General features: G+C 40.6%; 2 protein-coding genes across 5 annotated transcripts in view; both read right to left on the reverse strand.

Annotated features, from left to right (window-relative positions):
* The window catches only part of KCNE4 (potassium voltage-gated channel subfamily E regulatory subunit 4), a 4692-nt gene extending 1039 nt beyond the window's left edge, over positions 1–3653 (reverse strand). Inside the window, 3 exon segments of the mRNA XM_020795480.3 lie at positions 1–1624; positions 1626–1639; positions 2755–3653. The exon segment at positions 1–1624 is cut by the window's left edge and continues 1039 nt beyond it. Coding sequence (XP_020651139.3) covers positions 1100–1624; positions 1626–1639; positions 2755–2806 — 591 coding nt within the window. The 5' untranslated portion in view covers positions 2807–3653 and the 3' untranslated portion in view covers positions 1–1099.
* A 38389-nt stretch (positions 3654–42042) lies between these two features.
* ACSL3 (acyl-CoA synthetase long chain family member 3) lies at positions 42043–109818 on the reverse strand. Of its 4 annotated transcripts, none has more exons than XM_072995971.2 (17): positions 109749–109818; positions 85743–85841; positions 84875–84956; positions 82665–83088; positions 76420–76597; positions 68449–68558; positions 65066–65204; positions 63876–64032; positions 63067–63190; positions 62519–62590; positions 60445–60584; positions 59810–59982; positions 59544–59618; positions 51462–51653; positions 49666–49780; positions 47813–47970; positions 42043–47171 (listed from the first exon to the last, which is right to left on the reverse strand). In XM_072995971.2, the coding sequence occupies exons 4-17, from the start codon at positions 83022–83024 to the stop codon at positions 47008–47010; spliced, it is 2157 nt and encodes a 718-aa protein (XP_072852072.1). In that variant the 5' UTR covers positions 83025–83088; positions 84875–84956; positions 85743–85841; positions 109749–109818; the 3' UTR covers positions 42043–47007. The 4 variants fall into 4 exon arrangements, with proteins under 4 accessions (XP_072852072.1, XP_072852071.1, XP_078245336.1 ...); XM_072995970.2 differs by lacking the exon at positions 109749–109818 and adding an exon at positions 109513–109649; XM_078389210.1 differs by lacking the exon at positions 109749–109818 and adding an exon at positions 108948–109060.
* Between the last annotated feature and the right edge of the window lie 23664 nt (positions 109819–133482).

Consider the following 133482-nt stretch of genomic DNA (forward strand, 5'->3'; position numbering starts at 1 on the left):
GCAAACCCCATCCCCTCTCATCCCTGGCTGTGCTGGCAAGAGGTCATGGAAATCTCTGTCCAATAACAGCTGAACGGCCACGGGTTCCCCAGCCCGGTTTTAGCATCATGTCTGAATTGGCAGTTACAATCCATGCCCTGTGTCTATAGCTGCCTGCACTACAGAAGCAGGAACCCCAAACAGATGGAAAACCAAAGGAGAGAAGCAGCAATGCATCGTGATTTCTCCCTTTTGTTTACAGCCTTTGACTGTGGTTTGAAGTCTCACTCATAGTGTTGTATAATATCTGAAGGGAGCCATTGTCATTACATTAGGACAACTATTCTTACAATAAATTAAATATTTTCAAAAATGAATCCATCTCAATTGAAAATTAAAGGACTCTTGGTTTTGCAGAAAGTGGAAGTTGCAAGGCAGCAGTGTTCTCTTCGCTCAGCACTATTAAAATGAAAAACCAAATGGCCCCCAGAATTGTGCTCACAGTCTTTTTGGTATACCTGGAGGCAGCTTTATTTCAATCATTGGTAAAAGACCCTTCTCTGACTCCAAAAAGCAACATTTGTTCAGAAATACATCTATTCCCACATAGTTGCCACTATCTGAGAATCAAGAATTCTGCTCAGCCACTGATTGAAGCAAAGACTTTCCTCTTGCATCACATTATTCTTATCCTTTGTGGCCAGATTTCTAACAAAAACTGTTTTGTTTAAAAGTCCCTTTTAGACACAGGAAGCCTTTAAGGAACCAGATAAAATATTAATTAAGCACAGATCAATGAGGCTAGCTGTCAAAACACAAATCATTCACAAACCTGTCTCTTATATAAATCTCAACTACTTCCCAGATGTTTCTAAAATTGTGAAGGAAGCAGAAGCTATAAAAACATAATTGCCTGGGGAGAAAAAAATCCCTCCAACCAAAACAACAAAGTCATTCTATTATACATTATTTTTGTGTTTGCTGCTCTGCTCCCTGCCTCCTTCCCACAACAACTAGTCACTCTTTCCGTTCCTAGCGGAGATCACTGAGGGAAGGAGGCAAATCTAGAAATCTTCACCTCTGGTTTACAAAGACACTGTGTCCCTAGAGCCTCCAAGTGCTAGGAATTCTGGTGGATGCTTTCAGAAGAGCCTTCAGAGCTGTCATTGAGAAGAGCAACTTCAGCTGTTTCCCCCAGTTCAGCATCTGGAACTTCCTCTTCAATAGTGAGGTGAACATCTGGCAAGGAAGACTCACTCACACTGCTTCCCTCCATGGAGCACAAGGTGCAGGAGAGAGCTGGTGCCATGCTCTCTTGCAGCATGCTGAACATCATGGGAATCTGGACGGACTTCAGACCTGAGATGGTTGGCATGGGTTTGACAGCTTGTCCCCATTCCCTCTCTTCATCCTTGTAGAGCAGCAGCAGGTTGGATTTCTTTTCTTTCCTCTTGGACTTCATGTAGCCCAGCATGATCCCCATTAGAAAGATTCCATAGAAGGACATGACAATCAGGATGTAGAAGTATTCATTGCCATTTTCTCCTTCTTTTGCTGAAGTAGAAGCAGCAGGACCGGAACTTTCACTGGCAACCAAGGTCTGGGTCATGTTTGGATGATCCATTGTGAGCGTCAAAACTTTTTGGAGGGTAGTCAGAACCTGGAAGAAGAATAGAGTTAGATGTGGAAAAAAAGGGGTAGAAAATTGTAACATAAAAATTAATCTTAGATGTGAATTGATAATCCTTGCTCTTCATTTGAGATGTACTACTATGGTCAACCAAATGGAAATGTTTTACCATATAAAGAAAAGGTGTATATGAGATCAGTGTGTCTGAACAAGGAAGCTACCTTACAACATGCGGTCACTTAGCTCGGTATTATATGGTCCAGTGCTCAAAAAAAATATATATATATATATTTGGCCTATAAATCCCAGAAACTCCTATCTAGCATGGCTGGCTACTGTTCTATGGGTAATACTGGAAATTATAATCCATAGAATTTTTTTCCAAGTTCTCTAACCAACAGCATCCTCAGACAAATATATTTTCATAATCTGTTTCTTAATCCTTTCTCACTGAAAATACAGAGGATCGAACCTGGAACTTCCACCCACAAATTATGTGGACAAAAACAAAAGGTAAGCTCTCCAATCTGATAGCTGTGTCTCTTGCAGCTCATGAAAACAATAAGAATGACAAACTGGAAAGTTCCTGGTTAAAATCTTACCATGGCCACAAACTCTCTCAGAAACCTGGATAAGCCACTATCTCTCAGACTCCCCCACCCCATACTCGACAATATGACTGTAATAATATTTGCCATCCTTTCAAGATTCTTGCATGAGTTACTGAGATGAAATCTCCTATGGAGCTTGAACAACCAAAATGCTCTATCTAAATACTAAATATGATCATGATTGTATGACTCTACAGATATGTTCTTTTCCTTTTAGAAATGTAGAGAACTTCACAGGCTGAAATTTCCACCTGAGCAATCCTTTCAGTTTTGTCTAAAGATAACACATTAAGGGTGAGCATGTGATCGTGATTTAACAAAGGATGCAAGAGCAGATCTAAAGAAATTCATGCATGTGGGAGGCATAAAACTTGCAGGGAAAAAGATTTACCAGCAGACAAGCTTATTGAATAGAAGCGCTGTGCATTTGTGTAGGTTATCAGTGTTCTGCTGTGGAAAATAATGATATGAAAGAGTTGTTATATCAGAGCAGTGAAGCAAAGGGGGGGAGAAAAGAGACTTTGAATAACTTACGTGACTCTGCAAACAATTTTGGGCTTCCCAACGCTCTGAGAACACAGCTCATCAACCAGGTTCCTGAGTTCTGAAACTTTGCTTGGCTGCCGCAAGCATTAATAACCTCAGAAGAAGTGCTTCATCACGTGACCAAGAGTTTATAATAGTTTCATGCTGGAGTCAGCGCATGAACTCAAAGGCTGGCTCTTTCACTGGCTGAATTCCTGACACCTTCAAGACATGAAAAAAGGGGGTGGGAGTGCTGAGTAACTCTTTCCTAAACACAGGCTAGGGTTGGAGAGTTTGGAGACAACTGAGACCCTGACACTTCAATGATGAATTACATGACTTGCGCAGAAAGCTGTTCTGTGTATATAAAGAGGCAAATCCTGCCAATGACTGGAGAAGCTTTGCCAAGCAATACAGTGTAGAGCCAGAGCATCCATCAAAAACCCCTTTCATGGCCATGTACAAGCACTGTTTTTTTTTTTTCATGAGCCTGTTTCAAGGCAGACTGGCTGGGAAATTGTCCTAGACAGTGCTTGGAATGCTCCAACCAGCGTGATCAGTCTGGCAAAGTAATCTTTCCACCTTCCATTGGCGTGATAGTTGTACCTTACAGAAAGACCATCATTAGAAGCTGAGCCATTAGTGCTCAGAGACACCTTTGTGACTGAATGATCATAATTGAGAACAAAGCCTGTTGTTACCATTGACCAGCTCCAAAATAAAGCAAGCTAATTTGCCAAGTAATTAACTGAGTTCTTTACTTCACGACAGAAGACCTTGGGCAGATACCGCTGCCTGAACGGCCCCTCCTAACTAATGAATTAAATCAGATACAGGTTAAAAGAGAGGATGTTTTAGACCTAATTGATAAATTGAAGAGCAATAAGTCACTGGGCCCAGATGGCATCCACCCAAGTGTTATTAAGGAACAGAGGAATGAAGTTGCTGATCTCTTAACTAAAATATACAACTTGTCCCTTAAAATGACCATAGTGACAGAGGACTGGAGGATAGCACATGTCATGCCAATCTTTAAAAAGGGAAAGAGGGGGGACCCGGGAAACTACAGGCTGGTTAGCCTAATGTCTGTTCCAGGGAAGATGGTGGAAAGCCTCATCCAAGATAAAATCTTAAAACACATAGAAGAACAAGCCTTGCTGAGGGAAAATCAGCATGGCTTCTGTAAGGGTAAGTCTTGCCTCACAAACCTTTTATAATTCTTTGAAAAGGCATGTGGATGTGGGCTAACCAGTGGATATTGTCTATCTGGATTTTCAGAAGGCATTTGATATGGTCCCTCACTGAAGGCTGCTTATAAAATTCCACAGTCAGGGGATAAGAGGGCAAGTCCTCTTATGAACTGAGAACTGGTTGAGAACCAGGAAACAGAAAGTAGGTGTCAATGAGCAATTTTCACAATGAAGTGAAAAATGGTATGCCCCAGGGATCTGTCCTGGGACCGGTGCCTTTCAACCTGTTCATAAATGACCTGGAGACAGGGATAAGCAGTGAGGTAGCCAAGTTTGCAGATGACACTAAACTTTCCAGGGTGGTGAAGACCTGAAGGAATTGTGAAGAACTCCAGAAGGATCTCTCCAAACTGGGAAAATGGGTGGCAAGATGGCAAATGTGTTTCAATATAAGAAAATGTAAAGTAATGCACATTGTGGCAAAAAAATCATAACTTTATCACCTAATGGGTTCTGAGCTATCTGTGAAGGATCAGGAAAGAAATCTTGGTGTGCTTGTGGTCAGCTCGATGACAGTGTCAACCCAGTTTGCAATGGCAGTAAGGAAGGCCGGTTCCATGCTAGGTATCATTAAAAAGGGCATTGAAAATAAAACAGCCAACATTATAATGCCATTGTACAAAGCGCTGGTAAGGCTGGACCTAGAATACTGCATACAGTTCTGGTTGCTGCACCTAGAAAAAAAAACCATAGTGGAACGGGAAAAGGTGCAGAAGAGAGCAACTAAAATGATGACTGGGCTAGGACACCTCCATTATGAGGAAAGGCTACAGCGTTTGGGGCTCTTTAGTGTGGAGAAAAGGTGCCTGGGGGTGACATGACGGAGATGTATAAAATTATGCAGGGGATGGATCAAGTGGATAGAGGGACACGCTTTCCCCTCTCATGCAATACCAGAACCAGGGGACATCCACTCAAACTGAGTGTAGGGAGGGTGAGAACAGACAAAAGAAAATATTTCTTTACCCAACTGGTTGTTAGTCTGTGGAACTCCTTGCCACAAGATGTGGAGATAGCATCTGGCCTACGTGCCTTTAAATGGGGATTGGAAAGATTCCTGGAGGAAAAGACCATTGCAGGTTACAAACTATGATGGGATGTATGATCTCCAGGCTTAAAATGAAGGTACCTCCAAATGCCAAATGCAGGGGAGTGATATCAGGAGACAGGTATCTAGTTGTCTTGTATGCTCCCAGAGGCATCTGGTGGGGCCACTATGAAATACAGGAAGCTGGACTAGATGGGCCCTTGGCCTGATCCAGCAGGTCTCTTCTTATGTTCTTATGTTCTTAATCTACAAGGCTCCTACTGTAGCAATCACAAGTCTTTCAACACCTGAATATCTTTCTCTTCTACAGACACATGTTCTGTAATACATAGTTTGGCCCTCATGAACCAGGCATCGGTCTATGGTCTACTCAGCAAATATTGTACGAATTGGTGAGAATCTCTGGTTTGTCTGGGGTTAAAAAACGTACACAAGTTTCATACTTCTTTGTGTAGGCATTCCTCTGCTTAGAACAGTGGTGTCTGGCCTGCATTTATTGTGTTGTTGTTTTAAACTATTAATTTCAAACTGTTTTGTAATATTTTTAGTATTGTCTTAGACAGACCTGGTTATGTAAAGTTTTTAGATATTTTACTATGTCAAGTGAAATAATAATAATAATCATGTGCAAATCAATTCTGACTTACAGCAAGCCTTTTCAGGGTTTTCCAAGTATAGAATACACAGAAGTGGTTTATCATTCCCTTTTTCTAGGGGCATCCTGGGGCTATGCAGCTTGCCCAAGGCCAGGCAGGATGACTTTTCTCCTAGAATGCACAACCTTTGGTTCTGCAGCCGGATACCTAAACCACGGAGCTATGCAGCCAGCTGTCAAGTGATATAAATATAACAATAACAATCATAATAAAAGTAGTGACAACTTCCCATAATTCACCAATTTCTTCATAAGAATGATGAAAAGAGCATGAGATTTAATATGATTTGAATATGAGCGACAAGAAAACTAGCTGATTAGTTGACCCAGGTGGGCTTTAAGTGCTTTAAATCCCTGTGTATTCAAACCATATTAGGGTTGCTGCTTTTCTGGGGATGAGAACACACACCGTTCCTCATCTTTTAACAGCCATATGGCTAGCAAGACTAATGTGGTCCTCACTTTGCTGAGAATAGTTATGTCTACTGGATTTGGTTTGTACAAGCTGTGGGGAAAAAAAATATTTGTTCATTTTTTATTTTAACAACTGCCAAAATGTGCAAGCTTCTTCCCAAGTGGGACAGAAAAGCTTCAATTTAAAAAGAAAAGAAAAGACTGAATGTGGACAGCACTGACAGATTTGCTCACTTATAAAACTGTGCCTCTGTCTCGAAGGCAAACCTTCCACAGAGGTGAAAATTTGAGCTTGCTCCATATTGTGCCTTCTTTTTCTCACCCCAAGTCACAGAACTGTACACATTGCACTCTAAAATGATAAGTGGTACTTGCAAACTTAAATCCTTCTCAGTTAGGTGATGTTTTATTCCTAAGCATGTGTGGTGTTGTGTGCTTAATTATTTTCTTGTTACTTTTCAAATCATCCTGTCCAAGGTCTTCTGGTCTTCTGAATGGACTGATGGCTAAAAATCATCAGAAAATGAACTGAACCTGAAGATTCCAAATTATTATTTGAACATAGCTTAGTAGGGGGTGTTACCGCTGTCATGCAGTTAGTATCAAGTGCCAGCACTACTATTAAGCAAGTCAAGTCTGCTTAATGGAAGGCAAAGTGAAGTGAACAACACAGGCAGTAGAGTTTGGGAGAACAGCAATTAATAGAAGTTTAAATTCTTTTTACTGTACTTTTAATTTCAGAGAGCAGAAGAGGGTTTTGCCTCAGAATAACTAGGCTGGATTTAGGCAGTATGTACTTTGATCTAGATGAAGGGAAGCACCATTTACTGCTCGTCTCAGGCAACATGTTTTAGGTTGATACTGAAAGGGAGAAAGAAACTGAAGACTGGCAGCTGGCTCAACCTGTACCCCATTCCTATCACTCAGGCCGGTCAGCCTTCAAGGTATTGAAATCTGGAGCTCTGCAGTGGACAGCTTCTCCATATACACAGAGCCCCCATAATACAGTATATTGAAAACCCTACACTACATTGTGTTCTAAATAACTCTTCATTGATCAATTGGATGCACTGTTAAGAGATTGGCTTATCTGTGACCCTTCTAGGGCTGTGACTGTGATTGCAAAATGGAATCATGAAAGTTTATTAAACATAACGGTCGAATAGATCTACTAGGTCATATTCTCTTGTAAGGGAAATTAGAAGTAGTACGTTGCCATGGGAACCACTTACTAGATTTATTGCTAAATGGCTAGCAAGTATCTATGGGAGAAAAAAATCCAGCTGAGCCTGGGACAGATGGCTCTTCCCACCACCTGTGCCTGTGTGATGAAACAGCAGTTTAGGAGAAAGAGAGAATAAGGCTACAGTCACACCAACAAAATGTCCCCCTGTGATTCCACATAATTTGATCAGGGTACATTCGTGCTTTGCAATCACATGAGATATATCACAGGATCTCTGTCCCTACGTGTTTTTAAAGTACATTTCATTGCTTTTGATATGCTTTGCGTGTCTACACCTTGGTTCTGGAATATTTCCCTCCTCAGTTTCTTATGAGTCTTTCTGTCCCCCACTGCCTACTTAAAAGCAGACATTAAAGGGCAGAGACTGATGACAGAAGTTTACCAACCCATTGACAATATTCCTGCGGATTCTTTTTAAAAGGTACAGGTGAGGGGCAGTACTGGTGACAGCATCATACAATGGACCCCCCTGCTCTCAGAATGTTCTGGTACAGCTGTGCACACAGAATGCTCGCAACCCAATTTTTTTGCAATACACCCAAAACAGGTGGGAGGGAACTGATGTGTACTTAGCATGGGGCCAGAGTAAAAGATTCGATAATGGCATCATCTGAACAGAAATTTAAATTTCCAAATGAAGGAGGCATAACAGCAAAACATTAATAGGTGTGACCGTGGCCTGAGACTGAAAGGAAGTCGACAAGAGATACGTTGTTCTTTGCAAGAGCCTAAAAGTAGATGACACTCATTCTCAAAATGTGATGGGGATTATGTAAATAAAGTGAAACCTGAGGTATTTGTGAGAGTGCTGCGGGCTGTGTGCACTTGTGCTTAAAGTTTGTAAATAAATACAAATGTGAAAAAAGGCCAGTAAGTCTCCTGTAATCTTATTCCAATAATGGAGTTAAGCTGCAACTATATGGTCAAATAGAGTAGGATTTGCTCCACCTATAAAATGGGAGAATTCAATATAATTTTTAATGCCTGCATGATGTCAAAGGCAGACTTGATTCCTTCCAGCCTATTTCCTGCCATGCCAGCTTTTTTCCTCTGACTCAAGAGAGCTGGATTCAATCATGTTTTTCCCCTGAAGATTTTCCTAGTAAGATGGGGGGGTGGTTTGTCTTTAGGTGATGTTTTCATTTGACATAAGCGCTTAAAGTTTGCTTTTCAGGATAGTGAGAACATGTCCCCACCTCCATTCCTTTCCCCCATGGTCCCCTATGGTCATCCAATGTTTTTATTTAAACACACACACACACACACACACACATATCACATGTGCTTGAATTCTAAGGAAGTCGTGCTCCTAAAGTGAGTTCTTTGAAAACATTACTTTAGGTATTTTTATACTGCTGTTCAGAGGCAGAACAAGTCTCTCAGTTTGGATGGCAGCACAAAATCACAATAGGGTCATTGTCCAGAAAAAGTTACTTTGAACCTGCTCAGGAAAAAAAACATTAATTTAGTATTTCATAACTAATATATTTAGTATTATATATCACTGGAAGGACAGATCCTCAAGCTGAGGCTCCAATACTTTGGCCATCTCATGAGAAGGCTCCCTGGAAAAGACGCTGATGTTGGGAAAGTATGAAGGCAAGAGGAGAAGGGGACGACAGAGCATGAGATGGTTGGACGGTGTCATCAAAGCTACCAACATGAATTTGACCCAACTCTAGGAGGCAGTGGAAGACAGGAGGGCCTGGTGTGCTCTGGTCCATGGGGTCATGAGGAGTCAGACATGACTGAATGACAAAACAACAACAACAATTAATATATTCTAGGACTACTGAACTTTCAAAAGGTGTTAATGTTGAGCTTAACTGTGTATGTACTTTAGTAACAGATTGCCAAAAAGTGTCAAAGAGTCATGGATAAAGAGGGATGCCATGTTTACCATTTGAAAAGAAATGAACCATGAACCAAAACAACCCAACAGACTGGATTGGTTCATGATTTGTTTTAAAGGCATAGCAGTCCAAATGTGTGTCACTAGTACTTTGCCACACTAAACAATTTTAGAAGACACAGCTACTGTAGGAGGCACCCAAGAATCCAAATGGATGCCTATAACTTAAAACCTTCCTCTTCCTCCTCTTTCTTCTTCCTTATTGCAAATATTTGAGTTTTAACATCTTTTCTGACCTACTTTTCCCTTGGCTTGTTTTGCATTTCTTATCATGTTCATTGTCAGTTGCCATAAAAGAATAAATCATTTGAAAAAACAAATATTAATGGTCAAAATAAGGGAAATCTGGATTGGCCAATTTGGCAGGTGTTTATTTTCATTCTGTCTCCACTGAGCAAACTTCACTGCTCATTCTCTGTCAAGAGCAAATGAAGTGATACTGAGGCCATTCTGTGAGCGTCGTCCCAACTCAGCCTTGCTCTGTAGATATGATACACTTGGCATCCTTATGCAATGGCTTTTCATCCATCCTCAACAGCTTTCAAGCAGAGTTTATGTGAGAAGACATTTCAGCTTTTGACTGGAGTTTTAGAAGAGGTAGCCATGTTCGTCTGTGCTAACATACACAAAAGAAAAAAATAAAGAAGACAAAAATGTTGTGGCACCTCAAAGACTAACTGCTATATTTTAATCTGCGCTTTCATGGACAAGTCAACTTCTTCAGACACTCAAACTTGTTCATGAAAGCTCACATTAAAATATAGCAGTTGGTCTTTAAGGTGCCACAACATTTTTGTCTTTTTTTTTTTTTTGTCTTGCTGACTGGAGTTTGAAAATTTCCCTGAATATTTGAAGTCCAAATGATTCCCAGAGAGGTCTTGACTCTTTCTTTAAAGGTTAAAGAAGCATGTTTTACAGAATCAAAAGTCTTAAATACATCAACTTTTTTGTTGTTGTTCAATGCAGAGACATAAAGACTGGAGTTATGGTGTTCTCATCACTTGAAACAGGCATGGTTTTGTTCTCTACAAAATCCATCTGACCCCCCCCACACACACACATTCCCATACAATAGTTGTTGATGTTGAGTTAATGTCTTCTGGGATTTGATACAACAATATTTCTCTACAGCATTGCTTTGCCATGTATGCATGTGGGGGTTTCCTCTGCTCTTTGTCTCATAATACTTTTAATATTGGCTTAACTATGCCATTATCTAGCTTTACAACACTCCCACAGATAATACTAAAGAGCTGCAAAAGTTGTGATAGATCAATTATGAATACCAAAGTTTTGCTTGACCTAGTGCATTTTCTAACTACAAAGAAATTTGATGGAGGCAAGGAAAGTCCAAACTCAGTCAATTCTCCATTTGTTATGGCTTGATTAAATGGCCATTGAATAAATAAATAAACACAGGAGCTTTTCTCCCTGGTGGCCATGAGATTGCTACAATAGTGCTAGCTACCCAACAGAAACAGAAACAGATGCAATTTGCTATGATGAGAACTCTTAGGCATAATCCATGTGGCTATACATCTTCTAGGGATATTAGTTCTTTCCATCCTCTGTTCTCTGTTCATAAACAGTTTTGTACGATATGAAGTACAAAATACATTGCAATGGTCTACTAGCTCCCATGTCAGGGCCAGCTAAAGATCTCTTGCTGATTGTGGCAGTGGATGAGAAAATATCTTATCTCCCATGCCATCCACAGAAGCTGATCAGGTTGGCTGCTGAATCTTCCTTCAACACTGCTGACAGATCAGTGACTTCTAACACACCTGTGGGTAGCAAGGTAGTGTCAGGGAGAGTGGGACATGTTGCATGGCAAACACACCACTGTCCTTCAATCTGTCTGTCATTGCACCTCACCAGCCAGTGTCTGCTGCCTGAGGCAGATGTTTTACTCTGCCCAGCACAAAAGCCAGCCCTGCCATGTTGAGCTGGGATGTGGAAAGCCCTTAGATTTGTAATGTTTATTCTCATCCATATGGGTAAGAAGCCTACTGAGTATTCTCAGACCATTGAGTTGACTGAAGCCAGCTGATCTTCCTAGATTGCTGGGAAGCTAGGGCACAACTCCAAATACTCCCAGAGGAAATATTAAAAAACACTTGGGATGAACTACAAAATCACGGATGCTAAGTGATGTCCATGTGGCTCATACATTTATGCAATTCCTAGCACGTTGATGATGATGGAGATATGAGTCATGTCATGTTTGAATATTTCTCAACCATTTCTGCATATATAATTAATCATACATTCCAACTGTCATTAAATGGCAGGAACTATGCCAGCATTTTCCAGTACCTGTCTCTGGTGTGTCACAGTCAATGACAGCAGTGGTACATTCTCAAGAAAAGAAGTTCAGTAGGACTCTATAGCCATCCCCCCCGAGAAAAACTCAACAGTCTAGCTGGGCCCCAAATAAGCAGCAGTACATAGGATAACCAGAGTTTGGAATTAACATGTGAAAAAGAATGTGTCACTTTATAATTCATTACTTTTGCTATAACAAGACACAGCAGTGCTTCTTTATTGTTCTAGTTCAAAATGGGATGTGCTCATTTCAGGGCTGATAACAGCTTTCACACATCCAGCAATATACTAATAATGATCTCTATATGTCAGTTCATCTGTAGACATAGATGTATTAAATTTGCACATCCCCTCACCCTGTGGTCCTTCCAGAAGGAAAAGAAATTACACAATCTGGAACCATGCATCTTTTTTTTAATATATACAAACTCAGCTACAGCAAAGACTCTGCAAGAAGCTGACATGTGAGTTCCTGTAAGTCTCTGAGGAAAGCACAGCCTTAACCCTTTGAAAAAGAGCTGCGTCTTTGTGGCATGCTTATCTGTTCACTCCTATCAGCTAAGTCAAGGAGGATTAATGACATCACCCCTCAGGGGCTACTTGATCCATGAGATGCTGGTTCCCCTTCAATTCCCACTGGCCTCAACATGCTGTGCACTGGGCTGAGCCGTATGTAAAATATACAGACTTCTGATATCCTTCCCTGAAGCAATGTGTTTATGATCAGTGTGAAAGGAAGGGCAGTGGAAGGGCAAGGGAGAAGCCAGAGTTGGGATTTCCCTTCACTTTCCAAAGCAGGGATTTCGCATAAATAGTGAAAGGGAGTCACACAGATAAACATGGGGAAAAAGCAAATGCTTGCATCCTAAGTTCATTCACGGAAAGAATGTTTCCCACCCCCTCCTCTCCTTTGCAACCATATTCATCCCACATGTACACACCTTTGTCCAAAGGGCAGGAGTCCTCTTGACCATTGTGAGATAAGACACAGGGAGTCTTCTGGGTGAGTGGGGAATTGTCCCATATTGGGTGGACCTCTGGCCCACTGGGTGTGATTTTCTCTTGATCCTGCAGCCTCCCCTCTTCCATGTTTCACTGCACTGATCCTCACCAATCCTTGAGATATACCATATTTTTCCATGTATAAGACCCCCACTTTTCTAATCCAAAATTAAGAAATCTAAGTGGGGCTTAGCAAGTGTAGGGGGAAAGGGATCAAAGTGCTGCAGGATCACTTTGATCCCTGCTTTCTCCCTTTGTGCTAAGCCCAGCGGGGCTTAGCAAAAGGAGGAGAATGTCATCAAAGCAATCCCACAACTGCAGGGTTGTTTTGATCCCTTTCCCCCTTATACAGCCTTGGGATTGCTTTGATTCTTTCCCCCCTCCTTTTGTTAAGCCACATGGGACTTAGCAAGCAGAGGAGAAAGCAAGGGATCAAAGCCCTGCAGGAACAATTTGATTCCTGCTTTCCCCTCCACTTGTTTTTGTACTCTCCTCAGCTTACTTCCATGTATAAGATGACCCTCAATTTTTAGTCTAAAAATTTTAGACAAAAGTATAGTCTTATACACAGAAAAATACATTTGAAACTGCAGGAAGCTTTAAAAGGGAAGCTTTTCTTCCAGGAACCTCTTGATGCTGGCATCTTTTAGGATCTGAGTCAACCTGCTTTACTTTAGGGTTAAATTATCTGAGACACCTTCACATTAGGAAAAGAGTATTTGCCATGACCAGTTTAACTTTGAAGGAACAGAAGCCAGACGTAAATAGCAATCTCTTCTTCTCTCACTTGACCCTTCAGAATAATGGAGTGGGGTGGGTGTTGCAGAAGAAAAAGAGAAGAGGAACTCCCCCAGGCAGAAAGCTCCAGGAATCATTTCTCCAGCACCTCCTCTGAGTTTTCCTGCTTTGTGGACTGGCAGGATATAAAACAATGCTTCCTGGCACTGGCAGCCCCTCAGAAATTCAGAAGAGACCAATGGTTAAGTGCAGTCAAGTTCATAAGATTGAAGTATCAGGACTTTTTAAGCAATAGAGACTATGGAATCATCCCACCCTCTACTGCCTTCAACCTAGACTTTCCCAGGTGAGAAATTGATTTTCCCAGGGTCATGTTGCAAGTGATCATTGTTGTAATACAAATAATGTTTGTTTGTTTGTTTGTTTGTTTGTGTCACCTTCCTCCCAGAGAAGGGACCCAAGGCTGCTTTAGAAAGTATTAAAAAGAACCAACTAATGACTTGATAAATTATAGCATTAAAGACAACAAAACATACAATAGTTTTAAACCAATTTGTTAAAACAGTTAAAAGCACATTAAAAACACAATAAGCATGCATAAAATAATATAATATAATAAAAGCCAGTCTAAAAAGGATGGTCTTCACTCATCCCTGGAAGAACAAGACGGAGAACGCCAATCTAGCTTCCCAATGGAAGACGTTCCACAACCTGAAAGTAGCCACAGAGAAGGTCTCTCTTCCATTCTCCTTAAGCATACCTATGAAGGCAATGGAACTGAGAGAAGAGCAATGGAACTGAGAGAAGATTAATCTTGCTCATCCTTCCAATTGCTCCTGGAGCTCTACTCTCTTCTTGCTCACCTAGCCACTCCAAGCAGTAGGAGGGAGGACGAGTCTCCCTGCATGGTTGTTGAGTCACTAGCCAAGCAGGAAGAGAGCGGAGCTCCAAGAACAATTGGAAGAATAAGCGAGACTACTGCTGCCACCAGACGCATGAGTGGACAGGCCGGTCGCAGGGGTCAGCCCCTTGTTAAGTCCAGCTGCACGGGGATATTCGTATTCATATACAAATATGAATATGCCCATCTCTAGTCTGGAAACAGACCAGTAGCCAGTATGGCTGTTGGAGCAGGGAGGTTATACACTCCCTGTAACTTGCTCTGGTCAGCAGCCTGGCTGCAGCATTTTGAACCATTTCCATAGCAGCCCCACACAGAACATTAGGCATCCTTCAGTCTCAAAAGATTATGATAATGTGCTCTATATGGAGGATTTGGAACAGCATCTAGTGTGGCTGAGGAGGTCAATTTGAGAGTGACAATCCCTTCCATACAGAAGACAAATCCAATCTGTCCCCTCTCCAGCTCCCTGATTTTGCTGCTTTCGTGACTGCCTCTCTGCCTCGGCCTGCTGGACAAGGGTCTCTTCAAATTGGGAGAGGCCGTGATACAATGCCTGCCTCCAGGCTGAATACTCAGATGTCAGAGTTTCCCATCTGTTGAGGTCCATTCCTAAGGCCTTCAGCTCCAGCTTGCAGATGTCTTTGTATCGCAGCTGTGGTCTCCCTCCTCTCTCCCTGCTTGGCTAGTGACTGCACTAATTCTCCATACAGGAGATCCCTTGGAATCCAACCATCAGCCATTCTCACAACATGTCCAAGCCAATGTAGACATCGCTGTTTCAGTAATGTGTATATGCTAAAAATTCCAGTTTGTTCTAGGACTACTCTATTTGGAACTTTGTCTTGCCAGGTGATACCAAAAATATGTCGGAGGCAACGTATATTGAAGGTGTTCAGCTTCCTCTCCTGCTGTGCACAAAGGGTCCAGGACTCACTGCAATACAGGAGTGTGCTCAGGAAACAGGCTCTATAGACCTGGATCTTGGTATATGTCATCAGCTTCTTATTAAGCCATACTCTCTTTGTGAGTCTAGAGAACATGGTAGCTGCTTTGCCAATGCATTTATCCAGCTCGACATCTAGAGAGAGAGTGTCAGAGATCGTTGAGCCAAGGTACACAAAGTCATGAACAACCTCCAATTCTTGTGTGGAGATGGTAATAGAGGGAGGTGAGTCCACACCCTGGCCCATGACTTGTTTTTTCCTTCAGGCTGATTGTTAGTCCAAAGTCTTGGCAGGCCTTGCTAAAACGATTCATGAGTTGTTGTAGGTCTTCAGCAGAATGGGCAACAATGGCTGCATCATTTGCAAAGAGGAAGTTGCATATACATTTCAGTTGGACTTTGCTCCTCACTCTCATTCTAATCTAAACAGGATGTAACTGAGGCATGTGTCACCATAACCATGTGAGACATCTCCAGGAATGGGCACAGTGGGTGGTAGTTTGGCCCTGTATAGGCAATAAAGATACATGACATTTACAAAAAACCTGCTTCTCATTTGTTGATATGGAGCTATCCAGTGGCCTATGTTTTTATAGTAGCCTCACCACAGAGCTATCTTGATGTGCACCTGCTCTTTTAAATTTTCTGCTACACTACTGAAGGAGACTTAAGCCTTGCAGACTTCTCCTGTGCAATAGCTATAGTCAGTCAAATATATTTTCTTATTACTTTCCCCTGAGGCAGTCTTCTCTCTGTATCTATGGAGAAAACCTTATGCCATGAGCTGGGGTGGGAATAGGATCTTGGACACAAGAATGTATGCCTTTTCTGTCACCTTCATGCCTTCTGTCACCTTCACACAACTTCTGTTAGTGTGGAACTTGCATAAAGTTGCACATGCAAATTTGTGCATATAGGTGCAAAATTAGATGCAATTTTTCTGATCTGAAAACAAATGCAATACATCTTGCCGAAGTCAGAAAAGACTATGACCAGGTGACCTTTTTGCTGAGTCTGCTGTTAAGTGCTAAGTATGGATGGCCAACTTCAAGGTCCTTGATCTCTCTCTCTCTCTCTCTAGTTGTACATCTTTCAGTTGCATAAAGACCTGAGATTCCTGCAAAAGGGAAACACTTTCGCAGTGTGGACTGGCTGCCCCTCAAACAGAGAAATGTCAAATGTAAAGGAAAAGATTTGGCCATTCTACTACTACATAGATATTGGCTCTAGCAGTGAGCCTACCAGTGAAACTTAAGGAAAAGGCAGAGAATATCTGGGGAGAGAGCCTTGTGTCTTGACAAATTTGTTCAGCCTTTGTATTTATGCTGCAAGACAGCAGGAGCCTTAGACACTAACAGAGACTGGCATATTGCTTGCAAAAAATATATGTACTGTGAACACTCACAGAAAAATTCAGTGGATACACTGTGTGTGTGAGAGAGAGATTGGTATGCTTATGCTTCAGGAAGACCCAGTTAGTATGGTACAGCTCAGCAGCTGCTAGCCATGTGAAAATAAAACAGCTGCTATGCTTTTAAGGTTATCATGACCTAGGATGCTCTTTGGAGAGATGACTGTGAAATGGTGAGAGCTGCTTTATTTTTATTTCCTTAAAACTACAAGCTGTTTTTTCCCCCTTTTCTCTATGGTTTAAAAAGAAATGCGGAAAATGGCAGTTTTCTCATACAGGCCTCCTGGGTTTCTCTGAGGTTGCAGAGTTGTTTGAAGAACATTTAAGTGTGCTTGCAACAAGGGGCTAAAGTGAGGTGACATATTGCTCACTCAGGCCCACAATCACCCATAAGACCTCAAGTAAAGCTGTGTGTGTATACAGGGGTGTCTTATAAAAGATATGATCATGTGAATGACTGCAAACATGATGTGATACAATAAGGCAAAGGAAGAGCGAGAGGCACTGAAAGTGTCGGGCTCTTAGTTATTTATTCATCAATGGGTTCTTTTCTCTGAAATGTCTTTTGCAAATTCCTGCAGGTTTGTTGCATTCTTTCCTCCAGGGCTCAGGGTAGAATACCAGCCCTGGGATGGCACTACTTACAAATCATCCAGCTGGCAGACATTTTCTCTCTCTTTTCATGGAACAGAACAAAAGACTTCTACCATGTTCGTGGAAATGACATACTTGTTGTTTGATCTTTGAGCCAGCTGTTGTATAGACATAGTGATGGCGAACCTACAGCACACGTGCCACAGCTGGAACGCAGAGCCCTTTCTGCAGGTATGTGAGCCATAAGTTGCCGGATCACTCTCGGCCGCCCCCACAGCCAAACCTCTGCAGGGAGCTGCAGCTGCAGTGCTGGCGCTTTGACAGATGGATCCGGAGCAGCTGGCGCTGCTGGCAGATCCAGAGTGGGGTCTTGAGGCACCTCCATGCCCGAGATTCCCTCTTCTGCCACCACTTCCGGTTCTGCCACCACCACTTTCTGGTTCTGCTGCCACTGCAGCACACCGCCTGCTATCCCCCCACCCCCAAGTTTGGGCACTCGGGCCCAAAAAGGTTCGTCGCCACTGGTATAGACTGATTGAATTATAGAATCATTGAGTTGGAAGGGCTCTATAAGGCCATCGAGACAACCCTGTGCTCAATGTAGGAATCCAAATCAAAGAAGATCTGACAGAAAGAAGTGCTGAGTCCTGATACACAAATAATTATTTAAAAGTCATTCCCTGAGCATAGCAATAAGACCCAGATGGAGCAAGAAAAGGCAACATATGGCCCTCTTGGTGTTTAATGACATCTTCCATCATTCTTTCTCAGCTGTTTTTGGAATAACGATCCTGGTGCTGTGTTGGCTAGAGCATTCCAGGAAAGAAAACTTTTCCCACCTTACTTCCCATAATCTACTCTCTCTTAAAAAAAAAAACAACTATTGCTGGAATGCTCTAGCCAACACAGCCCCAGGATCTTTATTCCCACTTGTACCTCTCAAGTGGGAATAAAGTGGCTGGATAGCTCATTGTTTTGAATATCTGGCTGTGGAGACAGAGGTTGAGAGTTTGATTCCCCACTGTTCCCCCTGGGAAAAGAGCCAGGCTGTGTAGCTTTGGGCAAGCTGCATCATCCCAGGATGGCCCCAGAAGAAGGGAACAGGAAACTACAGAGGACCCTCGACTTACAGACAGCTCAACTTACAGACTTTTCGAGTTACAGACTTCTCTGGCCGTAAAATTTAGGTTCGACTTGCAGACAGAGAATCGACCTACAGACCGGGGGAAAAACAAAATGGAACAAAAATGGCCGGTTACGGATTAATCGGTTTTCAACGCATTGTAGGTCAATGGAGCCTCGACCTACAGACTTTTTGACCTGCAGCCACCGTTCCAATACGGATTAGTTCCATAAGTCGATGGTCCACTGTACTTCTGACTATTCTCTATCTAGAGAACCCTGGAAAGGGTCACCATAAATCAGAATTGACTTGACAGCATGCAATTGTTACCCTGTTTCCCTGAAAATAAGACCTAACCTGAAAATAAGCCCTAGTATGATTTTTCAGGATGCTCGTAATATAAGCCCTACCCCCAAAATGAGCCCCAGTTAAGTGAAACACTGCCCTCTACCATTGTGCAGCAACCAGAAGAAGATGACATGACTGTATTTGAATAAATGTAGATTGTTGTACATGAAAAAAAAATCCCTGAAAATAAGCCCCAATGCATTTTTGGAGCAAAATTTAATATAAGATCCTATCTTATTTTTGGGAAAACATGGTATTAGAGATGGGGGTATTCGTATAAGAATAATTGTTATTATTATTATCCATTATAATGTGCTATGCTGAGTAGGGTTGATGGGAGTTGCAGACCAGCAACACTAAGAAGGCCACAGATGGTTCACTTCTGAAGCTGAGGAATGTACACACACATGCGCCTCGTGGCGCAGTGGTTAAAACACTGTACTGCAGCTAAAACTGTGCTCACGACCTGGGGTTCAAATCCCAGGTAGCCGGCTCAAGGTTGACTCAGCCTTCCATCCTTCCGAGGTCGGTAAAATGAGTACCCAGCTTGCTGGGGGGGCAATGTGTAGCCTGTATAATTAAAAATTGTAAACCGCCCGGAGAGTGCTTGTAGCGCTATGGGGCGGTATATAAGTCCAATAAATAAATAAATAAATAATGTTCACTACTGGAGACACACTGGCATTTTTCCTAGAGGGTCCCAAAGAATAATAGTAATCAGAAGTCAACTGTTGTACTAGATGTACCATCACAAAATTAGATACTGTATATGAATCTCCATATCACTATTTAAAGCACTTTGTTGGAAACATGGTGAAGTGATTGATTGATCGATTGATTGATCGACTGATCAACTGATCGACTGATCGACTGATTGATTAATTGATTGAATTTGTACCCCGCACCATCTGGCAATCAGACCACTCTGGGCAAGTAACAACAATATAAACAGCAATATTAAAACACGATAAAAAATAAATTAATACTTAACCAAATAGGGTAAATTAAAACAGGTGGCAATGAAGGTGGTAAAGAGGGTGATGGAGAGGATGGCAAAAAGGATGGTAAAAGGGAGGCCAAGATCTTAATGCTCCAGGAAAGCCTGGCAGAAGAGCCAGGTCTTCAATGCTCATTTAAACCCATCCAGCGAGGGTGCCAGGCAGATCTCAAGGGGCAGGTTGTTCCATATGCGGGGGGCAACCGCCAAGAAGGCCCGGTTTCTTCTTCTTTCCCTCTGGGCCTCCTTCAGGGTCAAGGTCCTCAACTGCCCTGCCTGTGAGGAACAGGTATTATGGACAGATTTGGTTGGGAGCAGGCATTCTGATAGGTAGGTGAAGGTTCCCCTTGACATTTAGTCTAGTTGTGCCTGACTCTGAGGGGTGGTGCTCATCCCCATTTCGAAGCCATAGAGCCAGCGTTTGTCCGTAGACAGTTTCCATGGTCACGTGGCCAGCGTGACTAGAAATGGAACGTCATTACTTTCCCATCATGGTGGTACCTATTTATCTACTTGCATTTTTATATTCTTTTGAACTACTAGATTGGCAGGAGCTGGACAAGGGACGGGAGCTCACTCTGTCACGTGGATTCGATCTTACTACTGCTGGTCTTCCGACCTTGCAGCACAGAGGCTTCTGTGGTTTAACCCGAAGTGCCACCACATCCCTTTCTGATAGGTACCGAGGTCTTAAACTGTTTAGGCCTTTGAATGTTATCATCATAACCTTGAAATTGATGCGGAAATGGACCAGTAGCCAATGAAGGGTGGCCAGAGTGGGGGAGATGTGTTGAAATATCTTCACCCCAGTTATTAATCTGGCCGTCAAATTTTGGACCATTTGAAGTCTCTGCATCAGCCTCAAGGGTAGCCCCATGTAGAGAGCACTGAAGTAGTCAATTCTTGAGATTACAAGGGCATAAATCAGAGTCATGAGTGCCCCCACATCTAAATAGGGATGCAGCTGGGCAATCCTCCGAAGATGGAAATGGGCTTCCTGGACCAGAGGTGCCACCTGGGTTTCCATGGTGAGATTTGGGTCCAGGCAGATGCCCAAGCTGCAAACCTCATTCTTCGTGGGAAGAGTCACTCTTGGGAGTTTCCCAACCCACTGACACCAGAGCCACCCACATGCAAGATTTCTGTCTTGTCCGGATTCAACCTCAGTCCATTTGCCCTCATCCACTCCAGAACAGTCCCCAAGCAGCGTTCAAGGGTCAGAACAGCATCCACTGCAATTGGAAGAAAGGAGAGGTAGAGGTGGGTGTCCGGGCCCCACAACTCTGGATGACCTCACCCAGCATCCTCATATAGATATTAAATAGCATTGGTGAGATGATCAACCTCTGCAGAACCCCACAATTGAGGATCCATGGGGTGGAAGTCATCTCACCAAGCTGCACTCTCTGGGGACGGTCCTCCAAGAAGGAACGGAGCCACGCCAAAGCGAGGTCACTGATTCCCAACTCGGAGAGCTGCCCCAGGAAGATACCATGGTTGACAGTATCAAAGGCCACTGAGATATCAAAGGGGACCAACAATGATATATTTCCCCTGTCAGTCTCCCTCAAGAAGTCATCCTGCAGGGCGACCATTGCTGTTTCCATACCATGGTGCGGCCTGAAGCCTGACTGGAACAGATGAAGGGCATCAATTTCCTCCTATAATTCTCAATTTTGTCCGCTGCCAAATTAGGTTTTTTCCGAACGGGCCTAATGAGTGTCTCTTTGAGGGGGCCCCATGCCTTCCTGGAGATACCCATTAATTATTGTGGTGGCCCTTTCTGTTGTTACCAGCCTGGCTGCTTTGATGAGCCAGGCTGGACAAGAGTCTAAAGAGGAAGTGGTGGCATGACAGCGCGCAAGCACCCTGTCCACTTTTACAGTGCATCCCTCCCCGTTTCAAGTGTCACCAAATGGGACATGTAATACCTACCAATTACACAATAATGCTATGGCACGCACACACACACACACACACACACACACAGAGAGAGAGAGAGAGAGAGAGAGAGAGAGAGAGAGAGAGGTTATTTGATATTTTGTACTTTGTATTTCGCATCTGATTATTTATTGATCCTATGTTGTTAGCTGGATTGGGTTTATTTTGATATAGAACAGGATTCACATTATTGAAATAAATGCATATATTCAGAAGTCTGATTCTGCTGTGAACAAGCAAGAAATAACTTCAGATAATAAAGGAAAATGCTCCCAGGACTTCCTTTTTGCAGGGACTCTTCATTAAGTAATTGGGAGAAAATAATTAATACTTCCATACTTGAAATAAAGATTATTGTTGATCCAATGGCATGCTTGAGGTTCTTTTCTAGGGATTTAAATGGTACCCAGTAATCTTCTAATGACAGACAATTAAACATTTCAGTGTAAACAAACAGCTGGTCTGCAGAAATGTGTGTGGTCCTAATACTGTACAGGGGTCACTGTTTTAAACTTGTAAAATAATCCAGGAAAGGAGAATACAAACAGTACTTAAATGGCGCTATGCTTTAAGATGTCATTGCTAATATATAGAAAACACATGGAGCCATAGCATATTGGTAGAATAATATGCATGTAAAGGTCATGGTTCAAACTATACTTCCTATGCTTTTAGCCTGAACCTGCCCATATATTAAGATCCTCTTAACATTCTAAATGTCCAGCTGCCAAGACAGACTAAGTTACTGGCAACAGAAGACAGGGCCTTTTCTCCGTTAACTCCCCAAATGTGGATCTTTGTCCCTAAAGAGATCAGACTTTGTTTCATTTTTAGGTGACTGTTTCAAATCTTGTTCCTTGTGGTCTTTGGGTTTTATGATTCACACCACTCTTTGACTGTCCTACATTTATAAGTGGCTAGTACCAACGGTAAGCAGTCAACGTGCTGATCTGGTGAGGTACTATTTATGTGCCTGGTTGTGAATGAATGGTACCTCATCAGATCACTGTGGCAATAGCCACATTTGGGCCTATGTTTTTAGGAACTGTTTTCATCAGTTTTTAATTGTGCAATGATTGTTTTGTTTCAAGCTTCATATGATTTTGAACAGGAGCACTTTCTAGGTTTGAAAGATGACTTTGAAATAACTTTAGAAATAAAATAAATGAAGGAAGGTCTTTAATCTGATGACCGTAGTCATTTGAAGATACTTTGCGTGTGTCATAGCTTTTGAGAAGGGAAAGAATATGCATGTGGCTGAAATATTCCAAAAAAGATACCACAGAGCCTATATAATCTGTATTACTCCTCAGTCTCTTGTCCAGATGATCTGGATTGATGTGCAACTTCAAGAAAGGCCCATGCTCTTCTTCATTTTAAGGATGCTTTATTTTAAAACTGAATTTGTACTGGAGACTCTTTCAAGTCACGTATGCATTTAAACAGAGAACTGTCCTCTGGACACATGGATGCCTTAAAAATGACAGAAGGTGCATCTATCAGACAGGGAGGCAGAGAAAAGAGGCAAGTTGTGAGAACAGTGGTGAAGAAACTGAGAAACTGGAAAAACAGAGATTGGTAAACCTTTTAAGAAAAAAAATCAGGATTTTCTCCAGTCCTGGGAACAAATGGCTGGGAAAAAGGTACTGTGCTAATTGGGAATGACATCAGCTGTGTTGAAAGGAGGGAGCAGAAACTGCTCTTGTTTTCATGAATGTTTTAGGGATTTTACAGCCTCTTTAGTGGACATCTCAGAAGGTCTGAAAGGTGATGAATGAGCTATAAAAGGGAAGTTCAGAAGTTACTTTAGTTGGCTTAGTTACGTATGTCTCATGGACACTATGCTCAATTGCTGTCCTGCTGTGTCATGCTGTAAAGACTGCACTCTGTGTATGCATTTATATTGATTATTTCCTTCAGAATAATTTTGATGATTTTTAAAAAACTCTTTCAAGGTCTTTTGAAATTTCAACCTTTTTGCCATTTTCACTCTCTTTAATAAAATATGAAACATTCTCCATTCAAATGCCTGGCTCTTTTGCTAAAGAGGATTTGAGGTAACCAGGCCTTGCCTTGACCATCTACTGGGAACCTGTATGTTTTGTGGGTGTGCTGGCAGTTCTACCTTACAGGGTTGTTGTGACAATCAAGACACTTAGCCTTGTAGTTTTTTGGAATCCCTGGAAGCAGTCCTCTGTTGGGTCATACTGGAGTGTTGGGAGGCCTCTGGGATGAATAGATTCCCTCAACCATCACTACATTTAACTCTCCTTGCCTCACCAATTCCAGGAATAGCAGGGTAGTGTGGTTGAGTGGTTGGAGCAGAACCCTTTGACCATGACACCAGTCACTTCACAAAAACCTAGTGTGGAAAAGAGCAAACAAATCTACACTGTCTCAGATCATATACTGGACAATAGGGCCAAACTATACATTTGGATAACGCAGCCTTAGAACTAAAATCTCATTAGTGTTCAAGAGGCGTAGCTGAGACAGTCCATGTCTGAAAAAGTCAGGTTTACAAATGAACAAAAGTGCTTATGGTCTGAACATCAATCACAAAACAAAAGCTAACATTTTCAAATTATGGGAGATGAGAAAAATTATACCATGACAACCATGCTCAGACAGCATCTAAGGGATTCCTTCTTCTGGTGTCAGATAATTTGTGATGGGTATTTGAGCTGTCAAGCTCAAACTACCTGAGACACCAACTTTGCAATAAGAACTGGACTTTCCTTAAGAGGTAAGATGTATTTGTTTATCCTACCACAAGGGAGTTCCCACAGTTTGCAAAGTGCAGATCAGCTTGTCTTTGTTTTCTGATTGGACATCAAGTGGTAAACAGAAGACTTCACTTTTGTACATATGCAGCAGCTTCAAAGGAAGCTATCTGGGGGGGGGGGGGAATAATTTATTACCTTCTAATTGCAAAGCTGGTGTCTTATATAACTTGACCCACAAATATTATTTCCATCAGCATATGTCTCCAATGATGTCTGTTTCCAAAAGAAAACAAAGCCAGATAACTGTTCCCTCAGAAACCTCTGACAGTTTGGGGAAAACGGGAAGCACATGACAATACACTGCAGTTTTGAAAGTCTTCCACTCCACATGGAAACAAAAATGAATCAAGGGCAAACAAGCTTTTGCAAAGTCTGTACTCTGGAAATTATTTCAAAGAAGCTAATATTTCCAAGTTGATTTCTTTACAAAACCATTGCACTCCTCCCAACAAGATGAGATTATGTCTGACTTTCCTTATTTTGCCCTAATTGTATGTAAACAAGAGTGTAGATCCAGAGACAGAGAGGACAGTATACACAGCAAGAAGTATTTTAGTATGGCTCCTATGACAGTTCAAAAGTTGGCAGGCAGAAAGCATCTCAAGAAAGTTATGAAGATCTGAAAAGACTGTTTAAGTTGGAAGCTATTATGGAAATTAGCAGTTATATTATTATTGCCTCTGTTCCAGACATAATAATCTTATCTTCTGTACATGATGATGTGCAAGAAAGCGAGTCTCCCTTTTTGAGGCATTAACTATAGTTAACGGCTTAGGACAACTCTCATCATCCCTTACCTTGGACTAATGGAAGAAGGAATCATGGAAGAAGGAATCTTAACAGCATGTTGCCTATTTCTGTTTTTAAAAGTCCCCTTTGGGATCTCTGTTCCTAATATTTACTAGTCCCAATTTCTTTTAAAGCATGAGAAAAATGGAAAAAAATAAAATGCATTCCTACCTTTATACTAGAGTATGCAAATTATTCATAACTTTGTATAACAATTTTTTTAATTCACACAATTAAAAACATTAACATAGACAATGCGAGTCAGGAGGTGAGGCTGAGGAGCCTGACGCCGAGAGAGGCCTGGAAGGAGAAGACACAAAACCGGGCCTTCTCGGCGGTGGCTCCTCGCCTTTGGAACAATCTCCCTCATGACATTCGCGTAGCCCCTACGCTGGGCATCTTTAAAAAACAACTTAAAACATGGTTGTTCATTCAGGCCTTCCCTCCAGCCAATTCTTGATTTTCTTTTCTTCTGTTCTCTATTTTTACTTTATTGTAGTTGTTGTTCACACTATTTATGTATTTGTTGTGTTATATTGTTCTATTTTATATTGTAAGCTGCCTAGAGTGGTCTATTCGTCCAGATAGGCGGGATATAAATCAAATTAATAATAATAATAATAATAATAATAATAATAATAATAATAATAATAATAATAATAATAATAATAATAATAATAATAATAATAATAATAATAATAATAATAATAATAATAATGACTGAGATGCTGTTGCTTAGTGTAGTAAGTCACAACTAGATCCATTGAATCAATTGAACTTATGGAGGAACTGATGCCCCAAATCCCCACTGATTTAGTGGGCATACTCTAGTTGTGACTTAAAACACTAAGCAACAGGATTTCAGCCAATCTGTTTATCACGGTTTTTGCAGAGGTGTTCCCCAAGTAGCAAATTATGTCTATATGTCATAGCTTGTGACTTCCCCCACCTACTTATCTTGTATTTAGTATGATATGATTATTGACTGGAAAATAAAAAGGGAGTTCATGTATAGATTCAATTCCTTAAGAATATATCTATGAGGGAATCCCTCTTTGAGAAGGAAAATGGGTTAAGCAGCGGGCATGTTCATTCCCTTAATTTGAACCCCAGGTGATTCAGAAAAGCAAATGTGGTATTGTGCCTTGGCTTGCCCATTTGCATCTCTTCTTCTCTTTCCTGGCTCTGTCAAGCATAGGGCAGTATAGAGGAGGTTGCTCTCCAAAGAAAATACACCTAACATCCAATGATGTGCAAACAGTTCTTCTGAGCATGTATACCTTACCAAGTCTGTTGGATGTGCTGTCCACCTGTATATGTTTAGTTCATGTGTTTAGCATGTCATGAATGTATGTGGTCCCCAATAAATATAAAATAGTTTTTTCCCCAATATAAAGATGCAAAATACATTGGGTCCTAAAACAGTAATGACAACTTTCTTAAATAAGCCATCACAATTATTAATGGCCTGCTGAGACCTTGCTGCTAGACTGCTTGTTGCCATAGATACATGTGAGGGGAAGGATGGCTGCTGTAGAAATTAAAAATTGCTTAGGAACATCACACATCTGGATGTCATATGCCTATTATATGCAGGGTCTTGTATACCATTCTAATTCATGGAAACTGTATGGCACTTAACTGATGCACAGCTTTGAAAGAATCTGTCCAGAAGTGGCAGATGTATCAGGTACCAATTGTTCCAGAATTAATAAAGAAATGTGAGGTCATAAAAAAAATCAAACCATGTTTTTTCAATATGATATTACAGTTTTTTGTTTTGCCAAACTAAAAAAAAATTCACAGGTTTACACTCACATGTGAAAGGATCAAACAAGTGAGTGTGTCTGGGCTCATTTTTCCTTTGTGCCGCAACTCCTCAGAAAATGCAGCAGAGAATTCAAGGGCTTGTGATTTGTGATCATGCTACCTCTCCCCTGCTCAATTTGTCATAATTCCTATTTTATATGCTAATGAAACTGTTATGCTTTTCATTAGCATATTTCCTTTCTCTTCCAGGCTGAGAATTTATTTTTAAAAAATGAAAGAGGCAACAAATTGCTTATTCCAGGAAAGGATGGCTCTAGCGGAACATGGCTGGCTGAGAAATAATTACCAGATCGTGGCTTGACCATTACCGCTAAAATACAGTGCAGCTGTCGGACCTGTGAAAGGAAACAGTTGTCGGATTCCATATAGCAGGCTAGACAAATTTACAGATTCCTTTAAGCTGGTAATATGATTATGGCTTGCTTTCACAGATGAATCAAACTCATATTAGTTCTCTTTATTTTATTTTGACTTGAAAAACTTGTACACCATAATGTACTATGTTAATGATAAATTAACATGTAATATTAAAGCAAGAAAAGGAATGACAAATAAGAATATGTTTAGAGATATATGAGGCTAATTTACTGATTTTGTATTAACAAAAGAGGCGGGTAGTGTACCTTCGCAAGAGTCAGTGTATTTCTGGAATGGGTCTTCACGAAGGGAAGCAAACAGAGTATCTCCAGTGATCCCACTGGGGCAGGGGGGGAACACATTGAGCTGCATATGTTGTTTTTCTTTAGATTTGCTTTTTATGTATGACAGTTGTTGAATAAAAAACAAGGAAGCACATAATGAGGAAAAAGGGGAAATGGGTTTACTAGGCAGGATTAAATTCTTATTAGTACAGTATATGAAAAAGAAAGCTTAGTTCAACAGAAAAAAAATGTATTAAGTGCCAAATTGGGTTTTGGGTCAGTGTGTGTGTCCTCTTGGGAAAACTTTTAATCCATTGTCAAACTGGTGGAGAGGGCTACACGGGCTTTTAGAATCATTGTATTTGTCCTCCACATACCTACCTTTGTGTAGGTAAAGGTAACAGTTCCCCTTGACATTTAGTCCAGTTGTGTCTGATTTTAGGGTGTGGTGCTCATCCCCATTTCCAACCCATAGAGCCAGTGTTTGTCTGAAGACAGTTTCCATGGTCATGTGGCCAGTGCGACTAGACATGGAACGCTGTTACCTTCCCACCAAGGTGGTACCTGTTTATCTACTTGCATATGCATGCTTTCAAACTGCTAGGTTGGCAGGAGCTGGGACAAGTGACTGGAGCTCACTCTGTCATGTGGATTTGATCTTATGACTGCTGGTCTTCAGACCTTGCTGCGGTTTAACTCGCAGTGCTACCACGTCCCTATTGTGTTGGCTGCCTCTTAAAGCCACTGACTCCTGCTGCTCTGATGTTATTTTTAATTGTTTACTACTACTACTACTACTACTACTACTACTACTATTATTATTATTATTATTATTATTATTATTATTATTATTATTATTATTATTATTATTATTATTATTATTATTATTATTATTATTATTTCTTACAATCTGGCATAGCATTAGTACAGAATTACAGATAGGAAAAAAACGGAAGTTTACCTGCTGCTGAACACACACACACACACACACACACACACACACACACCTCCTTTACCCTTTGCTAGGAGGCCCCACTCCTATTCTGGAGACCCTCACTGGCCCAAATGCATGACAGTTCAAATAAGTGAGGACCCCAAATACATGATTCTGGGAGGGGAACCATGGAAGATGACCTGTGTGATTTTAGCAGGAAAGTCATGGAGGGAAAGTAGTAGCAATTCTCTTCCTGCCTCTTGGAGCTGGAGAGTTCTGGCTGCCAGTGGTCGTAACAAAACCTGCTCTACTGGAGCTGTTGTTTGGATTCCAAGGAGAGTGTCCGTTTTGTCTTCTCTCCTCCCATTACACTCTTTCTCTTTTAAAGAAACAGCCAGTCACTCCTTTGTCATTTTTCTTCCCTCACTTCCCCTCCCGCTCTTTGATGTGTGAGACTTTAGGCTCAGTCGTCTTTCTGCACATATCCCTTTGAGCTTTGTAAATATTGAATTTCCTCCCTGAGTTTCACAACAGCAGCTCTGCCACCAGCTGTACTTCTGCTTCCGTTAAGTCCCTCTCCTGTGGAGTACAGTAACAGTATCAAAAGCTAGTCTGACGTATCAAACACCTCATCACTAAGTGCCATGTTATGCTGGTGGCCCAAGAAGATAAAACAGAAACGTTTAGGATCAGAAAGTAGTCATTCAGGTGGCTAACCAAACTTTTTCTTTTAGCAAAACTGGTCTGCATGTCACTTTCTGTCTTCTCTTACAGGTGTGTGTGTGTGTGTGTGTGTGTGTGTGTCTGTGTCTGTGTCTGTGTCTGTGTCTGTGTCTGTGTCTGTCTGTGTCTGTGTCTGTGTCTCTGTGTGTGCACACGTGCAAGAGAAAGAATTGTAATGAAAGATAGAAAGTGACAATATTATTTGGCTGCATTATTCTCCTGTCTTCAAGCGTCTGAAGAGCTGTTCTGCAGAAGTTGGCATAGGCTGGTTTTCTTTGGTTCAAGGGGGCAGGAGTAGAACTTAATGGGTGAAAACTAGAAGCAGCAATGAAGCAGACTGCCTTGGAAAGAGGGAGCTCTACTTTTGTCAAACAGGATTTTGCCCTGAGAAAGCAGCATTTCAAAGAGGAAAAAAAATAGAATTTGAGGAGTGAAAGGGATCCTGAAGATCAAGAATTGTGGCATCCATCTTTCAAGGATGCTGTCATTGCAGCCTACAGTGTAGATTCTGCATCGAGCCAGAAGTTGAACTACATGATCTCCAAGGTGTCTTTCACTTCTAAAATTCTATTATTTTCTCCTTGAATGATGCTATCTCAAGGCAAAATTGTGTTTGGGTAAATCATTTTTTGCAACACACGGCTGCATGAGCAGTGTAATGCTTTCCTGGATAGTGCAATGAAGTAACCAGTATATCCTTGAGTAAGAGGAAATCCTGTTCTTGATAATCTCCTCTTGCTCAATAGCACAATAGCAAGCCAAAGATTTTCGGGAACAACGCAGGTGGCCTGTTATGCTCTGTCCATATTCAATAGGGTGCCGGCCTCAGTGGTTTAGGGAGACTTTTTATTTACTTAGTAAACTTGTATCCCACCAGCCAAGAAAAATCACACCTGAAAAATTGTTCAAAATGTCCATACACATTTTGAGTTGGTGCAGTCTTTCATGAGACTCTGCCATGTTTATTCTTTCATGCTCAAAATCTGCTCTGCCTGTCCAATCCATAGTGAATCATTCAAGGCAAGTTGCATTGCATAAAAGCATTTGATGATAGCACCATGGTAGACACTATATTTTATTTATTCATTTAGTTTGGGATGGAAAAGTGTGGCCCTGGAAATGTTGTTGGATGGAAATGGCTGTTAACCCTAGCATAGCCAATGCACCTGGTGAGGAATGCTCCAGGTTGTAGTCTACCAACATCTACAGGAGCACACACTGTGACCGCCTGTAATCTGATGTGTATCCACCATTACTCCAGGATGATTGATAGTAAGTCTTCCTTTTCCCCATTTCCACAAACATAGTTTTTAATGCAAAATCTACCTACTGTAATTCCCTTCTTTACAGAACTGTTAAAGGTGCAAGAACCAGGTATTCTTTCATAGCTGGCCATACAAGGAACACTACTATGATTGCCAATCGAATTTGAAGCTCAAGAAATGTGGACAAAGACAGTCATAAGTGCATACATGAAGAAGAGCTCATACCAAATTAGGGAGGTATTTCCAAGTGAAGAAAGGAAAATCTGAATATCTTTCAACATGGAACATGAAGAAGGAGGGAATGCAGCTGGAATGCAAGGAAACCTAATGCTATCAGGACACATTTTCACATTCTTAGTTTCCCAGCCTGTTCCATTCAATGCATTGTGAGGGATGATACCAGTATTATTGCATTCTTTGATCCAGATTCATTAAAGTATGCTATACTCTACTTTTTGTTTAATCCTTTAGCTATTCAAACACTATCCCATTTGTGAAAGCTTTTGCCTCAGAAAGACTGGCTTGACTACAGAAGAACTAAAAACTTTAGTGCTAACAATGAAAAAATTGAAATAATTAGAGATTTTGTATAACTTAGTTTAATCATAAATCCAAATGGAGATGGCAGCCTAGAAATCAGAAGAAGGCTGAGATTAGGAAGGGCAGTAATGAAGGAATCAGAGAAGATCATCAAGTGTAGGGATGTGTCACTGGAAACTAAAACTAGGACCATTCATACTATTGTACTCCCTTGGGTGTGAAAGCTGGGCATTTAGGAAAACTGACATTTATTTTATTTATTTATTGGATTTTTACCCCGCCCCTCTAGACCATGTCTACTCAGAGGGGGAAATTATTTGTTTGAAATATGGTGCTGGAGGAGAGCTTTGTGGATACGCTGAATTGCCAGAAAAACAAACAAGCAGGTCCTAAATCCAATCAAGCTGCATTATTTTTAGGCATATCATAAGAAGGCAGGAATCTCTGTAAAAGCCCATGTTTGAAAAGGCAGCAGGAAAAAAAGGAAGACCAAATATTATATGGACTGACTCCCTAAAGGAACCACAGGCTTGAGTTTACAAGAGCTGAACAGTACAGTTGATGACAGGGCATCTTGGAGAGCACTCATTCATAGGGTCAGCATACGTCAGAGGCAACTTGATGGCACACAACAAAAACAACAGGGTGCTTCCAGATGGAGGATCTGGAAGCCAACTAAAATGAGGTGGATTTTTTACTTCTGCACAAAGGAAAACAGCAGAAGAACTGGTGGGAAACCACACACATCCTGTAAAATCTGGTGAATGAAGTGCGGTGAGCACACAGTGAGAATTCTGCCTAGAACTCCCCATATCAAAAGTGACCATTTGAAATAGTCACAAGAAGGCACTAAAGGAAATAAGCTGAAACAATGTGTTTAAGCTACTGAAATATCGTGGTTACTACTTTGGTTTTTTTTTTTTTAATCAACAGTCTAACCTCATGATGATTTTTTTATTGATCACTTCCTCTAATAAAGCATTACTTCTCTATTTCCCCTCTGGGAAATGTGACTTTGCTTTAGATACAGCAATGTTTTTTCTCTCTAATCTGTTCAACATCAGCTAGTTATTGAGAAGATCTTTTCTGTGGCAGCTGCTCTTTGTTTTGGAGAAATAGCTGGTATTGATGCTCAGAACTACAGAGTGTTCTAGTTCTAGCAGTGACATCTGATATCATCATGGAAAAGTCTTTTGGCAAGCTTTATGCCTTGGAGAGGCCAGCTTGAGAAGATCCAGCCAGCCAACGGTGGTCTTTGTATTATTATTACACAGTTTATTTGAAAAGCACATGAGTTAGTAAGATCTAGAGTAAAGGGCACTTCTAAGCATCTTTTGGTTTCATTCTCTTTCTGCTAGATTAAATGCTGCAGATTTGGGTAAAGAATGTACACAGATACATGACTTTTCACAAGTATTACTGAATTTGTGTGTGTGTGTTTGTGTGTGTTTAGAGCTTTAGGCCATCAGGGGTCAGTTGTGATTCTCTAGATGTTTTTGGACTGCCATTTCTGTGATGCATTATTATTGGCCATACTGCCTGAGGATGACAGAAGCTATACTCCAAGATTATAGCTGCAAAGCCTTGGTTTAGAATATGTCACAGTGGTGCATTTTGTGAAGCATGAAAATGAGATCCAGCCTTTATAAACTCACTTTATAAAGGGTGGGCAAAACAAGCAAACCTCAATATCTTTTAAAGTAGTATCTAGGAGAAGGGTGGGCAAAGTGCTGCCTGTTGACTGCAGGTGACTGCCCAGGAATCTGAATGCATGCCATCCTATTTAATTTAATTTAATCTCTGCTCAGAAAGTCCTCACATACCTTCAAAAAGAATTATAAGAATTATTCTACTGTGTTTAGAGCAGCCTACATCTTTTAAATGGAAGAGGGTTGATCCTTTGAAGGAAGCTTGTCCAATAAAAATGTTTAAAAGAAAAATATTTGAGGGTGGGGCACAAGAGGGCATTGACACTCCAGGAATGTCTATTCATAATCCCTCAACCTCTGGGCACTATCCATCCGTAATCTAGGCCTGCTTTAACTATGTTAAGTTGCACAGCTTTTTTTAAGCCCACGTTAGTTGTCATGTGCACATAAGCGTGGTCAGACTTAGAAAATACCACCCACCCACACATAGAGAGTGGAAATATATTCTGTAGGCATCTTTCAGTCTCAAGAGACTATGGTAACGTGCTCTGAATACAGGTCTTGGAACAACATCTAGTGAGGCTGAGAAGGCCAATTCGAGTGTGACAATCCCTTCCACACTGAAGACAAATACAATCTGTCCCCTGTTCAGCTCCCTGATTTTGCTGGTTTCAGGAAAGCCTATTTGCCTCGGCCTGCTGAACAAGTGTTTCTTCAAATTTGGAGAGGCCATGCTGCACTGCCTGCCTCCAGGCTGAATGCTCAGACGTCAAGGTTTCCCATCTGTTGAGATCCATTTCCAAGGCCTTCAGATCTCGCTTGCAGATCTCCTTGTATCGCAGCTGTGGTCTCCTTCTGGGGCGATTTCCTTGCACTAATTCTCCATACAGGAGATCTTCTGGAATCCAACCATCAGCCTTTCTCACAACATGCTCAGGCCAACGTAGACGTCACTCTTTCAGTAATGTATGCATGCTATCAACTCATTCCAGGACTATGCTATTTGGAACTTTGTCCTGCCAAGTGATGCCAAAAATGTGTCAGAGACAACGCATATGGAACATGTTCAACTTCCTCTCCTGTTGTACACAAAGCGTCCAGGACTCACTGCAGTACAGGAGTGTACAGTATTCAGATCACAAGCTCTATAGATCTGTATCTTGGAATATGCTGTCAGCTTTTTGTTAAGCCATACTTTCTTTGTCATTCTAGAGGGAAATAAATAACAAGCCCCAATCAAAGTCACCTATGTGTGGCAGCTACCTCATTTAGCCAAATTGTACAGGTTGTGCTCTTTCTAAATTCTTAGGATCTCTCATGTCAGGATGTCTGGGCTGCCTTGTATTTAACATTCTTGTACTTGAGGTGGGGTTGTACTGAGTCAGTTTTGCAGAATTGTCAGACCCCAATGAGAATTCCTGTGTGTTGAGGGTTAAGGTTAGTGTTGTGGTTGGGATTGGTGGAAATATTTCTCCTGAATTTCCTGACCCTAAAGGAAGGAATGTCAAAATCTCTTGAATGGGGACAACCTCCTGACAACCCGAGCCTGCTGGGATTTATTAGGACGTTATTTTGTTTTGTTTTGTTTTGTTGCAGCTGTTTGTTTGTTTCTTTAAAATATTTACATATTAAGTGTCTGAAATTTGGCACAAATTATTTTGTGCATATAATGCAATAGATTACAACTGTGGACAAACTAAAATGTCCTGTGCATAAAAGCTAATAAAAAGCAAGCTTCCAGGTATGCTTATATACTGTACCAACAGGCTGTAAGATTTATTTTTTACCAAGGTCACAAACTGATGTTTTCTTCATTCACATAGCTGATGAGCAGAATATACTGAACTTCCATCGGGAGCTCCTCTTAGCCAATATGCCAGGATCCCACATCATGACTCAAATGCAGAAATCAGCCCTTTGGTGTCTTCTAAAAAGATGAAATATTCAATGAACTATATCAGTTTTAAAACTTATGAATAACAATCTGTTTTATAAGAAAACAACTAAACAGTTAAAAACAAGACAGTGGGGCACAATACACCTTTTGAATGAATTAGACTTGTTAACACAATGGTCATTTAAATCCAGTGGGTCAGCTTTACCTGAGTCTAACAACTGGATTTAACCCTTTGTGGTTAATTAACCTCTGGGTGAAAAACCGGCCTGTGTATCTGGTAGGCTACTTCTGAGTAATCTGTACCTAGAAGACTTGACTTGATGACATGCAGTTATTGTTGTGGCAAGAATGGTTTTGCTCTATTATTTGTCACTGTTTAAGCTTTATGATCCCCTTCATGGATTGCTGCCTTGTCGTGGCAAAGGGGCTTGAGTAATTCAGAGAAACTATGGACTATGCCGTGCAGGGACGCCCAAGACGGACAGGTCATAGTGGAGAGTTCTGACTAGATGCGATCCACCTGGAGCAGGAACTGGCAAGCCACTCCAGTATCTTTGCCAAGAAAACTCCATGGACAGAAACAAAAGTAGAAGTGGGAGCTGGACAATAAAGAAAGCTGACAGCCAAAGAATAGATGCTTTTGAATTGTGGTGCTGGAGGAGACTCTTGAGGGTCCCCTGTACTGCAAAGAGAACAAACCTATCCATTCTGAAGGAAATCAACCCTTGAGTGCTCACTGGAAGAGCAAATCTTGAAGCTGAGGCTCCAATATTTTGGCCATCTCCTGAGAAGAGAAGACTCCCTGGAAAAGACCCTGATATTGCGAAAGTGTGAAGGCAAGAGGAGAAGGGGATGACAGAAGATGAGATGGTTAGACAGTGTAATTAGTGGATTCCCTAGGTAGCTGTGCTTATACAAGGAAGGTCATTAGACAAGGACAGTATAAGGAAAAGTAGAACTGTTAAAATGTTTCTGAAAGTAAACACAGAATAAATAGCATCCAAATAAAAACTTAGCACTGGTATGAATATTGCAGTATAGCAAAAGTAACATGACTTCCATTCTAACTACTTTCCTGCAAGACCATCCTAAACAGCCAGGTATTCTCTGCCACTAACAAGTGAGCAGATATGTGAGCATATGTGACAAGTGAGGCAGATTGCCAAATTCCAGAGTCGGAGTCTTGAGGTATCTGGTGCATGCTTACCTACCCCCTCACTACCAGGACTTGTTAAACTTATATTTGCTCAGACAACAATTCCCAGAATGCCCTGGGCATTAGCCTTTCCACACTGTGCTATATATGATGGTTAGGGAAGACAGAGCAGGGGCTATAATGGTGGATTTGTATAGATTGGTTGGCTAGCCAATATGAAACACTTTGTCTGCACAATCCTTTGGCTTTACTGGAATATACTTTACAGTATTTTGACTATGTTGGTCCCAGATTATCAAAGGTTCTAAAGGTCAAAAACATGCCCTAGGTTGGGCCTTGGAACATAGGGATCAGCTATGCAGATGAAATAGTATCAGGTCTTATGCTCTCTTTAAACAATCGTAATGAGACTGTGAACTTCATGTGCTTGCTAGTGTGGTATTCCAGGTGAAAGTTCAAAAGGCCCTGCTTCCTCTTGCTGAAAGGGAAAAAAATAGAAAGAAAAAGGAGTCAACAGCTGAAAACAATTAAATCTGCAAAATATTGACAGCGTGGGACTAACCATGTCAGAGTGGGTTGAGGTCATGTAAGGATATTTGCTTGTGTGCCAAAAATCTGAAAGGACAGGGGCAGCAGGAGGAGTTCTATTAACAAGATATGGTGTGTCGGTTGTATAGTTTATATAGGAAGCTACCATAGGTTATATAGGAAGCTGAGTCAGGCTTTTGCTCCATTTAGCTCAGTACTGGCAATATTTATGTCTTTCCTTTATTCCACCTTTCATCCAAAGGATCTGTGATAGAATCCATAGTCTCCTATGTCTTCTCTCTCTGTCTCTCTCTCTCTCTCTCTCTCTCTCTCTCTCACTCACTCACTCACTCACTCACTCACTACTCCATCTAGTGGCCTTGCCACTACTCTGGGCGGTTTCCAGCAATAAAATAAAAAACTAAATCTTATCCTATCCCAAAAATATAAATAAATATAATATAAAAAATGACAAATATAAAAATCAAGATGGCAGCTACAGACAAAAGAGACTACAAAATATAATGGTCAAAATAAGGCTAAGTAACCAATAATTATGAGGGGAGGATATCCTGGAATGCCTCCCTAAAAAGCAACATGTTTATGTTTCCTGAATAATAGGAGGAAAGAGGCCTGGTGCACCTCTTCCTGTAGCCATGTGGCTATCTTAGACCCTGGGCGTTGTTTACGCAGATTCATGGTGGCTCTCTAGGGTTTCAAGCAGAAATATTTCTAGCCGTACCTGGCAATTCTGGAATTGAACTTGGGAGCTTCTGCTTGCAAAACAGTTACTGTACTACCATGCCATGGCCCAACCCAGGTTCTTAGCCCCCAGTGTCAGCAATTTGGCCAAAAGATGGTTATCATAATGGCAGGCAGCAGCAGTTGACACCACAAACAAAAATTACTAATTATTCTCATTCTCATCATCACCATGTGCTATCAAGTCAATTATGACTTACAGCAACCCCTTTCAGGGTTTCCCAGATATACTCAGAAGTGGTTCACCATTCCCTTCTTTGGGCAATGCCCTGTGACTGTGCAGCTTGCCCAAGACCATACAGGCTGCTTCTACTCACAGGAGGCACAGTGGAGAATCAAACTCCCAATCTCTGGCTCTGCAGCCAGATATTTAAACCACTGAGCTATCCAGCCCAACCACTATGCCAGGGAAAGGGTTAACTATTATAACCAGATAATTATATCCATGAGGATAATGCATAAATATTATTAGCCAGTCAAGCTCATTTAGGGGAATTTAGCCCAGAAGCACAGAAAAGTCGTTTTGTTCTTTTGTTCTGGCCCAAGAGATAAATGAATCCTGTTGGCTCCCTGGATGGAACAATGATGGCAGACAGGGAAACAAGAGGATCTCACACTTGTGAGTGACTTAGAGACTAGATAGACATATAAAAGAACATTTTGTTTTATTACTATCTCGGTTACTCAGAAATGCTTCCATGTGTTTTGTTTACTTGAGTTGTGCCTAGAAAAGGAACCTTGTGTTTTTTCTCCTACCTTAGTATGGCATTTTTTGAAGAATGCATTGTACTCTTCTTTTTTAAATATATAATGAAGTGTAATGCCTTCTTAGATAAAAATCCAGCTTGCCCAGTGTCTTATTTGCTCTGCATAAATGCCAGAGATCTCCCTGGCTAGTAAAGAGCCAGGGAAGCCTATAAAGGGTGGGCTTTTCAAAATTAATTCTCCTAGCAGGTATCTCACAACAGAAATCCATCCATCTTTTGGATAAAAACATGTTTCCTTCACTTCTGTTTCATGAAAGAGGTGGCAGTATTAGTCCCAAGTCAGTGGAGGTGGACTCTATCCCCTCCCAAAGGGGGGTCAAGGGAAAAACATCTACAACTGTAGTCAACTACTCCAAATTAGATGGGGGTTCCTGAAAGTTAAGTAGGACTTGCTCTTGCCAAGTAGGGCAACATTTAGTTGGTCCTGGTTTTTCTAACCAACATGACATTCCCATGACAAGTTTGGGGCATGCCTTTACTTTATTTGGTGACTGCTACCCCAAGCAGTAGCTTGCACAAGCCACCCCACAGAACAAACGCTGCAGGTGGTACCTCCATATCTCCTCAGATGTATTATGGTTCCAGTGGAGGCAATTATATAGTTTGGCTGAGCAGCTGACTATTTTGCTGGTGTATCCACATGTCCTTGTGCAGTCAACTCTTAGTGCTCCATTCTTGACTGAGATATCCATCATACTTTGCAAGGGAACTCTAGTGCTGTATTTCTGGGAAGTGCACTAGACTGCTCCAGCAAAGAAGTCTAAGTACCTCCTCACTACAAATACAATTATTCAAGCAGATAAAGCTATAACAATTAAGGTGATATCAGGAGGTAAAAGGGCTAGAGTGGATGCATTCTGAAGCTCTTACAAGCAGCTTTCCCAGCAACAGTAGCCAAGTTTCTATATGGTATTTCTTGAACTGCAGGTATAGAATCAAAATGAGAAAGCCTTCTGCAAGCCATCATCCCCAGATGTTCTTGAACTAGAACTGCCATCATCCCCAACCAGCCTGAAAAGAATTAATAGTCCAACATGTCTGCAGGTGCCATGTTGAAGAGGCCTTGGATAAACTATAGGCATCTGTCCTCCAATGACATGGAACATGTTAGAAAAGAGCAAAGTTAATGGATCATCTGGTTTACATCAGTGTTTGCACTGACAGAAACCACTTCCAAAAAGAAATATTGTCACATCAAATAGTATACATTACTGTGTCCTCTTCCAACATATTTTGAGTGGTTAGGAGGGAGAAAGAAGTTATGTACACAGTTTCACTGCAGAATAATACAATCCCAAGTTAACACAAGATATTGCAGCCTAATCTTTTTGGATTTTGTGTGTGTGTGCAGGCAGAGTATAGGTGTGTGGATAGAAAACTATTAAGTTTATGTAATGTGATGAGGAACACCAGGTTACCCACCTGTAATTGTAGTTCTTCAAGTGGACCTCTGTGATTCACACCCAGGGTGATTCCTGCCTGGGCGGAGCCTCATCGGAAGATTCTAGAGCTTGTGTTTCTTTGAGGTCTTACAATGCAGATGGAAAATCAGAATGAGCTGGTGTAGCCAATGGACGTAGTTCAATGATTCAGTAATGGCTTTTTCCATTGCTTTGGTTTGGGAAGTGGCCCTACAGGGAGGTTGGGCCATTTGAACTGGTTATAAGGACTGTTCCCAAAGTTGGAGTTTTAGCCTTGAAAGGTGAGATCGAAGAACTCTGCGCTTAAAATTTTTGCAATGGGTACAGGAGGAAGTTTGATGTTGTTCTCCCAAACAGAAAAGGCACTTAGCGTGTCTGTCGGAAAGTGGGATCTTATTATCACAGACATCGCAGTGCTTAAACGGGCCCAAAGGGGCCATGAATAGGAGAAAATAATTGAAGAGAACAATCGATGATTGAAGGGGGGGTGCTGCAGCCGGAGGCTGAGTGAGGGGAAAGGAAAAATCTCTGATGATGAGTTTGATTTAATAGTTTAAAAGAAAAAAGATTGATAACAGAAGAATTATGAGGTTCTCAATGCGGCGGTTGAAAGAAACTGAAAGGGGATGCTTGGCGCCAAGGTACTTATATTGGTGGGGAGGGGCATATGATGTCCTTCTGGATAGGTGTCCTTCTGGATAGGCTGGCTGGGTTGGGAGATGGGGCACTGTTTTATGGTGGTTCCGCTCCTTCCTGGCTGACCGTATCCAGAGGATGGTGCTGGGGGACAGTTGCTCTGCCCCATGGCATTTATGTCATGGGGTTCCTCAGGGCTCGATACTGTTCCCCATGCTGTTTAACATCTACATGCTGTTTAACATCTACATGAAACCGCTAAGAAGTAATGGGGCTTATGGGATTTACTTAGCAAGTCCATTCATTAATAGGCCCCCACACAGCTGGACTTAATGAGGGTCCACCCCCTGGGGCCAGACTGTCCACTCACACATCCGCCGGCAGCCCCTATCTTCCTTCCAATCACTCCTGGAGCCCCACTCGGCTAGCCACTCCTGCCAATGGGAGGGAGGACAAGTATCTCTGCAAGGCTGGGAGCAATTGGAAGGAAGAGAGGGGCCACCACTGCCGGACGCATGAGTGGACGGTCCAACCCCAGGGGCCAGACCCTCATTAAGTCCAGCTGTGTGGGGGTATTTGTATTTTAATACCCCCATCTCTAGTCAGGAATGGCAATTGGGTTTTAGCTAAGTTTTTCAAAGGGAACTTTTACTGAGCAATGAAATACTAACTCTAGGTAGGGATCCCTTAACCATACTACCCTTTCCCTACTGATGCTACCAGGGTCATTAGCAGATTGGACCCTGGGAGCACAAGATGTGAGTCAGCATGCCCCTTTGACAGGCCATGGTGATACAGGATATATCAGGACCTTAAGGTGCAGAAAACAGCCTCCCAAGTTTACAGTCAGCTCAGGGTATGTTACCACCAAGGGCAAAAGGTAAGATAGCATCCATTACTTCAACCTACTGAAACTGGCCAGAACTGGAGGTGAATTTTGTTACAGTATCATCATGCACTTAAGACCAGTGGCCTGCCTGGAACATACGACTTTTATCTTCCAATGAAAGGAAACAGCCAGGGGGCTGCTGTAATTATTTTTCTCCAGCATTGAATATCTCCAGACTCAGGTGCCTGCCTCATTCTAGCCAATGATACGACTGGCTCTGTTCACCCTAAAGTAAGTATTGTGTATTTTGGCAGCTTTGCTGCAACCTCATACACACTTGCTTAGATGTAACTGTCAGTGTGTGAACATATCCAGGTGTGAAAGAGGATAGTGAGCCGTCCTCAACCATAGGAACACCCAAAGGGAAAAAGGGAATGAAAGAGGAAGGTGACTAAGCAAAAAGATGCATTGGTAGAGGAAAGAGGCAGATGATGAAAGAGCGAAAATAGAAGTTTGCCTAGTGGAAGGAGGAGGAAAAGGAGGAGGAGCTAAAAGTATCAGTGTGTGAAGAAAGTATAAAGGAGGAGGGGGAACAGTGGTTTGGCAGCAGGATAGACTAAAGTAGGATGGTGATGAAAGAGGAAAAGAAAGATGGGAGAGGAGTAGACTCCACTTACAAAAAAGTGTGCGGACTTTTGAAAGATTTCCACAAACTAAAGGTTGGTGAATTGTTACCAGATCCAGAAGTGAGGAAGGAGGGAGAAACGGTGTATGAGACTTTGGAATGGACAGTGATTGTTTTCCCGCGGGGATGAGGGCATGGAAGGAAAGTGATCTGGCCAGATCAAACCTACAACCAACCCCGAAAGAAGGGGACTGGGCTTAACATCCATGCTGCGGCACAATATGCACAGTGAGGAGCCCTCCTCTGCGGAATCCTACGGATCGGGAGCAATTTGGCTCAGCCCCCCCAGTGAAGTTACTCCAATCTACAAGAAAAGCTTTCATCCCCGCGTCATCGCCCGTTTCAGGGCTTTTACCAGAGTTGTCTTATTTTTACCCAACTGAAGTAATTGTAGAAACACCAAGGTAATAAAGTTGAAGATGTTAACGTTTCAGACAGGTCTCAGTCATCATTTCCTGCCAAAGCAGTGGAACTGCTCCAAGTTTTGAATGAACCCAATCACACCAGGGCTAAACTGCTTTGAGCGGCAATTATCTGATATGAATAAAATACTCTGCTCAAGGCCCTTAAGAGTCAAAATCTTAGAAGTAAACAAGATAGGAAACAAATTAACTTGTGAAACTCAAGTTTAATTTTATTTTTGAAGTGTAAATGTCCAATTACAAATAAATAAATCATACAATATAACTCAGTTATGATAGACACATTTTCAGGCAGTTCAGAATAACAACCAAGATTAATGAATTTACATTAAATAACCAATTACTATAACAAACAACTGGCCATCCAGTTACATTTTCAGCATGGTCTAAATATGTGTACAGCCTCTTTCAAAGTTCCTTCCTTTGCCATGTAGAAGACAACAGATCCAAACAATTTTCTCACAAGCCTAGAAGAACACATACATCACACTTACTTAAACATAGTCAAGTGAGTGAAGTGGAAGTCTAAAGCAGGAAGAAAAAACCAAGCTTGTGCATTTTTGCAGCAAACAGTTATTTTCTAAAGGTTTCTATTATATTAAATTTGCTGTATGAATTCTCAAGCTTTGTAAGATGGAACCTTTGAATTCCAACTCCAAACATTTTTCTTATCTTTATTAAAAAGTGGAAGCCCATAGTAAATTTATAGACTTCATTTTAATTGCACACTGCTTTTAGCTTTAACTTCAGCAAAGTATTTTACTGCTAAAAAGACAGCTTTCCCTTGAGGTAAATAGATGTATTATCTGTAAACTGCAATAGCAACAGCATCAGGAAGATCACTGAACAGTGTTTCCTGACATAAAAGGTACAATCACTGCTGCATTACGCTTTTGATGGAATTTGCATGGAGCTAACAAGTCTTGGTGAAAGGAATGAAAGTTGAATGGAAACAACAGCAACAATTTGTTTCAAATCCATTTACACACACAACAGATGTTTCTCCTTGCTGCAAATTTTACACAATATCTAGGGCCAAATAAGTTTAGATTTAAGCCCTGAAACGTTCGACAGATTTTAGTTCACTTTTACTTCCTCAGTCTTACTAGGTTAAGAGAACCAAAATGCTTTTCGACAAATCCGATCTCATGGGACAATTGCATTGTTGTGGTGATGGATTTTATGGGAAGACAAGAAAAACCTACAATGACCTTGATTTAGTTATTATTTGCCACTCATGGCAGCAACATGGAATTGCAATATGGTGAAGTACAGCCCCCACAGCAAGAGGGGGACAGAAATGTGGCCTTCAACACCTTCAATGCTACAATTAGTCATTCAGAACTACTTCTTTCCATTGGGAACGGTGAGTGAGCTCAGATGTTAAGCACTCACCACATAGACTTGAGGAGCTGTGTGTAACTATCTCCTGGTTTTCTGAAAAACTGAGAAAGATAACTGCAAGATATGGTGGTCTTAAGCAAAGGAACGTAAGGGGAACGATCTACTAAATCTTTGCTCCTCCAGCTATTTTCCCAGAAAAGCAGAGGTCTACAAAGGGGAGCCCTCCAGAAGTTGATGCACTGCTAGCATTCCTTGCTGTTGGCTATGCTGGGCAGGTTGGCAGGAATCTTAGTCCAACATCTGGACACTTTGCCCACTTCCACAGGAGGTTTGCCCTGCTACTTTACAAAAGTCTTTTCTATCCAGAGATAAGAAAACTAGGAACTCTAAGCAGAAAAGGACTGGAGAGGGAAATAGTAGAATGGACTTTCCCTCTATCTGCTCATAACAGAAGCATCCCACAGCTGCTTTTTATTAATAAAACTCAAAGACCGTTACATACATCTGACAAGTAAGGCCTCCTGCAGCTTTCAGTCGGTATTAATCTTCAATTTACAAGATCCTCTTTTATTAGCAAGCCTTTAAGGTTTAGAAGTTACAAAAAATGCATTTCCAAATCTGGCTGCTTTTTAAAATTCCTACTTTAACACTCTCTTCTACCTTCCTGTCTCCCTGTAGAGCAGCCAGCAAAGCATACAGCTAGAGGCATGAGAGAATGCTCACAGTTCAAAGAAAAAGAGAAAAAAGTGCAAGCAACTACTGCATCTTAATTTGGTGGACTGCTTATGGCCCATAGTCTTTTCACTTTGGTTCTCCGCCTTAATACCTGAATCTAAAAAGCATGAGGAACCAACAAGCATGAACACCAGTCAATGGAAATCATGAGACAGACCACAAAACAAGGTTAGGCCCTTTGGTTCATTTACAATGAATGGAGACATTTATTCTGTACAGTTTTCCTTCTGCAGAGCATGGACAACGATGTTCAAAATGCTGCCCTACTGGGAGAACACTCAAAGTTGTGGTGCTAGTATCAATTAAAAACCTCCCACAGTATTAGTGACAGGGACATAAACCATAGAAACAGTAAATAACTAAAAAGAGATTCTGGTTATAAATGGTATTACAAATTGTATCTGCCAAATTATTAAAGAACTGTATACATTAGCACTTTAAAGAAACTCTGTTTCCATGACATTCAGCCACTGAAGAAGCAAACATTGCTTCTAAAGTAAATTCTCTCTCCTGAACTGACATAAATGCATTGGCCACTATCCTACTGGACTTTCAAAGAGCAGAAAATCCCACCAGTGCAACAATGCGGAATTTTTTGTCACTGTTGCATCAACGCTGCCAGCAGCAAGTAGAGGGTGGGTTTTCTTCATAGAGATCTTTGTTTCTGCAATGTCAGCCCTTGCACAAGTGGCACAATCCCACATATCACAGACTTTCTGATCAGTAGAATCCATTAAGATACTGGCTGTAGGTTTTTTTATTATTATTATATCCATAGGGAATTTAAAAAAACGACAAACCCTTTTGAATTTTGATGTGACTATGGAATCTCACACCTTTTCAGTTTTTGGTAACTCAAGCAACCAAATTTATTCATCAGTTTAAGCAGATAACATTCTCAAGATAGGAAATCAAATGCACAGCCTAATTTTATGGGTGAAATTCCAGAAGAATACAAAAAATATTTCAGGGCATCAACTAGATTTATGAACGATAAATAGCATACTTGACACTTTGAAACACAATTCATATTAGGAAAAAAGCAGAGACAGCTTAAGGATTGGGGAAAGGAAATTATTCCTCCTTCGGTTTGAGGGAGTGACACCCCTGCCCATTCACAAACTGTTGAAGGGAGAAAAAACCACTCTAAATACATTTCAAACATTTTTCTAATTAAGATAAAATGGTAAATTTGATTCTCATCAGACAGAAGCAAGCAAGGGCCTAATCCTCCATAGAAACCAATGAGTTTCAAAATGATTATAGTTGGCTGTAGAGTGTTCAAGTGTTTTTATATATCTAAGGCTCTACTGCCAAAATATGGAGCCAGACTGCAGTTTTTGTAATTTTTACTAGCAAGTACAGTCTTTCAAGTTAAAGCCGTTTTCCCATTAGCAAAAACTAATGTTTACCAATGCATTTTTTTCATACTCTTGGGCTGACCACAACAATATATTTTTAATATTATATTGTTATTTGGTGAGTAAAGGAATTTGTACATTTTTCCAAATTCAGATTTTACACAATACTTTTGACACATCATCATGATTTGGAATTCAATGAAGTTCAGATGGACATACAAAGTTGTGGCTTCGTCTCTTGGAAGTCAGACAGAAAATTCAGGTATGCTCATCACTCATCAGCTGTTAGTTTGTTTCAGCTTTCACAGAGACCAGAACATACATACGTACAATCTTCTGGGACCACTTGGACCCAAAAGATTCACAGTTGTTTTTAATAGCCTATACAATGGAATTCAGAAAGAAACATCCAACCAAAAATGACTCCAGTCAGAATGTTTTTATGAAAATTGATGGGTTTTATAGAGTAACTGTGCTCATGAAAAGGATTCCAACAATCGGTTACTTCACTTCCATAAGCATCCATGACAATGAGGCAGACAAAGCATACAAATGGACATCAGCACACTGAAAATGTTCTTCAAGTGCACAAGCCACCACTCCTTGTCTCTCAAGGAGGCACAGACTCATTTTGGCAAGGCTCACACAGCAAAAGCTCACAATAGTCTATATTCAAAACTTTGGGGCTTAAGCTAGGCTTGAACTGGATTGTAAATGGTGATTCACACACGCACACACTCACACACAGTACAAAGAAAGGAAGCCTGAATGGTAATGCAAATAAAATAAACAAAAAAGTTCCATTTTGGAAAAGGACACTGCCAGTCAGAATGCAATTCATTTAAAACTGAGTTTTCACTAGTTTTAACAATTTAATTTCTTTACAAAATGGCCGCAATACAGTTTGAAGAGTGAACAACCTCCATTAGACAGATTATTCACAGGTGTAACATCTGCTGTGTTAGAGCATACTTTGTATGAATAAAGCATCAGTGCAGCTTGTTTTGCAGGTATGCTCATCTATATACAGTGCTTTGCCATGACGAATTTTTCCTTATTTCAGATAAAAATAAAATTTATATGTAGGAGGAAACTGTCAGGCACATACTTCAGCTGTTATTTCACAAGTCAGAATGTCAGACTATTTCTCTTGCAATTTTATACAAAACAATTGCACAGCAACAAATAATCTGGTTTTCTGGCCAACAATGATTTTTCACCTAGAAGTCATTTCGTTTGTACATAATTTCACATTGATACCTTTTTAATATTTAAATACATATGTAAAAAAGCCCCCCTCCCACTAATCATTTCTTTCACAGCCAGGTTCTCCCACTATATAATCAAATTTTGAAAAGTTACAAACAGAACATTATACAGGATTTATAAATCAGGTTTAAAAACTTGAGGCTTCAAAATCATCTTAGCCCAAAAGGATTCTGAGGAGTATACACACACTGACAACGTAGCAGAGGAAACTGAGGGGGGGGGGGAGACAGACATAGGTTTGCTGTCTTAACATTTTACTAATCCTGCCAGTTAAAGATGTTGATAGTATCAGAAGTAAACAGCATAATCTGAAAGTGTGTAAAGATGTTTTTATGTTGGTCCCAAGGGATGAGACGTGTGATTCAAGTATTTCCTATTTGATCTGAGCTCACCTTAGCAAAGTGGTGCAAAAAAAGAAGAAGAAACAGGGGAGAAAGAGGAATTATTTTACTTTTGTTCCATACATTCGATTAATATCTTCCTGGTAGTATGCGGTAAGCTCTTTACGTTTTAGTTTGAAGGCATCTGTCACCAAGCCCATTTCTGGGGTCCAAGGTTCAGGGCTCAACCGAATTTTGAGTGGGACTTCAAATTTCTCCAGATTAGCTAGAACAAGTGAAAGAGACAATGTCAGGAGATAAATTATACTTAAAGAAGAATTCTGTAAAGCTGGGACTGGTAAAAGACAGCTTCTCTACAAGCAGTCTCTTTAAAATATTGATAGATGGGCATATTGGTGGATTGTGGTCATAAGCAGAGCTTGGAAACGTTTTGGACTATAACTCCCATAATATCCCAGCTAACATGGTTAATAGCCACGTTGGCTGAGGCAATCTGAGAGTCAAAGTCCCAAAGTAACATTTCCAAGCTCTAACTGTGATGGTTTTTTGGACCATCCAGTTTCAAAGGCAATATGTCTATGAATACCAATTACTGGAAAGTAACAGCAGGGGGAGGCTGTTTCTTTGTCTGCTTCCCGGAAGCATCTGGTTGGCTAGTGTGGGAAACAGGATGCTAGAAAAGATGGACCTTTGGACAGATGCAACAGGCCACTTCTTATGCTCCTAGGATTTGTTTTAAAAATTCCCCAACCCTTGGGGTAAAGAAAACAAATCTAGAATCTTAAGAAGATCCTTTATATTGTTTAATTATTTTGTTAATCCATAGTACCTCTGCATTTTTTACTATTTATTTTCACAAAGGCAACACAATTTTTTTTAAAAAGCGGTAATTTGTTCTTTCCTTACCTGTCATAGCAGCCTCAGCTAAAATCTTTTGTACTTCTTTTTCCATTTCCGCGCTATTGCATATCTCTTCCAAGTTTCCTTTAAATCCTTTCTTTCGTGCTAACTCTTTAAGTTCTTTATGGTTTGGCACAAGAAATCCAATCACGTAAGAGTGAAAACTTGAGGTGGTGGTGGGAAAGTAAACATACATTCAATTTAATAGGAATTTGCACTCTGTTTTATGCAATTTGACTACAATATCTTTCATCACATTGTTCTCCTAAACCTTTCCCTATAAATAAATGCCACAAACATTAATTTTGCTGCAGTGAGACTAATGAAGATAGCAAGTTTATACTTCCTATAGGCTCTGCCAGACCATTTGTAACACCTTGTTATATACAATATTCATTCAGCATCCACACAGCTACCATTCAGGAATGCATCAGATACATTACTATCCCAGCTTTATGCCCCTGAATTGCACTGTGAAAGATTGTAGAAAATTTGGTGCTATGAGAGTAAGTCTTTGAGGCGCCTGGCAAAAAAAGAAAGGGATACCCCTCCTTGCTCAAAGGAAGAAAAAACTTTCCACCTTGCTGATGGGATGAACTTTTGTTTGTTTGTTTGAAGGAAGGCTACAGCAGATATGAAACAGTGCAGATTTGCAAACTGAGAGTTAGCTTGAAGAGTTAACTGCTTCTTCCACAATAACCACAAGATTAAACAAACAAACAGAAATCCTAGCCGGACTGCAGCATGACCTCTTCCCTCAGGCAAGAAGCTATTCCCTGCTCCTTTGATTTCCTCAGGGCTCTTCCTCCTTTGTAAGAAGGTTTGGAAAGGTGATGGGTAAACCAGGGGCTTCAAGCTACTTCAATTATTCTTGTCTGGTAAGATAGTTGTGGGAAAGCTTCTGACTGCAAAGAGTCAGCTTCACATGAGAGCAGTTGTAATGGATAACCAGGCTCAAAGAGGAGGGGTTTTATAGTGAATTCAATGACTGGGTTCAGGAAAGGCAAAAACAAACACCAGCAACCCCATAAATGAGAAAGTATTTATATTTTTGGACTAGAGATGGGCATGAACCTCGGTTCAGAAGTTCGAGCTGGTTCATGAGCATGGGACCACAGGTGCTGCGCATTCCCTTCCCCCACCTTCCCCAATTGGATCCCCTACTCACCAGCTGGTGTATGTTCCTCTCCTCCTTCTCTTCGGTTTTTCCGCCAGTCCCCGGCAGGAGCATAAGCTCCCCTACCCCACCTCCTTAGCTGATCACTCACTCAGACAAGGAGCCGGGACAGGCAACCCTGTGCTCCTGCCAGGGACTTGCTAAACAGCCAAAGAGAAGGAGGAGAGGAGCGTGCAGTGGCTGGTGAGTGGGGCATTGGTGGGGGAAGGGAACACGTGGCACCCATTGTGCCAAGCTTACGAACCAGCATGAACCTCTGAATCGAAGTTTGTGCCCATCTCTATTCTGGAACATACTTTAGAACCATCTTAAAATGGCAGCACTGGTTTAACATTTAGTAATGTGTGGCAGTCAATGTTCCCTCTAAAGTGTGTGCGTACACACAGAGTTCTATCAGCACTGTGCAGCACAGCCAGTGTTGATGCCCATTTACTTCTGGGTTTCAGATGAAACTCCACCCCCACGCGCACATGGGGTGAGGCCCCCGTGCAGCAGGATTGAAAATTAGAGGGAACATTGGTGGCAGTCAAAAGAAATGTATTGTCTTGTCAAATCCTACACAGTCAAGATGTTTGACTATCTTTTAGAGACAGTACAGAAAAGTTCCTGGAATATAGTATGTGACTCTAACACAATGCATTACTCTACCCCAGAGAAATAAAAATTATAATGTCCATCTTACCTGCTTGCATATACACAAATATTATCTACCAATGGAAGATTCTTCAGAGCAGCTTCTACTTTGCCCAGAGAAACATATTCTCCCGCTTGAAGTTTTACAAGATCTTTTTTACGATCTACAGAAAGGGGTATTAAAATAAAAGTGAATATTATATGCATTTAATAACTGGAACACTTTAAATAAAAGTACATAGCATTAGACTAACCATAACCCTGTCTCTTATTTCCACTTCAGAGCACCTGTGATTTAATCACCTAGACTTCATGTAGATAGATGAATTAAATCAATTTTGTGGGGTTTTTTAAAGTTTGTTTAGTAATTTCACATTGTCCTGCAAGTTCCTGTGTTACAAATTCTATACAGTGTCAACATAACATTCATGAGCATTTATACGTTTACCAGAAACAGAGCAGGATCTAATAATGTAATTCCATTTGATTCTGCTTCTTCTACTAGAATTGACAAAAACATATATGTGTGTGTGTTTATTTAAGAATCCGTCCCAATGAATCCAAATTAAAATTTCATTTCAGTGTTCTCTCTATTTTGCCCTGTATCATAAAAGTTTAAATGAACTATGCTCTATTAGCATGCATATGATAATACTGGTCACTATCAGTGAGTGGTCATGTCAAATAAAACATCTTAGCGTATAAGGTGCAAGAAGGTGCACTGGATACCCAGCTTTTAAAACTCTTACACAGATATGACTTATGCTGCTAGTTCCTCTGCTTTGGAAATGCACATTATGAAGTTGTTGTTCTAGGAGTGTGTGTAGGTGAATGAACTCAGTTAACCCTGGATCAAACAATATGCGCAGCTAATCTGTTGAGACCACAGAACTCCTTCGTATCTACAGCTCATGGGGTAGAGGGAGCCTGCAAAGCTAAGGAAAGGAAGTGGGGAACAACTCCCCACCAGGAAGGAGAAAAGGCAGACTTCATTCCTTTCCTCTCTCTTCTTCTCTTCTCCTTCCTTTGCTTTTCAGCCTCTTGCCTCCCTCCCATTTTCCCTCTTTCAAAATAATTCATTCATTCATTCATTCATTCATTCATTCATTCATTCATTCATTCATTCATTCATTCATTCATTCATTCATTCATTCATTCATTCATTGGTCTTCATTTATTTATGGGTCTTCATTTATTTTCCCCCCTTCTCTGCTTTGCTTCTTCACCTCCTCTTACAATATTCCAGAAGAGTAGCTAGAATCCTTACCCCCCCACACACACACGCACACACCACCATTGTCAAGCACCTCACTGCAATTATTAAACTGAGTCTTTCATAGGTTTTCAAGATCTATTTCAGACTGAGCCTGGCCATTTAAGACCAAAAAGACCCAAAGCCCAAATCTCTCTTGCTGTCTTCTTTCAGCCAATGAGATACTGGCAGAGATCAGGGCAAAGAAATACTTAAGAAGCCACTGTCCTTACTGATAAACTTCAACTGAGCATGCTCAAAAGAGTTATAATTTTTCCCCAATATTTCATCAGCTAAAAGATGGGTTTACTCCAAACAAAGAAAAGTTGGTAGGATAAATTTCATTTAAAATAAGAAAAATGGGTGCCTTAAAATTTATTTGAGGAATTCAAAACCTGATTTGAAAGTTAAAATGTTTTGTTTGTGCTGCCACCCTCTCTTTTAGCATTGCTTTATAGAATACCATTTAACCCAGCTGCGCAAATTTGGCTAGAAACCTGCCTGGCCATAACAACAGAAGAATCTTATAGACTGGAATGAACGGATATTATGTCAGTGAAATATCTGAGTGAAATGTACTATGATTAACTCACCAATAATTTTTAAAGACCCATCTGCTTGGAATTCTCCAATGTCTCCAGTAAACAGCCACCTCTGTCCATTCTCATCCACCATGAAATCTGTCCGAGTTCGCTCTTCATTTTTGTAGTAGCCCATTGTTATGTTTTGGCCTCCGATAACAATCTCACCTCTAGGATATGGTTTATCTGTGTTAAAATAGCCACCTGTAACAAACATTTTAGTAAACTGAGAATGTCATCCTGAATTTTTCAAATACAGAACAATTAAATGCAAAACATATTGACTAAAAACTTATCAAGTAATCCAACTGACATACAACAACAAATACCTATAGTAACTTTGTGTGCCACTTCACGGATTGCTGCCTAGTCGTGGCAAAGGGGCTTGAGTAATTCAGAGAAGCTATGTCCTATGCCATGCAGGGACACCCAAGATGGACAGGTCATACTGGAGAGTTCGGACTAAATGCGATCCACCTGGGGCAAGAACTGGCAAGCCACTCCAGTATCTTTGCCAAGAAAACTCCATGGACAGAAACAAAAGGCTAAAAGACATGACGCTGGAAGATGAGCCCCTCAGGTCGGAAAGCATCCAAGATGCTACTGAGGAAGAGCGGAGAACAAGTACAAGTAGCTCCAGAGCTAATGAAGTGGTTGGGCCAAAGCCGAAAGGCACTCTGCTGTGGACATGCCTGGAAGTGAAAGGAAAGTCCGATGCTGCAAAGAAAAATACTGCATAGGAACCTGGAATGTAAGTTCTATGAACCTTGGTAAGCTGGATGTGGTCAAACAGGAGATGGCAAGAATAAACATTGACATCCTGGGCGTCAGTGAACTAAAACAGACGGGAATGGGCGAATTCAATTCAGACGATCATCATATCTACTATTGTAGGCAAGAATCCCATAGAAGAAATGGAGTAGACCTCATAGTCAACAAAAGAGTGGGAAAAGTTATACTGGGATATAATCTCAAAAATGATAGAATGATTTCAATACGAATCTAAGGCAGACCTTTCAACATCACAGTAATCCAAGTTTATGCAACAACCACTGATGCTTCAGTTCTATGAAGACTTACAACACCTTCTAGAACTGACACCAAAGAATGATGTTCTTCTCCTTTTAGGGGACTGGAATCTAAAGTAGAGAGTCAAGAGATAAAAGGAACAACAGGGAAGTTTGGCCTTGGAGTTCAAAACAAAACAGGGCAAAGGCTAATAGAGTTTTGTCAAGAGAATAAGCTGGTCATCACAAACACTCTTTTCCAAAAACACAAGAGGCGACTCTACACATGGACATCACCAGATGGGCAATATCGAAATCAGTTGATTATATTCTCTGCAGCCAAAGATGGAGAAGCTCTATACAGTCAGCAAAAACAAGACCTGGAGCTGATTGTGGCTCTGATCATCAGCTTCTTGTAGCAAAACTCAAGCTTAAACAGAAGAAAGGAGGAAAAACCACTGGGCTAGTCAGGTATAATCTAAACCAAATCCCTTATGAATACACAGTGGAAGTGAAGAACAGATTTAAGGAACTAGATTTGTACAGGAGGCAGCAACAAAAACCATACCAAAGAAAAGGAAATGCAAGAAAGTAAAGTGGCTCTCCAAGGAGGCCTTACAAATAGCAGAACAGAAAAGGGAAACAAAATGCAAGGAAGATAGGGAAAGTTACAGAAAATTAAAGGCTGACTTCCAAAGAATATCAAGGGCAGACAAGATGGCCTTCTTAAATGAACAGTGTAAAGATATAGAGGAAAATAACAGAAGAGGAAAAACCAGAGATCCGTTCAAGAAAATTGGAGATATTAAAGGAACATTTTGTGCAAAGATGAACATGATAAAGGACAAAAATGGTAGGGACCTAACAGAAGCAGAAGACATCAAGAAGAGGTTGCAAGAATACACAAAGGAATTATACTCAAAAACATCTGGATGTCCCAGATAACCCAGATAGTGTAGTTGCTAACCTTGAGCCAGACATCCTGGAGAATGAAGTCAAGTGGGCCTTAGAAAGCATGGCTAACAACAACACCAGTGGAGGTGATAGGATTCCAGTTGAACTATTTAAAATCTTAAAAGATGACAATGTTAAGGTGTTACACTCAATATGCCAGCAAGTTTGGAAAACTCAGCAGTGGCCAGAGGTCTGGAAAAGATCAGTCTAAATCCCAATCCCAAAGAAGGGCAGTGCCAAAGAATGTTCCAACTACCGTACAATTGCACTCATTTTACACGCTAGAAAAGTTATGCTCAAAATCCTCCAAGGTAGGCTTCAGCAATATGTGGACCAAGAACTCCCAGAAGTACAAGCTGGATTTCGAAGGGGCAGAGGAACTAGAGACTAAATTGCTAACATGCGCTGGATTATGGAGAAAGCCAGAAAGTTCCAGAAAAACATCTACTTCTGCTTCATTGTCTACACAAAAGTCTTTGACTGTGTGGACCACAGCAAACTATGGCAAGTTCTTAAAGAAATGGGAGTGCCTGACCACCTTATCTATCTCCTGAGAAATCTCTATGTGGGACAGGAAGCAACAGTGAGAACTGGATATGGAACAACTGATTGGTTCAAAATTGGGAAAGGAGTACGACAAGGCTGTATATTGTCTCCCTGCTCATTTAACCTATATGCAGAAAACATCATGTGAAAGGCTGGACTGGAGGAATCGCAAGCAGGAATTAAGGTTGCCAGAAGAAATATCAACAACTTCAGATATGTAGATGATACCACTCTGGTGGCAGAAAGTGAGGAAGAATTAAAGAACCTCTGAATGAGGGTGAAAGAGGAGAATGCAAAAAAAAAATGGTCTGAAGCTTAACATCAAAAAAACCAAGATCATGGCCACTGGTCCCATCACCTCCTGGCAAATAGAACAGGAAGATATGGAGGCAGTGACAGATTTTACTTTCTTTGCCTCCATGATCACTGCAGATGGTGACAGCAGTCATGAAATTAAACGACGCCTGCTTCTTGGGAGGAAAGTAATGACAAACCTAGACAGCATCTTAAAAAGCAGAGACATCACCTTGCTGACGAAGATCAGCGTAGTCAAAACTATGGCTTTTCCAGTAGCAATGTATGGAAGTGAGAGCTGAACCATAAAGAAGGCTGACCGCCGAAGAATTGATGCTTTTGAATTGTGGTGCTGGAGGAGACTCTTGAAAGTGCCCTGAACTGCAAGGAGAAAAAAACCTATCCCTTCTATAGGAAATCAACACTGAGTGCTCACTGGAAGGACAGATCCTGAAGCGGAGGCTCTAATACTTTGGCCATCTCACGAGAAGAGAAGACTCCCTGCAAAAGACTCTGATGTTGGGAAAGTGTGAAGGCAAGAAGAGAAGGGCACGACAGAGGACGAGATGGTTGGACAGTGTCATTGAAGCTACCAACATGAATTTGACTGAACTCTGGGAGGCAATGGAAGAGAGGAGGGCCTGGCGTGCTCTGGTCCACGGGGTCACAAAGAGTCGGACACGACTTAACAACTAAACAACAACAACTTTGTGTGGCAATTCACCAGAGATTTATTCCAATAATAAAGCTAATAGTATTTTGGATATTATGGTGTTATTCAAATGCACCATAATCCTTTATTTACATATAGTACTTCCTGAGGCCACAATCTAATACACTGAAGAAGTGAAGAGTCAGGTATCTACATAGATATACTCTATTAGAGAACTGCATTTTGGTACACGGTGGCTAAGGCCAGCATCTTTCTCAGTGCTGAACTGTGAATCATGTATGCAGTATCCTACAGCATTTTTTATTCTTTCATCAGCTAAAACTTACTGGCCACCCAAAAAGAATATAAGGATTGACTTCTCAGTTAGAAGCAATTTGCTGCTGCCATTAACACCATTTTACTTATGGCAGCATATTGTGATGACCATAATGATGGTCATAATCTGTTTGGTTTGCCAATAAACTATATCAAGCCACTAATACACCAGGCTCAGTACTTGAAAGAAAATGAAGAAAGTACCTTTACAGTCTAAGTGCAAGTAATATTTATATGTCCTTTTCATTATAGCTACATAACTTATTTGGGTGGTTTACAATGCAAAACATTTCACTGTATCCTTCCAAAGCCACAAAAAGATTCTAAAATATATGGACCAAATAACACATATCAGATGGGAAAATACGATTTGTACAAGCCTGAAAGCCCGATTTATAAGCTAGAATTTGCCTGTGGTTTGCAGAAGGAAACACAAACCATGTGGTTTGCCAGCATGGATATAACAGCAAATGTTAATTCCAACTAGAAATTTAAACTAATTGTCCAACTCTTGTATAGGGAGAAGTGCAAGCCTCAATCCTGTAACACCAATTTCATCTGATGAGGTAAGAGGCACCTTCGCATATATCAAACTACATGGGAAAGTATGCATGTCATAATGCATATGCATTTTCTTACACAGAGATTTCCAGAGGGGTAGCCATATTAATCGGTAGGCTGGTGTAGAAAAAGCAGTAGAGTCTTGCAGCATTATTAACAAGTTTAATTTAACACAATTCCTTCTATACACTAGCTCACTTCTTCATATGCATCTGAAGTGGCTCTCAGTACACCAAAGTTTATGCCAAATAAAAGCTGTTATTTTTTTAAGGTAGCCCATCACAGAGATTACTATGCACAGTGACCCTGGAAGCCATTTTGGGCTAAAAAACTGAATTTATATCTTCCACATCAGCATCCAGTACTATTACAAACCACTCACACTGCAAATTCCACTGAATCTAGTTTTCTACATTTACCTAGTTAACAATGACTCACAAACTTTCCATTGTGAGATCCAACAGTACACAAAAATGAGCAAATATAGTTTATTCTGAAGTAGATAAATTCTTTGCTAACATGTGGGAAGTAAATTTTTTAGAACTACAAACTGTTCTGTGTTATTTCCCTTAATATTTGTTTATCTAGCAGATTTTAAAATGTGTATATCATAATTTTAAACAGAAGTAATAATATGTGATGGATAGAGAAATAATTTTAAATGCTTAGAATGTAATGTGTAAAAATATTTCTTTTCTTGAATTTTCTTTGCAGATACTTTATTTAGAGTTTCTATATACAGTAGCACACACAATATGTTTAAAAACTAGTTGCAAAGAAATATGGTTATAGAACAAAACACTTTACCTCTGCATTGATTCTACTTATTTATGGAAACACATAGTAACAACTGGTAATGTCATTAATATTACTGCTTTTATAAATTAACAAGAAACATTCATTCATTTTTCCTGAAACATTTTTTGGGGGAGCTTTTGAGAGGATTTTCAGTTATTTTAATATTGCTAATCTTATTATTTAGGAAGTAACTAAAATTCATACTGTCAATGAGTAATAAAATGAACTATTTTTTCAGTAACAAGTAGCACTTAAGTTACTTTTCAAAAGTAATGAGTAATAAGTTTTTTTTTTATTCAAAGCTCTGCTTTGTAGTCATCCTTATATGCTCCTGAATATTATTTGAATATCAGGACGAAAAGATTGCCCTGCTGTGATTAATGAGAGAATAACTGGATAATGAAGAATGTTGTATCATAATCCAGATGTGGTAATTACAAATGCTCTCTAAGACCTATGAAAACTGAGGCAAAGCAGGGCTTGAGTGTGAACCTAAACAAAAAGATTAAAACTGTAATTCATCCTACAACAAGGGTGAGAATTAACAAAAATAATCTGCAAACTAATTCCTTTTTTTTACTCTGCCTCCGTTCCCTGACAGGTGCCCTGGGACAGAAATATGTCATTCAGTTCTTTGATAACAGGGGACATGGTGGCGCTGCGGGTTAATCCGCATGTTGCTTACATGCAAAACCTGTAGCGTGCATACCACAGGGCAAGTTCTCTACACAAAACCAATGAGGATGAGAAAAGTCAAAGACTAGTCTCCTGCCAACATGCTGGGAGCCGGGTAAAAATTCACTAACCTGACCGTGTCACTCTGTTAACAGACACTGAAGTCCAGACAATGTGTAAAGGTGTAATTCAACACCATTTATTTATTTATTTATTTATTTATTTATTTATTTATTTATTTATTTATTTATTTATTTATTTATTTATTTATTTATTTATTTATTTATTTATTTATTTTCCAGTTGGACAACAGGCTGCATCAACAGAGGCCATAAGAGTAAACGCACTGGACTGAAACTTGAACAGAAAAATCATCAGAACTCTAACAGCACCCTATATTCTTCCCTAGTGTGACAGTGGACTCAGGCCATTAAATAAACTCTTTTTCTGAGGTGACAGAAGGAACTGGTAAGTTCCACTTTATATGGGTCTACTAGCTTGCTGGTGCTCTGTTCCCAGCCACCTTTGATCCTTCCTCTCCCTGAAGTCTTCTAGCATGGAAAGAGACCTCAGGGGAGGGAGAAAATGTTTCCTCATTTTGTGCCAAGAGCACATTCTCTATAACCAAGACTACCATTTCCAGTTCAGATTACAGAGTGATATAAGAGAAGCATATTAGAAACACAATGCTTAGCCAGTCTTTCCTGAATCCTTCTGCAGAATTTAATGAAGCATTCTGCTCTCTATTCAGATCATATGATTTGAAGGGGAGAACATAAATTTGAAGCAATAACAAAAGGAAATACATGATTATAGAAGCAGAAGTTGATGGGGTTTTCTTTAGGAGTTTGCAAAAGGCTCACAATTCACAAGAAAATGCATAAGCATTACAAGCCCAGAGCTGTGGGAAAGGAGATGGCAGGAAGCATTCTGTTGTTAAAAGGCTAACTTAAAGGCAGAATTTAACACACATGACCTCTTCTAACCATGTTCCTCAATGCTGGAGAAATATACCTGTTCAATTTATGGTGATGACATAGTAATTAGAGGCACAGGAGCGACTTACTTGCCTTCTGCTTTCACAAGTTAGCATACTAATGCTTTAAGCTACTACAATTAAAAGGGAGCCTGAAAGTTATACAGTATGCCGAGGTGATTGAAAATCAAAAGGGAAAAATTATAGTACATTCATTTCCACTGGTGCTCTCTGTCTCTCTCACAATCCTCTCTCAGGCAGAATAGCATCATTTTATTTGTGCATGCATTCATTTATTCAATTTATCTATTTCCCATTTAGCAAATAGCTACTCTGGCAGTGTACAGCAAAATAAACATACATAATAGAATAATATAGACATGTTGTTATCTGTACACATAAACAATCCCAAGACAGATGGGGAAACAATTTCAGAAACGTGGTGCTGCAGAATGACACTATGCCAGTATTAAAAGCAGAGCATATATCCCCATAATATCTCCCCAATTTACTGGGGATCATGGAAACTTGACAACAGGAAATGGTACAGAGAGACACAAATCTTGAGTTCATCAGGAGCTCTATGAAGTCTGCATGAATCTTTGTGAACTTTGAGGTCCTTTGTTTTAGTCACTGACTGACAGCACACCACCTTGCAAAGCTCTCTGTTTCTTCTTTTGTTTTCTCCACTAAGCCTCTAACCTATATTTGCAAATTATATTTGCGTGTGTGGGTTCTGTCCAACCATTTTTCTCTTTTTACATCCTTGCCGGAAGAACCAAGAAACTTAACATAGAACTTATTTTCCATTTACAACAGGGTAAATGAGAGCAATCGCTTCTACCTCTTGCTTCTCTTTGCCTCAGTTCCTCCAGTAAGTAATGACTGGAGGAACTGAACTTGAGACATGATGCCCTGGAGCACATGTCTGCTCAAGCCAATTCCTTCTCTCATGAAGACAAAACCCTCCCATTCCCTCCATCTGTGGCTACAGCAGGTTCAGTGGCTTGATCTGAAGTCTGGGAAATAGCATGTATGTGAAGAGGTGAAGGATTAACGTACACTGCTAGTTGTAATCCTAACCCCTGGGTACTTTTAAGGATAAAAAACCAGAAAAATATCTTATATTTAACCTTCAGAGAAACATGAAAGGAGATTGCTCCTAGTCTGACTACACACAACATGGACTACACAGTCAAGTTGAACGTCGTTTGGGTCATGGCAACATTATGCTTTTAAAAACATTTTTTAAAATTTGTCCTGAAAAAATAATATCATAGCAAACAAGTTCTTACCTTCTTTCCAGTTCACCAGTTTGATTTCACAGCAAACTAATGGTGCTCCCACTCTGCCTGTTGTGTAATCCCAAACTGAAATTAGGGAAAGAAGGGCTTATTGATGACCCAGAAATACAGCTTCAAAACCATTTATAATTACATTTCTTGGAATAATTACTTCCATGCAACATTAATGATATTTTGGAGCAAAGTATTCAGTATATAGATAACACTCAAATTATACCTTTGCATCCTTATAGTCCACACCTATAAACACCACTAACCTTCCGTTATTGTTCCAGCCCCAGAGGATTCTGTAAGGCCATAGCCCTGTCCCACAGGGCAACAAAAACAGATGTTCATAAATCTCTGGGTGGCTGCAGAAAGTGGAGCTCCTCCACACAACAAGACCCGAATCTTCCCACCTAGCAGCATCCGGACTTTTCGGAAAATGAGACTAGAAAGGTAAAGAAAAGTTTTTATTAGCTAAAGACAATATGGAAAACATCTGGAACAGCATGGGCTTTCAAGTAGAAGGTCCACAGCTATATTTTCCTTTTCCAAATAAGTTGTGTGTACCTAGTTAACTTTTACTCAGATGCACATTTCACTGATTTCAAAGGGACTTACTCCCTGGTGAGAGTGTGAAGACTGATAAATGCATTGTGTACCTGGCTTTCTCTATTGAATATTTTACCTGGCAGTGACTTCTAAACACTACTCTCGATCAATTCTGGAATGAAGGAGTCCACTGCATCCACAGCCAAAGACTAATGGGTATTCTCCCCAACCTTGTTCTTCGGTGGCCAGCTCAAAATTCTCATTTCCCCAGCAGATCTAGCCATGTGGTCCACATCTCAGCAAGTCATATATCACAGGGAAATGTCCAGCCTTTGGGAAGAAGACTCATTTAGCTTACCTGTCACATAGTGGGGTGGTATAGCCTTTGGAAATCTGCTCCATCTTGTAATTATAAGCTAATATAAACAGATTCCGTTGGAAACTGGACATTTCATTAACTCGACTCATGACATTTTTGTAGATTCGATCCATGATTTCCTAATTATAGAGATGGATTACACATAGCAGTTTAAGAGAGATAACAGTATGCAATCAATTTAATTCATTCCAGAAGACTATGGGAGCCTCATATTGTTTCAGATTCAATTAGGTCCGGGGTTCCTTCCAAGTTTCAATGTGTCTTAGAACATTTAAAAACATCAAGACAAAACTTTAGGTAAAAGGCAAGACCTTCAAAGCTAGAAACAAATCCAACATGTGCTTTGTTTAAGAGGCGGAAAGAATTAAGACAGGTAGTAGTGGTGGGTGGCACATTTCCATCATGGAGCACCAATGCAGCCCTTCTTTCTTATCATTCTTCTAGCTTTCAGCTTTAAATATAAAGCAGCAGTCAGGAAAAGCAGCCACCACGGCTTCCTCAGATCGCAGCAGAAATGTGCCAAAGGCACCCACACCACTACTGTGTCCAGCTGTACATATAGCCTTATATTTTTTTTTCCTTTGGGCAGAAGCCAGAGAAAAAAGGCAGACAAGAAACAGAGATGTGTGCAAGTAACCTAGTGTTAAAAAGGCAACTCTAATGGTCCTCTTGCACTCTCTTTCTCTCATCACTTTTTTGTTGTTGTTTAGTCGTTAAGTCGTGTCTGACTCTTTGTGACCCCAGAGCACGTCAGGTCCTCCTGTCTTCCAATGCCTCCCGGAGTTGGGTCAAATTCATGTTGGTCGCTTCAATGACACTGTCCAACCATCTCATCCTCTGTCGTCTCCTTCTCATCTTGCCTTCACACTTTCCCAACATCAGGGTCTTTTCCATCACTTTTTACTACTGGCTTATTACTACTCTGTTTAGCAATGAGTACTGTACTGAATGATGAACATACTGAGCTATATTGAGTTGTTTACACAGTGGGTACAGCTTGTACCCTTTTTAAGAGTGGGCCAGGGAGCCAGTGCGAGGAGAATGGGATGTGCTATGTAGTTTGCCACTTGTATATTGGAGAAAACTGTTATTTACTTTGAATAATAAATTACATGGATATCTTAAGGTATAACAAATATCCACCACCCGATCTAAATATTCAGAATGTTAATATTACAATTCTATTTTTATGAAGTGTTTATGCCCAAAAGATACATTCTTCTTCAAGAATTAAAGTTGCCAAGGTTTAAATTTCCTTCTTGCTTTCTTTGTAAACTATTATAACATTGACGATATATTAATATGCAGCATGAATTGTGACACAAACATTGTTAGCATTTGACACGATCTACATTGCTTTATATTTATCAATATTCAGACCACTTTTTCAGCAACTAAGAGGAAGGAAAATCTCCTTCTATGAGTGTCTTTCTGCTTATCACTCTCAGGATTTAATTCATAGCATATGCTTCTCCCTTCGACAACACTGGGGTTAGGGGTACTGGACCCCCATGTAGTTAAAAATCTGCATATAACTCTTATGCCCCCAAAACTTAATGACAAAGTACAGATGCAACTAAAGGACAAAAAAAGTATCAGAGGGAAAAACAAAGCAGCACAGTATTTATTGAATATTCATTTATTGAATAGTTATTTATTTGCTTATTAATACTTTTTTAAAAAAAATCCATGCATATCCAAAACTGCTGAACACACCCATGCAAGGGAGAATTGTACTATGAATACTATACTGTATTTTAGAGACTATAGTAAAAATTATCTGATACATTGAGCTAATTTATCATTAAAACTCAAATCATTCATTCAATGTTGCAGATTTTTTAATTAAAATTCTTGGAGAAGGGGGAATTTAATGGAATACAAATAGAATTTTCTTCAAAATCCACAATGACGTAACTCACATATATGTTGAACGTCGACATGTTTTCCACATCATGCAATAGAGGAATGGAGCAATTATATGATAATTATGCTGAGATCATTATCTTCTTCTGTAACATCTAAAAATGCACAGTTAAAATACACAACTTACCGGCACAGCTGCCATTAGAGTTGGCTTCAGTTCAGAAACATCACCTCTACTTCCTTTTTTTATTTTAGAGGACTGTAACAGAAGTGAAGGCACCCACATGTAAGCTTCAGTTATTAATCAAAAATTTTCATTTGCTCAGAAATAAAAAGATACATTGACAAAACTGCCAAATTAAATTCCCAGCAACCTCTGTGGGATATGATTTGCTCTATAAATGCAATTTCAAATCAAGGGACAAAAAAGGCCTTTTAAAACCCAGAAATGATCAACCAGTCTTGTTCCTGGCATATTCTGGCCTAAAAAAGGTAGAATAGTATTTACAGGGCCATGAATAATGGGGAAGGGGTCCAAGCGAGGCCTTTGAATAGCCATGGCAGAGCCAGAGAAAAATGTCCTCTGTATCCTAAAAAAAGCTCACAGTTGACCCATATTTTGCCAGAAATATTGATGTCACAATAGACATGCATATTCAGTTCTACATTTAGATATACACTGTAGAATGTACCACTAACTGCTCTGTTCCAAGGTAAAGAAAGGAGACCACTTACTTGATCACTTAGAGTTTGAGGTGAGGAGTAGCCAATACGGCATCCATGGGCCAAACAAACAAGTTCAGCACTTAATTCCAGGACATGAGCAAGTGGCAAGTAGCCAATGTAAATATCCTTCTCTCTGAAAAGGGATTAGACTCTGTGTCAACTTGTGCCAGCCCACTACAAGTGTGTGATGTCAGTTGTCCTACCTCAACACCATAAAGCTACCATATTATAGTTCGCAAAAGAGGATCAGTCGGGACTATAATGCTTATTTCCTGCTACTGTGATAAACAAAACCAATGTCAACCTTGGGAAAGGGCTCGCTCCCCCACTGTCTTCCTCCCCATACAACAAACTGCCCCCACAACACAAACACACCTGTAAATACAGTTAAGCAGTCTTCGGCAAGCTAAACTAGAATTATGACTAGTATATCACCATACTTTGTCTGCATAAATTTGTATGATTTCAAGTTCCTGGCTATTCTCATTCTAGAATGGTAGTTAAGCCAAAGAAACAAAAGAGGGAAAGAGAAACTATAACTCAAATGTACATTTGCCAAGCTTACAAAGTAGTTGTAAAAATTATCCATGCTGTATAAACCTAAAAAATACAGCATGCCAGTGACATATGTGAACATTTTAGTTGCACACAAAGACAATTATTTAAGCAGCTTATTTCTTTCTGTTCCATAAAATCCTGAATAAAGGCAGCACTACACTTGCCCACATACATTAGATATCTGTAGATATTAGATATTTCAGTGACTGTAGAATTGTAAAGAAATGTAAGTGCTCTTTATAACTATATTCTATACCTACCCCAAATTGGGAATCCTTTCAGCCATCCCAGTTATACCAGAAATAAGATTGCAATGAGAGATCATAACGCCCTTTGGAACTCCCGTAGAACCACTTGTATACATAATTACTGCTATGTCTGAGGGTACTGGTTTCAACTTCTGTTTGCTGAGTGAGACTAAAAAATTAACCAAAAAAAGCATAAAGGAAATTTAAAATGCAAATCAAGTTGTAGAAGATTTATTCTGCCATTTTCCAAGAACAGCAAATTCTAATTCCTGAAACACCCTAATCCTAATGAAATGATAATGTATTCCCACTGACACTTGGACATATCTCTGAAAAGCTCCTCATGGGGCCCTACATGCAATATTCCTGTCTCCCAAGTTGCATTTATTTAAATCTGCCCAGCCAGATAATCATACAACGCCTAGCAACAGACAAACTATTCCAGCACACATAAGGGTAATTAAGAATGGTCAGCACAATCTTTTGCTATGATCAGTCTAACCTTTTCAGGCTGTACCATGAATATTATTTATCTTCTCATCTATGGCAAGATAGAACAATATCTTACACTAACTGGATGAATGCTGGATGTCCAAAGGCAAAAAGGGAAATTGATAAAGCTTTTGTGCTACAGAGTATTATTGCCTGCCTGACTCTCCTAAGTTTTCACACCAAATAAACACATTTCTACAGAGCTTCTATCCACCTGCTGCTAAAGAAAACTATTTTATAGAAACCAGCCACAGTGAACTCTAAAAATAAAGGGCCAGAATTCAACTGGAAATCTATACTTGCCTAAGTACAATGACATACATCATACCAGTTAGCAACAAACTGCCATTAATTAACAGGATGGTGGTTGCATTCTTGGGCAGTGCCCAGGAACATACAACACTTCATTAATTAGTGACAATTTGTTACTGTAAGTTGCCCCATTTCACTTATACCAACACAAATTGCCAGTTAGATTCTGGCCAACATATTCATGAAGTCTCGGTATCATATGTATGCTAGAAAATGACGATAGCTGTCACAGAATATTCTTAGCATATGCCTCTAAGCAGAATACAATCTCAAAACAGAGAACCTTTACACATGATCATGATTTTGACTTTCTCCACTTTTATTTTTTTTCTAGAACATTTTCAATGTCATACCCCTCCCCGCACCTCCCAAATGATTACATGTATAGCTACACATACTATTTTCTGCTTTCTCGCCCATAGCTTGAACTGATGTCATTGTATGAACAATTACACCTTTGGGGAATTCGGACCATGATACTGGTTTGCCATCCACAGTAATAATATGGCGCAGCAATGGAACCTGAGAAGCAATGCTCTGTGGAAAGAATACACAAACCAAGTATTTAATGTATCATTTCAAGCAAAAGTAATACAGGACATTTTTTAAAGGAATAAAAGAGTGATTGATCAGGAGTTGGAGGCAAAAGAAAGCAATATGATTATGAGTGACTATGGGAACAAGGACAAAAGGGCTGAGGGAGTGAGACAGGCTTACTGTAGGGTGAAAAAATATAAATGGGTGAGCATGGCAGTAAGGCATTTCAGCCAAGAAATAAGACCTGGGAACTCTGGACTTATATATTTCACTAAAGGTTTTTACTGCATAAGGCTAATTAGAAAGGTTTTGTTTGTTTCCTATCCTGCCTTTCTCCCTGTAGATCAAAAATAATAAGACTGGGGGATGCAAGTTTAAATGCCATCTAATTCCTTTGCAAATATTTATGTTTTTCTTTTTCATCATCATTTAAGATATTCACAAGGTTTAAGACACATATTATGCTTATTTTACTCCCAATTCCTTCCCATTTAAAAAACATCCTATTGCACCAAATTCTTCCTGATGCAACCTATCCCAACATTTACTATGGTTTTGAAATGTTTCACTGTCCTGACAACAAGCAGCTGTGTCTATAGCATCACAATGCTCTTACAGAGGGCAAAGGAAGGTAGTCGTTACCCACATTGAAGTAACCATTGCTCATAGGAGAACAGAAAGAATATCAATACTTCTGTAATTGTAGTCTTTTCCAGCTACTGCTAATCACCATTCTTTTTTGCACATTTTCTTACGCGCCACTGAGAAGGCCGATTTCCCTACATGTCTTTGATGTGTCAGAAGTCAGACTGTATAAGCAAAACTCAGCTCTAACTCTCCACAATCTCTCTTGAGGTGAGGCACATGTGGGCCTCTACACACTGTTGGATTGGAGGTCCCATCAGTCCTAGCAAGCACAACCAACAATGAGGGATAATGGAAACTGGAGTCCAATATATCTGGGGGGATACATATTTCCATCCTCCTTTAGAAAGTTCTCCACCTTAAAAATCATGAATTCGAATCCATCCTGCTACATAAAAAATAAAATGTGTTCCATTTTTATGGTGTTAACTGTAGACACTACACTTTGTAGAATTTTTCCATGTATGTAATTTTAAAAGAGACCTCAAGATGTGAGACTGCACATTTATGCTGCCTGTGATCCTGACCTATACTACTACAGCTTCTTTTCTTGCCCTCTTTCCTTTCCCTATCTCTTTTTCCTGTTCTTCTCATTAACAGCATTCAGTGTTTTGGCCTCACTTCCTTTCATTAGCTCCCTGTTTCTGCTGCTCTTTATCTCAAGAATCTAAGTTTCCTCCATGCATCCTTTGTTCTCATCCTTAGTGCACATTGCCTGCTCTGTCTCTTTTCTCTGCTCTCTAGCCATTCTGCTTTTTTTTGTTTTTGATTCAACAACCTTTGCTCTTCATTTTCTCCTGAGATCTCTTCCCACTGAACCGTCTAGACAGTCTTCTTGCTTTGTTCTGCATCTAGGGACTTTGGACATCTTTCGTGTCCAGGAACTAATTGTTCAGCTTCAGCCCATGGAAGTGCTAGTCTGAAAACGTTCTGTTGCTGAGAACTTTTGCTAGTAGGCAGAACGTTTGCCAACATTCTGCTATATCTTATCAATTTTGCTAATACGTGACAGTGGCCTCATTGGCATTGCAAAATCTCTCAGTGAATTATAACAAAAATTATACTTAAGAGACATATGGTCCCTAAAGTGCTGTTAAAATTATGCTATGAGGGTGTTTTTGAATTTGAAACTGGCATTCAAATGGAATATTCACCAATCCTTTTAAGGGAAGAAACTTCAGATTTAGAGTGGCTTAACCAAATGTTGTTCAAGTAGCAGCAAAGACATTACAACCCATCTTGCTACTTTTCTAGCTCATCTGTTCATTCCAGTTAGAGGTGTGCATGTTGTATAAATGATTAATGGATATACCAGTATATAATACTTCACAATAGTACCAGAATAATCTCTGCCCTAAACATACAAAAAGGTATGTGTAAGCTGTATGAAATAGATATATAGAATGAAAGGAGGACGTTTAGGTACAGCACTGTCCCTATTCAAAGAATTAGCTCAATGTATGAATAAAGAATGAGAAACGACATTTGCCACGTAAGTTTTACATACCTAGTGTCTTCCAATGGTTGAAATCTTTTGCTTTTAACTTACTCTGTGTGAGGCTGACAGTGAGGCCTTCCATTGAAGGCTGTGGGCAATAATTTAGGGATGGGGGAGTCTGCCAGGATGTCACCAGTGGTAGTGAATTGCAGAAATGATATACTTCCTCACACACATACATAACAGCTTCCCCATGAAAAAATGGATCCTAAGGGAGCCCAGGAACCTTCAGAGGGAACTGGAAGTTTTGAATTTCTAAAGAACTCCCCTAGCTGATGAAGTCATCAACCTTAAGTGGTGTTACATTATGCTCCTGGATTTCAGCCAATGTGTCAGGGCACCATTTATGTCCATCCGTCCGTCCTTCCATCCTTTCTTCCCTCCTTCTCACCCATCTAACTAAAGGCCACTCTGGGTGGTTTACAACAAAACGCTACATAGAGGAGACTCAATTCCTCTGGGCAAGATATTGGTACATGCAAGCCAACCATACTTTGTATTGCTGTATTCTTATATTGCGTAGGCATCCTTCAGTCTCGAAAGACTATGGTAGCGTGCTCTGTATGGAGGACTTGGAACAGCGTCTAGTGTGGCTGAGGAGGCCAATTCGAGAGTTACAATCTCTACCACACTGAAGACAAATCCAATCTGTCCCCTGTCCAGCTCCCTGGTTTTGCTTCCTTTGTGACTTCCTCTTTGCCTCGGCCTGCTGGACAAGGGTCTCTTCAAATTGGGAGAGGCCGTGATGTACCGCCTGCCTCCAGGCTGAACGATCAGATGTCAGAGTTTCCCATCTGTTGAGGTCTATTCCTAAGGCCTTCAGATCCCGCTTGCAGATATCCTTGTATCGCAGCTGTGGTCTCCCTCTGGGGCGATTTCCCTGCACTAATTCTCCATATAGGAGATCCTTTGGAATCTCCTAATTCTTATATTATAATGTAACTAAATCTGTGAGGAATGGATGTTGAGAGGCCAAAACGGGAATCTAAACAACATAGTGTATCCAAACTACATTTTCATCTTCAATATCGCTAAACACACATGAACCACGTGCACACAACTTATACACACCAAATTTATCTATACATGATTGTGTCTTACCTTCAATTTTGTCTGCATCAGTTCTTTGCTAGTAATAATAGTTGTCACCTCAGTTTCATTTAATCCATGTACTATTGCTGGGCCTCCTAGAGTGGCATAAAGTGTAACAACTGGGGGGAAATAATGAATTTTTGATTATATAGTGCTGCTTCAAATTCTGTATTTAGAACATTGAAAAATATAAAATACAGAGTGGTTTCAGAATGCATATCAGTACCCATGTTCTTGGAAGAACTGAAATTCTGCTTCTCATACTCCAGCAGAAGAATCCCTATTTTTCCACATAGAAGTAAGTAACAACTTTAAAATTGGGCTACTTCAGCCTAATTTTAGGTTGCATGAGATCAGAACACAAAATTATTTATCCAAATAAACATGATTAAGACTGAAAGCCTTGAATTTTAAGGACATGTGATCTGGCAAGAGTGACTTCATAGTTGCAAAAGGAAGTATCCAACATCAGTGGAACACTGCTCCCTGATAACTTATCTGAGGACTTTGATTTTAGCATTAAAATGTTCCTTTTTTGGATGAAAACTCTCAGAATTCCCCAGCCAGCCTGGCCATCTTGCCTCTGAATTTCAGCAATTTTGTTTTGTGCAACACCTGTCTAAGCACTAATAAAACTGATAGAGTAAGCTTGTGTTTGGGGAAAAAAATCCATGTACATAGTGAGAAATGCAACTCACCACTATGAATGAGGATTCTGGGATCTACTTGTAAATTTTTATTGGCCTATGGCAGGGAAGGTAAATTTCTAGACAGGGCCGCAGGGGATCTGGAAGATGCCTCTCTCTGAATTTCCTATGCCAGCAAGTATCTTAGCTCCCAAATGGCTCTATCCATAATATTCTTTTTAATAAATTTATTTTATTTTATTTTATTTTATTTTATTTTATTTATATCCCGCCTATCTAGTCAACTCAGGACCACTCTAGGCGGCTAACATCATCAGATAAATAAAAGCAGGATAATTTTATGAGCATAGGATTGAAATGCAAAGCTGGCTTCAAGTGAACATGACTTGAAGAACCAATTTTCATTCCCTTACTGTATTAGGCCAACTGCCACTAATGCATATTTACCCTTGACAAGAAGTGGGAATACTGTGGACCCTCAGATGATAGAGTCTGGTCTATGAGGGCAGGTGCGGGCTCTGTTCCGCAGGCTATTTTCAGTCTGCCTACTCCTGCTTACCTCCTTAGTCAGAGGGTCAGGGCCTCACCCGTGTTCCTTCCTTGGCTCATGTGCCTTCCCCCTCCAGCAGTGACAAAGGGGACCCCTGCTTTCAGAAACTGTTCAACTATACCTCTCATGATCCTTGACTATAAGCCATGTTGTCTAGGACTGATGTGAATTGGAGTCTAGCAACATCTGGAATGCCACAGGTTCAAGTCTATGTAGGCATGAAATGCTATACATATTTTGTAACCTCAACAGAGAGTACCAGATGGCTTCCTCCTGATACGCCCAGCCTAACTTCTACAACAGTCAAGCTGTAATGTGCATACTGATCATGCAAAAATTATCTGAAAAAAATCTTCTGCGTAATGATTTATAAACATAGTAATCTTAGAACTAGAGCAGGAAGGGACTCTATGGATCATTGAGTCCAGCCCCTGTCAAGGAGACTCAGTGGGGAATTGAACTCCCAACCTCTGGCTCCATAGCCAGATACTTAAACCACTGAGCTATCCAGCAGTTCTTTACCCTCTCTGCAGCTGTAGACTAAAATGTCAGCAGTGTCAGCATTCTGGCAGCAGGCATGGAGAATTTCCATGCCAGTGTCAGTCATTTCCCAGAACCCATGGTGGCAGCTTGGGAATTCTTTGTGCCAAAAAGACAAACTGGGCTTGTCAGGAGGAAGCCATCACGAAGAGGCAATTTCCAATACTTTGCATTTGAAATTACATAATATGTAACAGTTCTTTCTTGTAAATCATTATGTTTCAAACCAGAATTTACAGGGTTTCTTAGCAATTCACCCAAACAGTATAGAAATAATAATAATAAAAAAATCTTTCTTAAAGGTGTGCCCAGATCTCTGTTTCAAACAAACCACTTTTACTGACTTGTGGGTGTTGAAGTATTTCTTCTGCACCACTGGCAACTAACAGCAAAGCTTGGAAAAGTTACTTTGTTGAACTGCAGCTTCCAGGAGTTCCTAGACATTATGTTCAGTGACCATACTGACTAAGAGATTCTGGGAGTTGTGGTCCAATAAAGTAACTTTTCCAAGCTCAGCATATATTCAGATATTAGACCCTGTAAACAATAAGGGTACGCCCTCCTGGTTGTTCTGGGTTTTTTGGGCTCTTTGGCCGTGTTCAGAACACGGCCAAAGAGCCCGAAAAACCCAGAACAACCATTAGATCCCGGCCGTGAAAGCCTTCGTGAATGTATGCCCTCCTATTCATGCATATAATTAGATTATTAAAAGAAATGTTCCTTGAAGTCATTCAACACATCTTCAAAATTACATTGTTTAACTCAAAATCCGAACTATTGAAACTGTGGAGGAAGGGTGCTGTTTATTATGAAACACAATTCCAAATTGTTGTAAAGCAAATACGTATGTACATTGTTCTCTTTAATTTAGTGGGAGCAAAGTATAAAAGATTGCCTTCATTTGTTCCCATGTGCTCTCCATCCTTAGTCCAATGACCCCAATTATATAAACAAGAGATTTTCCTATCCAGCTCTCAGCAAACTGTGGAAGAAAAAAGTATAATCTCTTGAACAATAATTGCTATTATTCACCTACAGAGAATGTGTATGCGTGCATGGAGGGATGGGGTGGATGGGATAATGAATGAAGCAAAAAAAAATACAGCAGTTAATGATATTAACGACATCAAGAAGCTTGCTGGCTTTATAAATGGCGCACTGATGCCATGGGACAAGGGAGGAAGTGAACTACAGCAGCTGTAAACTAGTATCACACAGCCTGATTGGCTCAGTTGTGTCTTAAACTATGCATAGCACATTCTGATGAAATCTAATGAAAATGTGGAATATGCTACAAATAACATTATAAGTAAAAAAAAAGTAGGTGTATATTTATTGCTTCCTAGCACAGAAGAAAAATTATAGAAAAGTTTTCCAAAAAGCATTCCTACTGGGAAGCTAAATTTAAACAACATATACTTTATAATTTCACATATAACAGAGAGAAAGGACAAAGTACTGATCAAGGTGTGTGGGGCAACATTAAAAGAGAGATGTCACATTGTCATTTCTACTTCCTATGGAAAGCAACCATTTGCTGTAAAATAAAAATGTGGCTGACCACTATCTATAAAATAAATGAGAAAAGAAGTGCATGTGAGTCCTGATGGTGCAAGGTAGAAGGCAAATAGTCCCCATAGTGGAGTTACGATGTCACAGGAATGTCACAGGAATGATGATGTCTAAGGGAATATTGATTTTGAGGAGGAAGTTGGTCCCAAAAATAATTCTGACTCCAATCAGTGACCACGAGTACTGATATCAAGCAGATTTCCCTCCAGGATGGTTCCCATCCATAATGTATGGAACTATAGGATGAACCAGAACAAGAATATTGGCCTCCCCCCACCCAATGTGCCAAAGAAAAATTCTCTCAAGGTCATGCCCTGGAAGAGCACATTTGGCTTTTTTGATCAGCCGTAGACACACCACTCCATATGGGGTTTCCTTCTTGGATTTCTCCTTCCGAACAGGAATCCCACATGTAAAATGCCCTCTGAAATCTGTTATTCCTGAGATGGCAATTCTGACACTCCAGACAAGGATGAACAGAAATTGATAAAGGAGATGGCTGGTGTCAGAGTAGCAGACATCAGTAATGAAGTAGAAGATGAGACTGAAAAACTAAATGTCAAAGTTGTAAAGATGGCAAAGCTTACAGCAGAGGTGACAGCATGCTTATCACACCTTTTCGCTTTCTTTGAAACTTTCTGATCTTTGCCTTCACTGTCTTCCATTGTTTATTCTGTGAGAGTTAAATTCCCATCAAAGATCTCTACAAAACCACAATGTCAATGGCAGTATACAAACACCAATATCAAGGATACTGATACAGAGCAGTGAGGTGCCGGAGCTAAAGGAACAGATACTGACTTAAGAGGGGATGTACTAGAGAGCTTTAGAAAATGAAATAATTTTACATATATTAGTGAGTCCCACAGATAAAAATTTGTTAGAAGCAGTCTGATCCACCATTTTAACTGTTTCTGTTTTTAAAAAACTTTCAAACGGGAGTCTCTATTTTAAGTCCCAGTCAAGAGCATCAAGGGGTCGAGAAAAACGAACTCTCCCAAACAAAAAATGCACTTGGGGTGTCTGTCCAGCAGGGCTATCTGCCCCCCTGCACTTGATACTCTTTTTAAAAGAAGAGAAACAGCTGAAGAAAAGAGAAATAAAACACTAATACTCACACACTTTTTTCAAAGACAGAACATGAGGGAAATTGCAAAAAACTACATACAAAAGCTGATCAAGAAAGGAGAGGACAGGAATGTTTCTCAGACAGTGTTATTTATGTGGTAGGAAAAGGGGTACTCAGAAGAGGTGTGCAGAAACATGTGCAATGTAAGGGAAGTGAGTTTTTTGCAAAGGCTACTCAGATCTGGAATGTTCAGACCAGCCTATGCACAGATGCAACACCCACATGTGTTAGTCACAGAGATACAGCACTCCCATCATTTTTGACCTGCCGCATCTGATATCTGTATAGCCATCATAATGTCTAGTTTGTGGTAGTAGTAGAATAAGATAAATAGTGATTATTCACCCCTCTCCAAAACTACCACAAAAGTTGGATGAAAAACATTATTCAAAAACAGTAAAGTTAAAAATTAAATACTAGTTCTGTGACATTTCATATAGATAGAAAAAATAAACCACATAAGACCATGAATTAAGATTTATTTTTTCAGCATATTAAATTGAGGCCAAATGATAATGAACTGGAGAGCACCATCTCTTGTTACAAAACTAAACAAAATTTAACTCATCACGTTTCACTGACTATAGCACAACTTTGAGAAATGACTACGTGAAAAGGAAGAACAGTATTATCATCTGCCAGCAATAAGTCAGCCAAGTTCATTCATTTGAGATCATCAAATGCTGTGTCATGCTGTGAACTGAAGCACGTCTCAGGACTTGAAATGTCCAGTTAAAAATCTCCCAGTTTCCCCTCCTCTCTCCACTGCAACACAAATACAAATTCCTCTATACCAGATGTTTCAGCATGTCACTGCATTTTCATTTTAAATTTGAGATCCTCTTTTCGAACAGGTTACATTTACAAAGGTATGAGAGAGAGAAACCCACCAAATTTTCTTAAAATAAACAATAGGCTTTTTGATCATTTCTAAATCATGCTGGGCTCTCAATCAACTTTCATTTATTTTTAGCATGGCAAACAACAAAGGAACTATTCTATACTCTGCAAGCTGGTGCATTTTAGTCCTCTGCAAAAGTGATTTCTACAATGTCCCACAAAGGAGAATACTAGGCTGAGCTAACTACTATTCATTTGCTGTCCCATTCACTCCTGAAAAATCTACATGAGATTTTTTTTCTTCCACCAAATCATTTTAAAACATTATTGAGAGACATGTTAAGTAGGAATGAGGTTGTAGTGTAGTAAGACAGCAGAGGTGACATATAGACTGCATATGTATATCTGTGTGCGCATGTATGTATGTGCACATATAGTTGTATATATTTATATGTGTGCATGTGTGTATACAAATATGCATGCATGCACGGACACACACCATATTTTTGAATCCCACTCTAAGTTGCCTTAATCATTCATCCAATAGAAGGGATACATTTATCAACTACCAGTGTAGTTACGTAAGCAATCAATAAACCAGAGCAGAAAAGCTAAGGATTAATGCTCCCCCTCACTCAAGTGGTGAATGCCATCAGAAACGGAACCAAACTGGGGCCACTGTAGAAGATCAATGTTTGCGAGAACCCTAATATGTAAACAATTATTAAAATGGTTGTTGTGGGTTTTTCAGGCTCTTTGGCCGTGTTCTGAAGGTTGTTCTTCCTAACGTTTCGCCAGTCTCTGTGGCCGGCATCTTCAAAGAGTGCTGTCCTTTGGAGATGCCAGCCACAGAGACTGGCGAAATGTCAGGAAGAACAACGTTCAGAACACGGCCAAAGAGCCCGAAAAACCCAGAACAACCATTAGATCCCGGCCGTGAAAGCCTTCGCGAATACAATTATTAAAATCATCAATAGCTAAAGGAAAATGAAGCATGCCCAGTAGCCGTGGAACAAAACATGCTCAGGAGCTACAGCATACTAGGAATCAGCACTGCTGCAAAAGAACACTGGAAAATTTTAAAGTTGGTACCCTTCAATTTTTTGTTACATGTCCCATTTTGTTATCACAAATAAAAAAATCTATTGGTTGTTCTGGGTTTTTCGGGCTCTTTGACCGTGTTCAGAATATGGCCAAAGAGCCCAAAAAACCCAGAACAACCATTAGATCCCGGCCATGAAAGCCTTTGCAAATAAAAGGAATCTATTTCTTGCTTGTACAGCATGGGGAATTCTCCTCATGCTATATTCACTACAAGTGGCAATAACACAACCATATTGAACTCACTGTTTTCCACAGAACACAGAAGAATACCATCACAGAGATCCTACTCAGTTATGACAGACAGTGGATTTTCCTGGCTACAGTGGTGCCTCGCTTAACAATGTTAATTGGTTCAAAAAAAAAACACATCACTATGGGAAAACATTGCTAAGCGAAACACGTTTTCCCATAGAGATGCATTGAAAACCAGTTAATCCGTTCCAATGGGAACGGATTACCATCCTTAAGCGAAAATGGCCATAGGAAACATCGCTAAGCAAAACAATGTATCCCCCATTGGAATGCACTGAAGCCTATTCAATGCATTCCAATGGTTTTGCAATGTCCGTTTTTGCAATTTTAAGTGTGTCTTAAAAGGTTCAAAAACGGTTTTAAATGATTGGGATCATTAGTGCACCTTCTAAAACGTGTGCAAACTTAATTTGGCTTTGTTCTGACTCTTCGTTAATTTTTGGTGAATTTTTTTTCTCCCCCATTGGAATGCATTGAACCCGATTTTGACAGTGTTACCTCCTAACACTTAGTAAAAGGCACTGTACAGCTATTCCATTTTCCACCCTTGTGTGTGTGTGTGTGTGTGTGTGTGAGAGAGAGAGAGAGAGAGAGACAGAGACAGAGACAGAGACAGAGACAGAGACAGAGACAGAGAAAAGAAGCCGCCTAGAGTGGTTGCAATGACCAGATAGGCGGGGTATAAATGGAAGAAAGAAAGAAAGAAAACTGAATTTAAATCCTGAAAAAATAGGTCACATCCTCTAAAAGAATTTCTTGCCATTTTGAAAAAAAAGGCGCCATTAAAAAGCCACAATTTTCATTTGGTTTTTTTAAAATGAAGACAGAAAAGTATTTTAATTTAATTTTAAAAACAAACAAAACACATAATTTCAGCATTTCCTGGTGGCTATTTGAATAGCAAAGATGGAGAAGTAAGACAGCCTCAGAATATGGCTCAATCACTCCAAATGCCACTTATTTTGTCAAAGCAGCATGTCCATATTGTTATGCAAGAAGGCACCTGCACAACAGTAATATACGCCTATGTAGAGCCCATTCTATTTTCTTCCTTCCTTCCTTTAAAAGGTACCTTTTTTGACAAAAGGAAAGAGCATGGGGTGGGGGAGTACAAGAAAACAATTACATTGATGCCCTATTTAAAATGAATGAATTAATAGCAACTCCTAATTGAACATCTAGTGTGGAAACACCATTGTCTCTTTGAGGGGAGGACAAGGGAACCCTAAAAATGAATAGGGCCACTGCCTTATGCAACAAAGCCACTAAAACAATGGAAAGACCTCAGCATGGTATTCAGAAAAAGTAGGCAAGAGATTGTTGTTGTCACAAAAACAAGTACTTACGTTGGAAGTTGTTCATGAAACAAGCCTGGGCGACGATCATCCATTCTGCTCTAGTTTCACAGAAAATGGCAATGTTTGTCTTTGGTTGCTGGCCCAACACAATTAATCCATCTCCAAATTGTTTAGCTTTCATGAAAACATCATCGTATGAGAGCCAGTTGTATTTCCCAAGGATGACCTGGTTTTTAAAAAATAGTTTTAAAAATAGAACATGGGCCTTCATCCTTTTCTACCTATAATCCAGTAGTTCCCAACCTTGGGCCTCCAGACATTCTTGAACTACAACTCCCAGAAACCTTCACCACTAGCTGTGCTGGCAAGTGCTTCTGGGAGTTGCAGGCCAAGAACACCTGAGTTACCCAAGGTTCAGAACCACTGCTCTAAGCCCTTCTCCATTTTGTCTCTGTCAACATTTGGATGGTAAAACCCACATGATGAACACCTGTATTGGCATAAACAACATAAATTTACAAAGAAATGCAAAGCATTTGTTCATTTAGTCTCATGATGACAAAGATAATACAGTAATATTAAAAATAATGGCAACTTTGGTTTCTAATCCATGCTACCTTGGGCTCTCAAAGAAGAGACTAAAGCTACTAATATTAAGTCATGGCATTAATAACCAGCCCTCCTCCAGAGCGGTTTCTGGAAGGTTAGAACCTTTTTTCTGTTAAAAATGGCAATGTTACCAGCCTGACCAAGCCAGAGGTATTTTTCTGCTGTTACCCATAATTGCAAATGGAGGAGGGGTGTTTTTAACAATCCAGTTCCCCCACTTTGTTGTCATTCAGCAGTTTCGTACAATCTCTAGCCCCTTGTGACAACCACCTGAAAGGAACAAGTATCTTCATGTCACCAATCTCTACTATTTTCCACTCAAAGTTCTATTTACATTGATCAGATTACGGTACCATAAAGCAAAATCTTGGTACACGCTGAACAAAAGTAAGGAAAAAAGATCGCTGCTGCCCTCCAGTGCATGTTATGTGTTACAACACTCTGGAACAAACACCCAAAATACATTACAATATGATCACAAAATTGAAGGGAAACAAAGGGAAAATAAGGAAAGGACACAATGTTGCAGCACTTGAAAGACAGATTTGAGTTGTTTTACTATGAGCATCACAAATCAACAGATCTGATCAATGAACTCTGATCAATGAACAATGTATCAAACTGAATTAAATCTGTTAGTGCCACAACATTTTGTCTTTTGCTTTTTTCTCTTTCTTCACCCCCACATTTTTAAACAATATTGCTACCTGTGTTGGAACTATCACAATATGGTGACTTTGAACATACTGCAGGAGCACTCCCAAGTACACTTACTGCTAATTAAGTCCAATTTAATAACACTTAACTCCATATCAACATTGATAATTGCCACTTATTAAAATGATGAACCACGTGCATCGCTTGGGCTTTATTTTATAATGCTTACCTCTGAGTTAGATGCATTGAGCTCAGTGGGACTTCACTCTGAACTGACAACTATAGGATGTACTATAAACTACTTAGGAAGCTCACACAACTTTGTAACTTTAGCTGCTGAAAATGATGTTTCTTAGCCAAAACATATTTACCTCAGATAAAAATGCTAGGCAGTTTTGCAGCTCACATCTAAAAAGGATGCTCGAGTTTAGTCATTTTAAAAGCTGTTACTTCTTCTGAACAAGAGAAGTGGAAGTGACACTCTGTTCAATTCCCAAAGAGTTATACTCTTAAATACAAAACAGCTCTTTCAAATCTAAAGTGTTTTACAACCTTGAATATAAATGTTATATAGAAGAAGGAAGAAGGCATATTTGGATCTCATTTCTGATAACAAGATAATTTGTCCAAGATACCCAAAGATTTGCAATTCTTAATTGTTTCACAGTAGGAACAGTAATTGTTAAACAATCTTCCTTCATTCTGTTTGAGCTGTTAGCTTTCTTCATCTGTAAAGCTTGTGTAGGTTAACTTTACAGGAGGGCTGGAAAACAGACTCCACCGGATGTTCTGGCACTGAAACCTCCACCACCCTTCAGTATTAGCTATACTGGCCAAATATGATGGAGCTGTAGGCCAAAATCACCTGGAGGACTATAGCTGCCCATACCCTTCCCAGAGAATGACTCTCAGGGTGCAGCAGATTATTAACTCTGCCATGCAAGCCACTGTTTGCATCTGGCTCCTGTCAGTAAACTGCCAGTTCCTCGTGAAAAAAAGTACATTTTGTAAGCATGAATCTGCCCAGGCTTGCTTCACAATGCAAATTCATCTAAATGCTGCCACCACATGGAGCAAAATAGAGTGGCAGGGCTTACTCCAACAACTTTTCTTGAAGTACTTCTCTACAGGCACATTTTGAGCCTCCTCCCTCTTCTTAGGAAAATCAGACTGTGGGTCCTTAAAACTGCATCTATGGGATCTGTCAAACACAGTCTGAGATCAGGCTTTTTTCTGATGTGGCCAAAGGTTATTTCTAATGCCTGAATGATGATAATTGCAGACTGGTAGCCATGTTAGTCTATAATTTGTTGAGGCAAAACCAACAAAAACTCTTCCAGTACCATAAAGTTAGCAGAAAGTCTTGTTTGGCATATATTTCAGGATACAACCCATGAAAGCTTATGTGAAATAAAACTTGCTAGCCTTAAAAGTATCACAAGTCACGCTGATGTTTTTGCAGACAGAAGAGTTCCACTTATTTTGGCCTATCTCCACTGAATCAGACCGGGCAAGTGGAGAGCTGACTGAACTGGACACTCAGTCATAGGAAGGAGAACGAGATATAGGTGAAGGAAAGCTATGATGATGTGCTGTTCCCCCTTGATCTATCTAAGCTGCCATGGAGAAAAAAAGCCAATTATATGCAACTCTTCCGCCAGGTCTAGCTTGAGACTTACCCAGAAATTCCAATGTGAATGTTTTCATAGAGCTGTACAAGAAGCTTCTCTATCTGACTTTTTTTTCCTCATACAATATAATAAAACGGGGGGAGGAGAACCTTTGCTCTCCTGATGTTTTGACTACAACTCCCATAACACCTTAATATTAGCCACATTGTCTGAGGATTCTGGGAGTTGAAGTCCAAAATATCTGGGAGAGTTTATTTATTTATTTATTTATTCAATTTATATGCCGCCCAAACTACCCAGAGGTCTCTGGGAGTTGCAAAACAGTGAGCCACACTGCATCTACAACTCAGAAAAGGGCCTCTGAAGTATAAGCTTCCAAAGCCTTTAATCTTGTCATTCTTCCATTTCTTTTTCCTTAGAAAGGAAAAAAAAGCAGCCCTTGTTTTTGCACTTCTCAGCTGTCTGGTAGTTTAGTAACTTGCATAATAGAACAGACTAAAGCTCTCAAATACTGAACATTCATTACACTAATTATGATGAAAAGAAATTTACTAAGTAGCTAAAATCTTAATCTGCGCTCAAAAGCTCAGTTCATAAGCAGTAACAACTTGTTTTCAGTAACTATACTCTTCAGGCCAACTGGGACATTTATAAATCACAAGCACCCATGGTTGAAAGGAGGAATGAAGGGTTTTACTAGGCTCAGTCACCAGCAATTATTCGTGCTAGCTCACCAGTCCCGCTGATCCATCCTCTCCCTGATCATAGGGAGGAAATGTCAGGAAGGAAAAGCACCTTCTTCTTCTTTTCTTTTGCTTTGCACTAAGGGGGTCTATTGAAAAGGGCATAAAGACCAGGAGGTCTGGAGAACCCTCAGTTCCAGCTTCATGGACCACAAAAAATACACAAACTGTCAGATAAGAAAGAAGCAATGAGGGCTCCCTTTTATTCCAACAGCTACTCGAAAATTTATTTTGTTCACTAGGTGAGTTCAATGACGAATATAAAAAATAAAATAGCAGAGAGGTTAAAAGTACAAACTGAATATAAATTTAATTTGTTTTCTTCATTTAAAAAAGAGTCAGTCTGAACATTGCTTCTCTACAAGCAAAATTTCAGCAATCCTTGGCTCTGCCTTCAGAATACAGAGTTCTCCCAAAAGGGGAGTCTGAAATAGGGTGATTAAGAAGGAACAAATAGGATAAAAAAAAGTACATGGAGAAATAATAGATACTGAACAGATCCATAAAAAATTAGGGGTGCATGTTCAGTATCCAAACTGTAGGAACAGAGGCTTTACAAGTAAGTTACAAAAGATCACAAGACTGATACAAGAATGATGCTGCATTGTTACATAGTGTTGAGCTTCCACTAGAGAAATGGCTTTAACAGGTATACAGAAATTTAGCAGATGTAGTAACACTCACTTCTGCACTTCCATGCTAGACAGGGATGCACTCGTCAGCTGAAATCCTGTTGCTCTGCTGTGCAGGCAGAAGGCAAACAGCATTATATTTACTCAGTTTTAGCACAACTGGGTGCCTGCTGGGACTCTCAAAGCACATGCCAATACAGTGGGAGCATGTGCTCCCAAGAATCGTGAACTCTTTAATGTTCAGCTAAAAGAAAGTGAATGCCATGCTGTCTGCAGGATCAACAAAGCAACAGGACTCCAGCCATTGAATTTCTGCCCACTACACAGCTTTAATGTCACAGGAGCATTCTCCATGCCCCTTTTACAGACACATTGCTTTCAAAGTATTTTAATTAAATGAAACCTATTAAGTTACACTCCTGTGCCTTTAAAACCTTGAAGATAAGGACACTCAACAGTCTCTCACCACTACAACTGCATCTTGATGAATTTCTACCTGTTATGAGTCATTCAAAGCATATGAGTCATGACAGAAAGAAAGATGGAAACCATGCCAGGAAGGGGGGGGAAAGGGACAATCTTTGTCCAGCTTTTGTGATTTTTCAGGTGGGAATAGAATAAAGGATATAAATATACTTTATATGAATATCCTTTCAGTGTACCACTAATTCTCCCTATTTTAAGGTTTGATATAATCCTCTCTTTTTCAAAGGCTCCTCTTAACACCAAAGACCTTACCAGCCCAGTCGGGTGCCAAAAGGCCCACTATAGCACAATAGGACTGTTGCCTAAGGACAGGGACTCCGTGGCCTCCCGTTTGCTCTCTGACTGCAGATCCCATTAGCCCCAGCCAGCTTGGTCAATGATTAAAAAAAATAATGGAAGTTGTTGTTCACCAGCATTTGGAGGACCACAGGGCTCTCTACATGCTGGAGCTGATTGCTCCATGCACTATTTCAGAGAAGAAGATAAGTGGCACAAGCCAATTACACCAGTTCTTTCTTTTTGTCCAAAATTAGGCAAGAAAAAAGTTCAGAGGATTTAAGATTAGTCAGTTGTTCTTGGCCCTTTGAAAAAGTATGAAGAACTTGAGAAAATAGACTTTTGTGCTCAGAAATACTGGTGCTGAAAAAAGGCAAGTTGCTACTGATGACCTGGAATTGCAATTTATGGGCCTGAAAAAGCAGCACAGAACTAATTTAAGCCATGTAGGATTTATAATATATTCCTCCCCAATCCATCAGGCTCATTCTTAGAGAAGTTATTCCAAAAACTAAGATATGCTCTAAGTGAAAGAGAAGATGTTCATCTTTCCTACCTGCAGCTGCCTCAGAAACACCAGGAAATGAGGAGTATGAATGTCAGACTGGGAGTCTGAGAAACTAGCTGCCACGCTCAAAATAGGAAGCAAACATATAAAGCATTTCAACCTATGGAATTAATGTGAGGTGATCCCCAATACAGCCACATCTTTGTAAATCAGCTGTTAATTTATACAAAGTAAACTATGATATTCTTCTAATTGATACTAGTTAAGACTACAACCACTTCTGATCAGCAGCCAGTCTTCTAAATCCTTCAGTTCAGTCAGCAGGTTACCCTATGATGGACAGAGCATTTCAGAGGACACCACCATATTATCATAGTTTTCTGCAAGAACATGTGATAGCATGTTTCCTATACAGTGTTACCTCGGTTTACAAAAGCCTCAGTTTATGTAATTTTTGGTTTAAGAACCAAAATCCATAGAAAATAATGCCCCGGTTTACATTCCTCCCCCCCCTGGAAAAAAGGATTTTCCCAGGACGCATTATGCCTGGAGGTTTCTAGCGCTGCCCCCATTTCCGCATTATGTAACGTCCCGGAGGATGCATTAATTCCATAAACCAAGGTATGCCTATATATTATTCCCCTCATGTGCTACCTGTGACTCTTAAGCTCATTTACATGAATACGAATAAAACTTTCAATCCTATCCCTCTTTAAAGTTACTCTCTTAAAAAGCCAGAAGAGTAACAAACCTTTTTAAAAACTTTTCCAGATGGCTGGATTTCATCTTCCTCCTTTAGGATTTCCCGTGTTCCTAGAAGTTTTTTGTCCTTATATTTACTTCTAGCATACTTGAAAGCTTTGTCAAGGGTATCACATCCAGGATACAATACAGACGCTAAACAATGCAAACTGTTGACAGATCTATATGGGCTACCTGGTGTGTTATGCACAGGTTTAGCCTTAATTTGCCTCGACTTTGCTATGGTATATCTTGATCCAGAAAATAAATACCATGGAATAAAAGTTATAACTGTATACAGCCAGACCACAAAGTTTATAAGATAAAGAAGAAAAGGATTAATTGTATGCTTTAGTTTCATTGCCTCCATCTTTGAAGAGTGTAAACTACTCAGAAGAGCTTCACAAGCGTATCAAATAAAGATCAATGCAGTCCTGAAACAGAAAAGAAGAAAACTCTATCACATATTGCTAGCAGTTCCTTAGTTTCTTTAAATTAAAAGTAAATGCTTTAATAAACCAACAAGGAAGACAAAGTCAATGAAATGGAAGTTGATGTTACAACCTGCAGTGTGCATTTCAATACTGAATTCAGCAAAGGGCTGCTAACTATCAGAACTGGATAATACGTTCATTAGACACTAGAACTAGATTTGGGATGAGCTATCAATCATGGCTGCCAACGGACTATGACTTAGTTCTGATATCAAGAACCTAATCCTCCCATCCACAGTTTAGGGTTATGCTGTGGGCTGACCTGTTCCCTCTTCCCTTCTTGCCCGTCAGATTCCTCCTCTGCTTTCTGGTTACAATGCTCAAATTAACAAACTATGATTCATATCTTCTCTTCAAAGGATTATATACAAACTGCAAGCATATTTCAAATCATGGTTTAGAGACCAAGTGCTTAACATCATTTGTTAATTTGTATCTCATGGAAAATATGGTTAAAGAAAACAGGAAAGGGAAATATATCCATACAAGAGAAAAAAAACATCTCAAGTCATATTTGGAAAGACATCAGAACTGAACCTACATAAATAAGTTTCCTTATAGGTAGGGAACAGGATACCCTTTAGAAGTTTTGCACAAGAACTTCCACCAATATTTGAAAGTACAACTTAGTTCTGCCACTGAGGCTCAGCTAGCACCTCAAATGTCAACATAGGATCAGTTTCATATGTGACTCTCCTTCCCAGTTAGGAGGGAGAACAGTGTACAAAGTAGTTCCTGCTATTATCTCTGACCAGAGATTAGACACAACATTATAGCTTCTAGCCTACGGGTGTGGGGAGAAAGGGCTTGGGAAGGTTCTGAATTAGAATTTTCCAGAGGACTGGACTCTGCTCCTCTCCAGACTGGGTTAGACATCCACACTTCTGCATAGAGACTATAAGATTTGTGCCTTTGGTATGCATAAACTAGCACAAAGCACCTTGGAATTGCAGTCCAACACCTATGGATCACACTGAGTTGAAGAAAGATGAAATATACAGCAGTTATTGAGCATATACAACCAGCAAGATGGCTAAAGGTATCTCTGGTCCTAAAAAATTCTTCTGCTACAATCTGCAAAAAATTGCCCATCTCCTTAAATGTGCTTTCAGATTCTTCTCCCGATTACTATTTGCTATCAGTCCATGTATCAAATGAGGTGGTTGCTGATCCACAGAATTCTAAATTTGAGCCTTGCAGAACTGGTTTTAATTGGGTTATAAACCAAGAAGACAACTTAAATAAGTTACTTAGACTATGACTCCAGACTCTGAGTAGTCATGGTGGCTGAGAAATAATCACATTTGAGAACTGCTGTCCAAAATAACTTTCCAAACTCTGCAGTCCAGTCCCACACCACATCATCCCTCTTCTGCCATGAGTTGCTCCACATTTACTATTGTATCACCAACCTCATTTCCTTGCCAGTTTTGCCACACCTGCATATGGCACTGAATGAATAGGCCTACTAAATCATAATGATTCAGTCAACATTTTTATTAGAGGACAACACAGAGAATCTAGATGTTGCCTGAGGCATTATATCATAATCTTAACAAATAAAAACAAGCTTAAGTGTGTAGTAAGAAACAACTCTGATTATCCCTAGAATTTTTTGCCAAGTCTACTGAATGGAACCTAGTATATGAACGAGACTCCCCTCATTCATGTTTCCTCATAACCCTTCAAAATCACATTGAAACACCTACATGTTCACTTTGCTTACCAAGCCATATTGCTATATGATGTAACCCTTAAACATTTCTTTAATTCACTAGCAAAACTTGCATTAACACCTTCTGTAGTATCTGCAAGAGAAAAAACATGGTTTTAGCTGGCAATACAAACTTCACACACCTAACTGACAGAAGAGAAAACTATCTTATCACAAATGATCATGCTACATTTCCAATGCTAGAAACAAGTTTCATGTAAGCTAAACCAGTGGTTCTTAACCTTTGTTACTCGGATGCTTTTGAACTGCAACTCCCAGAAACCCCAGTCAGGACAGCTGGTGGTGAAGGCTTCTGGGAGTTGCAGTCCAAAACTCCTGAATAACACAAGGTTAAGAACCAGTGAGCTAAACCACCTCCTTGGATGAAAGTGATATAAATACACTGCAAACTAACCTTGCAGTCTATGGACGTACAGACCAATTTAGTACAGTAATACAATTTATCCAAGTTACAACAGCATTTAAAAAATGAAACCAAATTTCCTGCATGTGTTTGGGAGTAGATTGCTTAGAACTTGCCACGGACCATGATCATACATTAATAGGTAGTTACGTTAATTGTGTTTGCAACCCTAAATAGTTACAAGCAAGTTTTATTCAGCTTAAAAGAACCAAACTAAACCAATCAGAAGGTGTTCATCAAAATGAAAAGAACTGAGCTAAAGTTAGACAGAAGTTCTGGTAAATATCCTAAGAATCAATAGAGTTGACTTCTATTACATATTATAATCTGTGCACTTTACTATATCTTACAAATCTGAGCATGTTAACTGGGAAAGGAAAAACATAGAGTAAAAATGTATTAATCAAATGATCTGATAATCTTGTAAGAAACACTTAAACTGGTGTAAAATCAAACCTTAAATGACTTCTCATTTTTGTGGTTGGTACTGAAGGAACAGTAGTCTCCCGATACTTCAGCCTCAGCTGGCTTTGTCACAAACAATGTTGAAGAAACCTAAAGATTAAAGTTTCAAACACGATAAAGCAACTGTTAAAAACAAACAGACGCTAATTGCTGCCCTTTCAATGAAATAGAAGTTAAGTAAGTGTAAACTCTCCAAGCTGTGCTACAGTAATCGGATACTCATGCACAAAATAAATACTTCTGTACTAGTTCAGAAAGATTATATCATTGCACCATATTTTTAATTTGAAATCTGCCAGCAAGCTTCTAGGAAAACTCACAAAAATTTAAAAATTAATATAACTAAGTAAAATATACCTCCTACATAGTGCAAGCTAAAAGACAATCCATACAGCGAAGGGACCCATAGCAGTCACCATGCATATGCTGACTTCCAGCCCATGGCTAGCAGATTATTTGTTATTCATCTACACTGAAGTGCACAATTCAGGCTTTAACACAATCCTTGAATATGCTAAGCACTGAATCCTACTCATGGCAGTGAATGCTCAACAGTAATAGGCTTGCACAACCAACGGCCTACTGTAAACTGGAAGTGATGCAAGCTTTTCAAGCCTTTTCCTGCACACAGCCACTGCTGTTGGAAAATACAGCATATTCGGACAGCTGGCCAGCTCTGCACAGTGATCATGTTACAGCAGAGGTCCCCAACCCCCGGTCCGCAGCCTGGTGCCAGTCCGTGGCCTGAGCCAGACCGGGCCACCAAGACAGACCTCCCGCCCCACCCCCCGCATGCACTCACCCTGCACAGCCTGTTTGCGCCTGCGCGCGCACTCCAGCACAGCCATGCAAGCGCCACACCACCGTTTGTGCATGCGCATGAGCAAGTGAGCACCCAGACAAGTATTGTACCACCATTTGCGCATGCGCACAAGCACATGCACACTCGTGTGAGAGAGTGTGCATGCTTGTTCGCACATGCGCACAAGCGCGGGGGTGGCCCGCCTTCCCCAGCCAGTCCATGGACCAAAAAAGGTTGGGGACCACTGTGTTATAGCATAAAACAATAAGTCAAAATTCCATAGAAATATGCTGGATTACACTTCTTTTGTGTTCCTCCTCTCCAACAGCCCCATACCAAAATCCATGGCCAATTAGCCACTATGCTGATTACTGCCTGGAAAGTCTTCTGCATACTGGATGGCTGGATCTGAGTGCTATGCAACAAATACTCCACAATGCTCCCAACATCACAATTGAGACAGCCACATGACAACAGTTGCCACTACTGCTTGCTTCTCTCAAGAAGTAACGCCAGCAGTCATTACCAACACAGAAAAGAGTCTACCAGAAAATATGTGGCATCCCAAAACCGGAACTGGTGCTTGTTAACCAACTGGGGTTAAAAAGTCAGTGCAGCAAGGTTTCTTCCATTGTCCCAAAAGATCCACAAACTGAGCCCTATTATTTCATTCTTAAATAGCAGCTTTGGACAGGAATGCTTTTTTCCAGCTTAACATATAAGCTGCATCTCAACCTGGCAATTAGGACCCTATTACTATTAAACATGGGAAGCATGTTGTGCGGGAGTACCTTTGAAAAGACTTCAAAGTGTCCCTGAAAGTGGGCTAGGCTATAAGAAGGACTCAACAAATGGAGAATAGCTAAAAGGAGATTTAATGGTCAAAGGTTATATACATTTACATATAAATATTTTGGGAGGAAACAATGGGGGCTATTATCTTTACAAGCACCTTACAAGCTTTGATACATCTTGCATAGATTACTGCAATGTGCTCTACGTGGGGCTCCCTTTGAAGACGGTCCGGCGACTGCAACTGGTCCAGAATCGAGCTGCGCGGCTGGTGAGTGGTTGGGCCGCTAGGGAACGTATCAAGCCGATTCTGTTTAAGTTACATTGGCTACCAGTTGCTGCCTGGGCCAAATTCAAAGTGCTTGTTTTGACATATAAAGCCCTAAACGGCTTGGGCCCTGGATACCTGAAGGACCGCCTCCTTCCATATGAACCTACCCAGCAATTAAGATCTAGCCAGGGGGCCCTTTTGAAAGAGCCATCCCTTAAGGACATAAGAGGGGCAGCTTGCAGAGAAAAAGCCTTTTTGGCAGCTGTTCCCAGACTATGGAATGCCCTCCCGAGTGAGATTCGTCTGGTGCTGACGCTGATGACATTTCGGCGCCAGGTCAAAACCTTCTTGTTCCAGAAGGCTTTTAATTGAAATAATATCAGCTGTGGGTCCGATGACAATTTTTAGAGTATATATTTTAATTGCATTTTAATAATTTTGTCTTTTCATTGTATTTTAAATATTGTAAGCCGCCCAGAGACCTTTGGGTAGTGTGGGTGGCATATCAGTCAAATAAACAAATAAAATAAAATATATAAGGGCTATTGGCTGGTAAAATGAAGACAGGATGCTGGAACTTTCCTTAAAGAAAACCCAATTGTATTCAGCAGGATTTATATAAAGGTAAACATGAACAGCCTTAGGATCTATGAGAAAGGATCTAAGTTCTGCTCAGGGAGATTAAACTTTTGCAAACAGTCTTAACGGCCACATTCTTAAAATGGCTCATTATGACACAATGGCATTATAAAAATACTGTACAAGCTACAATTCAAGAAACTGAAATTCAAATAAATGCTGTTAATTATCTACAGTACCAAAAAGCGAAAACACTGTCTTTAAACATAAACTTAAGCTAAGCAGATATGCACTGTGACCTCTACTTCAGAAATATCCTATAATCTATACTTTACTGACCAATATTTTAAACTGCTTGATGAATGATGCATTATCCTCAAAACTGAACATTTTCTTGTTTAGGAGCTGGTACATAAATCTTACTCTTGCAGCTTCAGTGGTGCCTCGCAAGACGAATTTGATTCGTTCTGCTGTTAATGTTGTCTTGCAAAAAAATCGTCTTGCGAAACGCATTTTCCCATAGGAATGTATTGAAATCTAATTAATGCGTTCCTATGGGCAAAAAAAGTCAGAACAAAGTCAAATTTGGCTTACAAAATGTTTATTAAGTGCTCTTTAAAGCCATACATATGGTGATTTCAAAAATTTCAATTAAAAACTTTAACTTTTTTAACATCATAGAAAAACAATTAAAAATTAGCAAACATGAGGCAGGAACAAAAAATGGAAAACATTCGTCTTGCGAAGCACGGCCATAGGAACATTTGTCTTGCGAATCATCAACCCCATTACCAAAACCATTTGCCTTGTGAGTTTTTTTGTCCTGCGAGGCATTTGTCTTGCAAGACACCACTGTACTTTCTTGACTTGTAATTCAACTAACAGGGTTACTGTGAAATTAAAAGTAGATAAAGATGTGGTGTCACTTACAATAAACCTTTTTAAAAGAGAAGTTATTCTAAAAAATAATTTAGTTATTAGACTATACTTATCATTAAATAGTGTTCTTAAGGTTATGCAGCAACCACCAATGCTGAAGAGGCTGAAATTGACCAATTCTATGAAGACTTACAACACCTTCTAGAAGTGACACAGAAGAAAGATGTTCTTCTCATTATAGGGGACTGGAATGCTAAAGTAGTGAGTCAAGAGATAAAAGGAACAACAGGGAAGTTTGGCCTTGGAATTCAAAATGAAGCAGGGCAAAGGCTAATAGACTTTTGTTAAGAGAACAAGCTGGTCATCACAAACACTCTTTTCCAAAAACACAAGAGGCGACTCTACACATGGAAATCACCAGATGGGCAATACCGAAATCAGTTTGATTATATTCTCTACAGCCAAAGATGGAGAAGCTCTATACAGTCAGCAAAAACAAGACCTGGAGCTGATTGGGGCTCTGATCATCAGCTTCTTATAGCAAAACTCAAGCTTAAACAGAAGAAAGGAGGAAAAACCACTGGGCTAGTCAGGTATAATCTAAACCAAATCCCTTATGAATACCGAGTGGAAGTGAAGAACAGATTTAAGGAACTAGATTTGGTGGTCAGAGTGCTGGAAGAACTATGGATGGAGCTTATAACATTGTACAGGAGGCAGCAATAAAAACCATCCAAAGAAAAGGAAATGCAAGAAAGCAAAGTGGCTATCCAACGAGGCCTTACAAATAGCAGAGAAGAAAAGGAAAACAAAATGCAAGGGAGATAGGAAAAGTTACAGAAAATTAAATGCAAATTTCCAAAGAATAGCAAGGAGAGACAAGAGGGCCTTCTTAAACGAACAGTGCAATATAGAGGAAAATAACAGAATGGGAAAAACCAGAGATCTGTTCAAGAAAATTGGAGATATTAAAGGAACATTTTGTGCAAGGATAGACATGATAAAGGACAAAAATGGTAAGGACCTAATAGAAGCAGAAGACATCAAGAAGAGGTGGCAAGAATACACAGAAGAATTATACCAGAAAGATCTGGATGTCCCGGACAACCCAGATAGTGTGGTTGCTGAGCTTGAGCCAGACATCCCGGAGAGTGATGTCAAGTGGGCCTTAGAAAGCATGGCTAACAACAAGGCCAGTGGAGGTGATGGGATTCCAGTTGAACTATTTAAAATCTTAAAAGATGACAATGTTAAGGTGCTACACTCAATATACCAGCAAGTTTGGAAAACTCAGCAGTGGCCAGAGGACTGGAAAAGATCAGTCTACATCCCAAACCCAAAGAAGGGCAGTGCCAAAGAGTGCTCCAACTACCATACAATTGCACTCATTTCACATGCTAGCAATGTTATGCTCAAATCCTACAAGGTAGGCTTCAGCAGTATGTAAACTGAGAACTCCCAGAAGTACAAGCTGAATTTTGAAGGGGCAGGGGAACTAGAGACCAAATTGCTAAAATGCACTGGATTATGGAGAAAGCCAGAGAGATCCAGAAAAACATCTACTTCTGCTTCATTGACTACGCAAAAGCCTTTGACTGTGTGGACCACAGCAAACTATGGCAAGTGCTTAAAGAAAGGGGAGTGCCTGACCACCTTATCTGTCTCCTGAGAAATCTATATGGGGAACAGGAAGCAACAGTTAGAACTGGATATGGAACAACTAATTAGTTCAAAATTGGGAAAGGAGTATTGTCTCCCTGCTTATTTAACTTATGTGCAGAATATATAATGTGAAAGGCTGGACTGGATGAATCCCAAACCGGAATTAAGATTGCCGGAAGACATATCAACAACTTCAGATATGCAGATGATACCAGTGTAGTGGCAGAAAGTGAGGAGGAATTAAAGAACCTCTTAATGAGGGTGAAAGAGCGCCGAAAATGGTCTGAATCTCAACATCAAAAAAACTAAGCTCATGGTGACTGGTCCCATCACCTCCTGGGAAATTGAAGGGGAAGATATGGAGGCAGTGACAAATTTAATCTTGTGCTCCATGATGACTGCAGACGGTGACAGCAGCCACGAAATTAAAAGGTGACTGCTTCTTGGGAGGAAAGTGATGACAAACCTAGACAGCATTATAAAAAGCAGAAGCATCACCTTGCCAACAAAAGTCCACATAGTCAAAGCTATGGTTTTTCCAGTCATGATGTATGGAAGCGAGAGCTGGACCATAAAGAAGGCTGACCGCCGAAGAATCAATACTTTTGAATTGTGGTGCTGGAGGAGACTTTTGAGAGTCTCCTGGACTGCAAGGAGAACAAACCTATCCATTCTGGAGGAAATCAACCCTGAGTGCCCATTGGAAGGACAGATCCTGAAGGTGAGGCTCCAACACTTTGGCCATCTCATGAGAAGATTCCCTGGAAAAGCCCCTGATGTTGGGAAAGTGTGAAGGCAAGAGGAGAAGGGGACAACAGAGGATGAGATGGTTGGACAGTGTCATCGAAGCTACCGACATGAATTTGACCGAATTCCAGGAGGCAGTGGAAGACAGGAGGGCCTGGCATGCTCTGGTCCATGGGATCATGAACAGTTGGACACGACTTAACGACTAAACAACAACAAGTGTTTTTAAATGTATACAGTTTGCTAAACTGTTACATGTGTACACTATTCACATAGCAGGATACATATTCTACTAGTGCAAAGAATGTGTCACAAGATCACTCTGATGTGTCAGAACACAGAACATACACTAACTATAGATATAAATATAAAGTAAACCATTTAGCAAAATATTTGCTCCTCCACTGCCCACTAGTTCATCTGGTTCTCATGGACATATGACACAAAGATAGTGGTTTACAGCACTCAATTACAACAAAGAGGCTTTTGGCACATTTAAAACTGACACATTTATAACAGTAAAACTCTCATGGATTACAGCCATTAATGCTTATTCTATAACAAATCTGTTAAGTCTGGATATCTCTGTGGCTTTCAATACCATCAACCACAGTATCCTTCTGGACTTACTCTTTGTGATAGGCTTGGAGGCACTGTTTGAGGGTGGTTCTGGTCCTTCCTAAAGGAGAGAACTCAGAAGGTGGTGTCAAGTGACCCCTGTTCCACATCCTGGTTGCTGGCCTGTGATGTCCCTTAAGGTTCTGTTTTGTCTCCTATGGTATTTAACATCTACAGTAAACCACTGGGAGAAGATGTCCAGAGTTTTGGTATCTGCTGTCACCAGTATGCGGATGACACACAAATATCTCTCCTTTCCATCAAAAACCAAGTAAGTGATTTCAGTTCTCAATTAGTATCTGATGCCAGTAATGAAAGAGGACAAATAAACTGAAACTTAATCCAAACAAGACAGAGTTGCTCCTGGTCATTCCAAAGGCAGATCAAGCAATAGAGATTCAGTCTGTACTGGATGGGGTTACATTCCCTCTGAAAACAGCTTGGGTGTGCTTCCAGATTCGTCTCTGATCCTTAATGCCCAGATTTCAGCGGTGGCTAGGAGTGCAATTCCACAGTTAAAACTAGTGCACCAGCTGTGCCCATTCCTGGAGAGGTTTGATTTGGACAGATACATGCCTTAGTTATATCCCAGATAGATTACTGTAACACTCTCTATATGGAGCTACCTATTGAAAGTGTCAGGAAACTTCATCAGGTCCAAAATGCAGCAGCCAGATTTCTAACTCGAGCTGGACACAACCACCCCGTTATAGCAGTTCTACTAGCTGCCAATCTGTTCCCAGGCAGAATTCAAAGTGATAGTTCTAACCTATAAAGCCCTAAACGGCTTGGGCCTAAGCCATCTCAAGGACTGCATCCCCCTTTATGAGCCTGCTTGGGTGTTAAGATCATCAGGTGAGACCTTTCTCAGTCCCACCCCACAGGTGTGTTTGTTGGGGACACAGAACAGACACTTCTATGTTGCTGTTCCCAGACTCTGGAACTTCCCCCCACAGGAGATAAGGCTGGCCCCAAGTCTGCTGTCCTTCCACAAGCAGGCAAAACCTCTCTCTCCATGCAGGCTTTTCTTCAGTGACTGACTGTATAGGAGACAATAAACAGGATGGTTTATATTTTGTTGCCTCTAAATCTATTTTTAGTAATGCTTTTACCTAACATTTTACATATATTATTCTTTTAAATATTTGAATAATTTACTGTTTTTAGCATTTAACGTTGTATTTTTAATTATGCAAGCCACCTTGGGTTCTTTTTTTTAAGGAAAATGGCAGAGTACAGTATAACTATTTTAAATAAACAATAAATTGTTTAGTGTCACAAGATTCTATGCTACCACCTCTTTGGAAACACATTAAATGCAAATTTTAGCTAGTGATCAACTCAAAAGTAGTTCCTACTGAGGTCAGTGTGCCTTACTTCAAGGTAAGGGTGTGTAATCTTAGCTTTAATCATCCAGCAGCTGAAATGCAAAGCATTAGAAAACGCGGTTTTTCTCCCGCACCTTCGTAAGCCCCCTGCACTACACAGTGAATGGAGCAACTGGTTATCTGCAAGGAATGATGGCAGAAAAAAGCAGTGTGGGGCAGAATGTTTAAAGAGAAGATAGCAAAACGTGTAGGGGGGGCGTCTCTAGTGCTTGTGGATTTTATTTTTCGAATATTATCCAAACTTACGGTGTTCCTCGTTCACTGCCTCGAAACAACAATTAAAGAAAATATTTTAGGGCACTGTCACAGACATCTTCGTCCAAAATACGGCCACAGATCAAATGAACGCTCCCACTTTCTCATACCCCGGGTTGAGACACTTGGATTCTAGAGCGGACACCTTCGGCCTCCGAAGAGCGCGCGCGCGCCTCTGCGGAAGTGGGGGGGGGGCGATGGCGCAGCGTCTCTCGGCCTCATCACCCGCATGGCAGAGAACTCGCCGCCCTCGTCAAAACAAGACAACGCTTTGCGGGAGCCCTGAGGGCAACCCATTCCTGGGACCCTCCAGCGGGCGGGAAGCCGACCTCCGCTCCAACCCTCCCTCCCTCGGCCTACCGGGCACACCCACCGCCACCGGCTTGCTCTAACGGAGCGGGCGCGCATTAAAAGCGGCCGAGGAGGAGGAGGGTTGCCGTAGAAACGGAAAATCCGCTTTGTGACGCGGTTCTACTTTGGCCACTTGCCTCCACCCCCTCCGCACCTGTGACCCAGACAAAAGCAGCTTCCGCCGGCTTTTTCCACGCGGCTTCGAGCCGGCAGGCCCCGGCCTTATCGTCGGCTCCAACCCGTGGGAAGGGAGGTACCCCCCTGCGGGCAAGTTCGAGGCTACTTAACAAACCCCATCCCCCCTACCGCGTTCCGCAAGGGTTGCGGGTCAAAGATAAGCAGTGTCTGGCGGTCCAACTTCCGTCGCCCTTTTCGGGAAGGTTATGGTTCAGGTGGCAAGCCACCCGGTCCCACCCAGCCCTTGGGGAAACTCCAGACCTCCACCTTCTGTGAACAAATCGCACTTCCCGGCCTGGTCGGGATGAGCCTTAGCCAACCTGCCTAGTCTGAGGGATAAATCCAAATGTTAGGCCAGCTGGAGCAGACCTACTGAATGCACGGGCCTTACTGAGTCAGTAATTGCATATATCCCTCTGATTCAGTGACTATACTGTACTCTGGTTGGGACTAAGAAGTGGACTTAGCTCTAGGAGTAACTCAAAATCTACAACTACTGTATTAAGAGTTCCGCCTTTGCTGTCCTGAAAGGATTAGGTTTTATGCTCCTGCTGGTGTGCAAGTTCTCCAGACTGCTGCAACTAATTTTATTGCCCTGCCGACCAATGTGATGTAGCAAAAGTAGAACATACCGTGCTGACTCAGGAGATGTGGGTTCAAATTCCCACTTAAGCATGCAATTCTGTAGGTGACCTTGGCCCTGTCACTGTTTCTCAGCATAAGCTATTTCACAAGATCGTTTGTGAGGATCAATAGGGAGAACAACCATAATATACATGGCTGTGCATGCACTTGAGGAAAGGTGGGATATAAATGTGAACACTAAACTACTGTCAACAACCATCAGGAAAGCAATATATAAACTAACAAACATAAACTGTTAGCCTCAGGGTATAATCCACCTGTGATTCAAGCGTTGCACTTTTTGAGGAGGAGAGCTGGAGCTTCCTTCACTCATCTTCAAGTGATATTCATGACACATGCAGAATCTTAGGCAGCACTCTTATCCATTAGTCCCACTAAAATTTACAGTTCAATTACAGTAGCTGGCTGTCAGCCGTCTAAGGTGGTGCACAAACTTCAAACAGATTTTTTAATTTCAAAGTTTATTCTAGTAATGAATAGACAAGTAAGATGAAGCAGACGTGGAGAGGATGTTTTTACTCCACCCACAGTGGGCACCATCTACTCAGATTAGTTCAGTACATGGTCAACAAATTATTTTAACAGTACCATGGAGTTGGACTGAGCTAGTATAATTAAGTAGGTTGGATCATCAAGGGCCAAGAGCTCTACTGTGCCTCTCAGGAGAAAAGCCAGCCAAGATCACTTGGAGTGTATACAGCTGATGGGCTTATATGCCCAGTCGCTTGTGGAGCTTTGAGCTAATTACACAGTTACCAGAATAAGGGACTGGTAAACCCTTGTGAGTACTGAGAATCAAGCAAACCTTGGAAGGATCACTGTAGTCAAAATCAACTGGACAGCACATATGTAGATAGAGAAGAAATATTGTAAGTAAAGGAAAAGTCTTTATGAAATAAGGTGTTTGAAATGTTCTCCTTGACATTTAGTCCAGTCATGTCCGACCCTAGGGCGCGGTGCTCATCCATGGCCACATGGCCAGCACGACTAGACATGGAATGCTGTTACCTTCCCACTATGGTGGTACCTATCTACTCCTCGCATTTTGCATGCTTTCGAACTGCTAGATTGGTGAGGAGCTGGGAGAAGTGACGGGAACTCACTCCGTCAAGTGGATTCGATCTTAACGACTGCTGGTCTTCTGACCTTGCAGCATAGAGGCTTCTGCAGTTTAACCCGCAGCGCCACCATGTCCCTTGATTGAAATGTTTAGTTTACCATTAAATTAGAGCATAAGATGTATATTCATACAATTTATTAGCAATCAAATAACTACTTATACATAAAATTTTAATTGATAAAGTAATAATTCACTTTTCACATTTACGATGAGCTGCAATCTTTTATTACCAGCAAATCCCCAATAATAACCCCTGCCTTTCAGTTATTCAGTTTAACAAATCAGAATCTCAGCACTGCAACTTTTCTCCTCTGCATCTTCAAGATAACAACAGCATATATTTTGTTGAATCAGGGACTCCAAGTATTGCTAGACTACAGCTCCCATTAGCTTTAGAAAACACAGCTAGTGATGAGAGATACTGGGGGTTGCAATCCAGCAACATATGAGGACCAAATTGGCAACCCCTGTGTTTAAGTTTACATTGAATCAGAAAAACTTGTGGAAAATGCATAGAACCAATGTTCTACTTAGTTCATTATTATGTCTGCCAAAATGGTTGACCAACTAGAAAGCTTAATGTTGGCTCTATCTTAGTTTTAAATTTAGGAATTTTAGAGTAAAAGATGAGCAGGAGCAACACAATCAAGCACTGAATCTACTGTATACAGGCTAGTATGTATGCATTCAGAATATTCCTTCCCTCCACCTCAGTAATTATTGTATTTATTACACTTACATGATCACCAGCTCTACAAAATAAAGCTTTCCAATATAAGCAGCCATGACTCCTAAGACAATGTGTACATTAGCAATGCTCATCATAGTTATGTCTGACAAAATTTCATAAGAAAAGCAAGGTGGCAATAGACATCTCATTATTTTGTAATGTCTTGATAATAAAAAAGTATATTCCTTCTAAATGTTGTATGCCCCTGATCATTTTGGCTGCATTTCTTGTATTTACACTTCATTGTCTGAAATGAGGCAATCATAACTGGGTGTAATGGCATATTTATATATACCACATATTTGTATAAACCAAGTTAAGTCTTAATAATATTTACCTTTTGCTATCTCAGTTATTAGAGCTGATACACAATCACTGGGCAAAACCTTTTGGACTGGCATAACCTGAACTGGGCACTGGAAACATTTAATTAAACTTAATTAAAAGTCTCCTAACTGCCTTCCCTTCAGTTTTTCAAGCTCCCCAGGGCTCCCTTTTGCTCCAGGGAAGCCTTTGGGAGCCTCTAAATGAGAAGTGGAGCTTTAATGGTTTTTAAAAAATCACTTCCAGATTACTTGCAGTGGGGTCAGGACCACCAATAGTGATCCAGTGGTGTTCCCTCCAATAAATTATTGAACACTTTCCTCCATGTTCTGAGACACTCGCAAGCTTCCCCAGGGCAAAAGGGAGCCCTGTGGAACCTCAGAACCTAAAGGAGGGGGTAAGAAGCTTTTTATTAGTTTAAATTATATGTTTCTGGCCCCTGATCTGGGTTGTGCCAGCACAAAATTATGCTAACAGGATTTTTCCTATTGTGTATGACTTTTCACAGAGTTTTTGGGGACTCTGGAAGGAAATACCAGAACTTGGATTAACAAGAGGTTTACATGTCTTTTCAGGTACAGTGGTGCCTCGCATTACGATGTTAATTCGTTCCAGCGAAATCGCTGTAGAACGAAAACATCGTAAAGCGATTAATGCGTTCCTATGGGCTTGAAACTCACCGTCCAGCGAAGATCCTCCATAGCGCGGCCATTTTCACTGCCCGTGCAGCGAGGAATCCGTCCCAGAAAACAGCGGGTGGCCATTTTTTTTACCTGGCGGTCATTTTGAAACCGCCGATCAGCTGTGCGAAAATCTTCGTTTTGCGATAATCGGTTAGCGAAGCAGGTAACAGATCATCGCAAAGCAAAAAAAACCCATAGGAAACATCATTTTGCGATCATTATCTTCCATAAGTGACAGCACAATGAGGATTGAGAAGGGGTGGAGAGGATGGGACTGTGGGCTGTTTTTTTTAATAAAGATTCACTGATTTCCCATGTGCTCAGGAGACTGGTTGTGGGAGAAGAATGATCTTCTGTAGCAGGAAACTTCCAAGCACTAGAGACTAAGAACTCTTTATGCAATCCATTACAAAGGATATCTTTGAAACCCAGGCAAGAAAATATATCAAGATTTGCTCAGGTGTGCAGAATCAACTATGTGCTAGGAAAGTAAGGGAAGGTAGAGGAACAAAGATTATATACAAGTATATAATTACACTTGTAAATTTGGGGTTAAATTCTCAAGGGCTAGTGTTGATGGTTACTTTATCACTGAACAAATGAAAGACATAGGTAATTATGATACTTTATACTACTAAGCAGTACTTATTTTGCTTTGTTAATATTACATAAATCTAAACTGCCAGATTCATTTATTATAACAAAAAATGTAAGCACAAACCAGCATGTGGGGAAGGAAATCAATAGAAGCATGAAGATGAGATAGGCTACAGTCCATTTCCAAGGCCAAAATCATGACTTTGGTCCTGCATTCTGAATTGTATCAGCTTACATTCAAAATTAAGACAGACAACAAATCTAACTGAGCACTCAAAATAGATAAATATAAATACTGTGCTTTATTGCGGCCTGATTCATACATTACAAAAAGAATGGGCCCTTGTGTTTCCATGAGCTGGCTGGATAGCTCAGTTAGCTGGCAGTACCTGCCTGCACAGCAAGGGTTCAGGAGTATGATCCCCTTCTGTACCACCTAGGAGAACAGTCTGTGTAGTTTTGAGCAAGTTGCATGGTTCTACAGCACCACCAAAAAGAATGTCTTACTGTACTTTCTTGCTAGGAGAACCAGGCATGGGTCACCATAAGTCAGAATTGTGACACTCTCTCTCTCTGTTTTGAAGACTTTTTTAAAAAAATGCAGACATTAGCAAGTACAAGGAGGCCTCTTTAAATGTATAAAATGTTTTTAAAGTGACACAATTTTTATCACCTAATATAAACCCAGTGTGGCAACCTTTACATTTATATAACCATTGCATAACTTTTTAAAATTTTAAAACTGAGTATGAGAATAAGCCTCTCTGATCCCACCCCTCTGGAAATGCAACCATTGTGCTGCCAGCTGATCTGAAAAATGGTCCTATGCTCCACTGAGATCACCTGCCCCTGTCCTAGATACAACAGATATCCTTTGTCTTTAGAAATAGAGCTGGATTATTGCCAAGGACCACTGGGTAGATGACTTGGATTAACTGGATAAACAGAAGTCTATAGTTGCCCGGTCTGGGTATCTAACCACATTGCTTCAGAAAGAGACTAGGATGCACGAAAATGATGGGAAGAGAGAAAAGCTTCTCTCAGACAAGAACATGATACAGTACAAGGTACCTGCTGTTCACTGAGGTTAGCCTGCATCTAGACTATACTGCTTCAGACTTGCAGACTTATATGATCCTGCTCACTAAGCAAGATTAGCATTAGTATATCAAGAACCAGCAAAATCATAACTCTCTCACATCTACCTTTTTTATGCAGAAGACGCCACGGGGGAGAATCAATCACCCATGTCCCACCTACAGTCTGAAGTTATAACTATTTGCACACCAGCTTATTATATCAGCAAAATACAGAGCAAGAGTTTACTGCAGGATTTCCTTGAGTATTTGGGGGGGGGGGTCCATTCCAGTAGTACATCCTTTTCATTCACTGGGAATCACTACCAGAAGATTCCTTCCATCCCTGTTTGTTTCTACAGTGGACCCTCTACTTACGGAATTAATCCGTATTGGAACGGTGGCTGCAAGTCGAAAAGTCTGTAGGTCGAATTTCCATTGACCTACAATGCATTGAAAACCAATTAATCCCATAACTGGCAGTTTTTATTCTATTTTTGTTCCATTTTGGTTTTTTTCTGGTCTGTAAGTCGATTCTCCGGCTGCAAGTCGAAACTAAATTTTGCGGCCAGAGAAGTCTGTAACTCGAAAAGTCTGTAAGTCGAGCCGTCTGTAAGTCGAGGGTCCACTTTAATTTTGACAAACCATGTCTAGGACATTCATTTAATTTTGGTATGAAATCCCCATTTCGTTGCTGCTGCTGAAGAAAATTTTGGAAGGCCACTTTGAGACTGGATACACTTCACGGTTTTGGTGTTTAATGATTACTGATGAATGACTTAGGAAGAGCAAATAAAGATATACTAGAATCCAAAGCATAGTGTGCATGTCAATTTTATCTCAGGCCAGGAAACAGTCTAAATCATGATGTCTTAATGCTGTTAAAGCAGGGTAGCCTACCTTTAAGAATAGCTGGCCAATCAGATTCATATGCTCCATGGACAGTGGGCATGAGGGAAATAAAGGTAGTCTTGGATCCAAATAATCATAACAAAATTTTAAAAGTTTTCCTACTGAAAGCCAGATTGTTTTAGACCCAAGAATCTGGCTTTCAGTATCAAATAATATACCCTAGCTACATTACGGCCCAGGCTATCCAGATAAAACTGATGTATAAGTACTAAAGTATAGTGTATGGCCAGATAACTCAACTAATTATATGCCAATCTCAAATGCACTGTTCTTGGCTAAGCTGGTTAAGAAGGTAGTGTTGATGTAACTCCAAACAGTTAGATGAAACAGATTACATTATTCCATTTCAATTAGGCTTTTGACAGGAATATGGGACGAAGACTGTGTTGGTTGCTTTGACAGATTACCTGTAGGACAGTTTGGATAAGGGGAATGCAACTTTATTAGTTCTACTGGACCTCTCAACCACTTTTGATACTATTGACCATGGCTATCCTCTTGGGCTAACCTAAATAGGTTGGGTGCATGGGGCATTGTACTGCAGTGGTTTCAAGAAATACTCAAAAGGCAGCGTAGGGGGAGCATTATTTGACATGATGGCCTTAGGTATATGGTGTCCCTCAGAGTTCTATCCTATTCCATATATTATTTAATACAGTGGTGCTTTGACTTACAATCTTAATCCGTCCCAGAAGATGTTCATAAGTCAAAACATTTGTAAGTCAAATCAGTATTTCCCACAGGAATGCACTGAAAACAGATTAATCCGTTCCGGCTGTTTTTTTGTTCATATGTAGAGGCACCATTTATAAGTCAAAGCATTAGTTCCCATAGCAACTAATGCAAAACCGGTTAATCCGTCCTCTACTACTAGGGGAAGAAATTTTTTTAAATCATCTTAGGTCAAAAAAAGGGGGGCAGGAAAGGCAGGGAACGAACACCTTTTAAACAGAACACCTTTAAAATCAAACAGCTTGAAACCAAACCAAGCACCTTTTAAACAAAATTTTATATTTTAAAATTACAGTACCAGGCAGTCCAAAGTCTATTTTCTGCTTTCCTCACTTTTTTGTTCACAAGTCAAAGCTTCATTTGCAAACGGAGCTGTTCATAAGTCAAAATGTTTGTACGTCGGGGCGTTCGTAAGTCAAGCACCACTGTAGCTACATGAAGCTGCTTGGAGTTCCACCTGTTATATTGATGACACCCACCTCTACTACACCTTATCATCTAACACTGAGTAAGCAGTCAAAACCCTTGAATTCTGCCTTCTCTTGATAAAGGGTTGGATGAGTCGAAACAAGCTGAAATTAAATGCCAAGAAGAAGAAGGTACTTCTGGTCAGGAAAAAGTAAGGTTCTGATAACAGGATTCAACCTGTATTACAATGAACTGTGATACACCAGGCAGGTCAGATTCACACACTTTGAGTACCATTTGATTTTGTGCTGTTCCTGGATTCCCAGGTGATGGCAGTGACAAGGAGTATTTTTGGACAACATCATTTAGTGCATCTTTCCTGAGTTGACCTGACATGGCAACAATCATCAATTAGTTCCATCCTGTCTTTACTACAATGTGCTATGTGGAGTTATATTTGAAGAGAGTCTGGGATATTCAGCTGATGCAATGTTTGTTTGTATGTTTGTATTTCTGGGCCACCTTTCTCCCAGCAGTGGGGCACAAAGCAGCTCATAGATCATTAAAAACACACACACACAAGCAGCCCTATGACTCCAATACCGAAAGACCTGCACTGGCTTAGAGTTGTTTACCAAGACCAAGTCAAAGAGCTAGTTTTAACATTTAAAGCCCCAAATGGTTTGGGGGCCTGGCTATCAAGGATTTACATGCCTCATTATGAACCTGTCTGAATATTAAGCTCCTCAGAAGCGCCTCTCCTGAGATTGCCAACAGCTACAGAGGACCTCCTGATAGGCACACAGGTGCGGGTTTTTTCTCTTTTGTGGCTTCCAGACTGCTGAAAACACACCTCTTACAACTGTGATCACTTGCTACTCTTGCTATTTTTAGGAATGCTATGAAGACAGAGTTCTTAAAACTGGCTTATGATATTTAATTTATTATGACAATTGTAACTGTAAATGTAACTAGATGCTAATGGGTTTCAATGATTGTGTTTGAGTCACTCCCAGATGGAATGGGGAAAGTTGAAACACCAGTCTAGGATGCATACGTCCACTTGAGAAATTAAATACAAGCTTGAACTGATAAAACAAGAAACTGAGTATTTAAACATTGCAGTATGTGATGTGAGCAAGCTAAAATGGACTGGAATAAGAAATTTTCAATCAGCTACTTACAAAGTGTTTTTACTCTGCAAACACCAAGCTTAAAAGAAATGGAATGGTGAGGTGAGATGTTGCATAAGCCAAATCAGACAATATTAGTCAGACTTTTTGGAAAGACTAGTGACATAACTATCATTCAACTCTGTTGTCTTAATGACAGATGCCAAATAAAAAGAAACTAAAAGCTTTTGTGCAATTTTCACACACCAAAAAAGGACATGCTGGCAATCATGGGTGATGAATGCAAATACAGAAGATAAAACGTAACTATTTGCTCTAGGTGCTAGAAATGAAGCAGGAGAGCAACTCACAGAATTCTGTAAAGCTTACAGTTTATTTATGGCAAATGCATGCTTCAGGCAACCTTAAAGATAATTATATACATGAATGCTACCACTTGACCAATACAGAAATCAAATAAACTATATAACAGTCTAGCCTCCTGGTGGCGTGAGGACTGACTGAACTCTAGATTATTAAAATCTAGTATCCCATGTAAATTGCCTGGTTTCCCACCAGTGGTATATGTATCACTTGGCCAAGAATCAGAATTGTATAACACCTCAAAAGGTTGTATGTAGCAACAGAGAAGATCAACATGCCACACTAGTACTGAGGATAAAATGCATAACTGCAGTTGTATGCATTAGAGACTCACATTCATGTACTCCTCCTTTGCACTCCTCCTTTTACAATTTGGCCTTACAGCCATGGGGCAAAACCCTTTTGCACAAATTTATGCTGGCAAACGCCAGATGATGTAAGTTCCGGAAATAATCTTAGAACTGCAGAGCTGGAAGAGACCCTATAGATCATCACTGAGTCCAGCCTCATCATCCAGCACCAATAAAATTTTATTTACATTATTTGAAAGCTCTCAATCCTCTTGCCTTCCAAGTTCCAAGGCTCCCTAGGACTCCCTTTTGCTCAGAAAAGGCTTTGGGACTGCAGGAGAGGACAGCCAGGATGAGGACCAATCTGGTGGTGATTTTTAGCTATTTAGCACAGTCAAAACGCCCCCAAAGGCTTTTCTGAGGCAAAAGGGAGAACTAGGAAGCCTCGAAACCTGACTGAGGAGGGGAATAGGAAGTTTCAATTAATGTAAATTAAATTGTACTGGCCCAAATGATATTAGCCAACTCCCCTGACATAAATTTATAGCAACAGGAGTTTTCCCATGGAGACTTCACACTATGGAATAGTCCCAGCAAGAATGGGCTCAAATGGGAATTTACACTCTAATGCAACTTGTCAACTAGAACGGGTATTTCAAATCCTTAAATAGCTTAAAGCAGAATTTAAAACTCTCCCCAAAATGCCTTCTAGCAATATCTACAACTTAGACATACCTAAAGGCTGGGTTTGGCCCAGATGTCCCAACAACCCCAGAAACCACAGGGGCACTCCAATTCATGAACTCAGTTGAGATGTTCCCATTAACACAGAGGCTTTTATATTCTTGTACCAAACCTGAGCAAATCAAATGCTGGGAAAACTGTAGGCCAGTGGTTCTTAACCTTTGTTACTCGGATGTTTTTGCACTGCAACTCCCAGAAACCCCAGCCAGCACAGTTGGTGGTGAAGGCTTCTGGGAGTTGCAGTCCAAAACTCCTGAGTAACCCAAGGTTAAGAACCAGTGCTGTAGGCTATACTGCTGAGCTGTGGGCCTTAGCCACCTCCCAATGAAACTGCATTCTTGGAAGCAAACAATACAAACTCTTCCCTGGATCTGTGACTACTCCTAATGTAAAAGAATCCCATCCTGTGTACACATTGGATGCCACAGCAATTCTATCAACATGCTGGAAAATAATAATTAAATAAGAATGTAAATAAAATAAAAATAAAAATTGCTGGAGAGGCTCCAAAAAGGAAAGACTTTAACCCACTCTACAGTTGTATCAAAAGGGGGTTATTGACCCCTTTTGGCAAGAAACAGTCTAACACATTAACTTGGAACAGTTCCAGATTTCTTAGCACACAATCTACTGCTAGGATACCTGCGGGGTAAAGGAACACTGGAAATGGGTGTAGACTGACTCCTAAGGGCAGCTTTAGTAGTTATATGTGTGCATGTGTGTGTATTGTTCAGTGGCTGACTTAGATATAGGACAGTGAAAGCTACTAGACAGATGCCACTTTCTATGTTCCTTCTCCCCATTCCCTGTTTTTGTCTATTATGTATTTTCTCTTGTTCTCCTTCATGTGGTTATAAGCATGACTTACCTTTACTGTGTAGAAATAGTTATAGCTACAGGCATATGTACCAGCTTACCATGGATGGTGGGAGAGGGAAACACTAGGGAGGAATATATGGGTTAAAGTTTAAGGCAGGCATGCTTTTGATTAAAAAAACAACAAAAAGTTTAAATGAAAAAACAGTATTGTGTTATGTGGGAAGCTGGACAAAATGTTTAATCTTGACAGTGTTTTTCTGAAAGAAGCAAATATCAAAATGATAGTTGTTGTGGGTTTCCCCAGCTGTTTGGCTGTGTTCTTAAGGTTTTTCTTCCTAACATTTCGCCAGTCTCTGTGGCCAGCATCTTCAGAGGACAGGAATCAGAACTCTGTCTGTGCTCTGACTCCTCTCCTCTGAAGATGCTGGCCACAGAGACTGATGAAACGTTAGGAAGAAAAACCTTCAGAACACGGCCAAACAGCTTAATTACAGGTAGGGTTTGACATAACCCTAAACTACAGCTAACTTTAAAAAGAGGCGAAAGCTTCCAGATTGGGAACCACTGAGCTACATACCTCACAGGTATGTAAAATACCTCAAAGGAGAAACGTATGAGTCCAAGGCTGTTACATGCAAAGCCAGACTATGCAGTGTTACATCCTAACTAAGCCACTATGTATTATCTAATACTTCTAGGAATCCTCTAAAATCTACTGGGTTTTTTCTAGATAAGTTGATGCTGACAGTATTATTTCAAGGTAGAAGTGTTTAAAATGTTGGGCTACTAAGTAGTTCCCAAACTTGGGTAACCCAGATGTTTAAAACATAGGTCTTTTGCATATTATTCATCCTTTTCTGCCTCTAATCCAGTGGTTCCTAACCTTGGGCCCCCAGATATTCTTGGACTGCAACTCCCAGAAACCTTTACCACCAGCTGTGTTGGCAGGGGTTTCTGGGAGCTGCAGTCCAAGAACACCTGAGTTACCCAAGATTGGGAACCACCGATCTATATCAATGGGACATAACAAGATGTGACTGATTTAAATCCCACTGATTTCAGCATATTGACTCTAATTACAGCTCCCTGATCAGAATTAACTGGCACTTTACACTTGCATAAGTGAAATGGCTGAAGATACGACAACAAATTGCCACTAATAACTGGCTCCCAGTTGCATTCTGGAGTATGACTGCATGCATGTCCAGGAACAGAACCAAAACCTCATTAATTACCATCAATTTGCCACTGTGACTCACATATTTACATATTTCACTTACAGAAATGTATACTACCTACTGGAGCCTGAGTATTGTTAAAAACAATTGCTCCAATTCAGAAAGATTTTGCTAGTGCAGTCCCCAGGTATTTGTTTCCCTGCAGAATTTAGCTGAGGGTCAAATCTGGTATGTAGGACCTCTGCAGAAGATATGGCACAAAACATGCAATTAGGAATCAAGTGCCACTAGTATATGCACTTGAAAAGAAGACCTATCCACAACAAATTACCAGTAGTATATGACTAATTACATTGTTTTAGTTCCTGCCTATTTAGAGGGTGCTTCAGCATGGTTTTGTTTATACATGGATTTTTGTTTAAATAAATAAATACTGTACCCCTGGCCACCCAGAACCCCATGAGTTCAACAATGAAGGCACCAAAGTGGTCTACTTGCTCCCAAACACATCTGTCATTCTTCCTCTAGATCAGGGGGTCATAAGGTCCTGTAAGGCTCATTAACACATGGTACTGTAAGGAGAGGATTGTCAACATTATGGAAGAGAGCTCCAATAGAGAGAAAACTCTCTCTTACTCACTCACTCACTGTGTGTGTGTGTGTGTGTGTGTGTGTGTGTGTGTGTGTGTCTGTGTGTAAAAATTTTTGTGCTTTGTAGTTACATTTGGGGGGCCAAAGTGTTATATAAAAAAATCCACTATATGGGGGTGTGGCACCTGTAACCCCAGTGTTGTTGATGGGAGAAGTGTATTTACAGTACTATAGGGCACGTTGATCCTTACATGACCAGGAGCTATGTAATTCATTTCGAAAGCAAAAACACTGACTGCATTGTACAATGCTTCCTAAGATGGAAGCAGGGAAGCTGCTGGTTAGAACTACATGTGAACTGAAATCCTAGTACATGTAACAGAAGAGCTGGAATGAAGCAGTTGCATATAATCTCTCTCTGCAAGCTGCATAAGTGTGTATTGTTGCTATATGAGTTTTTTACCTTTAGTTTTTTGGTTGTTGGTGACATCTATAGAAATAATACTCCCAGATGTTAGTACATTTTGAAAGTTCTGATCTCCTTATTGGGAAGAAATAACTCATCACAAGGGAGTATCTGTAGTGTAGCCACAAGAAATTTTAAGAGTGATAATAAAAAAACTACTAAAGTTACATTCTGAAGTCTCATGATTTCACACTCTAAGGATTTCTGAAGGCTCACTTGTGCCCATTTGAGGCTAGAAACAGCAAGGTCTATTATAACTTATCTGCAAAAAAAATTTGGTATCAGAAGACAAGCCTATGTTATTTAATATTTCTGAATTATTTTGTGAAAACATAATATAGCACAGGAATATGACTCACATGGAGGAAAAAACTATAGCTACATTTTGAAGAAATATCTTATGTTAAAGCTTTGCAATAAACATTAATATTTAATTAATCTGATATAATTTCAGTCCATTGTTATGCGCGGTCAAGTCACTTCCAAATGATGGCAACCCTAATAATGTTTTCAGAGTATGTAATATGTTCGAATAGTGCTTTATCATTGTTCTAGTGAGTTTGCATGGCCAAGTGAGGATCTGAACCAGGTCTCCGGAGGCATAATCCATCACTTTATCTATTGTATCTTGATCTAGTTTAAATCAATTATCATCTTCAAATCCATTCCAACTCTCAGATAAAAACAGATAAATGGCTGGAAGTGCCATGTATCTGTAAAGTAAAGGTTGTCTTCCTCATTGATGATACACACTCTATACACATTTCACCAGCCAGTGTAAATTATCACATCAGTTGTAGTCCTCTTTTTATAATGCCCATTCCAAACTTCTCACCAAACCTCTGAAAACTTGCAATAACAGCATGGTAGCCAGTCCTTACCAAGTTCATTCTTCAACTTCTCCAAATACCCAAAACATACATAATATGTATTACTGGAGCATACTGAAGCCCCACCTGCACTTTTTGGTGACACAATACAGTGTCAATATGCTGTTGTCAACAGAGCAGTTGATGTTAAACTGCATACATACTGCAAAGCAGAAATGCCCAAATGGGTAGGTGCATTAGTCTGTTGCAACAATAACAACAAGTCTTGTGACAACTTCAGAATTAACAAGTTTTGTTTGGCATAAGTTTTCATAGATAGGCGCATCTGAAGAAAGAGGTTACAGTCCACAACAGCTTACACCAAATAAAAATTGTTCAAGATGTCAGAAGATTTTTGTTGATTCCCCAAGTAGGTAGGTTTGCATGACCTTTGTCCTCATATACATATATGACAGAGGGTAGCCTACAAACCCTTCTGCACACAGCAAAATGAACAAAGTACAATATTAAAAAGTTTCCTTTTTTCAAAGCATGTTTACATTAAAATGCACACTTTTAATCAAGTTACACAATGACTTATTCAAGTTTCTTCCCTTCACACTAAAAAAAGAACTGGTGTTGGCCATACCAGCCTATGGAAACAGAAAATTAATGCTCTGTGCATCAGACTGTAACTCCAATTTGCAGTGATGATAGCAACCACAGAACTGGGGAGTGTGTCTATGCCAACTACTATAAGCTTTGCAAGACCCACTTTCACGAACATAAATTAGAACCACATTTTACTTCTGCATACATGACAAAGAAGGTCAAAAGTTATTAGATAACTGAGACCATAACCCTAAACCTAAACTAGGGAGAAAAATACACTGGGCACAGGCATAGGCTTTCACTGCAGCTACAAGCTTGCACACATTCATTTATGGCTGGAAAACGTTTAAGTGATGGCTTGCACATGTGGCACCATCACCTATCAGACACAAGGCAGGGAGTTTCTACACCACCCCAACAAGATACAGGCGGGTCACAGGTACCTCTGCCCAGCAGGGAGTGGAAAGCAAGTCTGGGTACCAGTGCCACCCGACAACGTGGTTAGTCCAAGGGAGACCCTCTCGATTTCAGTCTGGCTCCCCTTCTTCCATCAGCCCTGATGCCAATAAGAACGAAAGTGTTGACGTCTGCCTTGGTGGCAGATTGCTCATCATCAATCACCCCGGAATGAAATTGGGCGATCCTGAATCTAACAGGCCTTGCGAATCTCCCCCCCCCAACTCGGAGCCCGCCCGCCCCCGCTCCCCTTTCGCACGTTCACTTTTTGAGGTCCTAACCCTGAACTGGTTGGGCCCAGACCCCCTTCCTCTTTTCCCCTTTCTCCTCCTGAGGGCTGGGTCTGTCTGTGGCTGGCTGGCTCCTTTCCTTCCTTCTTTCCTTCCTTCCTTCTTCCCCCTCCCTCTTGCTCTTGCTCTCTGTCAGCCAGCGCCTGGGAGGCTCCCACCAACCGCCTCCGGGCTCGTCTCCCGGCCACCCCTCAGATCACGCCGGGCGCCTCTCCTTCCTCCTCTCACACCCTTCTGCCCTCTTCGCGGCTCGTCCACCTACCGGTCCGCTTTGCCACGCTCAACCCCGCGCCCGGAGTGAGGGAAGCCGGTGAGAGAGAGCGACTCTGCGCGTGTGCCGAGGGCCTGCCCTTCGCCGGGCTGTGCCGTAGCTCCAGCTTTGGGCGGGCCAGCTCCCGCCGAGCCAATGAGCGGAGGCCAGTGCGCCGCGAAGCCCCCTCCCCTCCTGGCCCCCCTCCCTCCAGCCCCTCCCTGCCTTTCCGCTTCGAGCTGGCGCACCTCACAATCGCCGCCGCGGCCGAGGAGCATCCTCATTCCGTATGCCGCGGCGAAGGCTCCTCATTGGCTCGCGCGGGGTGGCGCGCGAGGGGCTGGCTCTCTTACGTTCTAAAACGGCTCAGGCGGGGAGGGGAGGGGGGAGGAAGAGCGGTGTGCGCGAGATAGAGCGCTCTGCAGAGGTTACTATCGGTCACTCTTTGCTCCGGGTCACGGGCTTTGGAAAGCGAAGTCGCCCCGGCGGTCGGTCGCGCGCGCCGCCGTGATTTTTCTTAAGAGGGGACCCGCAACAACTTTGCTTCCTTCCTTCCTTCCTCCCTTGTTGATGAAGACGAACAATTGAAAGAAAAGAAAGCAAAAGGAAGAGTTTGTGCAAAGAAAGTGCGCATCATCATCATCATAACCATAATCTCATTGCTTAGTATGCATGCTTATAATTTACCCGTTAGCGATCTGGTGCACTGTTATTAGAATTGCGGTTACTCTGATCGTTGACGTGTTAGCTAAAAGTAGGCACGGCTGAGGCATAAAGCATTGTGCAGATTAACGGAGGCGGCCAGCCGCTCAGCCCCCGTTATTTAACTTCGCCATCTAAGCACGTTATTATTGGTTACGTAACAAAGTGGTTTCCACACGTTCCCTCCGCCGATATAGACGGCGGCGCAGGGAAACCATGAATGGATCACAAGCGGAGGAAGCTTCGCATTCATGTTTCCGGTGACTTCAAAGGAGGGCCTCGTTTTAAATGAAAGGGATTCCCTTCCCTTCCGCACCGCTGCTTTTCCTTCAGATTCTTTGGTGTATAAGAATTCAACGACAACAACAACGGTGTCTTGTGGCACCATGAGAGATGTTCACATTACTTTTTTTAAAAAACTTATATTTTATTATTAACACGGCCATTCCTTTGGAAAAGATTATGACGCGAGCGTCCTTTTTTACGCTGTCCGCTTTGTCACGTGTGAAACGTTGCCTGGCTTGGCAGGCAGACATAGATACAGAGTTGGAGGAGAGAACGGTGGCAACCAGCGAGGTCGGAGGTCCGGGTTAGGGTTATGGACCGAGAAGGGCTTAATCTCCAGCTGAGGGGGAACTGCCTCAGTAACCAGCTCCTGTGTGGTCAAAGGGAGTTGAAATATATATTAAAAATATGAATGGTAAAAGTACAGTAGCTCAGCATCAGTGTCTGGCATCCACAAAAGCTTCTGACAGTAACTTCATCACATTCTAGCAATAATGGAATATCTGCGAACTATGCATTACCAAAGAATAGTATATGGGGGAGTGATTGGTTTGTGAATGGGCAATTTAAGGAGCGACAGCTTCCCAAAAGCTACCCAATGGAGTGTAGTAGACAGAGTGAAGGAGCAGAACTCTGAAGACCAGGGTTCGAATCCCCACTTGGCCATAGAAACTCTCTGGAGGGAATGGATCTCATAAAACCACCCCTTAAATATCTCACTTACCTTGGAAGCCTTATTAGGTTAGCCGTAGGTCAATTCCAGCTTGACAGCACATAACAACAAGCATCCCAAAAGATCGCTTGCTGGTGGGAATGAAAACTGGAATAACTGGATTATTGACTGAGATAAAAATGGTTCACCCTCAAGTTGGGAAAGGACATTTCTGAAAAATCTTGAATGGGAACGTCTTATACTATTTTCCGCATCTCTCTTTTTCTGTTTCTCACAGTCCCTGAAGCCAAAGTCTAGGGTGCAAAACACGGCCATTTGCCATGTCGCTTTCCTGTGCCTCTTGTTATGTGCTGTAAAATTGCTGTAAGAATCCTATGAATTAGTTATATGTGGCATAGTGGCATAGTGGATAGAGTGAGGGATGGAAACTTGGGTTTAAATTCCCGCTTGGCCATGAAGACTCACTGCAGGGCGAGGCACTTGTAAAACTACTGAAATATTTTGCTCACCTTGAAAGCTTCGTTAATAATAATAATTGTATTCTCATCAAGCCGATTTTGACATGGTGACGCTTTTCAGGGTTTATCAGGTAGAGAATACTCAAAAATGGTTGACCATTCTCTTCTTCTGGGGGTGTCCTGGGACTGTACAGCTTGCTTATGACTTATATGGGCTGGCTGTTCTCCCAAGGGGTACAGTGGGGAATCAAACTCCCAACCTCTGGCCCTGCAGGTATCTACATTATTGAGCTCTTCAGGACTTGCTGTAAATTGGTTCTGGCTTGCCTACACATGACAACAACTTGAATTAATGACTTCTAAAATGTCCCATCAGGTCTTGCAAACTAAAAGACATGGGTTCCTTTATTTTTTTTCCACTGCCTTCTTTTTTTCCACTGCCTTCCACTGTTCTTACCACCGTTGTGTTTTCATGATATGTCAGGGCCTGAGAAAGCTGTGGTGCAGTAGGGGCAGAATGTTCATCTGAGATCTCTTTCTACCACCGCCTTCATACAGCACCTTGTCTCAATGCCATTTTTCTGTCAGCTGGAGAAAACTAAGTATTTATATTGATGCTTTCAGAAAGAGGTACATTTGCCAGTGAATGTTGTCAGTTTATGACTACGATTAATGAGAATATTTACAGAGGACAATAAGCAACAGTACATTCACACAAAAAAAATTAAAAATATTTTCCTACTTTTCTTCTTAGCAAATTCAGAGGTTAGATTATAAAGAAATATTTCTCTCAATAGATTCCTTTCTATGGCACGAACAGACAGAGACACGAGTCCTGAATCTTTTGGTTCCAACATAACTTATTTTTAATAAAAGCTAGTTTGTAAAGTGCTGTTTTCTTCCTAATTCAAAACCGACAAATAAAGCCAGAGAGTTATGGTAACATTTGGGAAAGCTTTAAACAGGCCCTTACCTAAATTATCTTTAACTTCCTACATATAATTTGTTCAAATCGATCATATCCCTCTGCTACAGAAGTTCCCAAACTTTGGGGGATAAAGGCACTGTTTTACATTTTTGATAAACTTTTATACCTCCCCATATCTCCTTTCCCTTCAGTTCAAACTCCTGGGATTTTGAATTATTTATAATTTAAAAGAAATGCAAAGATTTAGTGAAAATGTTTTAAAGGCAAGCAAAAATAGTTTTTGTTGCCTAAAGCTTATGATTGTGGAGGTGGAATGGAGGGAAGGTCAGACAGAAATTGACTAGTCCCTCAAGGCATAAAAGAGGCTGTGAAAGACAGTATGGAGCAATGAGGATGAAAAAAGACATTCTCTTTTGAAATCTAGCAGTTACTACATCTGTCCCAAGGCCTAATCTGAACACACAAGTCCCTGGGAAAGCATGTGCAGAATGGGAACACTGGCAGCTATTTGTTTTTTTGGGGGGGTGGTGGATAAAGTTTGTCGTCTTGCTCATATTCCTTCACATATTGCATCACCTTCCTTTACCTATTGCATTGCATAATATACACAATTAAATATAGGGCATGCTGGCGGTGGGGGCATTCTGAGTCTTGTAATAAAAAGGAACTTTTTCAAGCACTGGTGGTGATGTATCAGGTTGATGACAGATAAGTAAAGGAGCTTCTCTAATGGGATAGCAAAGTGGGCTTAATCCCACTAGATTGCTATGTATTAGCACTTTCTGTTCATGCTCTCATGACAAAAGGACACTACCACCATCAGTAGAACTTGTTTTGTCATTTTTCCCCATCCCTCCAGTTAAAGGGATCCTCAAAAGAGCTGGCAATGTACAGAGTTGTAACTGTTGATATGGCCACCCCCACAGGTGATGCCGCTCTCATATGGGGCAACTGCCTTTTCTGCCCTCTCTTAGAAAGGTACTTTGTCCAAAATATGATAGCTTCTGTTTAGGCATTTTAGTTGCTAATTTAGTTTTGAGTCAATCTAAGTAAACCTCCAATACTGTATTTTAAATGAACCATCTTTTTACTGTTTGGGCTTTTTCTTTGTCTGGCTTTTCATATTTGCATGTCATAACTGGAAATGCCATAGTACAGATGATTATGACCTTGGTCCCCAGCAACATATCCTTACACTTGAGATTCTTCCCCAGTTTCTTCATAGTTACAAGGTCATTCCTAGACTTTTGTGGCAACTCACACAATAGCAGCTATGTATTTGAATCCTTAAGGCGGACTTATCCAGTGGCGTAGACTTCAAACTGTAACACTTTTTTGCTCTGGGCCATTATTGTCTTGCCTTAGCTGCAAGACTGACAGCTGTGGTTCTGAAATCCAGGTGATGTTTGGATCGGCCCCGTTGGCCCTGTCCGTGGTCCTGATTGTGCCTCTGCTTGAAGCCATCATCAGTTTGCACCTTACTTTATGCTGTTAGTGAGCTGTTTGCCTGCCTGTGGGGGCAGAACTCGTCATGGGACAGGACAACTGGGTGCGAAGAACCAAAATCCAGAGAGAACTGCAGCAGAACAGCAACATGTGAGAGGAACAAGACCCAAGGAAATGCTACTTTTCTTGCACTGCAGCTTTCAGAAATCCTCAGACAGCATGATCAATAGCCATACTGGCTGAGGGACTCTGAGAGTTGTAGTCCAAAAAAAAAAAAAGAGTGAGTAAGAGAGAGAGAAACAAGGGCCTTCCTTGACTCTGACTTCCTTACAGAGCATCTTTGGTTTAAAAAATCATGACCACTGAGCTACTTAAGCACAGGCTGGTTGGCTGTCTATTGAGGCTGCTGTAGCCCTCATGTTTTCTGCATTGAGCCAGAGGTGAAGTATCTCACTCCAAGGTCCTTTTCAACTTTATGAGTCTCCCACATAACCACAAAAGCTCCATGCCTGATATCTCCTTGGAGCTGGTCTTTCCCTGGGGGAGAGGAGGGGAATAACTGCATTGGAAGCAGCAACTGAAAGAGCTGTTAATGTGTAACAGCAGTCAAGTAAAATCAGCACACAGGGTAAAGTCAACAGCCAGGATAAAATGAACAAGACAGGATAAGTCAATAGGTCAAGTAACACTTAAGTGGGGCCGTTCTCACAATCCAGGTAGCTATTAATCATCATTATCCCATTGTCAGTGACATATTGAGATGGCCCCAATGACAAGGGGCAAGTACTGGCAAGGCTTATAAAAAAATTATCTGGTGACCTGACCTAGTGAGAGAAAGATATTGGTACCAGCAGAACACTAGAAGGATGAGGAAATAAAGTATGGTGCCTTTGGGATATAGATTGGTTAGAGCAGGGGTTGTCAACCCCCGGTCCGTGGCCCGGTGCCAGTCCATGGCCTTGCCAGAACTGGGCCGTGGATATGGATCTCCACCTCCCAACTGATGATTACGGGGCCTCCCTCACCACAAACATCAGTGGGGCCTCTGAGTGCTGTCCTCTGAAGTTGCCAGCCACAGAGACTGGCGCAACGTTAGGAAGAACAACCTTCAGAACACAGCCAAAGAGCCCGAAAAACCCACAACGACCATTAGATACCGGCCATGAAAGCCTTCGCGAATACAGTCCTCTATTTCTTTAGCCATGAGTGGCCAGAAGAACCTCTGTCACACTCTTGCTAATGTCTTTTGTACTGCCAAGTGTCTTACTAGTGGCACATCATGGGCCAGTCCTAATATTAATCCTTTAAGTCTCTCAGGTATTACTAGTTGGGTTTCTTCCCTCAGGGTCTCTTTGGCTTACATGGTATAGCACTCCGTCCCTCATTTCAAAGTTTACTCCTCCCTTTTGTGTAGTTCCCTCCGTAACCGCCTTTAGGCGAATCTCTTCCAGTCTCTTGTCATCTTGCTGCCAGTTTCTCAGTTGATCCCTGGACATGCTTAACAGCTTAACATTTCTTCTTCTAACATACAATTTTCTGCTTCCCCATTGTGTGCTTAAGCTAACGTTTGTGTTAGTTCTTCCACAGCTGGCTAGTCTCTTCCTAATAGCATTTCTCTTCCAAACCCAGGTACTAACCCTACTTCCAATTCTCTTGTCTGGTCTCCTATCTCAGTTTTGGCTAATATTACTCCATAGGGTTTAACATCCCTGTGTACACAATTGATAAACATCTGTTCAGGTAATTTGTCCCCCTGCAAGTCTCTTATAAGCGTTTTACTAAACCCTGCGTCAATGAGTGCCCTTTTCCATACTCCTTTACTTTCGCTTTGACTACCCAGCCCGGATGATCATCCGTACTAACCTTGGCAGTAATGGCATATATATTTGTCCATGCGCATTCTTCAGTCGGGCAGTATTTCTTGATACATCGGAATTGCCTGCAACCATAGCATGCTGCCATGCGTTCTTTCGCCGTGGTCCATGTCACGGCTTGTCGTATCTGGGCTGGTTATGCCGTTATCATCGGTCTTGGTATTCGGCTGCCAGTTGGGTTAATGAACTCTATCCGGTCTGGCCAGGTTCTTTTGGCATTTTGTGTGTTCAGCCCTCTCATGTTCATGCTCCCTGTTGCTTCAGCTACCTCTGGGTCTCTGCCTCTGGGTTTTTCCATCTGCGTCATTCCTCTATTTAACCACGGCTCTTCCGCTCCTAAATAGTCTTCCAACAAAGTTATAGCGACCTCTAGGTTGGTGGGCTTGTTCTTCATTACCCAATTTCTGGATCCTGTTCCTAATGTAGATATAAGTTGTTCCATAATCTCTAACACCTGATCCACCATCTTTCTTTTGGATTGTACCCATCTCATGACATTGACCTTCATCTTCTGTACCAGGGTTTTCAGGTGGATTCCTAGGCATAATCATAAATCTCTAAACCGTCGTCGGTATGCTTCTTCATTCAAGTTCAATGTGTTTAAAACTACTGTTTTAACTTTTGTATAGTCTCCCACTTCACTCGGGTCTAGCATGTCTACTATTTCTTGTGGTAGGCCCACTAGGTATAGTGTAAGGATCAATGCCCAGTGTCCTGTCGGCCATTGTGCCGTCATTGCCAGCTGTTTGAATGTGTTGAGGAATGCCGCTGGGTTGTCATGTGGTCCCATTTTTTGTATTTTTTTGAGTGGTTGACTTACTATCAGTGATTTCTGCGGTGTTGTTCCTGGCGATAACGGTGTAGCTAGGTGTGTTCTTGCTAATTGTGTAATCAGCAATTGTTGTTATCCTAGTTGCTTTATGAGGGTTTCTTGTCCTTCTGTTACTTTTCGGAGCCAGTCTTCTGTAGGGCCTCCTGATGTTGAAGGCCCCTCGCGTTGGGCACCAATATGTGAGGGTTCAACCTTTGGCTCCATGTTTGCTTCAAAGAAATCAGTAGATTTTTGTAGTTTCAAACCAGGTGAAATATTTATTGGTGTATTTAACAAATAACAAGTGTCTATAACATGATTTTGACATTTTTCTCCTTCTGCCAGTGGGTCCCACAGGGGCTTCCAATCTTCAAACAGGAATGGGTTTCTACTGCTGGCATTCGAAGGGCCCGGCCAGTCTGTAAAGATGTCATCTGCTACGGTCTGTCCTATCTCACCTTCCAACAGGGGGCATGGTCTCATCATCCTGGTTGCCATTCCACAGGGAGTGTCCCTCTGGTGTTGGATCCTTCCAAGGTCCTCCCTGTAACCCTTCCTCCTCATCTTGCTTATCCTCCATTCTAGTCTTTGTTTCCTTTGTCTCTCAGCTCTCTCTTTCTCCTCTCTCAGTCTCCTTCTCCACTCTCTCGCCTTGGCTTCTCTCCAATATGAGGGTCAGGGTGGGATCCCTCTTCTCCTTCTATATTCAACCTCTTCCTTGGGCACTCTTAGGCTCTCCCATAACTCCACCCTTGTCTTCCTCTCCTTTCCCGCCATTTCTCTCTGAGCCTCTCCTAACGTCATTCTTTGCATCTCTTTTCCCAGTTCGTCTGCTTCTGTCCCTCGCTGTTCTGTCTTTGTGGGTGCTGATGTTGGCTGGGTTCGTGTTTCCTTATCTTCGGTGTGGAGGAGGGATGGCTCTCCAGCGAGTGGGGTATCCCTCTTGCCTCCTGTCTCACAACCATCCATAGAGACTTATGCCCAGTAAATTTTTTCTTCTTTAAGGTGCTGGAATATTCTTTGTTGATTTATATAAGTGATTCCAGGTACCCAGCTCAGCCAGAATACCTAGTTGCCAGGAATCCTGGGATCTGTAGTCATACAAGATGTGGGCACCTAGGGTGGGAAACTACTGCTTCTTATGATTTGAGGCTTTTGCATTTCAAGCCAGCGCTTAAGTGGTAAATTTGAAGTCACAGATAGCCCTAAAGCAGGATGTCAGTGCTTGTATAATCATACTGTGAAAGTTCAATAATGAATGACAGCAAGAAAAAAAATACAAAACAGATATAATGAATGATATATACATTAAATAAAAATATTCCAAACAACTGGAACTATAAATAATGCACTGAACATACATCCCAGCATCAGCTCATGCTTTCCTAAATGGAAATTGCACAGTTATGAGAATACCAATGAAGGTTATGCCTGGTTGGCAGAGAATCCAGTTCTGTACCTGTCTTCCAAACCCAAGAAACCCTATACAGACAAACTGTAAACATCCAAGAGGAAAAATAGGGTTAGGCGTCTGCCCCTATAATTCATTTACAGAAAGTATAAAAAAGGAGTTCAGATTTGATCTTTCTAAATAATGAGAGAACATGACACAAAAGATGTTAGTCATCGTGTAGATGCTATTATCACTACTTATTATGGAATTGTAAGACAGACATGGTACCTGCCTTAGAGATATCTAAATCGAAAACTGCTTTAGATGTAGCTTTGCAAGAGTCTGTAGGATGGACAGAGCTGACATAATTGCAATGGTATCAATTATTATGAAGACAAGAAGGGCTTTCAACAAGGTGGGCAATGGGGTGAGGGGAATTCTTCATATGAAGAATGTGACCTTCGACTTCCCTGCCACCTCTGCAATTCTACATTCTGTCTGTCTATCATCACAGTATAGAAGACGACAGTATTACAGCTAGTGTTACTGAGAAAAGGCTATACCTGGAGTATAAGGCACTTCGAGTTATATCCCTTCTGCACCATTATCAGTCAACCTGAGATTACTAAACTGATAAACTGATATGGAAACTGTAAGATAGTCCAAAGAGCATCTTTGCCAAGAGATTTACCCTTTTCAGCAAGTTAATGATGCCAAATGAGTGGTTGTGAAAGGGCATAAAGAACTCATACAGAGGAATTGTTTGGGGTTCAATTGTTTTTGCTACCCAAAAGAAGTCACCAAGGTGAATAAATATGGCTGGCTAGCAATATAAAGGTGAAGCGAACCGGTTTGTGGATATGTGTGTTTTCTTTTTCAGTCAAAGCCTGAACTAAACAATATATCAACCAATGGACTTTTATGGTGGAAGGAAATACTCTGTGTACTCAAAGCTGGACGTTGATCTCAAAGTTGCTCTAATGCAGTGTATCAGCTTGTTGGAACTTAACACACTTGAACTTTACTCCAGTTGAAAACTCTGTCTGACTTGTGTATCTCAGGGACATAATCCAAATGAAATGGCAATTGCCTGTACTTTAACATAGTAACCAAAGGTCAAGATACACATTGAACTCTGTTGTATGCATATTTCCCCAGAAGGTTTTAGAAGGTGTAGCTGGAGATAGACTGAAGTTCCAATCTGGACTGAAAGGTAACATATTGAGAGGATGGCATATGGTCCACAAGTTGCACTTTGTTTATTTGAAACAGCCTAGTTAAAAACCACCTGATCAGTCCTTATTTAAGTTCCTATGCATAGGTGAAAAGAGTGAAAATCCAGAGCAATGGTATTGCAGGCATTGCCTCTAAAAGTAACTATTGAGTGGTGCTGGTTACAGGATCACATAACCTCCCTGTTAGAGTAGCTTCAGTGTCTGCTGTTCTAATTGCAGGCCCAATTCGAATGAACTGATGACTTACCGTATATGTATATGACTTGAGTTCAGGCTTTCAGAAAATCTACATGTCCCTTTCTTGGGTTTTAAGATCTCTGGAGAACATTTTTCTCTTGGCCCACTTGCCTTCACAGGGACATCTGTTGAGGACCCAAACAATGGCATTTTGGTAGCTGTTCCCAGACTGTGGAACTCCCTTCCACAGGAAGCTGGGTTGGTCCCTTCACTGCTGTCTTTAACACAGGCCTTTCTCTTCAGGAGGCTTTTGGTGACCAGATGGGCTCTAGAGGAAGTTATTTTTAATCAGGAACATTGCACATTTTACTCTTTTTTGATGTGTTTTCGAAATCTTTATATTCTTTTAAGTTAATTCAAGCTTTTTTCTCCCCTATTAACAAAATTGTATGTTCAAGTGCCTGCTTTTATTGTAACTTAATGTCTTCTTAATCGTACTGTTTTAAAAATCATTATGCAAACCACTCTAGGTCTCTGCACTGGGAGAAAGGCAAGGTATAAATGAAATTAAAATATATAAATAAACAAATTGTAGCTCTCCATTCCGTGATGGCTTGATCTCACACCACTCAAATGGGGTTGGTCGATAAGGTAACATGTGAGATACAAAGAGAATTGATCTACATAGTCACCCTATAATACAGGGTCTCCATGAACTGTGCCCGTTGGGTATTACTAGCTTGTTGTGGCCCCATCTTTGTAGTTTCTTCACCCAGAAAAGATAGACTGGGTGATGGTGGCGGGGCACCCCAGACCAATCTAAGGACTGCTCAAACTCCCATGAGGCAGTTTCATTGCATTCCATGTCAGAACTTAGAAAATTTCCTTTTTTTTTCTACTACAGTTTTCTGGATCTCCTAACTGACTTGAAGATTTGGTTGTAGTCTCCAAAAGGAACTTTGTTGAGCTATATTCTGTGTGCATTTATCAAAAGAAGGCAGTTGAGTGGCTTCTCTCTAGCAAGATGGTGTCAGCTGACAGATAATTCTAAGTAATAAATGTTTGATTTTGCCCCAGAATATCGACTGCCTACTTTCCTCCAGCTTAAATCTTTCTCTGTAGCCATGCAAAAGACAAAGCATGAAACTGGCTATGTAAAAAAAAAAAACCAGAATTAGGAGCAAGTAACATGAATGTAGAGAACAACATTAACACAGTAACATATGTTTGGGGCCTTCCTCCAGCAGAAGTGAGATTCCTTGGATCTTTTGATGGATTGCAATCCATTTGAAATACATTATAGCAATTCTCAGTTCTTTCTTATATCCCCTTTGCTGCAAAACCCTAGTCCACCTTGAGCATAAAGTATGTCATTTTATTGATCTGTGGTTGCAGGGTTCAGAATAATGCAGGTTCTAAAATCGTCTTCAAAATGTGGTTTCATATCACGCTTTTCTCTGGAACCAGTAACCACTTTTTCCATGTTGAAACATAGTAAAAGACATTATTTTAGTCAACCCAGGAAGTCTTCAGTAAGTTTAGCTTTCAGCATTGCTTTTTAACGATGTAAAATGCCTTAGGTCCTTGTTAGGGAGAAATATGGGATAAAATAAGTTAAATAAATAAATAATAAGGCAGCTGGCAGACATAAAAGCACAAGGCCCATACTTCTCTGGTCTTTTGTTGCTATTTAGTTGTTAAGTCATGTCCCACTCTTCGTGACCTCATGGACCAGAGCACTCCAGGCCATCCTGTCTTCCACTGCCTCCCTTCTGGAGTTAGGTCTAATTCATGTTGGTAGCTTCAGTGACACTGTCCAACCATCTTGTCCTCTGTCATCCCCTTCTCCTCCTGCCTTCACTCTTTCCCAACATCGGGGTCTTTTCCAGGGAGTCTTCTCTTCTCATGAATTGGCCAAAGTATTGGAGCCTCAGCTTCAGGATCTGTCCTACCAGTGAGCACTCAGGGTAGATTTCCTTTAGAATTGATAGGTTTGTTCTCTTTGCAGTTCAGGGGAGTGTCAAGAGTCTCCTCCAGCACCACAGTACAGAGGCATCAATTCTTCAATGTTCAGCCTTCTTTATGGTACAGCTGTCACTTCCATACATCATGACTGGAAAACCCATAGCTTTGACTATGTGGACCTTTGTTGGCAAGGTGATGTCTCTGCTTTTTAAGATGCTGTCGAGGTTTGTCATCGCTTTCCTCCCAAGAAACAGGTGTCTTTTAATTTCGTGACTGCTGTCACCATCTGCGGTGATCATGGAGCCCAAGAAAGTAAAATGTGTCACTGCCTCCATATCTTCCCCTTCTATTTCCCAGGAGGTGATGGGACCGGTGGCCATGATCTTAGTTTTTTTGATGTTGAGATTCAGACCATTTTTGGTGCTCTCCTCTTTCACCCTCATTACAAGGTTCTTTAATTCCTCCTCACTTTCTGACATCAGAGTGGTATCTTCTGCATATCTGAGCTTGTTGATATTTCTTCCGTCAATCTTAATTCCAGTTTGGGATTCATCCAGTCCAGCCTTCCGCATGATGTATTCTGCATATAAGTTAAATAAGCAGGGGGACAATATACAGCCTTGCCGTACTCCTTTCCCAATTTTGAACCAATCAGTTGTTCCATATCCAGTTCTAACTGTTGCTTCCTGTCCCACATATAGGTTTCTCAGGAGACAGATAAGGTGGTCAGGCACTCCCATTTCTTTAAGCACTTGCCATAGTTTGCTGTGGTCCACACAGTCAAAGGCTTTTGCATAGTCAATGAAGCAGAAGTAGACATTTTTTCTGGAACTCTCTGGCTTCCTCCATAATCCAGTGCATGTTAGCAATTTGGTCTCTAGTTCCTCTTCGAAATCCAGCTTGTACTTCTGGGAGTTCTCGGTCCACATACTGCTGAAGGCTACCTTGTAGGATTTTGAGCATAACCTTGCTAGCATGTGAAATGAGACATTACATATGTCTAGTCTTTAACAAATGACATATGTAATGTATGATTCAGGCCATCCTGTACACTTGCCTCTTTAATACTCGTTAATAAAGTGCATACGTCTACAATATTGGTAACACCATTGAAATCTTGGTTTATGTTTGTAAGCTTCTTCTCCAATCATAGTACAACTAGCATTTTGCTTGATATGCAAAGTGGTTTGATTATACAATGCTGTAGTTTGATCTTGAGCAGTTTATTTCAAATGGAAGAACTCATAGGAGGTCTGATGCTGTGTTGACGGATGGGAAGATGAGTGACACAAACAGCAAGTAGGGAGCTCCTCCATTTCCAATCAGTGAATGAGATCCAACTGGGAACAGAAACACTCCTGTTGAAGTTCATGATGTCTCTTTGGTTATACAACAAAACTGACAAATTACAAATACAGATTTTCCTTCCACTGTTCGTTTGTTTGTTGTTACACATAAATGTAACCAAAATACACAGAACAAAACAAAAACCCAATAAAACCCATTATACTCTTCTAGACGTTTTTGTTTGAAGCATGTGTATAAAAAAATTATCCCACTATTTTGGCATGGAAGAAAAATCCAAAGATTTTGCAACACTAGTAGCGTGCAATCATCCTGAGCATCCATGTAGAAAAGGTCCTGCTGATTTTCCTGATTTCAGCTTCAGTTCACTTACTACTCTCTCTTTTATTTACTGCATAATCCTAGGCAAGGCAAGACTACTCACAGTTACGCCCTTTCAAGTTCAGTTGAAGCTAGTAAATATGTATAGGGCGCCAGTATGTATTTCCTTGTTATTATTGGATTTACAGAATATATCAACATGACATAGCTGCCAGTCCATTCTTGAAAGAAGATAATAAAGCTCATGTTCATATTTGTCAAATGTTTATATAGAATGTTTCAAGTATTGCTGCTTTCTTCAATTTAACTAAATGGCGTTGCCCTATAGGAAAACAATACTCTGTGGGTAACTATGTGGTTATGTCCACAGCTCCTTATTACATAACAGTATACTGTTTGCAGAAGAACAGGTTTCTCATTTAATTTTTGATAAGCTTTTTGTGTGCATTTTATTTTATATTTGTCGAACACCCATGTCACAGAATGACTTCTTGCTACCAAGGTTGTCCTTGCCTTTCAGCACACTAGGAAGCTCTGCCCCTGTAGGGCTGCTGGGAAGGTTTCTTCGTCATCTCGTCTAGTCGTTCAGTCGTGTCCGACTCTTCATGACCCCATGGACCAGAGCATGCCACGCCCTCCTATCTTCCACTGCCCCCCGGAGTTGGGTCAATTTCATGTTGGTTGCTTCTCAGACACTGTCCAGCCATCTCATCCTCTGTCGTCCCCTTCTCCTCTTGCTGTCACACTTTCCTAGCATCAAAGTCTTTTCCAAGGAGTCCTCTCTTCTCATGAGATGGCCAAAGTACTGGAGCCTCAGCTTCAGGATCTGTCCTTCCAGTGAGCACTCAGGGTTGATTTCCTTTAGAATTGATAAGTTTGTTCTCCTTACAGTCCAGGGGACTCTCAAGAGCCTCCTCCAGCACCACAATTCAAAAGCATCAATTCTTCGGCGGTCTGCTTTCTTCATGGTCCAGCTCTCACTTCCATACATCACGACAGGAAAAACCATAGCTTTGACTATTCGGACTTTTGTGATGTCTCTGCTTTTTAAGATGCTGTCAAGGTTTGTCATCACTTTCCTCACAAGAAGCAGGCGTCTTTTAATTTCGGGACTGCTGTCTCCATCTGGTTTCTTGCCCCACCTCAAACAAGTTTTCTTCTGCATCAATTGCAGGAACATTGCCCTACCCCAAAGTATTTGGGTATCACTCTGGATTGAACCCTGACTTACAAAAAAACATTATCTAAACACCAAACAGAAAGTGGTATAAATCTGCACACCCCAAACAGGTTGATATTGCTCTTACTGAATTATGCCGGATTATTACTGACTGCCTCAAACCTACCCCCACTGAAAAAGTCTATTATTTGGCTGGCATTTCCCCTCCAGAAGTATGTTGAGAAGTGCTAGCAGATAAAGAATGAAATAAGGTCATACAACACCAAACCCATCCATTTCATGGGCACCAATCAACCAAGATGTCTCCTAAAATCAAAGAAAAATTTTCTGCACAAATCTCAAGCTATAAATATTAAACCAAAAGAGGCTAGGTTAAACCTATGGAGAACAAAAACAACACACCACGCCAAATGGATGAATTCTGAATAGTGTCTCCCACCAGAATTACACTCTGGATGGACCATCTGGAAGTTACTTAACAGACTTCAAAGCAAAGTAGGAAGATCAAAGAATAACCATGTTAAATGGAGCTACTGTACTTAGATACAGGACAATTTTCTGTTTTCTGGAGAAATTCAATCTATGCAGCACTTATGTCTATGCAATTTATTCCTCACCAGGTATGCGAAAGAAGATCTAGCAAATGGCCAAGATAATGTTATGGAAGTAACCTGCTTCTGGTCATAAAACAGTCTAATTATCTTAACATTTTAATTTTGTTTTAAATGTTACCTATATTTAATATCCATTAATAATTTTAAATTATGTGATGTTCTGATACAAAGAAAGAAAGCATGCTCCTGCATGTTTTCCCCAGAAACTGAGATGCGATGTCATGAGGCCTCTGATACTGAAGGGAGAATGAACAAGACTCTCTGAGGCACACTTGTTTAGGTTCAAGATGCAATGATGATTTCCCTTACTGTAGAGACACCAAGATTTTCCCCATGAGCATGGATTTCCAACAGATAAATCTGCCAGTTAGACAGGACAAGAATTATGCTGTAATTAATCAATGGGACACAATAATGATAATTTGGACTTCTCATTACATCAGACCAATCATTTTGTTTCCCCCAGACATACTGGCGAAAGAGTTAAAAGCCTTGGATCATAGCCATCATATGATTCATTGGAATACAAACCATTATTACAAATAATTGCCCATAATTTGCAGAGATGATTTAAGAAAACAGATTTGAATCTTGTAGTAGGTAGAAATGGGATAGAACTCCAAAGAGATTCAGAGGTTGTAAGTTACATATATATTCGAATGCTTCCCCCTCCTCAAATGAACCTCACAAAATCTACTCCACATGATCAGGAACAGCTGTCCCTGTTTACAACCAAGCAACAGCTGTCTGGCTTGTTTCCCCAGATTGTCAAATCAATGAGTCTTTTAATTTCATTGGTGCAGAACATTCAGTACACAACCTCCATTCTGCTCATTGTTTGTGAATAGGTGATGAGATTTGTGCTCCTTGAATGAAATACAGTACAGGAGATCTCCCAAGAGAGACCACAATGGATTTTATCTGGTGTGTTTTTGTTTCTGTTTCTTCTCTGAGCAAAAGGAGTATGGGGTACACATTTTGCTAGAATTTCTCCTTTCTGGTACTCTACAACAGGGTTAAGGTGTGGCCCTTCAGTTGTTGTTAGAACTCATGCCTTGTAGATCAGGACAAAGGTGTGCATCACCTCAATATTTCAGCCAAGCGTGCCACCCCCACCCCAGTCATAAGCTGCCTATGGTTGCCATTGCCAGCCAGAAAGGAATCTTGTGTTTCAATATAGGGCAATGTGGGGTGGGTAGGTATGATGAATGACTGGCAGCTCTGTGTCTAACAAGTTTGGGTGAGACATTAATCAACAACACCAGAGGAGAAGTCTCAAACTATACATCTGGCTTAAATTTGCAGGGCTCCCCATCTTGAAACATACCTTTAACAGAAAAACCTGGTCTGCATATTTGGCCATGAGTTTTGGAACTGTTATGGTTTTTATTACACCATTACACCATTATAACTCCATCCATGGCACTGTCTGCCTAGGTGGAAACTTAGCTTAAGTTTGTAACTTTTAAGTGATCTAATAAAGATACCACCCACTCTTGCCTTTGGATTCCTCCAGTACTGTGCTTCTTAGTTGTGACCCATTCATCTTCTTCCTGCTTTACTGTCTAAGAATTCTGAAGACAGCAATTGTAATATGGAGAACTACCAAATCTGCACTGTAGAGCAGACTGTGGCAATATTCTGTCTGAAAACATAGTAAGGTCACTAGGGCAAAATCCATGCAAAGTTGCTTAAGCCGTAGTGACAAAGTAGTGGCCAACTAAAACCTGACTTTGAGTTCACTGTGTGAAAGTTCACTTGATAAGAGGATGCCAAAGTGGACAAACTGGTTCCATTGCTGCATATCTAACACTCACAAACAGACAGGCAGAGTTAGATATAGGCATATTTAAATGTTACATGTGAGTTCTAAAACATGAATTCCTGTCCCAGGTCAATGACAATATTTTTGTGAAAATCTGTAATGTCCTTGAAAACTACAGTTAATATCTCACAATGCTCCATTTCCCCTCAACATTTATGCCTGAGATGCAGAATGTGTACTTTCCATGTTTTCATTGTGCTTCCAACTCTTATTAGCTCCAGTCCATGGTCAAGGATGAGGCGGGTTGTCTCCCACCCTGATTTAAGGCTTGGAGAAGAATGTCATACTCTCGGTCACACTTTGATGATGTATGGTTTTCCGAAGGCTTTGGCCAGCATCCTACTGAGCTTTCCTGGAGTGGAAAGTGCTACCAAGCATAGTTAATGCAAGCTTGTGCCATTTGTGCAAACATTGCCATTGGTCAGTAGATAGCAGGTTTTCTTCACAGATACTATAACCTACACAACAGCAACTAAGGTCAGGTATTATAATCAGCAAATGTTTGGTCAAACAAGTAAATCTTTAGCACACACTAGATGCCACCAAGGCTGGCATTGATCATATGACAGAGGGATGGAGAATAGAATTGCAAAGTTAGGATTTCACAACAGGAAAGGCTGTCCCTTTGATTGCTCTTCTTGTATATAAATGTTCAGAAAAGAAATGACCAGAAAGCTAGGAGTGATAGATCTCAGTCAATGACAGAGGATGGGAGCAGCTAATCCCTTAGGCAACCTGCTCTCAGGCTTTACATATGTTAATATATTGATTTTATTGGGATAGGAATGTAGGACAAATGTACATTTACCTCTCAAAGCCAAGAATTGCGAAATACTGTTAGCATCATTTCTATTGCCCGTAAAAAGAGAAGTCCTACCTACCTGATGTGGAACTCAGGAAAAAAAATTATCAATGAAAGGCCTATCAATTCTGTAGTGCCATCCTACACACATTTGCTTAGAAATAAACTCCACAGTGCCACTAGGATTTGTTTAGAATGGAAACCCTTCGCTGTCCTTTTTCAGGTAATTTTTGAATGAACTAAATTTATGCACTTCAGGCTGGAATAGCATAAATATGCAGTGTTATTCAAAACATGTTTACTCAGATGCATATCCCACTTAATTTAACAGCATTTTTTACATGTAAGGAGTTTGCAGCCTTAAGGTTAGAGAAGGAAGAGCTACATGATGATGATCATCTGAACAGCAGGCTAAAAGAAAATGGGGCTGCTTCCTCTTCTCGAAGGTACCAATAGTTCGTTTTGATTTTTCTATTCCAGCATGCTGTCTGTACTTAAAATATTCCTTACATCACAACATAAAGGAGTTTCAAATGCCTAATGTTGCTAAAGAGCTTATGTAAGTTAATTACTCCACCTGGTTAATCCTACATAATGCCGATTAGCACTGTCAAATATTGCTCCTATCAACCTGCCATCAGTCAGGTCCTTAAACTGTCAGACAAAGTGTAATTGAAACTAGTATAAGCATACAAAAGTGTGTGTATATGAATGGTATCACCACCTTCATCTAATCATGCACCTTAGTATTGTTAATGTTAGATTTAATTTTATAACCACACATCAATGCCTCCCACTATATACTGTATATAGCCAATTATTATATTCTTAGATCTTAGTACTGGAGATTGTGAGACATAAAGTAGTGTGAAAAACTGAATGCTCTCTTAACAAGATTACAGATAGGATGGCCAAGGGTTCTTTTTTCAGGCAGCAGTCCTCCATTTGACACGCCACCAAAGAATAAACCTCTTTTTGAAGGTGTCGTATATATGAAGGGCTACCACAGTCAGAATTAAAAATGAAGGGAGATCATATGTAGGGAGATCAAAGACCCTCAGTTGTCTATCCATAGTTAGCACCTGGAAGGCAGGATTCAGCAAGCACACAAATCACCTGGTCACAGTCTTCTCCACTCAGGTGAAATGTTTTCTAATTCTGCTTAAGCAACAAGAATCATTTCTAATTTTGCATCTCTACTCAGTAGTTTAGGCATCTGGCTGCAGAGCCAGGGACTGGGAGTTCGATTTCCAACTGTGTCTCCATGACAGGGACTGGACTCAACAATCCATATGGTCCCTTCCAGCTCTGCAGTTCTATAAACTGTTGTTAGGTTTACTGCTTTAAGGTTGTTGTGTTTTGTAGAACTTTCTTTCTTTCTTTCTTTGCTTAGACTTGTATATAGTGGTTTGATTGGTTGGTTGGTTGGTTGGTTGGTTGGTTGGTTGGTTGGTTGGTTGGTTGGTTGGCTGGCTGGCTGGCTGGTTGGTTGGTTGGTTGGTTGGTTGGTTGGTTGGTTGACAAGGAAAAATCTAAAATATATTCTATAGTTTGTAGTTGACTGGATAGCTCAGTAGTTTAGGTATCTCACAGCAGAACCAGAGACTGGGAGTTCAATTCCCCATGATGTGTCCTGGGAGAAGAGCCAGCCGGTATGGCTTTGAGCAACCTGCACATTCACAGGCTGCCTCTCCAGGAGAAGGGAATGGTAAACTACTTCTGAGTATTCTGTTCCCAGAAAACCCTGGAAAGGTTTGCCATAAGCAAGAACTGACTTGACGGCACATGGTTATTATTATTACCTATACATTAGCCTATGCTATTAGCGTATGCTAATGTATTCATCCTCCAGGTTGTATCACAATGTTTTCTGAGCAGCCATGTTTTATTTCAAATTAAATTCCAACTTCATTTGTTTTTAACATTTAACTTCAAAAACATTTCATACAAATCAATTAGTCAGTTATTTAATTATTTACTTATGTGATCACTGATTCCATGAAACATAGCCCTGTTTCTAAACCTAGAGGTCTCTCTCAACTATAGAGTTTTCCTCATAAAGGTTCACTTGTATTGGCAAAAATATTCACATTGTGTGAGAGTTTAATGTCAGAAAAGTCAATGTCACAATGAGTAAGCTTTACAAATGTCCAAGGGACCTTTTCCCCACTCTTAGGAAACTGAGGTTTTTCTGGAGCATGCAGTATGTTGGAATAGACTCCAAGCATGTCTAAGAATAAAAGAGTGAAACAGTCTTTGGGGAAGAAAGAAAATGGGGGCAAGGGGAACACAACTGTGTAAAAGGAGGGGACATGAATAAGTTCCAGAGAAACAGAGTTGGAATGGAGAAGACAAAAGGGAAGGCTGTGGTAATTCTAGACACAAACACCACATGTGCTTAACATTTCAGTTAGAGCTATTATATGCTGATATATGTTCCAAAGCCAAAAACTCATAGAAAGGGCCACAGATTGGTTAAGAAGAAGACTCAAGAATATACTATTGGTATATTTCACTTTGGGCACTTTTCCATAGTTTGGAGAAGGTGTCAATTTCAGCAGAAAAAACCCTACTTGGAATTGGCCTGAACTATCACTGTTGTTCTGGATCCATCAGACCTGATGATGGCAACAAGGCTAAGACAACAGCTTAGGGACACTACATTTTGTTGCTTGAAGTGGCACAACCAACAGCACATTTCTCCACCTGCCCAAGTCATGTCATATAACCTAGCATGCACAGCCAAACATGCTATTTTATCACCCCAGGATTGGCCAATATCTACATTTCATTGGTAAAATGTTTTTCCATCTTTGCTTCCTATCAGAATTTATCTTAACACACATCTAATCAGAAGTGCTTACTCCTAGGTCATTAGTACAGGATTGCAGCCTTCAATGTTTCCCTGCAGGTACTATACAGTATAAAAGTGAAAGTTCCTTCTCAACCCTTAATTTAGTTCAGCTTGCTCTAACCTGATCCACTCCACTTTTGTGTGATTACAACTTATCATGGCAAGGATGGTTGGAGCTGATGTGAGTACAGTCCAACATATCAAGAGGGCAAAGACTAGGGATGGCTGTATTAAATCATGAGCTTTCTTTTGGGACCACCCACCCACTTAGAATATAAAACCTATAAATATTCTCTGTTTTAGCTTACTAGGACGTACAAGAGGCCTGCAGTTAGATTAGGGCATATTTCAGCTCATCACAACTGGAAGGATGTTGTTGGCAGAAACCAAGTAGTCACTTTCAATCCTTCTTTAGCATACTTGTGAAACTGGGACGAGTAACTGTAGCCTACCAGGTGCTATAGGACTCAGCTAGCATCGGCTCTATCCACTGCTATCCATGCTGAGAGATTATGGGAACAGCAGTCCGAGTTCTGAAAGGTCACAAATGCTTTTCCCGCTTTAAGGTATGCAGGAGAACAAACAACTTTGTATCATACCCCCCTCAAAAAATTATTGGCCATAGACAGCAAAGTTTATGGAGTATTATGCCTTGTTGCTTTAAATCTCTTTGGGTGTTGACTTTGTTTATCATTTTTTATTCTTTTTAATTATTTGTATACTTACTGCTTTTAGCTTTTAAATATTGTCTTTTAATTATGTAAGTCAGCTTGGGTCCTTTTTAAGGAGAAAGGTGGGGTACAATATTTTACATACATACATACATACATACATACATACATACATACATACATACATACATACATACATACATACATACATACATACATACATACATACATACATACATACATACATACATAAAATGCCCCATGTGTAGTATTTTTAGTGTGAAAATAATAAGTAGAGGCCATTATTGAGAGCAAAAAGGAATTTGCATATTGTCAGAAATGAATTTGTACTGTCTTGTTTCAACACTATTAAGGATGATATGGAAAACAGTTTTTCACATTCTGCACCCCAGGTCTATTTATTCCCTTTTGCAATTTGGTGAACAACAGATGGGAAATGGAAAAGAGGGATGCCATCTAGTGGAGCAAAGAAATATCAAAACAGGTATGTTTATTCCAAGGAACTGTAGAAAATAATCCCTTCCTGCATTATTCAACACAATAAGATGCAGTTGATCCTTGGAATACATAAATTAAGTCAGCTTTCTTCCCTCTCTTTCCTTTCCCAGTTTTAAAATTGTGTTTATCTATATGTTCTTGCCTTTATATCTTGCCTTTATTTGTAAAAGCTCAGGTTTCCACTGGTACTCTAAGTGGACATTGATTCTACTCTTTATTATTACCACAGCTGCTCTCCATGAAAATGCACATTTTACTCATTTCTGTTTTAACTGCTAGTTCAGTGGGAAAAGCTGACAGGAAGGAAACGGATTCATTTGAAATATGGTGCTGGAAGAGAGCTTTGTGGACACTCTGGACTGCCAGAAAGACAAACTAGTGGGTCCTGGAGCAAATCAAGCCTGATATTTCTCTGGAGACAGAAATGAGGAAACTGAGGCTGTCCTACTCTGGGCACATCATGAGAAGGCAGGATTCACTGTGTAAAAACCTCAATAATGCTAGAAAAAGTTGTGAGCAGTACAAAAAGGGAAAGAGCAAATACAAGATGGATTAACGCAGGACATTTGAAGATCACTCACTCATAAGCCGGAAGTAATTTGACAGCACAACAACAATAAGGATCTTATATCAAAAACATTAATACATCCAGCTTCTTAATAATTTGTGACCTGCCTTTGGTCCTGTAGTTGGGCGAAAGGTGGCAAAGAAATAAATGAATAAAGTAACCATAGCCTGCATGGACTCTATATCATAGAATAATAGAATAATTGAGTTGGAAAGGGTCTATAAGGCCATCGATTCCTCTGCTAAATGCAGGAATCCAAGTCAAAGCAGATCTGACAGATGGTTGTCCAATTTTCTCTTAAATGCATTCACTGTTGGTATGCTCACAAACTACCTGCCAAGATCATTGGTTCTGTTGTTGTACTGCTCTAACAGTTAAGAAGTTTTTCCTGATTAGCCAAAATCTCTGCTTCCTGTAGTTTGAACCCATTATTATGTGTCTTGCATTCTGGAATGATTGAGAACAGATCCTACCCCTCCTCTGTATGACTATCTTTCAAGTACTGTATTTGATAAGTGCTATCATATCTGGCCTATTTTGTCCTTAGTGAACACTTTCTCCATCCTGTACCCTTTCATGCCATCGAAAGTGATGAAGATTTCCAAGGAACTCAAAAGCCTGTACACTTTTGAAGCATTTCAGTTGATCTTAATAAAAAGACTGCCAAACACTGATTTCCAACCCCAAAACCAACTTGCTGTTTTACAACCAGCAACATACCAGCCCAAAGCAGCCTTGTCCAAAATGGTGTCCTCTAAATATGTTGGACTATAAGAGCTTCCATGCCTAGCCAGATGTTGAACTGTCAACCCAGCACAACTGGATGGCACTGAGTTGGGAAGGGCTCACTATACAGATTGATAGTAGCAGACCAGAGTTTCAGCTTGCTTTGGTGTTATTTGGAGACTACAGGAACTGAACTTGTGATCTTTGGCGTGCAAAATATATGTACCATTAATGAATTACAGTTATGTTGGATTCACATTGTCACATCAATTAAAAACCCAGGGTGCTTGTTATTTATAACCAAGGTTGTTTTCCTCAGTGGGCACCAAGCAACTTACATTTAGTACAGCCAATCTTTTCTCTACTTCATCTTGACATCAGCCCTGTAAGGTAGGTCAAGTCCAGAGATGGCAACTGGCCTAATGTCCTTTGTAACAGAGGATTGCTAAATTTGCTTGGGGATTTAAACTATTTTTTTTAAGTCCAAATTAAGCACTATATTAAGTCTTGTTTTATGAGGAGCAAAATCTAGGAGCAAAAACCCAGCCTAAGACAAAAGACAAACTTGATGAATTTGTCTAGAAAAATATCTAATCAGGGAGGGACCACAGATGAACAGATGCAAAAGAGGGAGGGATGAACGTGCATCT

This window comes from Pogona vitticeps, chromosome 3 (genome assembly GCF_051106095.1).
Source record: "Pogona vitticeps strain Pit_001003342236 chromosome 3, PviZW2.1, whole genome shotgun sequence".
NCBI classification, from domain to species: Eukaryota; Metazoa; Chordata; class Lepidosauria; order Squamata; family Agamidae; genus Pogona; species Pogona vitticeps.

Excerpts from the sequence above, each read along its gene's own strand:
- ACSL3 (XM_072995971.2), bottom strand. The coding sequence starts at position 83,024 with ATGGAGGCAATGAAACTAAAGCATACAATTAATCCTTTTCTTCTTTAT. Across the intron at positions 51,654-59,543 it reads ACTGGTGAACTGGAAAGAAG|GTGGCTATTTTAACACAGAT; the intron begins GTAAGAACTTGT and ends TGTTTGTTACAG. Across the intron at positions 47,971-49,665 it reads ATTTGTGTATATGCAAGCAG|TTTTCACTCTTACGTGATTG; the intron begins GTAAGATGGACA and ends CACCACCTCAAG.